The sequence below is a fragment of the Bidens hawaiensis genome, unplaced genomic scaffold (genome assembly GCF_021521415.1).
Source record: "Bidens hawaiensis isolate Kalapana, Puna unplaced genomic scaffold, B.hawaiensis_p1.1 tig00002123_1, whole genome shotgun sequence".
Taxonomy (NCBI): domain Eukaryota; kingdom Viridiplantae; phylum Streptophyta; class Magnoliopsida; order Asterales; family Asteraceae; genus Bidens; species Bidens hawaiensis.
In genome coordinates this window covers 2330874-2475052 of record NW_027491112.1, presented here as the reverse complement: position 1 = coordinate 2475052, position 144179 = coordinate 2330874, and the positions used below count along the sequence as shown (strand labels likewise).

General features: G+C 37.1%; 4 protein-coding genes, 1 non-coding gene and 10 pseudogenes across 7 annotated transcripts; 6 read left to right on the top strand and 9 right to left on the bottom strand.

Moving 5' to 3' along the window:
* Positions 1-10552: 10552 nt before the first annotated feature.
* LOC143606274 (UDP-glycosyltransferase 73E1 pseudogene) lies at positions 10553-12025 on the bottom strand (annotated as a pseudogene).
* A 33649-nt stretch (positions 12026-45674) lies between these two features.
* Positions 45675-45746, bottom strand: TRNAE-UUC (transfer RNA glutamic acid (anticodon UUC)). The gene has a single exon. It is a non-coding gene; the product is annotated as a tRNA-Glu (tRNA).
* A 12962-nt stretch (positions 45747-58708) lies between these two features.
* LOC143606257 (UDP-glycosyltransferase 73E1 pseudogene) lies at positions 58709-61097 on the top strand (annotated as a pseudogene). The gene is made up of 2 exons (XR_013148718.1): positions 58709-59429; positions 60199-61097. The product of XR_013148718.1 is annotated as a UDP-glycosyltransferase 73E1 pseudogene (transcript).
* Positions 61098-67021: 5924 nt separating this feature from the next.
* LOC143606248 (UDP-glycosyltransferase 73E1 pseudogene) lies at positions 67022-68448 on the top strand (annotated as a pseudogene).
* A 4325-nt stretch (positions 68449-72773) lies between these two features.
* Positions 72774-74371, bottom strand: LOC143605670 (UDP-glycosyltransferase 73C3 pseudogene; annotated as a pseudogene).
* A 1178-nt stretch (positions 74372-75549) lies between these two features.
* On the bottom strand, positions 75550-77127 carry LOC143605661 (UDP-glycosyltransferase 73C4 pseudogene; annotated as a pseudogene).
* Positions 77128-78505: 1378 nt separating this feature from the next.
* On the bottom strand, positions 78506-79993 carry LOC143605653 (UDP-glycosyltransferase 73C5 pseudogene; annotated as a pseudogene).
* A 940-nt stretch (positions 79994-80933) lies between these two features.
* Positions 80934-82609, bottom strand: LOC143605643 (UDP-glycosyltransferase 73C4-like). Its single transcript, XM_077081681.1, has 2 exons — positions 82102-82609; positions 80934-81997 (listed from the first exon to the last, which is right to left on the bottom strand). Exons 1-2 carry the CDS (start codon positions 82607-82609, stop codon positions 81024-81026), a joined length of 1482 nt encoding a protein of 493 aa, XP_076937796.1. The 3' UTR covers positions 80934-81023.
* A 1788-nt stretch (positions 82610-84397) lies between these two features.
* On the top strand, positions 84398-94184 carry LOC143606238 (protein WHAT'S THIS FACTOR 1 homolog, chloroplastic pseudogene; annotated as a pseudogene).
* On the top strand, positions 92679-94109 carry LOC143606231 (protein WHAT'S THIS FACTOR 1, chloroplastic pseudogene; annotated as a pseudogene).
* A 1930-nt stretch (positions 94185-96114) lies between the features above and the next one.
* Positions 96115-97625, bottom strand: LOC143605632 (UDP-glycosyltransferase 73C4 pseudogene; annotated as a pseudogene).
* A 2543-nt stretch (positions 97626-100168) lies between these two features.
* On the bottom strand, positions 100169-103200 carry LOC143607263 (increased DNA methylation 1-like). The gene is made up of 13 exons (XM_077082777.1): positions 103156-103200; positions 102681-103028; positions 102429-102598; positions 102267-102356; positions 102038-102176; positions 101889-101952; positions 101748-101804; positions 101416-101661; positions 101166-101230; positions 101019-101075; positions 100832-100925; positions 100573-100713; positions 100169-100491 (listed from the first exon to the last, which is right to left on the bottom strand). The coding sequence occupies exons 2-13, from the start codon at positions 102719-102721 to the stop codon at positions 100393-100395; spliced, it is 1263 nt and encodes a 420-aa protein (XP_076938892.1). The 5' UTR covers positions 102722-103028; positions 103156-103200; the 3' UTR covers positions 100169-100392.
* A 7-nt stretch (positions 103201-103207) lies between these two features.
* LOC143607273 (uncharacterized) lies at positions 103208-109931 on the bottom strand. The gene is made up of 7 exons (XM_077082785.1): positions 109833-109931; positions 108221-108330; positions 106123-106291; positions 104598-104677; positions 103759-103832; positions 103377-103627; positions 103208-103245 (listed from the first exon to the last, which is right to left on the bottom strand). The coding sequence occupies exons 3-6, from the start codon at positions 106208-106210 to the stop codon at positions 103504-103506; spliced, it is 366 nt and encodes a 121-aa protein (XP_076938900.1). The 5' UTR covers positions 106211-106291; positions 108221-108330; positions 109833-109931; the 3' UTR covers positions 103208-103245; positions 103377-103503.
* A 5491-nt stretch (positions 109932-115422) lies between these two features.
* On the top strand, positions 115423-118552 carry LOC143605622 (serine/threonine-protein kinase PCRK1-like; annotated as a pseudogene). The gene is made up of 4 exons (XR_013148581.1): positions 115423-115844; positions 116480-116742; positions 116820-116942; positions 117950-118552. The product of XR_013148581.1 is annotated as a serine/threonine-protein kinase PCRK1-like (transcript).
* A 7936-nt stretch (positions 118553-126488) lies between these two features.
* LOC143607254 (serine/threonine-protein kinase PCRK1-like) lies at positions 126489-129820 on the top strand. The gene is made up of 5 exons (XM_077082771.1): positions 126489-126612; positions 127825-128215; positions 128299-128559; positions 128662-128784; positions 128957-129820. The coding sequence occupies exons 2-5, from the start codon at positions 127850-127852 to the stop codon at positions 129563-129565; spliced, it is 1359 nt and encodes a 452-aa protein (XP_076938886.1). The 5' UTR covers positions 126489-126612; positions 127825-127849; the 3' UTR covers positions 129566-129820.
* The last annotated feature ends 14359 nt before the right edge of the window (positions 129821-144179 follow it).

Here is a 144179-nt window from a genome sequence, read left to right as displayed (position 1 = left end):
ACTTTAATAATAAAGAAAAGAATATGTTTCTTAGAAAAGAAAAAACGTAGGGTTTTATAAATAAACTAAAGGTTTATAAATTACTTTTAAAACTAAAGGTTTTAAAGTAAAAGAGATTTTGAACTAAAGGTTCATCGAGGTAAAGTTTATAAAATAAGACTAGAGATCTTAAGCCGGATTGTATATCCGAATAACAAATGGTTATACTCGTACTATATGTGCGAGATAGCAACGGGAAAGACCCTCGGACGGTGTTTGAAGCCGATCCAAATCGAAAAGGTGAATACGCCCCAACTTTTTCAAACTTGTTTTCAAACAAGTCAACGTGTTATATGAAAAACTTTACATGAGACTAAGTGTCTCTAAAACATTTATTAACAAGGGTATAAATACTGGCCTCAGGCTATCGTGTAAGTTTGTCTGGATCCTTACATATGTGGTGGGCACATCGCACCTGGTCACAATTACGCTCGCCTGCGGGGAGTATGACCATGTGTATACGTATAGGCACTCAACTAGTCGAAAGCTGCGGTGTTTGCTGGGGGAACCAAGTATAGAGACTTAAGTTTATAAATTGTATTGTTTTAACTTGATTATTTCTAAGCCACGTTGGGCCGAGACCTACGTAGTCTCGAGGGGTGATCAAGTAAAGAAAATATTTTTAGCGTCAGCATATTCACCAGCATTCATTGCTGACGTATTTTCTTACATTTTGCAGGTGATCAACGTTAGCGCTTGGAGAAAACGAAGTGTTCAAGATATCCGATGGCTCAGATCTTTTTGTTAAACATAATAAAATGATAATGGTGTTTTTTTTAAAACATGTAATCTTAAAACATTAAACGGGAAACTTTTAAATCCGGTCTTTTGAATATGTAAATATTACATTTTAATCCAAAGGTTTTTAAGTCTTCCGCTATTTAAACATAACTTTGATTTAATTACAATTATGGTACCAACATATGTGCCATATGCCTAGGCCGTGTTTTGGGGTGTGACAAGTGTTGGTATCAGAGCCATCGATCTTAGCGAATTAGGTATTACAAGATAATACATAAGCTTCGATCCAAGTATAGGAAAATTTCATTGCTTGTTTATTTAGGGATAAGATAGGCTGGTAAACCTTTTCTTCCCCTCCTCACTCTAAACCACCCAAAATGTTAGATGTCTTTCAAGAACATGATGGAGAACTATGTGCGAAAAGCAAAGGAGGCTGGAATTGCCGAACCACTATGCAAGGATAACATGAGTGAAGATTATTATGAAGCATTTTTCGATTAAGAGGTGGAACATGAACTAACCAAACCATTTCAATTCCCCGGTACTGAACAAAATCCGATCAATTTGCCCGACAATACACCAAAGCAAGGATATCAAGCGTCGAGACACTCAAGCTACCATCCGCCAAGCATACCCATGTACCATCCATCAGAAGTTCCCACATATCACCCATCAGAGATCCCCACATACCAACCATCAGAGATACCACCGTATTACCCAACTGGAGTTCCAACATACCTACCTCAAAATCCTCACCCATCATATGCTTTCCTCTCCAACCGACCAATCAAGGTGGAACCAAGATCTCCCTCATCTGACTGAATGCAATGCCATTCTGATCAACGAAGATGGCATACTGAAAGCTCTGCATTCGATTCTGTTAACTCCGAACCCAACAATGGGGAAGAACTATCCCGCAAACCCAAGATGAGAGTGATGATGCCATACGAAAGTTTCCAAATGCCCCCGATTGTGAAGGAGACTGCTCAACTGATGGAAGAAGAGGAACCTGAGGAAGACGAGGACCCTGAAGAAGAAGAGGATCCTGAGGAAGAATCTAAGGAAGAACCGGAAGAAGAATACCCTGATAATCTCAATGAAATGTCAACACCAATGGAGGAATCACTCTCTTCCCAAAACCCAAGCTATGGTTATGTTGATCCTTATGTGAAATATCTCGAGAAACTCAAGAACCAAGCTTCATCAAGTTTTCCACCTTTTCAAGGCATGATTCCGACGGAAGAAGAGCAAGCCAATGAAATTCGAGAACAAAACGAAGCTGCTGAAGCTTTCTTCCACTACTCATCCGATGTGACCGCATCTCCGTATCCAGAACCAAAGAATCATTATGACATGGTGATGATGGGATACCGCGACCCACCTCCAAGATATGGATACTCCAATGAGATCCCACAGTCACAGGAAGAACACCTGGACCGAGCATTGCATGAGACGGACGATTTGAGGAAGAAGATAGCCGTTGATGGGAAGAAAAAGAAGAAGATAGGAGAGACGCTTCTTCGGAAATGCAACAAGTTAACCAAGGTGGTGAGAAAGTTTATGAGAGATTGAAGAGACGATGATGAAGGATGTGATGTGAAGTTGTGTATGTTAATGTAATCTTATGTGTTATGTGAAAAATGTATAATAAAGAACATTGAGACGTTCTTAAGTAAAGATAGGTTTATATATATATCAATCAAACGATATATATATATATGTTGTAAAATAAATATATATATCATTTCATGATATATATATCTTCGTGAAGTAAAATGTTAAGAAAAGAAATTTGTAACATTTCAGATATAAAGAAATATTGAAAAGAGAAAGATAATGTCTCAACAAAGTAACAATATAGAGAATGCTCGAAAAGAAGAAGAGATAAGAAAAGAACAGGGGAAAAACCCTGAGAATAAACAAGATGAACCAATTCCTGATAAATATATGAGTCAAATACAAAGAATGATAAAGGATGTGGTTAGAGAAGAATCTATGGCTAGATCTCAATCAAAACACTCTAAGCATTCTCAATCTGTTAATCTTTCCCATAAATCCGTTAAAAATCTCGACCTAAACCATCCCATGTTGAGGAGAGTGTTCATGAATCGAATGCTGATGGTGGAATTCATCAAGAGTTCAAGAAGTTGAATATTGGTGGTTGTTCTTTCAAAGATTTCAAGTATTTTGGGCCAAGGAATTTTATGGAGATAAGGGAGCTATCACGACTGTTGGATGGCTCGAGGAGATGGAATCGATCGTCATAATAAGCAAGTGTTCGAATCAAGAAATAATACAATACTCCCCCCAGATGTTCAGAGGCGAGGCGTTGGAATGATGGAACACGCTAATATTGAGCAAAGGACGTCAAGTGCTATACAACCTGTCATGGGAAGAATTCAAGGCGATGCTGATGGCGAAATTTTGTCCGATGCACGAAACCGACCAAATTCAAACTAAGTTTCTTAATCATAAGGTCGTAGGGACAAATCTCCGAGAATACAACACAAAGTTCCATGAGTACTGCCGGTTAGTTCCCCAGCTGGTTAACCCTGAGTTCAGCAAAGTTACACGATATATATAGGGATTGCCGCGGGAAATCCGCGACATGGTGAGGTCTCATTTACCTCAAACTGCTAATTCCGCAATGGAGTTGGCTGGTTACTTGATGAGCAGTCTGGTACGCAACAAAGAGGAGGATAATAAGGTGGCAACAACAAACACTCAAGGGAGAACAGGAGGAAGCACCAATTACAAGGGCAAAGGCGCAAATCAAAGCCGATCTGGGTTCAACTCAAACGCTCCATTTTGTAAGATTTGTCAGAAGCGCCACCGAGGGCAATGCCGACATGTTTTAGCAACTGTTTGTGAATCATGCCAAAGACCGGGCCATGATGCGGCTGACTGTTGGAAGAAAAAGATGACATGTTATAATTGCAATGATATGGGGCATCTAAGTTTCGAGTGTCCGAAGAACAAACCCGCAACTGGTGGTGCGGGTGGAAGTGGTCAAAACAAGAAAGAAAATGAAGAGTCTTTGTACTTGACACTAAAAAGGCCGCTGACATGCCGGAAACCATCACCGGTACGTTTTTAATCAACGACACCTATGCTAGAGTTTTGTTTGATTCAGGCGCCAATTTAAGTTTTATAGATTATAGCTTTTGTAGTCTATTAAACGAACCTTTAACAAAGTTAAATAAAACTCTAAGCGTCGAGACTGCTAGTGGCGAAATCGTTAAAATCTCCGAAGCCCTTGAAAATGGAAAAATTCTCTTAGCTGGTTATATTCTGCCTATTCAAATGTTGCCTATGACTCTTGCAGGTTTTTATATTGTACTTGGTATGGATTGGTAATCCGATAACCATGCTCGTATCATTTGTAATAGAAAAACCGTCGAACTTCAAGCCCCCGATAAACGAACCATTCGAATTGAAGGGGACAAAGACGATGGCCAAGTTAGCATAATTTCCATGATTAGGGCTAACAAATGTTTAAATCAAGGATGCTTAGCATTCGTGGCCTACGTCACTGAAGAATCCAAACCAAAGGAGATAAAAGACGTACCTGTAGTCTCCGACTTTTCTGATGTCTTTCCCGATGAACTTCCCGGAATTCCTCCCGATCGTGAAGTAGAGTTTATGATCGATCTTATTCTCGGTACTGCTCCGATCGCAAAGGCACCATATCGTCTTGCTCCGACCAAAATGAAGGAACTAAAGAAACAACTCGACGAGCTTCTCTAGAAAGGCTTCATCCGACCGAGTTTATCACCATGGGGAGCGCCAATTCTATTCGTCAAGAAGAAGGATAGATCTATGCGTATGTGTATCGACTATTGAGCATTGAACAAAGTCACAATCAAAAACCGTTATCCACTTCCTCGAATCGATGATCTTTTTGACCAACTTCAAGGTGCTAGTTTCTTTTCCAAAATCGACCTTCGTTCTGGTTATCACCAACTCAAAGTTCAATCCGAAGATATTCCGAAAACCGCTTTCCGAACAAGGTATGGCCATTATGAGTTCACCGTTATGCCATTCGGACTTACTAATGCGCCAAACGCGTTCATGGACATGATGAATCGAATTTGCAAGCCTTACTTGGATAAATTTGTTATCGTATTTATCGACTACATACTTATTTATTCTAAGTCTAAGGCTGATCATGAAATCCATCTTCAAACTTTACTTGAAATACTTAGAACCGAGAAGTTGTATGCCAAGTTCTCAAAATGCGAGTTATGGTTGCACGAAGTACAATTTCTTGGACATGTCATAACTATAAATGGTATTCAAGTTGATTCCGCTAAAATCGAAGCCATCTAGAAGTGGGAAATTCCAAAGTCGCCAACCGGGATCCGAAGTTTCTTGGGTTTGGCTGGCTATTATCGAAGGTTCATTGAAAATGTTTCTCGTATAGCCGTTCCCCTAACTTCTTTGACTAGCAAAAATATCAAGTACGAGTGGGGAACAAAACAACAAGAGGCGTTCGATATACTCAAACAAAAACTCACCCAAGCACCTATACTGGCCTTGCCAGAAGGTACTGAGGATTTTGTTGTCTTTAGTGACGCGTCTCATTCCGGCTTGGGATGCGTACTAATGCAACGCAAGAAAGTAATCGCATACGCCTCTCGTCAACTCATGGTGCACGAAAAGAACTACACAACTCACGATCTAGAGTTAGGCGCCATTATCTTTGCACTTAAGATATGGAGGCACTATCTCTATGGAGTAAGATTTATCGTGTATATCGATCATAAATGCTTAAAACATATCTTCGATCAAAAAGAGCTTAACATGCGCCAACGACGATGGATGGAAACTCTCAACGACTATGACTGCGAAATTGTCTATCATGAAGGCAAAGCCAACGTTGTGGCTGATGCATTAAGTCGTAAAGAACATGAGAAGCCAAAAAGAGTCCGAGCGTTGTGGCTAGAACTTCAAGTTGATCTACTCGAGCAAATCAAATATGCCCAAACTTAAGCGATCAATGAAAACCAAAACTCTGACGAAAAGCGTAACGGCACTATTGACTCGCTAGTCAAGGGTGACGATGGTATCCTTAGACTCGGTAATAGGATATGGGTACCAATCGTTGGGGACTTGCATGAGAAAATTATGAACGAAGCTCATAAGTCCAAATACATGATGCACCCCAGTAGTGACAAAATGTACCAAAATCTCAAACCGAACTACTGGTGGAATGGGATGAAAAAGGACATCGCTTCGCAAGTTGCGAAATGTTTAACTTGTTTGAAGGTCAAGGCTGAACACCAAAAGCTTTCAAGACTGCTTCAGAAACCCGAACTTCCCGTATGGAAGTGGGAGTTAATCACCATGGATTTCATTACCAAACTCCCTAAAACGACTCGACAACATAATGCTATTTGGGTTATCGTGGATCGATTGACAAAATCCGCGCACTTCATACCCATCAATGAATCGTACTCAATGAATAGACTAGCACGTATTTATGTGAACAACATCGTTGCTTTGCATGAAGTACCGCTATCTATAATCTTTGATCGAGACAGTCGTTTTACGTCTCACTTTTGGAAACGCTTCCAACAAGCCTTAGGCATAAAGCTAAATCTCAGTACCGCCTATCATCCACAAACTGATGGGCAAAGCGAAAGGAAAATTCAAACGTTGGAAGACATGCTTCAGGCTTGTGTGATTGACTTAGGTGGAAGTTGGGATGACCATCTACCCATAATGGAATTTTCGTATAATAATAGCTATCACACAAGTATTCAAGCCGCACCATTCGAGGCGTTATATGGTCGTAAATGTAGAACGCCCGTGTGCTGGTCTGAAACCGGAGACAATCAATTATCTGGACCCGAGATAGTCCAAGAAACCACCGACAAAATTCTTCAAATCCGAGAACAATTTAAGACGGCACGTGATCGCCAAAAGAGTTACACCGATGTCCGTCGTAAGCCGTTGGAATTTAATGTTGGTGATAAAGTTCTTTTGAAAGTCTCGCCTTAGAGAGGCATTGTTCGCTTCGGAAAGAAAGGAAAGCTAAGTCCTCGATTCGTTGGACCCTTCGAGGTACTTGAACGAATTGGCACTGTTGCATACCGTTTGCGACTGCCCGAGGAAATGCATGGGATACACGACGTATTCCATGTTTCAAATATGCGAAAATGTTTAGCCGACGAATCTGTATCGATGCCGTTAAAAGATGTTGAAATTAATGAAAACATAAAATTGGTTGAAAAACTAATTCAAATAGAAGATTCGAAAACAAAGAAATTGAAAAGAAGAACATTGAAAATTGTTAAAGTTAAATGGGACTCACGAAGAGGGTCCGAGTATACATGGGAACTCGAATCAGAAATGAGAAAGAAACACCCCCACTTGTTCTTGTAAAGCAATCTCGAGGACGAGATTTATTTCATAGTGGGGAGGATGTAACATCGTGAAAATTTCAAGTTCAAAATGTCAAATTTGTAAAGTCTAGGGATCAAATCTGTCAAAATCCGAACCCTAGGATTTAAAGTGAAAATTCTGTTTTCCTGACCCATCGCGTGTCAGAAGAGAGAACCATCGCGTATCGCGATGGGTTGTCTGACAACAAGGCACGTGGCCTGCCACGTGGCACACCGTTCGCCACGTGTCCCGCCATGTGGCAACACGTGGCACGTCGTCCGCCACGTGTCAACACGCGGCACACCGTCTGCCACGTGGCGACACGTGGCAGACCTATATTGTGACTGGCCAGAGCTATGTCGCGATACGCGACGGGTGACCAGGAGGCCATCGCGTATCGCGACGGGCTTCCAGGTTTTGCCTATAAATAGCAAGTCCGGGATTCACATTTTCTCATCCCAAATCCAGCCATCCAATCTCTCTCTAACATCTCTCTAAGATCTATCAATCACACCATCGATCCACCTCGAAAAGCGTGTCCGATTCCTCGATTTCCATGTTCGTTTCCTCAAAGTTTGTGCCACATTCTACCAACGTATCAACCAAGAAGGCGTTTTTTATATCCGACACCATGGTGATTAGTCTCGTAACGCGTGCCGACAAGTGGTGAAGTATTGGTGTTTGTCGTTTGGCGTGCCAAGGAAAGAGTAACAAGATGAAGTGTTGATCGAGAAAGAAAAGAAGGTGAAGCGGCATTGGAGTGCTGCTCGAGTAGTTAGGGTTTCCATAAGCCAACAAAGGTAGGTGTAACGCCTATAAAAATAATAATAAAATATTATAAAAGGCTTAAACCTTAAGTCGAGGTTATACCCGATACCTCGATAAAAGAAAAGAAAATATAACAAAAAAAGAATAAAAGAAGAAATTATGAATAATTATACATATGTATATATGTGTGTAAGTATATATGTATACATTCTTTGTTATAAATATTATTTAAGGAATAAATAACTATTCTTAAATAATAAAGAAAAGAAAAGAATACGTTTCTTAGAAAAGAAGAAACGTAGGGTTTTATAAATAAACTAAAGGTTTATAAATTACTTTTAAAACTAAAGGTTTTAAAGTAAAAGAGATTTTGAACTAAAGGTTCATCGAGATAAAGTTTATAAAATAAGACTAGAGGTCTTAAGCCAGATTGTATATCCGACTAACAAATGGTTATACTCGTACTATAGGTGCGAGATAGCAACGGGTAAGACCCTCGGACGGTGTTTGAAGCCGATCCAAATAGAAAAGGTGAATACGCCCCAACTTTTTCAAACTTGTTTTCAAACGAGTCAACGTGTTATATGAAAAACTTTACATGAAACTAAGTGTCTCTAAAACATTTATAAACAAGGGTATAAATACTAGCCTCAGGCTATCGTGTACGTTTGTCTGGATCCTTACATATGTGGTGGGCACATCACACCTGGTCACATTTACGCTCGCCTGCGGGGAGTATGACCTTGTGTATACGTATAGGCACTCAACTACTCGAACGTTGCGGTGTTTGCTGGGGGGAACCGAGTATAGAGACTTGAGTTTATAAATTGCATTATTTTAACTTGATTATTCCTAAGCCACGTTGGGCCGAGACCTACGTAGTCTCGAGGGGTGATCAAGTAAAGAAAATATTTTTAGCGTCAGCTTATTCACCAGCATTCGTTGGTGACGTATTTTCTTACATTTTGCAGGTGATCAAGGATAGCGCTTGGAGAAAACGAAGTGGTCAAGATATCCGATGGCTCAGATCTTTTTGTTAAACATAATATAATGATAATTGTGGTTTTTGTAAAACAAGTAATTTTAAAACATTAAACGGGAAACTTTTAAATCTCGTCTTTTGAATATGTAAATATTACATTTTAATCCACAGGTTTATAAGTCTTCCACCATTTAAACGTAACTCTGATTTAATTACAATTATGGTACCAACATATGTGTCATACGCCTAGGCCGTGTTTTGGGGTGTGACATATATCAACATGGGGGTCAGACTGCTTTTCTACTTTTTTATGTCGATGACATCGTACTCACGGCGTCACATTCGAGTCTACTTAATAATATTATTTCCCGTTTGTCTGCGGAGTTTGCCATGACTGACCTTGGACCGTTACAACATTTTTTGGGCATCACAGTTACTAGAGATCATCGTGATTTGTTTTTATCTCAGGCTCAATATGCGCGTGACATCCTACATCGAGCCTGCATGACTGCTTGTAAGCCATCACACACACGTGTTGACACCACGTATAAACTTAGTGAAACAGAGGGAGAATTATTACCAGATGGTTCGCTTTATCGAAGTTTGGTCGGAGCACTTCAGTATCTTACATTTACTCAGCCTGACATATCTTATGCAGTTCAACAGATTTGTTTATTTATGCATGCTCCTCGGGACTCTCACTTGACATTTATGAAACGAGTTCTACGGTACACTCATGGGACGATAGATTATGGTATTCGCATCTCGGCTTCCCCCCCCCCCCCACTCACTCTCTTGTGGCTTACTCTGGTGCTGATTGGGGCGGCTGCCCGGACACACGTCGGTCCACCTCGGGTTACTGTATTTTCCTCGGGGATAATCTCATATCCTGGTCGTCTAAACGTCAGCCAACCATGTCGAGATACAGTGCCGAAGCCGAATACAGGGGGTGGCAAACGCGGTTGCAGAGGCTACTTGGATCCGAAACCTGCTTCTTCAGCTACACACGTCGATCACTAAAGCAACAATCGTGTATTGTGACAATATTTAAGCAGTCTATCTGTCAGGGAACCCCATTCAACACCAACGCACTAAACATGTTAATGGACATACACTTTGTGAGAGAAAAGGTTCAAATCGGTCATATTCGAGTTCTCCATGTACCGTCCTCTCTTCAATATGCTGATATTTTCACGAAAGGACTACGTACCTTGACACTTGTTTGACACGTTTCGAAACAGCTTGAACGTCACGTCCTGCACACGCCCAAGCTGAGGGGGAATATTAGTAGAAGATATCATCTTATTTATTTGAACTATATTGTTACTTAGGTAGTGCTAGTTTGTTATGGTATCTTGGGCTATATAATGTAATGTATTCTATATGAGAAAGGGACATACGATTACTTTCAAGAAATTGGTTTTTAAAACATTATAAATAACCTTAATATTCTTATCATTGTAAAGAAACACAAAAATGAACTTACTAAATAATTCTAAACTCTTTTACGAAACAACTTTCAACTTTCACTTTTTTTTCAAAACGACATGTATAACTCTTGATGACATGTTTTCATGATCAACTTCGGATATGTATCTTTCATAAATGAAAATGATAGAAAGACTAAACAAATGATTACTGATCTTTCAATTGTTGTTGTTGTATTGTTTCTGTGACATCTCGAATCAATGAAGTCACATTTTCATAAGAAGATCCACCTTCCAACATTGCTTGCTTAGCCATTATTGCTAGCTCACTAGCCCTTGTTCTTCTTTGTTTTCCATCTTCATCATCTCCCATCAAACATTCAACTGCAAACTTGATATCCTCCTTCTTCACCAACACTCCAACCTTCTCTTCCTCCCCGACCATAACCGGAATCTTAACACCAATCCTAACTCCAATATTCAAAATCTCGACTATGAAAGTTTCGTTTAAAAATTGGTCCGAGAAAAATGGCCACGTGACCATTGGAACCCCCGCACTGATTGCTTCCAGTGTCGAGTTCCATCCACAATGACTTACAAAACCCCCAATGGCACAATGTGACAATATCAAGACTTGTGGGGCCCACCCATGGACCACCAACCCGCGGTTCCTTACTCTATCTTCAAACCCTTGTTCCGAAAACCATTTCTCAAGTTCCTCGGGTTTGTTTCTTACACACCATATAAACGGTCGGTTTAACGACTCGAGTCCTAGCCCGAGCTCAATCGCTTGTGCTGTAGAAACACGCGAAAGACTTCCTAAACAAACGAATAACACCGACCCCGGGTCCCTTTCATCGAGCCACTTCAAGCAATCGTGCTCGTTGATCGCAGCCTTTTTCCCTCTCTCGGCTAGGTCCGACCCGGTTTTGTTGCATAACGAAACCGGGCCGACACACCATATTTTCTTATCTTTTACTTTTTTGTATTCCTTTACATATTCGGGTTCGAGTTCCTCAAAAGTGTGAACTATAATCCCGAATGCGGCATTCTCCGCTTCGGCAACCCGGACCCAAGTCCCCATGTCCTCTTCCGAGACCCCTTTCGACCAACCCGTTATTTGAACTTTAGTAACCTCAACCCGATCGGGCAAACCGGGTATCACAACCCGCTCGGTATCCGATTCAACCGATCCCAATAATTTGGAAGTGACGGCAGCATGCAAGCACAACAAATAAAAACATCCCGGACCGTTAAACACGAGCCGCGGGATGTTAAGCCGGCGCGCCACATACGTAGTCCACGGGAACCAGAAGTCGGATATGACACAATCCGGAGGGGGGCAGAGCTTGCGGAGCATTTGCTCCGCGGGTTGTTCTAACAAATCCAAGGCAGCAAAGAGCTTTTTCCAATACTCGAATGACGGAAGTTTGTCAAAGCTTTCGCACCCTTCGGGCAAGCCAACTTCGGCTAACGGGAGTTGGAGCTCGAGTAACCGAATCTTGAGGTTCACCTCGTTGGCACGGGTTATAACCGGTCGAATTCGGTTGGCTTCAAGAGGTGTGGTGACTATGGTGATTGTAGCACCACGTTGAGCTAGTATTCTAGCTATGTCAACCATGGGTACCAAATGACCTTGAGCCATTAGAGGAAATAGAACAAAATGAAGGTCAGTACCCATTTTTTTTTATTTTTTTTTTTTTGAGTTATGAAATCTAAGGCAAAAGGTTTATATATATGTAGTGTGAGGATGGTTTTATGAAAATGTTATCTCATGAGTATGTGGTTATATTGTACCAGTCTCGTTAAAGATAGGAAAATATATTAAAACGATGTGGGAAATTGCCAACCACCACGTGTGGTGTGGTGGTACCACATCCAATGTTGAGAATTCGTATGAGAATTTGTTTCTAACATATAGAGATTGCTAGAACTTGCGGGGGTGTTAACTAGAGGTATGATAAACTATATTTTTGGTGTTAATATACAACGAATAAATTAAAACAAAATAGTTATTGATTAATGTAGTGGTTTGAAACCTGGATCTGCCTGGCTGGTCGGACCGGGACCCGATACCTATAGTGGATCAGGTCAGGGTGTTTGACCCGTTTCTAAAAACTCGGTCAGGTTTTTCGGGTGGCTGTCGGCCCAGAATCCGAGTGAACGGGAAAAAGATCTTTTTAATTAAATAAAAATGATGTGGACATCAGGAATTGAACCCGGTGCATGACCTAGAATAAGTATTTTTGAATACTCCACTAACCAACCAACCTACCAACCAACCAAACTACATTTATATTAGTATAGAAGAAATATAAATCCTATATATTTAAAAAAATATGTGTAAATGCACAAGTTGGTTGTTATTATTTTTAATAATCTCAGATTAATGTGGTTGACCGATAAATAGTTGTCACAGATCCCAACTTTCAAACTGTTTGTTTTCATTGCCCCCCCCCTTGTAAAAAAACTCAACGACGTTAAGTTTTTTCCAAATTTCAATTTGATGTTTTAGGGATTTCCTTCGGAATGAGGATACAAGTCGATTGATGTAAAACTTACCTCAAAACGGTAGTCCAAATGACTAAAAGATGCTTCAATTTCGGTGTGTACACTTTTAATCAACAAAAATCAAGTTGTTTGGAGCACCATTTCGTGGTAAGTTTTACATCAATCGATTCATATCCTCATTACGATCGAAAGCCCTAAAACATCAATTTGAAATTTGGAAAAAAAAACTTAACGTCATTAAATTTTTTTAACAAAGGTCCAATGAAGACAAATTATGTGAAAGTTGGTACTGGTGACAACAATTTTTTCAGGTTGAGATTATTATCGGCCAACTGCATTAAGTTGAGATTATTAAAATCCAATTCGCCTTATTTTTTTATATTTATATTTTTTGTATAATATATATATATATATATATATATATATTATTAATGACATCATCCGGGTCAAACACCGGTTCACCCTCTCGTGTCGGTCCGACCTTTGACCAGGTAAGGCGTCCGGTTCGACATTCGGGCCGAGTCTGAAAACATTGAACTAATGTCTTTAGATTATTAGAGACAACAATATATTATCTTATGCTCGATGGAAGTATGATACTCTTCCTTAGGACCGTTTAAAGAAAAACCACGAAACAACGTATCACCAAAGACTTATTGTACAAGCCAATGCTAATTCAAGGTTACACTTAAACAACACGGTAATTCATTGAGGCTACTCCACGGTTTTGTTCGCCATTTTTCCTTCTCATTTATATGATACCGAATATATCGTTGTGTTTATATTTATCTATATATCAACATAAACTTTATTCATAGTAGAGCCTTAATATTTCCCACCCCATCAACAAACTCACTGCAATGTGCAGGTTTACATTTACCCGTTCATATGATTTTATAATGAAAAAACAGCCAAACAAGATACAGTAAAATATCATTGAGCTTAAAATTAAAATCATAGGTCAAATAATCAAATTTAGATCTAAGTTGATCCGTTATTATTGGCATGATAGATTATTTGTTATGATCTGCCAGTGTGAGCCATGTCAGCACCACAACTATGCACACACCACATTCCTCTTCTACGAGGGCGTGATGGGCGTGTATAATTCATATATTAAAAGATTTTAATTTAATAGTTTTATTTAGTTCTTCGTGAAAATGTTAGTAATATAAGCATGCTTTTGATTTCAGGTTATGGTGCGTTAAAGATACATATTTGAAACTGTTTTGTGAATGCTATGGAGTCTCGAGAAGATCAAGAAGGATACGCGCGTGCATTGGATTAAAATAATAAAAGAAAATAAAAATATGCCAAATGAGGGCCTCGAGACACACAAGGAAGATAGTCAAAATCATCGAGACGCGTGAGGGAGTAAGAAATTAGAAAATACGAGATCGGCGATTTTGCCCACCGCAGCATGCGAAAGTTAGGAGATCTCTCATGACGCACACGACCTTTAATCTTTGTTTAGTTTTTATTCAAAATCCAAATACTCAAAAAGATTTTCCTTTGATGTCTAGTATAGTTTAATCTGTGTTGTTCCGAATTACACGGGTCTTGCTTGTTTGTTTTATGCAGGTCATCTTTGTAATGCACGCATCATACAAGACACTCACGAAAGTCATCACCTCTGCTATTTGACCCGTAGATAGAGAGAAAACAACCCGTCAAAACCAAGTCTTGCACATAACAAAAATTTCAGCATCACCTAAATCTCTAGTCAGCAAAATGGAAAATTTAGGTAGCTGAGACCAATCACACTCTAAACTAGTTATTTCATATCAAACATTACCTACTATCAATCAATCAATGTTTTTTCCCCTTCTAATAATACATTATAAATTTTATTGAAAATGCAGTTGCTTAAAAATTCTCGCAATCGATTTTACACATACTTGAATAGTGATTTTGAATGTTAACTAGTTGTGTAAAAATGTTTAATATTTTTTTTTCGAACGGTGACTTTCACAGTTAAGCTATCTCACTGCGCGAACACGTCGCGCCCCGCCACCCCACTCAGGCCAACTATGTTGACATGATCGGGATCCTCGTTGGTATCCAAGTTTGGCTTGGCGTTCTCGGTAAAACCCAGTTGGCTCACCCCGCCCGAAGGCACGACAGGTTTTAATGCTCTGGTAAAATCCGGTCGGAATCAGAATTCGAACCCGGGTCATCCATCATGTTCTTGGTCATTGGGGCAAGCCCCGCTGGTTGTAAAAATGTTTAATATTGATACTAAAAAGTTAAAAATAATTAATAAAAGTACCAAAGAAAATAGGAAGTTTGTTCATCACTAGGGTTGTCTCCGATAATTTAAATACCCCGGCCGAGCTGAAAAAAGGCCCATAAGCCCTAACAAGTAACCAAATATATAAGTTATTTTTTTTCAAATGACGATTAACGTTAATAATTTATTTAGTTTTTAAATTTAGTTTGGACCAAATAGATTATGGGTAAAAAGAAGTTATGGGTCCAATTTATGATTAAGATTCATACCTATTTTATAAATATATATATATGTATAAATAGTATATATACAAAGAAATGTTGGCCCCATAATGTATGTGCCTCGGCTGGTCGTCCGGCTTGCCCTACCCAAGGACCAGTAATCATCACACAACAACCACTTACACTTTTTTTTCTTCTTTATATAATTTTTTTTCAAATTCACTAGTCCATAACAAATGTCCTTTACTAGCTTGACCGTTGATACAAGGGTGCCACGACATAATCTTAAGTATATATAAATGAAACTTTTTTACATTCTTTAAAGCCATTAGACTGCTATATTAATAAATGGAGACTTCTAAAGTATTTGACCCGTATTTATGTATATGGGTCTCACCAAAGCTAGATTGCCCTTAAACATGTCATAGCATTCCATTAAATTAAAAAATAATCTCGTCATATATTTGATATAAAAATCATATAAAATAGAGATATACTAATAATTAATATCCAATTAAAAAAAGATATTATTTATAATTAAGAAATAACTTTATAGTAAAAAAAATAAAAGGGTCATGGGTCTCACCAAACCCACAACTTTTAAACCGGGTTATAACATCTCATTTATTTGTGAAACGCTTTCATCAAAAAAACGTTAAGTATATTATTAACTTCCTTATAATAACTAAAACTAAAAATCCAAAAAAACATATAAATATTATAAACGAATAATGTAAAACAATCCCTGTAATACAGGGAATAAAAACTAGTATATCTATACTATATATAACACACCAAACAAGGGCAAATTAAGACACCTGATTTTAAAAATTTTACTAGTGCTAATACATAAAGTACATGTGTAATTATGGGTAAATTTGACTTTTAAACACGACCCACCTAACTTACAAGTTTGCCCCCTCATCTTTGACCATATTCTTTTTTTAGTTTCAATTTTAAACCAACTTCTCACCCACGATTTTTAAACCTCAATAACTTTTTCATACGTTAATATTTTTGTAAAATTATTGCACCATATAAACGAGTATTTTATATTCTTTAATTTGAGTATAATATTGTTATAATTTTTTTAATTAAAAAAATCAATATGTTACGTAGGGGTGTTTAATGTCGGTTTTGATTGTTTTTAAGTTAAGCTTGTGAGCCCAACCGTTAGTACCCATCTTTTGTCATCCAAAACCAAAACTAAACCATTGAAATTGAAAGTCAGGCTGTTATTAACGGTCTGGTTTTCGTTTGGTTTGGTTTAACAGTTTAAGATTTGATAATAAAATTTGTTTAAAATGATTATTAATTTAACCGTATCATTAATTCCAACTAAGTCAAAATATGATAGTTAATATGATAAAGGAAGTAAAAATATCGGCTGAAAGTAAAAAACTCAGCCATGAATCTAAACCGATTACCGGTTTAAAACGGTTTCAAGGTTTTAAACCGAACCATGAACACTCATAATTGTTACGTGATTACTAGGGTCCGCGTTCAAACACCCGCTGCATCGCACGGGCACTCGTCTAGTAAATATATATACATAGGGGTGTGTTAACGTACAATAGGTACGCGAAATACGTTCAAGGTTAAAAAGCATAAAACGTTCAAGCCAAATTCCCACCTTAAAACGTTGAAAGATTAAACCTTAAAACGTTCAAGCTTAAACCCAAAAACGTTCAGGCTAAAAACTTAAAACGTTCAGGTTTAAATCCTGATACATTCAAGGTTAAACCCATCACTCAAAAAAAATTGATCAATTAAAGCTTCAAATTGATGATTAATTAAATCGATTCCAAAGATTAACCGATCAATTGGCTTCAATTTCAACTTCAATTCTTATAAGAAATTAAACAAAACTTGTGAAACAACAGGAGCGGCGTTTGTGTTTTTTCGGCGAGTTACCGGACCCTCATTGTCATCCGGTGATGGTGAAAGAGGTGTGCTAATGCCGGCAAGTGCTGGTGGAGACGAATTGAGGAAGAGGAACCGGAAGATGAGTGTAATTGTGATTTAGGGTTTATGAAAATCAACGTTATGCAATGTCGCGTAAGTAATGTACGATAAAGATTATTGTATTGAATCTTTTTGAATCAAATACAAATGAAATTAGCGTGCTAATTGTGTGAATCAAGTAGAAAAATTATGCACTTACATCATAAAGTAATTATGGTTTAATTACATAATTATTTTACTTGTATATATAATTACTTGATTATCACAATTAGCATGTAAATTTCGTTAATTTTCCCTTATATATAAAAAAGTAAGTTTATAATTTTACGTCTCTCTTCTAAGTTCTAATTTATCATTTATATATCGATCTTATGGTATATTATAGATTCCTTCTAGAAAAGTTGGCCACCATGTTTGACGCAAACGGCAAATCCCAAACAATCCAAATACAGAAGACAGCACGTCACTCTATGGACCATGGAGCATGGACAAGTACTTGTATATTTCTCACGTAAGCTCTTACCTCATTGTACCATATAGTTTAATAATTCTAGTCGATCCTGAGCTCGGATAGAAGAAATAATTAAGAGGTATTAGATCTGTGGGACTAGTGTCACGGATCAAATGTTGCTCGGTTTGCTAATAATTTTTCATGTACAAGTCACGCTCGAGCTTATCTTTGCGCAAAAATCTCTCACATATTTTTATAGGATGGACTAAGAATATACAAAAAAAGAAACACAATAATAAATAAATTTAAACACATAGGATGCAGAATTCTCATATTGGGATTTTGAAAGCTTGAGATTGAGTCATCACATCCTGTTATTTTCCCTTATCAAACGTGCATTTTTCGACCACACAAATTAAAACATTGTTCAAATACTCATCACCCATTCGATTGCACAAATCCATCAAGCTTCATTTTAAAAGGAAAAAAAAAACTTTTAACGGTTGCAACCGTAAAACCAATGCCAACTTCAGTATTCGATAAACCCTAAGGAAAAATGGCATGCTTTTCGGTTTACCGAACATTGAAGCTAGCGTTGGTTTTATCGGTTGCAACCGCAACCGTTGAAAGGTGTTTTTCTAAAATAAAGCTTATGAAGACGAATTTGTGCAATTGAATCAGTGCTGAGTATTTGAACAATGCTTTAATTTGTGCGGTCGAAAGAGAAACACTTGATAATGTAATAGAAGATTATGTAATGGCTCGATTTCAAACTTTCAAAAACCGAAGAGGAGAATTCTGCAACCCATGTGTTTAATTTTATTTATTATTGTGTTTCTATATTTGTTTTATTTACATAAACACAGTAAAAAAAATATTTGAAACGTTACCTTTGAGATTTTGTTCTAGATCCGACATGATATTAAGTTATAAATGAAAACTCTATTGAGTAACAATTGCATTTAGTTAAAACCATTACAGTTGATTAACAAACAATATATCTATACTATATATAATATAGGAGACAATGGCAAATTGAGACACTTGATTTTAAGTAATTTACAACCAATAATGCACAAATTCACAAAGTACATATATAAAAAATGACAAACTTGTCTTTTAAACACATAATGCATACGATTTATTTTAACTCTTTAAATATTTACATTTTTGCACCTCCAACTTTAGTTAACTTTTTGTAAATGAAAGAATAATTACATGTTTACCCCATCATCTTTAACCATATATTAACTTAAATTTCAACTTTAAACCAAATCCCCCCCCCCCCCAATTATAAACGACCATAACTTTTTCGTACATTAATATTTTTCTAAAAAAGTTACACCATAAAAACGAGCATTTTATACACTTTAATTTGAGTATGATATTGCTATAGTTTTATAAATTAAATAAATTAGTACGTTGGGTGTTCACAGTTGGTTTTGACGGTCCTATGTTAACCCGTGAGTCCACCCGTTAGTAACATCTTTTTGACGTCGAAAACTAACACTGAAACCACACCAATGACCGGTTTTAAGGGTTTAGACCGAACCTTGAATACCTAATACTCGCCGCATCGCGCGAGCACCCATCTATATATACATAGGGTAAGGATCGTAAGAAAACCCTTTGGAAATTGAGAACCATTTTGAGCCACAAAAAGAAACCTCTAAAAAATTATTTTAAAAAATTATAAAACGAAAAAAACCAAAATTCTTATACTTAATTCCGGTTTTATAAAAAAAAACTTTGTATTATGCACATGTGTATAATTTCATTTAATCTCTAGTTACGTAATGTACATATATGTACATTATCATTTACCTTAAATTATACATATGTGTATAAAAAAACATATATGTACATATTATACATATGTGTATAATTTAGCTAAACCGACAACTTTTTTTATAAAACCGGGATGATAAATAAGAATTTTGGTTTTTTTACTTTTTTTATTTTTGCGTTTTTTTGTTTTATGATTTTTTTTATTTTTTGGGTTTTTTGTGGTCTAAAATGATTCTCAAAGTTCTCAATTTCAAAAATAGTTCTCACATGATCTGATCATATATATATATAGTAGGGTTAATGTAAAAAACAATAGTTTTGTGAGAAGCAAAAGAATAGACATACACCATTGGATCTAGAATCTAGTGGTTGAGATTGATAGTTTCTAAAAGTTGTATAGTTTCCTATTTACATGTTATAGTGTCATTTTTAGGTGATGTACTTTATTTTAAAGATATCTCACACTTCTCACAAAACATTTGTTTTTTATTTGAACCATTTTCTATATATATTGGTATCATTTAAGAACTCTAAAAAAATTAAGAACTCTTAGGAACTCAAAACAACAAAAACTTTTTTAATTTTTTTTATAGATATTAACATTATTTAAGAGTAGTTTTATCATATTTTATATATAAAATACATATATTAATCACAAGTTTACATATGTGTAAAATTTATGTACCAACAAATTTATACAGGTGTGTAAAACAAAACATTGATATTTAAAAACACTAATTTTCAAACTTTTAATTGTAAATATAGCTATAAAAATGATAAAACTACACTCAAATAACATTAACATACAAATATTTTTATAAAAAACGTTAGTTTTCAAGAGTTCCTTCAAATTCTTAAATAATTTAATATTCTCATCCTATATATATATATATATATATATATATATATATATATATATATATGGTTAGTATCATTTAAGAACTCTAAAAAAGTTAAGAACTATTAAATTATATATATATATATATATATATATATATATAGGGTTAGTATCATTTAAGAACTCTAAAAAAGTTAAGAACTATCAGGAACTCTACACAACCAAATATTTTTTTAACTTTTTTTATATATTAACATTATTTAGGAGTAGTTTTATCATATTTTATATAAAACTTTTTAATTACATATATAAATAACAAGTATACATATGTGTAAAATTTATGTACTAACAAATTTACATATGTGTAAAACAAAACATAGATATGTATAAAAACTAATTTTCAAAATTGTAATCGTAAATATAGATATAAACAATGATAAAGCTAAACTCAACTAACATTAACATACAAAATTTTTTATAAAAAACGCTAGTTTTCAAGGGTTCTTTCAAGTTCTTAAATAATTTAACAGTTCTATAATGATACTCATCCTCTCTCTCTCTATATATATATATATGTATGTATGTATATATATATATATGTATATACACCATCTAAAAAAAGATGCAATGTATATACTATGAGTATGTTTGGCAAAACTAGCTGGTAGCTGTTAGCTGTAAGCTGGAAGCTGAAGGCTGGAAGCTGAAGGCTGGAAGCTGAAAGCTAGAAGCTGTTAGCTGTAGCTTTTAAATATTTAGGTGTTTGGCAGAGTAGCAGAAGCTTTTAATAAAACTAGCTGGGTGCCCACGTGGTGCGGCGGAATGGGCGCACAACCTAATATCAACCACATAATCAGTGTCGGTACATGATTCACCTGATGCAGTGCATACATAACCTAAATGTAGACGTGTAATTCATGGAAAAGCAGTAAGCTTGTAAATGATGTTGAAAATCAAGAAACAAAGCTGAAATATATAGTAATTTTCAAATAGATAATTTTTTAAACCAACATATTTTGATATGAATCCCTTTCTGAACATGCATTGTTTTAATATGAAATATGTTCTGACCTGACCCCTTTCGACTCAAAAGCGTACCGACACGAATCGAACTAATTTAACCATTTTTGTATCGACTCGTTCTGACCCTAATTTGGTCTTACACATGACTCAAGTTCATCTGACTCGACTCCTAATTTGGTCTTACATATGACTCGAGCTCATCTGACTCGACTTTTTACCGATCATAACCGATAATCACGTAGTATGTTAATTTCTTAAAGTTAAAGAAGTGTAGCAATATCATACTCAAATTAAAGAGAATAAAATGCTCGTTTTTATGATGTAATTTGTTTAAAAAATTATTAACGTGTAAAAAAGTTATGGCTCCAAAAAAAGTCATGGGGGTAGTTAGTTTTGAATAAGGGTTGAATGTGTAACTATTATATAAATTAACAAAAATTGATATAAGTTCAAGTACCAAACTTGTAAATTCAAATGTAAAAGCTTGTAGAGCTTTTTCTCAAACGCTACCTATAGTAGTGTTTCAATTTAGAGCTTTTTCTCATCCTCTAAAGGCTTTAAGCTCCTCTTACAAAACAATACTTTTTATTAGATAAGAGCTTTTTATAAAAGCTTGTACCTTAAAGCCCCTAAAAAGCTCCTAAAAGCCCTTTGCCAAACACACCCTATATATACTTGTCTTGGCTTCAAGGGTTATCCCGACTATTTGTATTAGAACCAATACACCGGCCCAAACACCCTAACCTTAACCTTCAGTCTTCCAGATATATCAGATATCTATGATGAGCAAATGGAATAAATAAACCTCCGCGAATCATCTCAGTGCAAAACCGTGTGTAACAACGAGCCAAAGCTCTGATACCACCTGTTAGAAATAAAGCGGCGCGCAGAAGTGAAACGACACACATATGCACAACAATAAACACACGTAAACAAAAATATAAACGACACAAGAATTTGACGTGGTTCAGTCCCTGCGAGGGGACCTACATCCACGGGCTGCAACTAGGTTTTTCTTATTAGCTTAGAACAACGATTACAATTACTTGATGGGTATATAATACATAAGATTAGGGTTAATTAAACGCAATTAGAAACCAAAACCGCGCCCTAATAAAACCGACCCAAAGGCCTTCACAACCCAGCACTTTCTTTATATATGATTATTTTCTTTTGTGTTTAAACAAAGACATATCATTGTAAAGGCATGAAGTATCTCACTACTTCTTATATCCACTTATCTTTCAGGAGTATATTTATGTACTTGCTCATGATCATGGTTTAAATGGATCGATTTTGTTAGAAAATGCAGGTTATGACAATAAATCCAGTTTACTAATTGTGAAACGTTTAATCATTCGAATGTATCAACAGAATCATTTTATTCTTTATGTTAATGATTCTAAACAGACTCCATTTTTGGGGCACAACAAGAGTTTTTATTCGCAAGTAATATCAGAGGTTTCTTCAACCATTATGGAAATTCCATTGTCTCTGCGATTAATATCTTCCCTAGAAAGGAAAGGGGTAGTGAAATCCGATAATTTACGATCAATTCATTCAATATTTTCTTTTTTAGAGGACAACTTTTCACATTTAAATTATGTATTAGATATACTAATACCTTACCCAGCTCATCTGGAAATCTTGGTTCAGGCTCTTCGCTATTGGATAAAAGATGCTTCCTCTTTGCATTTATTAAGATTCTTTCTCCATGAGTGTCATAATTGGGATAGTATTATTACTTCAAATTCAAAGAAAGCCAGTTCTTCTTTTTCAAAAAAGGGAAAACTTCCTTTTCTAGATCTTGATTCACGTAGAAATTCTGCAATTCTAGTCCTAGTTAACCCGGTGAGATTCGAATTCCCCCTGGCAGCATAGAATTACAACAGCCCTGCCAAAACCCCTGTATGGCTTCTTCTATTTCTCGATAAAGAGAAATATGACCAAGAGTGGTTCGAATATATATATAAAGAATTTCTTTTTTTATACTTCTTACTATTAGATAGTGTCCATAAATCTCATAATAGGTCCCCAAAGATTCATAGTGAATTTCGATAGGAACTTCTCTTGCAGCAATAACACGTTGATCTAGTCGCCATCGCAACCACAAAGGACTACCTAAATTGATTCGTTTTTGCCGATAAGCTCCAATTGCATCATAGGCATTACAAAAAAAGGGTTCTTTTTTTTTTTTTGTATACTTATAGTTATTATCTTCATTTTGACAGTTTCTACTATTACATGGATTATACCTATTTACACAAATACCCCGACGATTTCCACTCGTTAAGACATAGAGTCCACTAAGCATATCTTGAGTTGGTGCAGAAATGGGATCTCCAATAGTTGGAGACAAAAGATTCATATGAGAAAACATAAGTAAACGTGCCTCTGCTTGAGCCTCTAAAGATAAAGGCACATGAACAGCCATTTGATCCCCGTTAAAGTCCGCATTGAAGCCCTTACAAACTAATGGATGTAAACAAATAGCACGCCCTTCCACTAAAATGGGGAGGAATGCCTGGATGCCTAACCTATGCAGAGTAGGCGCTCTATTCAGTAATACAGGATGGTCATCCAGAATTTCCTGAAGTATTTCCCATACAATAGGTTTTTGTCATTTCCGAATTTGACTCTTAGCAACTCCTATGTTCGAAGCAAGATGTTTTCTAATTAGGTCACGAATTACAAATGCTATTCTGGGACTGTTAATACTTAATACTTGGTTGATTCTAAACATCCGTTCTGGGGATTTTGTAAAAGATTGGAAATCGGAAATCTTTGAATCCAAAATGAAAAGAAAGATTTTTTTTAATGGTCGAAGCAAGACTTCCCGATTCCTTTCTACTACTAATGTAATGTCTACTTATTGGGTCTTGATTGGAGATAATTTAACTACTGGTTGGGGGAAGTTCTTTCTATTTCTATACTGAAATCTACATATATAGACTCGCGAGAATCTCTGAGTGTTCAGGCATTCAATCACTATTAGATTGAGATGGATAATTTATAGAAAAAAACGTGAAAAATGATTCTTTTTTTAACCCCTCGTCAAAAGTATAATATACTATCTCCCAACTCCTTCAGAGAGACAATCGGGAAAGGGTACGGATTAGATCTGTAGGTTCCCTGGACGGATCGCACGAGATATCTCGATCTACTCAGGTGCGGAATCCCTGCGTAGGTCGTTACGAGCGTAGAAAACGAATCAAACAAACACACGAATAAACGAACACACGTTATATATTATAACTCAAACACGTGATGTAATATCACTGTTACAGACTCTCGTCCTCACGTTACAATGAACTCGATGAACAACGAACACACGAACTTTTTTTTTACAAGCTAATCCGTAACCTATTTAAATACACGACAACTTCGCCTGGCATGTTCAGGCGAAGTTGTCCATAACTTCGCTTAACTAACAAGTTCGCCTAGGCGAACTTGTTAACAACTTCGCTTAAGACATATATAAAACATAATTAACATTACAGACTCGATTACAGACACTAGACTATGAACTACTGACATTATGCACCAACAGACTCCCCCTTGGCAGTAGCTTCATGTCTTGATCTTCAAGCACGTGTCTTGTAACCTTCAATCTCTTTGTCTTCATGCATGTACTCCTTCTCTCACACATACCGTGACTACTCGCTGATATTTCCTCGCTTCGTCTTTCCAAGCAGGAATATAAAATATCTTCTTTTCATTTAACACCTGCAGATCAGCTTTCGATAAATTAACAAGATGCATCGGATCATACACTCTTAGCACTTCTTGTTCGTCTTCGTCTTCCATCACGGCTTCAGCAGTCTGGCAATCAACATACCACCATTTAAGGTTCTTCAACACATCCTTGGGCATTGTCTTCATCAGCACATCTTTAAGACACCGAATCGGTTTGTACTTCATTACCATCCAAGGTTTGCCATCTGCTCTCATTCCTCTTTCTTTATCTTCCACTAGCTTTCCCTTCTGTGGTGTAGGTTCCCTGGACGGATCGCACGAGATATCGCGGTCTACTCAGGTGCGGAATCCCTGCGTAGATCGTTACGAGTATAGAAGACAAACACACGAATACACGAAACACGTTATATATTATAACCGAACTCACGTGATGTAAATATCACTGATACAGACTCTCGTCGACTCGATCGACTCAAACACTGCTAACTGATTGATTAACGATTAACTATAAACCAAGCCGTAAGCTTGTATTTATATACAAGACAACTTCGCCTGATATGTTCAGGCGAAGTTGTCCATAACTTCGTTTGTTCAACAAGTTCGCCTAGGCGAACTTGTTGACAACTTCGCTTGTACAAAAACATAAATAACATTACAGACTCGATTACAGACACTAGACTATGAACTACTGACATTTATGCACCAACAGACTCCCCCTTGGCAGTAGCTTCATATCTTGATCTTTAAGCTCTTGTCTTGTAATCCTGTATCTTCACGCATGCACTCCTTCTCTAACACATACCGTGACTACTCGCTGATATTTCCTTGCTTCGTCCTTCCAAGCAGGAATATAGAATATCTTCATTTCATTCAACACTTGCAGATCAGCTTTCGATAAGTTAACAAGATGCATCGGATCATACACCCTCAGCACTTCTTGTTCGTCTTCGTCTTCCATCACGGCTTCAGCAGTCTGGCAATCAACATACCACCATTTTAGATTCTTCAACACATCTTGAGGCATAGTCTTCATTGGAACCTCCTTGATGCATCGGATCGGTTTGTACTTCATCACCATCCATGGCTTGCCATCTGCTCTCATTCCCCTTTCTGTATCCTCCACGAGCTTTCCCTTCTGTGGCTTTAATAATTCAAACTTCTTCTCTTTTATGCTTTCTTTCCACACGATCTTCCCAATCACTCTTGCCATGTGGTCGTCACTTCTATTTATCAGGCCCAACCTGGCCAAATCCTTCACCTCACATTCCGGCAACGTATTGAGAGATCTCAAGGTTCTCTTGAAGTATTGAATACCATCAAAACGCTTCACCACAAACAACTTTATCTGTTCATCATATATCCAACAGATAATTCCCTTCTTCGACTCAGCATAGCCTTTGATGTTATAACTCTTCTTGAACATGGCTGGAACAGCAGGCTTCTTGGTCTTAATAAACCAATGAGCACAGCCTTCCTTCCACCTAGGCTGCTCCTCCCACTCAGTCTCATCCATCTCAGTACCCATGTCGGCTTTCTCAACATCTGGGATCTCGTGTTCAACGTCTTTTTCTACTATCTCCCCCTCTTCTATCCCATCTTCAATCACAATCTGTGCGCCAATCTTCTCAATCTCCTCACACGGCAGCACATCATCATCAAACACATCATCATCTAGCATATCATCATCTAACTCTCTCAACGCATCAATCACATCATCTTCATCATCAACCATCACCACCTCATCACCACCAACTGCACCTGCAGACTCCCCCTGAGCTGTGGAAGTCCCAAGAGCTTGAGTAGTTCTTGGCAACTCACCACCTGCACCTTTCGGTGCATTGGGATCATCGTCTCTGTCGTTTCTCTTCTTAGTCCTTAACTCGTCGCCTCTACAGCCTGTCTCCCCCTGAGATGCCAAGAACGCCTTCATAGCATCTATAATCCTCCCATGCTCAACCAGGAGGGACGACTGTAGTTGATTTTCTGCTACAAGGCGTTGAATAGCCTGGGTCTGGATAAAGTTGATCCTTGATTGCTCTGCCACGACCCGCTCAAGTGCAGCTATTCTCTCCGAGTCTGAGATGGTTGCATCGAAATCAAATCTCATATTAGATGTATCTGGAGTATACTCAGCAGGGATTTCGAATGCAACTGGGACTTCAGAAGCAGTTGTGGACGTAACCGCAGGTGGTATCGTGACCGACAACCCTGCAGTTGCGACGACCGTCGACTCTACAAATTGTGCCACCACCTCTGAAGGAGTAAGCGTTGGAGGTGGTAACGACACAATCTCCGGAGTCGTCGTCTGTAGTGTAGTGGATGGGATGCCAACAGCTGATGTAGCCACCACAGGAACATCTGCAGCGCTTGTAACCTGTACAGAAGTAGGAACAATAGACATACCTGACAGTGCGGGTGGAGCAAAACGTATAACACGTGAAGTCTCTCCAGCTCCCATACCAGCACCTGTCCTTTCACGTCTCGAACGTCTGATCAACTTGTGTATGTCATCCTCTTCTTCCTCTGACTCACTATCATCCACCGTCCTCTTCCTCTTCCCTAACGTTCTCTCTCGTCTCACCATCATCCTTCTCGCCTCATCCATAACCTCGTCAAGATCGGAGTCAGCCACCGTTGTAGCTGCTCTAGTCACAATCACTTCCCTCACCTGTGCAGCAGAGACCTGCACTTCTTCATGTGGATCAAAACGATCCATGTCGAAGAAACCTTGGCCGCCAAATGCAGCATCAAGGTCTACATCCTCTTCAGCCGGCACAACAGGCGCAGCAGGTACAGCTTGAGGTGCTCCCGCCTGTCGTGGTTGAGGATCTCTGAACTCGTCCCCAGCAGCAGGAACATACCCCGGGTTTTTTAAGAACCCAAAGAGTGGAGTATGCCTTGGACGACGTTCAGGCTTGCTCCTCGCACTGGATGTACGGCATTGAGCAAAGATACGTTTGCTCACATTCTCCACGTATCTTATTGGGCGTCGTTGAGGCAAATTCGGAGCCACATGGTTCAAGATCATCTGGATGAATCTTGGATACATTATGAACCACTCACGAGCCATCGCCCTCCTCTGTCTGTCGATCTCGTAAAAGACCATCTGACTAAAACTATAACGTTTGTTATAAGTCAGCGCAGTCATTGCAGACTGCATGGTCGCACCCATACCGTCAGTGCCCGCCTTCCTCCCAGGCATGCATACTATCATAACGTGCATGAGGAAGCGCCAATGATCAAGTAGGAACCCCTTCCGTCTCTGGGTATCGCCCAATGGACCATAATAGCCCATTCTTAGAAATGCTCCATCACGAAACGGAGCCACAAACTCAGTCGGGTCGTCCCGAGTCTCCTCTCCAAAGCGTAACACCACCCGTATCTGTTCAGACGAGAACTGAACTTCTTGGTTGTTGACTGTTGCTCTCATGACCAGGGGCTCAACACGACAATCATACTCCACCGTCTGCCAGAAATCCTCGATATTGGGTAAGGATATCGGCAGAGTCGTCGTGATTGCGTGAAATATCCTCGAGCGTAGGAGGAAAGAAATGATCTCACGGTAGTCTTCAACACCGCTCATTTCCGGGTCTAAGGTGATGAACATGTTGTGACCCGGAAAGAATTGCCTCTGGTTATCACCGTCATCTCCTCCAGCACCTCCAGCACCGGCAACAGCAGCCATCTCTGCAACAAACGAACCAAGTTAGATAAACATTAAGACATAACACAAGTTCGCTTGTTACCATGAGCGAAGTTGTGATAAAAACTGTACAGGCGAAGTTAAAGTTGGGGCGAAGTTGGGAACAACTTCGCTTCATCTTTAAGTTCGTCTAATAATTGTAAAGTTAAAAGGATCCATGCGAAGTTAAAGTTGGGGCGAAGTTGGGAACAACTTCGCTTCATCTTTAAGTTCGCCTCATCACAACATCGCCTCAGGTGAATTTAAGTTTCAGGCGAAGTTGAGCATCAGGCGAAGTTACGGATAACTTCGCCTCAGGCGAATTTAAGCCCCAGGCGAAGTTACGGATAACTTCGCCTAAACCTTAACTTCGCCTGAATCTGAAACGGCGACAGTAAGGTTAATCGACATCCGTAAAACTGGTGTTTCGATTAACTTTGACGATTGAGGAGGCTAAAACACATGATATTAAGGATAACTAAACGACCAGTTTACTCATGAACACGTAAAGCAAGTTTTGAACTCGGGTTGAAAGATCGGTTGTTCGAGGTTATTAACCGGTTGTCGAAACAACCTTAGATTAACATCAATGAACATATAACATTTGATAAAAGAACCCAAACAACCTTTAGATCGGTTTGAAATCGAAGAACAAGATAACAAGTTTTGTATCTGTGTAAGGTCGCTGTGAAGACGAGAATAAATTCGCTGAGTTGAGAAAATAATGAACTGTTGACTCTTGAAAATCCTTATATAGGGGCAAAGTTATACAGGCGAAGTTACGGATAACTTCGCCTAGGCGAAGTTATCCACAACTTCGCCTGTTCAACAACATCGCCTATATTTACAAAATTTAACCTTATAATTTTAACATTTTTCAATCAAGTTATAAAACTTTCCTTTAAGAACTAAATGACACGATCAAGTCCAAGTAACCTGTTATAAAAGCATACAACTACATAAAAAGAAAACTTTTAAACAATTTAAGTATAAGGGATCAAATTTCAGTCTGGATAGGGACTCCTACGTTTTAGAAAAGATCCGAACAGGAATCATACTAAGTATGTGACTGTCACATAGATCGTGTTTAGCTGTATTATGACATAAAGAGACAGGTTGTAAGCAGGTAAATAACTTAAGATGGTTTTCATCGTTTCTGTGATACGAGTTAAGTTAAATTAAGTGGGCAACAACTCAGAGATTATGATGCCTCCTATCTATTCTCAAAGCGTATTTGGCTTTCCCCAAGTCACCCCGAATTGACTTCGACCCATAGTGTCTGATTAAGTTGTAAGTACTCTTCATCTGGTTCCCGTTCTTCTTCTTACTCTAAGATTAAGAAGTCTTGATATGTTGAACTCTAGAATGTTTCAATAACTCATAAGATTTTTTTTTTTTTTTTTTTTTTTTTTAATAAAAATTTACATAGACTTCAGAGTAGTAAACAACTGCAAGTCCCGAATCTGGATCATTGCAGTTTCTTGAAACGCTATCTTCACGGGAATCAGGACACACGCGGTCTCGTGTATGACTGGGTAATCGCTTTTCTGCCTATCATTCGGAAAGATATATATGAAGACATGCAAAACTCATAAGGAGTTTCCACGTAAAATCAAGTAGTTTTAGTTTGTATCACATCTACTTTTACGCACCATAAAAAGTTACAATGACATACAATGACTGTCCTAAAGCCTTTTAAGCCTAATAACTTCACTAGTTAAGCACACAGAATCAGTATATCTATCATTTTCCAAGGTTGGATCAATTTTCCGTTTAACATAGCAAACGTACTTCTTACGAAGTAGTAGACTTGAAAAATAATTACATTTCCCTAAAAAAAAATTTTGACTTCAATCGCCCCGATCAAGTCAAGTCGTCAGGTTAACGGCTATCCAGAAGATCCAATGGATCAGCTGGACTGACCACATACTAGTATGTGTCCTTCTAACTAAGAATGAACGACTAATTTAAGCGAAAAAATGAAAACTCATCATAAACCGCCCCGGTCACTTTCAGTCATCTGGTTAATGGCTATCCTCAAAATCTACAAGTAGAAAATGAGGACCAAAACATATCCGAAGACATGTCCTTCAAACTGTGGTAACCGACACACTTTTAAGCGATAGTGATTTTTTTTTTTTTTAATAACTTGAAAAACATGGTTACTCGGGATTGATCATCCCATTCAACTCAATAAGGTTTTGAAATCTCGTTTTGTCAAACGCTTTAGTATAAAGATCAGCGAAATTATCAAGCGTATCCACTTTTTCAAGCACAATCAGTTTCTTCTCAGCACAATCCCGTATAAAATGATGACGTATGTCAATATGTTTAGTTTTACTATGTTTCACGGGATTGTTAGTTACTGAGATAGCAGCTGTGTTATCAATGCAAATAGGTGTAAGTAAGAAATTCAGACCATAGTCGCGCAATTGTTGTTGAATCCAAAGAACCTGGGAGCAGCAGTTGGATGCTGCCATGTATTCTGCTTCACAGGTTGAAATTGCGACCGAAGTCTGTTTCTTGCATTGCCACGACACCAATCTGCCACCAAGAAACTGACATCCTCCTGTTGTTGACTTCCGACTCTGATTGCACCCACCATAATCAGAGTCTGTGTAGGCGACTAGCTCCAAGTCTCCTCCTCTCGGGTACCACAACCCCAGCTTCGGTTTGCCCTTGAGATACCGCAAGATCCTCTTCACACCTTTCATGTGAGATTCCTTTGGGTTTGCCTGAAAACGAGCACAAAGACAAACAGCAAACATTATATCAGGCCTAGAAGCAGTTAAGTACATTAAAGAACCTATAATAGCCCGATACTGAGTTGGGTCCACATCTGCATCACCGTCTGACTCAGCACCCAATTTGTGATTGACGCAGATAGGAGTGTCGAATAGAGTGCTGTCCTCCATCTTGAAGCGTTTGAGCACATCATGGACATACTTGGTCTGATGAATGAACATCCCATCCTTCTTCTGATCAACCTGCAATCCTAAAAAGAAAGTTAGTTCACCCATAGCACTCATTTCAAACCTTTTCTTCATGACGTCTTCAAACTCCTGACACATGGAGACTTTAGATGCAGCAAAGATAATGTCATCCACGTACACTTGCACTAGCAGGAAGTCGCTTCCTTGTCTCTTCACAAACAGCGTGCTATCTATCTGACCTCTTTCAAACCCATTTTCAAGCAAGTAGTCTGATAAAGTTGAGTACCAGGCACGAGGTGCCTGATGTAGTCCATACAATGCCTTGCTTAACTTGTACACGTGATCAGGAAAGTCTGGGTCAGGAAAACCCGGAGGTTTCTCAACATACACTACCTCATCAACTTTCCCATTCAGAAACGCACTCTTCACATCCAACTGAAATACCTTCATCTTCTTATAAGCAGCGAACGCCAAAAACAATCTAATGGCTTCCAACCTTGCGACAGAAGCGAACACTTCATTATAATCAATCCCCTCTTGTTGATTGAATCCTTTCACAACTAGCCTCGCCTTGTTTCTTATGATAATCCCTTTCTCATCTCTCTTGCACTTAAACACCCATTTTGTGCTAATCGCATGCACATGCTTTGGTTTTTCAACCAAATCCCAAACTTCCATTTTCTTGAACTGAGCCAACTCTTCTTGCATGGCTTCGACCCACGAGCTGTCCTTTAAAGCCATTTGATAATTTTTCGGTTCAATCTGGCTGATAAAGCAGGTGTACAAGCATTCGTTGATTATCCCTGTCTCCTTAATGCTTGTGTAAACACAGGTGTGCTCATCCAAGCTACGTCTTGTTTGTACACCGGAGGACACATCACCAATCACATTCTCCAAAGGGTGATCTTTATGAATTCTCGTGGTCGGAACAGAACCGACATGCAAATTGTCTTCCAAGTTAGAAGAGAGCTCGTCAATGGTTGTTTCATGCTGAGAGTGAAAAGGATTGATAAATTCTTCTTCAGTTGAGGCAGCAGGGGTATCGATAGTATTTGATGAGGAAGGTTGACATTTATCAATCAGCTGTCTTTGCAATAGATTTTCTTCCTCATCAAGGATCATATTCGTAGCAACTCTTTCTTCTTCTTCAGAGATATCTAAATCCGGTATGTTAAAAGACTTAAAAAGTTTAACATAGTCGAAAAACTCCGCAGGTCCGTTGCTTGGTTTTGGCGGTTGGTAACTTGTGATATCTGTGTTACACAACACCTCAATCTTGCTTGTCGATGTATTGAAGACACGTCTGTTGGGAGTCCCAACAACATAACCGACTAAGATTCCTTCATCGGCTACTTCACCAAATTTAGAATTTGTCTTCAAAATCGAACAAGGGGACCCGAATGGTTCTAGACCACTCAAGTTGGGCTTTCTTCCATGCATAAGCTCATAACACGTTTTACCCAGTCTTTTAACAGTTAAGACTCTATTCAGAACATAACAGGCTGTAGCAACAGCTTCAGCCCAAAACACCACAGGAAGCTTCGAATCAGCCAGCATAGTTCTGGCTCCTTCAATTAACGTTCGGTTCTTCCTTTCAGCCACTCCATTATGTTGCGGTGTATAAGGAGCGCTGTATTGGTGTTCAATCCCTCTCTGAAGACAGAAGATCTCCATCTCAAAATTCTTGAACTCTGTTCCATTGTCACTTCTGATGAACTTAACCCTTTTATCCATTACGTTCTCAACTTTGGTAATCAAATTTTTCACCATCTGAGCCGTTTCATCTTTTGATTTCAGGAAATATACCCACGAGTATCGTGAGTAGTCATCAGTGATCACCAAGCAGTATGAAGTACCTCCTAGACTTTTTGCATACACGGGACCGAAGAAATCCATGTGAAGCAATTCTAGAGTACTGGCAATTGAATTTACTTTCTTGGTGAGATGGGATTTCTTGTGCTGCTTTCCCTTCTTGCATGCTATACATTTATCTTCAAAATTGAAATTTTTCAAGGGAACTCCCAGCACAAGCCCATTCTTGACAATGTGGTTCATCTTCCGAAGATGAATGTGTCCCATTCTCCTATGCCACAATTCGGACTCTGTTTCACTCGCTTTTGTCAAAAGGCATGACTCTGCCGTGGCCATTTCAGTTGATCTCATATCCATAATGTACGTATTCCTATCACGAGGAGCCTTCATCAAAATCCACTCCTCTGGTATCTGAAAACCCGGTTTCAGCACGATCGCCTCGTTCTTTGTAAAATGAACGGTGTACTCCTTATCACAAATCTGCGACACACTCAGCAGATTGTGCTTCAATTCTTCTACAAAGTTGACATTCTCCAACGTCATCTTGCCGTTCGACACCGTTCCCTTTCCAGTAATATTGCCTCCACTTTCTCCGGCAAAACTTACTCTCCCTCCTTGAACAGGTTTCAAATCGTGTAACAAATATTTGTTACCCGTCATGTGCCGGGAACAGCCGCTATCCACAACCCAAAGATTATTGGCAGCCCTGTTCAACTGTTCCTGCACAACAAATCAAAAGATTAGAATTTTGGGACCCAAGACCAATTGGTCTTGGATCTATACATCCCAAACTTTGGCTTTCCAAAGTTAGTATCTCGGTAACTCCTGTAAGTCCCATTAGGATATCTCATTGAAGATTGATTGTAAGGCCTTCCAAACCTTTGAGAATTGAAAGAATTATAGCTTGTGGTTTGGTTATTAGAAGGGTAAAACTGAGATTTGTTTCTATGAAAACCCGAATTAGTCACATTTTTGAATTTTAAATGGTTTTCATTTTTTGGAGTATGATAATTACTATTAGGCCTATTCTCAGCTTTAGTAGGCCTTACACCTCTGAATCGCTGCTTCAGAGGGCAATTTGCAACAAGATGTCCTAACTGATTACATCTAAAACAACACCTATGCTCAACCTTTTTATCAACCGGTGTTTTAGATGTCGAGGCTATATTACCGCCCGTTCGTCTCACATATGGTGGGACGTACGGGTTGAGTGGAGTACTCTTTTTATTCATTTTATCTTTTTCTCCACTCTTGGGTAACACAACCTCCTCTTTTGCCTTACCAGACTCGGATGACTTATCCGAATCTGACGAGACTGGACTTTGATCAGAAATTTCAACACTTGAACCAGGCGAACTTGTTTCGCTTCTACTAACATTTGGTTCTTTAACAGTTACCTTAATTGGCACTGTCTGAGCAACCTCAAAATCAACAGATTTCTGAACACTAGGGTTAAAAGTGTAATTGTGATTGTACGGTGGTGGAACCTCATGATAACCGATTCCTCCTCTCTTAGAAGAGGAACCTTGATCACTAACAAGGTGATCAAGAATAGCAGAAAAATTTCTGAACTGCTCCAGTTTTCGATTCAGTTCCACCACTTTCACCTGGTGGTCAGCAATCTGTTTTTCTCTCTCAGCAATTAGTTTTGTCTTTTCTTCCAAAACCTCATAACTTAAATCAATCACTTCAATTTTTTCAGCAAGTTTTGTTTTTAAACTTTTCACATCTTTTTCACAAGCTTTTATTTTAATTTTATAATTATTTTCTCTTGATTTAATAAAGCGATGATCTTCTTTTAAGGTTTTAAATTCAGCATCCAACCTAACATACTGATCGGTTATGGTTGCTAGTTGCTCAGACAAGTTCTCACATTTTGAACAAGTAGTTTTAGAGCATACCTCGGAGAGCTTGTCATTAACGTCTGCCATAAGAGCCTTTTCTTCTCCGGCAGCCTTCTCATTTTCTTCTGTTTCGACCTTTGCCAAATTTGCCTGCTCGAAAGATTCTTTAGAAAGCAGGTTCCAGTTGTATTCTCCATCTGCTCTAGACATCATGGCACTGTAATCTTTTCTACCCTCATTATGCGGTGTAGACTTTCCTTGACTTCGTTCTACACGCTCATTCCTACATTCTTTTGCAAAGTGACCGTTTTGTTGACAATTGTAGCATCTTACCTTTGACTTGCCGAACCCTGGTCTTCCTCCGACAAACTTTCTACCGGTCTTATTCATAAACCTCTTCACCCTCCTCACAATCATGGCCATCTGCCATTGTAGATCCATTTCTTCCGTATCGTCAGCATCAATCTGATCGTAATCTTCATCCAACATAGCTGGATCAACAATCTTCCCTTGAATATAGTTCTCATAGGAAGCAATGAAAGAAGCATAGAGGCCAAACTGCTCTTCAGCAGACTTGACACTCATAGGCATCTTGGAGTAGTTGTTGCTGGGAGCATTTGAAGAGCAACTACTCTTGCTTGCCTGGGGTTGAGAACCACTAGATCCAGCTGCTACATAGCAAACATCCCCATTTGTGTTAACTGACACATGCCCCTCATGTGATGAGTTGGGGCCCGACTCTCCCTTCGAGTAGTAAGCAGCCGATTCAGTCTTTGATCCTGAGCTAGTGTTGACTTTAGCTCCATACATACTTGGATCTTGAACTTGATCCATAGATGTCTCCTTTCTTACCATGTTAAGCTCAAAGGTCCTGAGCTTGTTGACTGTCGTTTCGAGATCATAAGTGGGAAAGTCCTTGTCTTCCCTCATCAGCACAGTGTACATCTCCCATTTTGGTGGGAGAGCATCCAGAAGCTTCTCAACTATCTCTTCTTCTCGGTAGGAAATGGAATAGTTGCTCAATTCAGTCATCAGATGGTAGTATCGAGTGATAATATCATCTAATGATTCATTCTTCAAATACTTGAAGACTGAGAACTGGGTCTTGAGCAGTTTTATTTTTGAAGCCCGGATTCCTACATTTCCTTTAAATCTGCTCTCAAGGGCTTCCCAAAGCTCCCTTGCTGAAATGTACTTCCTAAAAGTATGAAGGATATCCTGTGGAAGAGCCATGGTAATAGCAGCATGAGCCTTGCTCTCAGCCTCATACATCTTCTTCTCTTCTTCTTCCATTTTACTATACTTCTTGATTTGGTCACGACCTTCATACTCCATAATTGGTGGAATATACCCATCCTGGATGCATACCCACATCTTCGCATCCTGGTATTTGACGTACTGTATGAACCGATCCTTCCATGCAACGAAACCGGTTCCCTTCAGCAATCTTGGGGCCTTGGTAGCCGACCCTGCTTCAACTTCCATCTTCACTAACTCAGAGATGTTGATCGACGACATCTTCCCCGAAAAGTAAGAAACCTGTAAAAATAAGAAAAAAAAAATTTTTTTTTTTTTTTAAGTACCGAAGGCGAAGTTACGGATAACTTCGCTTGAAGAAGGCGAAGTTGTAGAGAACTTCGCTGAAGAACTTCGCTGACGAACTTCGCTGATAACACTGCTGTATAACTTCGCTGATTAACTTCGCTGATTCTTAACTTCGCTTGAGGTAAGCGAACTTAAGAGGTAGGCGAAGTTGTAGAGAACTTCGCTTGAACTAGGCGAACTTGAGAAGGTAGGCGAAGTTGTGGATAACTTCGCTTAACCTTATATCTTCGCCGAAACCCTACGAACAGTGACGGCAACTTCGCCTGATGAACACGGACGTTTTTGAAGATCTGGAATCTGGATTTAACAAGGTTTTTGATGGTGCAAAGGCTTGAATACTGTGGTAGTAGGTAAGATTGACTTAGAAACACGAAAACACGTCCCGCGAATAGTTGAAACGGGACGAAATCTATACCCGCGTGAATATCCCGAACCTCACAATCGAGCAAACGCTCTGATACCAATTGTAGGTTCCCTGGACGGATCGCACGAGATATCGCGGTCTACTCAGGTGCGGAATCCCTGCGTAGATCGTTACGAGTATAGAACACAAACACACGAATACACGAAACACGTTATATATTATAACCGAACTCACGTGATGTAAATATCACTGATACAGACTCTCGTCGACTCGATCGACTCAAACACTGCTAACTGATTGATTAACGATTAACTATAAACCAAGCCGTAAGCTTGTATTTATATACACGACAACTTCGCCTGATATGTTCAGGCGAAGTTGTCCATAACTTCGCTTGTTCAACAAGTTCGCCTAGGCGAACTTGTTGACAACTTCGCTTGTACAAAAACATAAATAACATTACAGACTCGATTACAGACACTAGACTATGAACTACTGACATTTATGCACCAACATGTGGCTTTAATAACTCAAACTTCTTTTCTTTAATACTTTCTTTCCATACTATCTTCCCAATAACTCTGGCCATATTGTCGTCGCTTCTATTAATCAACCCCAATCTAGCCAAATCCTTCACCTCACATTCAGGCAAGGTATTGAGAGATCTCAACGTCCTCTTAAAGTATTGAATACCATCATATATTTTCACCACGAACACTTTTAGCTGTTCATCATATATCCAACAAATAATTCCTTTCTTTGACTCAGCGTACTCTTTAATATTATAACTTTTCTTGAACATTGTAGGTACCACTGGTTTCTTCGTTTTGATAAACCAATGAGCATAGCCTTCCTTCCACCTAGGCTGCTCCTCCCATTCAGTCTCATCATTTAACATCTCATTACCCATATCGGCTTTCTCAACATCTGGAATGTCATGCTCCACATTCTCTTCTATTATTTCACCTTCTTCAACATCATCCTCTATCACTATCTGTGCACCAATCTTCTCAATCTCTTCGACTGGTAGAACATCATCTTCACACATAAATTCATCATCTAACATATCATCATCCAACTCCTTCAAGGCATCGATCAACTCATCTCCCATCTCCTCGTCATCTACCATCACCACCTCATCACCACCAGAACCGCCAGCTGCGCCTGCAGACTCCCCCTGAGCTGTGGAAGTCCCAAGAGCTTGAGTAGTTCTTGGCAACTCACCACCTGCACCTTTCGATGCATTGGGATCATCGTCTCTGTCATTCTTCTTCTTTGTCCTGAGCTCGTCGCCTTTACAGCTCGTCTCCCCCTGAGATGCCAAGAACTCCTTCATAGCATCTATAATTTTCCCATGTTCAATCAGGAGGGACGACTGTAGTTGATTCTCTGTTACTAGGCGCTGAATAGCCTAGGTCTGGATAAAGTTTATCCTCGATTGCTCTGCCACGACCCGTTCCAGTGCAGCTATTCTCTCCGAGTCTGATAGGGTTGCATCGAAATCGAACCTCATGTGAGATATGTCTTGAGAATACTGAGGTGGGATTTCACATGTAACCGGGACATCAGAAGTAGTTGTGGACGTAACCGCAGGTGGTATCGTGACCGAAAACCCTGCAGTTGCAACGACTGTGGACTCTACAAATTGTGCAACCACCTCTGAAGGAGTAAGAGTTGGAGGTGGTAAAGACACAATCTCCGGAGTCGTCAGCTGGAAAGTAGTGGATGGGAAGCCGAAAGAAGACGATGTAGCCACCACGGGAACATCCGCGGCGCTTAAACTTGTAACCTGTACTGATGTAGGGACAATCGACATACCTGACAGTGCGGGCTGAGCGAAACGTACGACTCTTGAACTCTCACCTGCTCCCATACCTGCACCTGTCCTTTCCCGTCTTGAACGTCTGATCAACTTATGAATATCTTCTTCTTCTTCTGACTCACTGTCGTCATCCGTCCTCTTTCTCTTCCCATACGTCCTCTCTCGAGTCACCATCATACGTCTTGCCTCATCCATTACATCATCAAGATCTGAGTCAGCCACCGTCGTAGCTGCTCTAGTAACATTCATATCCGGACCCTGTGCAGCAGAGACCTGCACCTCTTCTTGCGGATCAAACCGGTCCATATCAAAAAATCCTTGGCCGCCAAATGCAGCATCAAGGTCTACATCCTCTTCAGCCGACACAACAGGTGCAGCAGGTACAGCTTGAGGTGCTCCCGCCTGTCGTGGTTGAGGGTCTCTGAACTCATCCCCAGTAGCAGGAACATACTCCGGGTTGATTAAATACCCAAACAGTGGAGTATGCCTAGGACGCAGTTCAGGCTTGCTTCTAGCGCTCGAAGTTCTGCATTGGGCGAAGATACGCTTGCTCACACTCTCCACGTATCTGATTGGACGTCGTTGAGGCAACGTGGGAGCAACATGATTCAAGATCATCTGAATGAATCTTGGATACATGAGGAATCTCTCACGTGCCATCGCCCTTCTCTGACGATCAAGTTCATAGAAGACCATCTGACTAAAGCTATAGCGCTTATTATATGTCAGAGCAGTCATTGCTGACTGCATGGTCGCGCCCATTCCGTCAGTGCCAACCTTCCTCCCTGACATGCAGACAATCATTACGTGCATGAGGAAGCGCCAGTGATCGAGCAGGAACCCCTTCCTCCTTTGTGTATCGCCCAATGGACCAGAATAGCCCATTCGTAGAAATGCTCCATCTCGGAAAGGAGCCACAAAGTTCGTCGGGTCATCCCGAGTCTCATTCCCGAAACGTAAAGCCACCCGTATTTGTTCAGAAGAGAACTGAACTTCTTGATTGTTGACGGTTGCTCGCATAACCGGGGGCTCAACGCGGCAATCGTATTCCACCGTCTGCCAGAAATCCTCAATATTGGGTAAGGATATCGGCAGAGTCGTAGTGATTGCGTGGAATATCCTCGAGCGAAGGAGGAATGTGATTATCTCGCGGTAATCCTCAACACCGCTTGCTTCCGGGTCTAAGGTGATATACATGTTGTGACCCGGGAAGAATTGCCTCTGATTATCTCATCCATCATCTCCTCCAGCGCCTCCAGCACCTGCTACTGCAGCCATATCTGCAACAAACGAACCAAGTTAGATAAACGTTAAGGCATAACACAAGTTCGCTTGTTACCATGAGCGAAGTTGTGATAAAATCTGTATAGGCGAAGTTAAAGTTGGGGCGAAGTTGGGAACAACTTCGCTTCATCTTTAAGTTCGTCTAATAACTAATAAGTAAAAAGGTCCAAGCGAAGTTAATGATAACTTCGCCTCACCACAACATCGCCTCAGGCGAAGTTAAGCCTCAGGCGAAGTTACGGATAACTTCGCCCAAACCCTAAGTTCGCCTGAATCTGAATCGACAACAGTAAGCAGATTCAAATTCAAAAATCTGATGTTTCATGGTTAGTTTGACGATTGAGAGATCCGAAACACATGATTTTAAGGTTGTTTAGACGATCAAACTGATTAGAACCACGTAAAACAAGTTTGAAAAAGCCGATTGAACGGTCCGAAGGTCCGAGGTCCATAACCGGGTCGAAACGACCTTTGATAAACAATAAAGAACATTAGTTATACGAAATATCGACACCACGAACCTTGAATCGGTAACGGAAACTGAGAAAAAGAACAAGAAATCGGAAAAAAAACGACAAGTTCGCCGGAAAACTGGATAAGTTCGCCGATAAATACGGAGGATACGTTCGCTGAATTTGAAAATTATGAACAGTTTGACCTTTAGGGTCGTTTATATAGGGGCTGAGTTATACAGGCGAAGTTACGGTTAACTTCGCCTAGGCGAAGTTATTCACAAGTTCGCCTGTTTAACAACTTCGCCTATATTTACAAAATCAAACCTTATAATTTGAACATTTTTCAATTTACTTTTAAAACTTCCCTTTGAGAATTAAATGACACGATCAAGTCCAAGTAACCAGATATAAAAGCATACAACTACATAAAAAGAAAACTTTTAACAATTTAAAGTACAAGGGATCAAATTTCAGTCTCGACAGGGACTACTACGTTTTAGAAAAGATCCGAACAGGAATCATACTAATTACGTGACTGTCACAAAGATCCGTATTTAGCTGTATTATGACATAAAGAAACAGGTTGTAAGCAGGTAAATAACTTAAGATGATTTTCATCGTTTCTGTGATACGAGTTAGGTTCAATTATGCCTCAAAATTTAAGTGGGCAACAACTCAGAGATTATGATGCATCCTATCTATTCTCAAAGTGTATTTGGCTTTCCCCAAGTCACCCTGAATTGACCTCGACCCATAGTGTCTGATTAAGTTTGTAAGTACTCTTCATCTGCTTCCCGTTCTCTTTCTTACTCCATGATTGACAAGTCTTGTCACTGTCAGCTCTAGAATGTTTCAATAACTCATAAGATTTTTTTTTTTTTTTTTTAATAAAAATTTACATAGACTTCAGAGTAGTAAACAACTGCAAGTCCCGAATCTGGATCATTGCAGTTTCTTGAAACGCTATCTTCACGGGAATCAGGACACACAAGGTCTCGTGTATGACTGGGTAATCGCTTTTCTGCCTATCATTCGGAAAGATATATATGAAGACATGCAAAACTCTTAAGGAGTTTCCACGTAAAATCAAGTAGTTTTAGTTTGTATCACATCTACTTTTACGCACCATAGGAAGCTACCATGACATACAATGACTGTCCTAAAGCCTTTTAAGCCTAATAACTTCACTAGTTAAGCACACAGAATCAGTATATCTATCATTTTCCAAGGTTGGATCAATTTTCTGTTAAACATAGCAAACGTACTTCTTACGAAGTAGTAGACTTGAAAAATAATTTCATTTCCCTTAAAAAAAATTTTAACATCAATCGCCCCGACCAAAACAAAGTCTTCAGGTAAACGGCTATCCCGAAGATTCAATGGATCAGCTGGACCGACCACATACTAGTATGTGTCCTTCTAACTAAGTATGATCGACTAATTTTAAGCGAAAGAATGAAAACTCATCATAAACCGCCCCGGTCACTTTCAGTCATCTGGTTAATGGCTATCCTCATATTCTACAAGTAGAAAAGAGGACCAAACATATCCTAAGACATGTCCTTCAAACTGAGGCAACCGACATAATTCTAAGCGATAGTGACGTTTTTTTTTTTTTTTAATAAACGAACATAAAAAGCATGGTTACTCAGGATTGATCATCCCATTCAGCTCAATAAGGTTTTGAAATCTTGTTTTGTCAAACGCTTTAGTATATAAATCAGCGAAATTATCAAGCGTATCCACCTTTTCAAGCACAATCAGTTTCTTCTCAGCACAATCCCTTATAAAATGATGACGTATGTCAATATGTTTAGTTTTACTGTGCTTCACGGGATTGTTAGTTACTGAGATAGCAGCTGTGTTATCAATGCAAATAGGAGTAAGTAAGAAATTCATACCATAGTCGCGCAACTGTTGTTGAATCCAAAGAACCTGGGAGCAGCAGTTGGATGCTGCCATGTATTCTGCTTCACAGGTTGAAATTGCGACCGAAGTCTGCTTCTTGCATTTCCACGACACCAATCTGCCACCAAGAAACTGACATCCTCCAGTTGTTTACTTCCGACTCTGATTGCACCCTCCATAATCAGAATCTGTGTAAGCGACCAACTCCAAGTCTCCTCCTTTTGCGTACCACAACCCCAGCTTCGGTTTGCCTTTGAGATACCGCAAGATCCTCTTCACACCCTTCATGTGAGATTCCTTTGGGTTTGCCTGAAAACGAGCACAAAGACAAACTGCAAACATAATATCAGGCCTAGAAGCAGTTAAGTACATTAAAGAACCTATAATAGCCCGATACTGAGTTGGGTCCACATCTGCGTCATGTTGACTTCCGACTCTGATTGCACCCTCCATAATCAGAATCTGTGTAAGCGACCAACTCCAAGTCTCCTCCTTTTGCGTACCACAACCCCAGCTTCATGTGAGATTCCTTTGGGTTTGCCTGAAAACGAGCACAAAGACAAACTGCAAACATAATATCAGGCCTAGAAGCAGTTAAGTACATTAAAGAACCTATAATAGCTCTGATACCAATTGTAGGTTCCCTGGACGGATCGCACGAGATATCTCGATCTACTCAGGTGCGGAATCCCTGCGTAGGTCGTTACGAGCGTAGAAAACGAATCAAACAAACACACGAATAAACGAACACACGTTATATATTATAACTCAAACACGTGATGTAATATCACTGTTACAGACTCTCGTCCTCACGTTACAATGAACTCGATGAACAACGAACACACGAACTTTTTTTTTTTTACAAGCTAATCCGTAACCTATTTAAATACACGACAACTTCGCCTGGCATGTTCAGGCGAAGTTGTCCATAACTTCGCTTAACTAACAAGTTCGCCTAGGCGAACTTGTTAACAACTTCGCTTAAGACATATATAAAACATAATTAACATTACAGACTCGATTACAGACACTAGACTATGAACTACTGACATTATGCACCAACAAGATCAAATAGGAAAAAGTTTGTAATAGATAGCAATTGATCTATTTTTACTTTGAAGGGCAAAGAAAAAGGAATGTGCCCTCTTATTTTATTACTAGATGTTCCATTAGTAACATTCCTTTGTAGTTTTGATTTTTTATTTTACTTGTGTTTAGTCTTTCCCGATTATAAATCATATAGAAATTTTTGAAATGGATTTTTTTGATTGGTTTATCAATAGTGTTCGGCCAGAATCCCTTTTTGACTCTGGACCATTCATTCTACTATTATTAGTGAGCAATAATGGAATAATTCTATCATATAGATAAGGGACATAATTCAAATGGATATAGTAAGTCTCGCTTGGGCTGCTTTAATGGTAGTCTTTACATTTTCCCTTTCACTCGTAGTATGGGGAAGAAGTGGACTTTAGAAGCACTCCTAATTTAGTTGAGGAATGAAATGGTATCAATTGTTTTATAGATCATTCTGCAACGCATTTTTATTTGAATTGAAATCATTTTCAAATAAAAATATCTTCGTTTCCAAATTCCATTGGATTATAGTGGATAAACGTATTCTATAACAGTAAAACAAAATAATTATTTCAGATTCATCGGAATAAATGAATAAATAGATGTATCAAATAAATAGAATTGGGTCCTACGTAAATTCCATATATGGATTAAGAACTACATATATTGAAGATAGAAGCTAATATAGTATACCAACTTTATTAGAAACAATTTTATACACTACTATAACACTAATAGAGAGTATGATATAGAGAGTATGATAAGTAAGAAATCAATTTCTTACTTACCATACTCTCGGATCTCATAGAATACCGCCGATTATAGCCCGTTGATTTCATTTAAGGTGCAAAACAAAAATAGAATACTTTTCATTTGATTTCTTCAACTATTTATAAGAATTCAGAAGTCAAGTTTTATTTAAAGTAATTAATCATTTTGACTGGCTGTTTTTACGTAAATTATAAGTAGAAAAGCAGTAGGAATTAAAATGAACAGTGCAGTAGCAATAAATGCAAGAATATTTACTTCCATAATCTCATCATTTTTTTTTCACAATAACTCGGGATTTAATCCCATAGAGATGATAAATCTTTCACCTGTCAATTCAATGAATGCATTACCTATCGATGATCTTGAATCGGATCAATATCATGAATAACAATATCTGAGCTATTAAATTAATTCGTCGTTGAGAATTGAATAGTATAACATACGAACATCTTTTATCCATACCGAATCCAAAATGGGATTCCCGGACCAATAAAAAACCCCTTTACTTTAACTTTATTTATCCTTCTTTTCTTTATTTTCTATAACCTACCTTCCTTAGGTCTTCCTTATAGAACCATCAAACGAAATCTAACCACCCTCCCAAACTACAAAAACCCAACAAACGATACAAGCGAAGTGGAAAAAGAGAGGAATTAGGTTCTAAATTTTAATGATCTAAATTTCTTTGGAAGACAAATAAGTATGATAAAGATGAGTCGCGAGAGAAAAGATGGAATATTCTATCAACTGAGGGTTCTACCATCTGATAGTAGATTGACAAATTGTTGGGCCGAGTTGGATTTGAATCAGCGTAGACATATTGTCAACGAATTTACAATCCGTCCCCATTAACCACTCGGGCATAGACCCAACGCCTAATTCATTTTAGACGTTCCATAATCAACTTCCTTTCGTCTCCCAGGCAGATTTGACAAATACATATCACTTGATATAAAATACAAAGTCCCACTGAGTAGACTATTAGAAGGACTTGACAAAGATGGATCACTTGATAGAAAATCCCACTCCTTATAGTCTTGAATATTGGTATACCCCTAGAGGGACTTGAACCCTCGTTTTCTCCGTGAAAGAGAGAGGTCGTAACCACTGGACCATAGGGGCCTTTGGCCACCTTACCTTAATATAACTCAGGCCGAGAGCCACCTTTTGGAGATGTATAGGAGATGAATCAAACCGAAAAACTCGTTAACTATTCTGGAGGATAATGGTAATCAAATCGAACTTTACCATTAAATTACAACCTTGAACTTGATTTCACCAACCTTGAAACTTGATTTCATTGGTCTTTCTCGTCTTTATATCTCTCATTCACAAAGGGTTCTGCGTTGGATCCAAGATCCTTTACTATCCAGTGGATTCAAGGTGCTTTACCAAAATAGTATTTGACCACTTAAATTATAGTGCGCCCTAAGTCATACTGTCAATTGACGACATGACAGGAGGGCAATAAAAGAATATAAAAGACGGAAATATAGATTAGGTATATCCGCGCGTGTTAAGTTAATAAACACAACATTCGTATAGTTTTCTGGTATTCAATATTATATTCAAGTAAATATTATATTCAAGTAAATTATAATTTCAATATCAATCAATCAATCAATCAAACCCAGTGAAGTCCCACCAACAGCAAAGCTATAGGTATAATTTCAATACCGTTATACATTATAATATAAGAAACTGAATCAGTTTTGAATATCCACTCGAGATCTTCCTTCGGTTCTAGTCAAGTATGGCAGCTTGAGGTCTCCTATTTCACTAGCCCCATTCTCATAAGGAACTCTAATCCACTTTCATTTAACGGCAGGCGATAAAGTAAAGGTAGAAGGGTTTTCGTTTCGGGTTCTCTTGTGGACAGGCCTTTGTCTGTCGTTGGAGTTAGCGGGGCTGGGTGCTTTTATCTTAAACGAATTTTCACAGGTGAGTGAGATCGGAGCGATCCTACTTTAGCAAATACTCCGTTTTTGGCTTTACTTGATCCATTGACGCAATCCAAGAGGAAGTCAAACCGTGATCAGGCTTGCCAAGAAGGCTCTTGTCCGCTGTCTCGGTTCTTTCTTTCAATGAAAGTTGACTAATATGAAATCGACGTTCTTAGACGTCCACGTATGATTTTGATGTCAGAGACCACCAATGAGGTTTTGGCTTTAGTAACCTTTACTGAGAATTGCAAAACGATCCCTTGGTCGAAGGAAACAATGAAGTTAACGATTCCAATTAAATGCTAGGTTGTGGTTCCTCAGTCCAGCTAATCCATTACGGGTTTCTGGAAGGCCTTTGAAGAAGAGAGGTTAAAAGAGCCCAATCCAGGTTTAGCTGTCTCAGGCAAGAGTTGCTTAAAATGAGTGTTCGAGGCCCTTTTCAGGCGTGTGCTTCTGATTATAAGGATGGTTTACATGATCTGCTCGATACTCGAGATTTTGAATGGAATTGAATCGATTTTGAGCGCTAGCCAGAGATGACCCTCTTTGAAGATCTAGCCTCACATGTACTGTAGTGTTGAACTGATTCTAATCCTTGAGCTGATTGGAATCCTTGAATTCGACCAGGGAATAGGTATCGTCTCATTTTTCGTCTGATCGTCTGCGTCTTGTGCCTAGCTTCCTACGAGCGGAGGGTGAAAGTCCTCTCAACAAACTCCATATCTGAAAAAAAAAATGCCACTATTCTAAATTCAATATAGTAAGGCGTTTCTATTCTTCCTCGCAGCAAGACTTCTGAAAGCCAGTTGCTAAGAAAAATATTAGAACAAGAGGGCTCTGGCGATTTTGGAACTAGCTTGACTCATTCCACCCAGTCTGGGGTGAACGAGAACTAGTTCATCACCAACATGCTTAACTCCTAGGACTTTTGGGATTGAATACTCTTACTCTTTTTGACCAAAAGATGGTGAAGAGAGGAGCTAGATAGAAGTAGTTTTGAATGAGGAGAGGGAAATTTGGCCAATAGTTAAGTCATTTTTTGTTTGGTCATAAGTTGGTTAGAGAAAAGTAATTAGTTCAGTTTTAGGCATACACTAATAGTAGGTTACGATTCAAAAGAAAGAGAGATTCAAGCCAGATGAATGATCCTAGAGGCTCTTCTTCCGTATGAGATCTTATAACCGGGAAGCGTACGTAGAACTTGTGTGGAAGGAAGACACTGGCGAGTAGACCTATGAGAGCCCCCCATCAAAGGTCAATATCTTACCTTTAAAAGCGAGTATAAGAATCGGAAGTCAGGATATCCCAATCTTCCAGCTCTCAAGCAGTTCAGAAGATTCATCCCTCATTCAATCCCTGCTTTCATCTACCCCTATGTTTCTGCTTTCTTCGTCTATGCCTATGCCTCCAGGGATGGATCCAATTTCCTGTCCTTTTTTGGAATCGTTGATACATATGTTATGTTACGATGGCTTTGGTTGAGAGAGGTTGGTCGTAGATCATAGTTCTGTAGCGAAGCTAGGCTGTTAAGTTTGAGCTATGAGTTCTAACCTGAGCTAGTCTTTCAGATTAGGCAGGGAACATGAGGGACAGTTCCTTACTACCGAAATTCCCTTACAGTTCTAGAAGGTAAGAGAAGCTAGGGATTTTGAGTTCCAGTAACCAAGCCAAACTGGAGTTCTGGAGAGAAGGCAGTGAACGGAGTTGGCGGTTCGAGGACGGATGGAACCCAGAGTGAACAAGTAGCTTGGCTCAACCTTTGCTTTCCTTTGACAAGGAAGCTAAGGCTCCAGCTTCGCTTTCTACTTCGCTGCCTTTCTCTAACGAGACAAGTAAAGTACCTTAATTCACTTACAGCAAGATAAGGTATTCAAGCGGGTGAAAGTATAGAGCTACTAACCAGAGTCAGAAAAGTTGGTTGGCATTCAAGAAAGAGAGAAAGAAGTCCCGATCAGGCTACAAGTGGGACTAGAAGCGAGGGCCGCTATTCCGGTCAGCTTGTTAGAAAGGGAACTAGCACCCTAAAGACAGCTACTCTCGCTTTCTAACAGTAAACTAAACTGCCTTCTGGTCGCCACACCAACGCCTTCTCTCCCTACCGGTCGAACTTTTCCATCCTCTCCCGTTGGGAAAAGGGATCGATTACCTTTCTTAGCTAGGATAAACCCGTTGGGAAAGGGGATCGATTACCTTTCTTAGCTAGGATAAAGTCACTGTCATCGCTCTCTCCTTGATTCGCTCGGAAATCGTACCTAGCCTCTCATCCATAACCTAGCCCGAAGCTCTCAAGCGACTGATTTCACACAAGTAGTAGGACCTTCTTTTATAGTGGAGTTAGAATAGGCTCTAGAATAGTCGAATGAATGGTCAGTCTCGCCCTCCACCCTGGATAAAGGTCTATGAGGTGTGGGATGTCTTCCCTTCCTGAGTTAGTGCCAAAAGAATAGTAAGCAATGATCATGTTGCCAGCATGCTATGCCACTAGTCGATTATCTTACTAAGCTAAGAACTGGATCTCCATCCAAGAAAGTCAATAGATCTTTTTTATGGCTTTCAGTGCCCCTAGCACGAGATCATCGAACTGCACTTTAATTAGGAGGTTCACTTCACTGCTGGTATGCTTTAGGACTCTTCACTGAATGACGACTGACTAGCGGATTCAGGGAACGAAGATGGCCCTCTACCTACATCTATATTGGACTCCTGTCTGTTAAGAAAATTTTGCTTTTTGCCGAGGGAGAAAGGCTTCACTCAAGGTGATAAGTGGAAATGCTAACCAAACACGTCCAAAAAGTCTCGTAACGAGGCTAAAGGGGCTTGATTCAAGTCCTCTGGGTCGTCCACTAAGTGAGGTCTCATTGGGAGAACTGGGAAGAGAGAAGGTCAGCCTCCCACTGTGTGAAAGAAGAGCTTTTCTCTCATATTCACTTCTATAGAATAGATAGAATAGCCGCAGCTAAAGCCAGAGATCTTGCCCCCAACGGGACATTTTCTTCAACAACTGAACTAGCATCACCGTTCTTAAGCCTAGACTTGTTTGGGGTTCCTCCTATTTGTCTTTACCCAGCGGCAAGACGCTTAGTTTTGTCGGAAAGGGAATGCTTATTCCCCTCTACTATGCGGGTGCTAAGACTAGGCGAAGAATGAAATGAATCAGTTCGCTTGACCTACCCGAGCCTATAGTTCTTCTGAGTTGGCTAACATCCTTTGATGACAAGCCGACCGAAAGAAGACGCACCGGGAGCCTACTTCTATCTCATCAGATGTAGGCGCATAGGCTATAGAATCCCACCTTATTCTCAAACCTGGTGGCTCGGTTGATTGGAACTCCTTTAGGCTCATCCTGCATAATCATTCTGGCGGTCCCAAGTCCTGCATCCACCAAGAACATTTCTTCCTTTAAGCGTAAAACTTCAGATTTGAAGGCCTTTCCACTGCATAAAAAAAACTTGAATTAGATCTACGAAATGATCGACTCAAATAGATGGTCACCATAAGCTATTTCTTTTCCTCCTCTTCCAGTTCTATTAATAAAAAGGCCATCATGGACCAAGATCCAAAGGGATCAATCTTTTACACCGATGTATCTTACTCTCTCGACCAGGTCATCATAAGAAATGCAATGCAAAATCTTTCTGAAGTGTTATAAAGAGGGAAGGCTCGCTACAACTAACATAACAGCCTCTTCCTTGCCCCCATAAGAATCCAAGGGTGACCTTTGGATGTTGTTGTGACGCTTTGGTTACGAAGGTTATCGGGGTCTTGGTTTATGGATGGATTCAGTAATCTAAAGTCCCTCCAACTCAATCAATATCAACAACATGTCGTGACCGGTTAGGCTTGGTTGATTTTGTCAGAAAAGAAAGTAGGTTTCGGGGGTTCATTGATTAGTACACCCCCGGTGCTAGTAAGGTCGGGACCGTGGTCGTACGTCTCCGTTTTGCCGGCCTATCTTCTTTCTGAGATTGACCAGCCAGCTGGGTTGGTTTGGCTATTCTTTTCTATTGAAAAGGAGTCAGCTGTCTGCGCAAGTCATCTTCTTCTAGGCTCCGCTGGACGACACGGCATTCTCGTTTAAATAAATAGATGTCGGCCGTACTTGTGATGGTTCCCAAGGATCCAATATGACCACTTCACTTAGGTCTACGTTGCCACGATATTGTTCTATGGAAGCGGGCGGGCTGTTAGAAGTTCGGCCCGCTTTTTTGTGTCGTAGGGGAGGGATTGACCTTTCTAACGCATATTCAGTCGTACCGGCATGGCCCCACTGATTTCTTTTCGATCGGAGCATCCAGCAGCGCAACCCGGTTCTACTTGACTAAGCCCGTGATAGTACAAGGAGGGAGTTTGCTTTACCCAACCCCCTTTTTGATAACAAGGCAGAAAGCCCCGACCTGACATTCATTAGTTTCGAATGAAGAGTGCCCTGCCGCACCTACTCCTTACAAAAAGCGAGACTTTACTAAACAAGAAAAGCCCCTTCTATCTTCTTAGTAAAGCGCTAACGCGCGCCCTGCGATCAAACTTAAGTTTCTCCTTGATCGATACGACAACCTTACTAATAGAAAGGGCCAAAATGCGCTCAAGCAACCTATCTTACTAATATAATAAAAGGGCCTATCTAAGCCCTATGGTTGTAAAGCTACAGCTCGAAAGCCGGCCATACCTTATATGTTTTTAGTAAAGGGTCTTTTCAATAAGGCTCGCGCTAGGCGCTCACGTTTTTTGGCTTCCCTAAAATAGCAGATTTTTCAGTTGGTAAAGACCCGCCCCTTGTTTCAGTCAGAATGAGTCCCCGGGTCCCCGGGACATTGGCTTCCGCCAACAGTGAACTATTAAGGATCGCATCCCGCGCATATTCTACATTATAGCCTGCAACTGATTCAGATTTCGCTTCTGAGATATCAAACGGAGCTCGATTAGTTTCTGCTAGACAAGAAATAAAGAGCATAACCAATACAGGGAACAAGGGAATACCGGACCATATCTGCTTTTGCGCCATGACAATCTCACTCGAATTACGGGGACCTACACATATTAGTACAGTATACCGGGGTCCCCGGCCAGAACCACACGTGCAAGTTTCCCTGCATGTGGCTCGTCCGTGCTTTTCTATTCCGCTTTGCCGCCTATTAAGAGAATAGGTCTCGTTCAAGCGGTCCGCCTTTCTTCATCTATACCAGCTGCCACGCACGAGCCCATAGAAAGGATTTAGCGCCCCTCTCTAGATAAGAAGCAGAACGCGCCATCACCTACAGCCCTTTCCTCTTCCGGGGACTTCCACGAAATGAAAACGGGCGGCATCGCCGTATGCTCCACTTTTGTTGCCCTGGTTTATATCCCGGAGTACTCCTATGACCGATCTGTCACCTAACCTACTTTAACAACCTAAAGGCGTCCCGTTTGGAGAATGACCCCTTATGGCACGGCTTAGTCAGTTATTCTCGCAGTTCAGATAAGATTCGGACCGCCACTTCTCTGAAAACATGGTTCTTGCCCCCCTCTCTCCTCCCCCCTTTGAGCTCGTCCATTCGTTGGGTGATCCCTTGCTCTCACGTTTGAGTGTTTGCTCGTCGTTTAGGCCAGTGAGTGAGATTTCTGCTCATTGCAGTCACCTCCGGGCTTCTTCGCACCTGGATAGTACTAGGACCCTTGTGCCCCGGCCCTTGATCAGATAAAGCTGCCCGCCCTATGACCCACAACTAAAAATGAGCCTTGCGACGAGACGCGGACATCCCCCATGCTGCGGTTCCCTCCGGTCCGTTCTCGGGTTGGGTTAGGGGAACATCCGAGCGATTTCCTTCGCGGATCCAAACGCTCTCACAAGGCGCACAATAAGAATAAGACCAATAGAGACTTCATAAGAGACCATTTGAGCTGCAGATGGTAATGCTCCTAGAAAGGCGTATTTCGAATATAGAGGAGTGAAAGTTCCCAACAATCAATGACTTTTAAATTTCCTTATATGTACCGTACGAGCACGTCCTTTGTCAACCCCCCCCCACCGCGCTTACGGCTCTATACCCCAACCCAACTTGCTCTGGCCCGGGTCCTTCCTTTATATTACTCGGTAAGCGGACCGTAGGAGCATGGGGTATCCGCTTTTGACTGATAGAAAGCATCTCTCTTTTGTCCCTCCTGCCCGAACCCACAAAAAAATCTAAATAGATCAAGTTTTTCTTGCCGGGAGAGTTGAGTCGGAGACATATTTTTTAGAGGAGGAGGCTTCGTCGTCCGGCTCCTCATAAATGATGTTAGGATGGGCCGGCCCATCCTCGGAATCCTAAAAAAAAGAGAGGGAACATAATCACTTTCTTTCAGTGACATATCTAATCAGACTGAATAGGATTTTAAGAGCTGTCACGATCATTCACATCCCTTTCAGTAGGCAGGAAGGGCGCGGAAGCTACCGTTTCTAGATTGCAGGAAAGTTAGCGAGACTCTCCTAGTAGCGAAGGAAAAGGGCATTCGGGAAGCGACTAGTTGCTTCTGGCGAAGCTTCTAGAAGGCCGATCACTACATAGAGAGATTCATATACCAGTCATGAGCGAGAAGCAGTAGCTTCTAGGACGAAGCCGAGCCACTAGTGGAGTGACCAAGGAGGCCTACTATACGTATACTGGATTAGTAACCGGTGAAATCCCCAAATAAAATTTCAGTGAACTATTGAAGCTATCAGTGTGATTGATCAGACAAGTACCAAGGCTTTCGGTATACTTCTTTCATTTCCGAATTTTCTTGCGACAAGTCCTAGCATTAGTATGAGTTCGTTGATCGCGTAAGGGTGATCCATCTTGATGACGAATTCCACGATAACAAGAAATAGAAATTAATCGTTCGATGTCTGCTCGTTCTCCCCTCTTCAATTCCCAATGAACAACATGATCTTGACCTATCATTCGTTCAATTTGGCCGATCTGATACTTAGTTAATTCTTTTATCTGTATGTTCCCAGTGATACCTAATCGATAACGAACCAGAATGGCTTTTTTAGGCCCAGTTCCATCTATTTTTGTTGAGGCAATTCTTACTTGTTCATCGGTAACTGATCTAGCTCCTGAAATATATAACATTCTTGATCCTTCCTTTTACTAGTTTTCTCGGCTGGAATAAAAAAAGATTCTCCGCTCTGCTCCTACTCCTTCTTCTCCTTTAGGATAGGGTCGTCGTTGGTCCTTCTTTGCACTAAAAAACTAGTCAGAGCAACTAACTGTCTACGTACGAAATTTACGGAACAGGGATAAGAAAGCAGGCGGGATAAAAGAAGAGCGAGGTATAGTGAGAAAGCTCTCCCATGCCTTTAGACGATAAAGCCTTCTTTTACATCCCATCCCCTAGACAAATCAATAGGAAATGCTACAAGCCATTGTTTTTCTTTAGACGATGAACCACTCCGGTACAACAAGCTAAAGTGACCTCTATGAAAGAAGCAATCAAGAATGAAATTGATTCGATCTTACAAAATCATACTTGGGAATTGGTAGATCTTCCAGTTGGTTGCAAACCACTTGGATATCGTTGGCTATTCAAAAAGAAAATGAAAGCTGATGGAAGTATTGATAAATACAAGGCGAGGCTAGTGATCAAAGGTTTTAGACAAAAGGAAGGTCTAGACTATTTTACTTGTAACATCCTAAAATTTATAATGTTGAATAAAGAAAGTTACATTTAGTGATTTCGCGTTATTAATTAATTAATATCGAGTAAAGAACGGATCATGGATTTAGATTAATTGAGATGGGTTAAATGAGAATGGGCCTTAGGTCCATGGGCTTTAAGGGATATAAATATCTCCTAAACCAACCTAAAACCCAAAACCCTCATTTCATTTCCATCTTATTCTCTAACACACTCCAAACACACACACACACACACCATAAACGAGCAAGACCCGAGAGAGAGTAAACGTTAATTGGTATTAGATCTTATTACACGAGATCTAGAGTGCATAAACAAGCTAACCAAGATCGAACGAGCACTAAAGGTATGTTCTTGACCTTTAAAGTTTACGTAGTATTGAACGTTTTTACTTAAAGATCCAAGCTTTATAGTATATACGGGATATATATACGACCGAGAATGGTTAGGGAACGTTAGTGGGTGATGTCGAACCATAACAAGGGTATTGAAATCGCCAAAATGCTTGATAAAAACCAAACCCGTAGCTGAACTGGGCAACTTCGCCTGCAAAAGCTTAACTTCGCCTTCAAAGCTTAACTTCACCTTCAAAGCTTAACTTCACCTACGGCCAAGTTCGCCTAACTGGTAACTTCGCCTAAGGCCAAGTTCGCCTAACTGGTAACTTCGCCTAAGGCCAAGTTCGCCTAGCTGGTAACTTCGCCTAAAGCCAAGTTCGCCTAACTGATAACTTCGCCTAAAGCTAAGTTCGCTTAAGGTTTAACTTCGCCTAAAGTTAAGTTCGCTTAGAAAATAAATTAAAAACCTAATGAAAAATGTGTTAAGACAGTTAATGGAAATAAAATTTTTCCAAGCTGACCTGGCAGCTCGACCCCAGCCAGGGGCTCTGCCCCTTGGACCCTGCTAGGGGCTGCCGCCCCTAGACCCCGCTGCCAGGGGCGCTGCCCCCCGGACCCCCGTTCGTTGTGGGTCATATAAAGATAGAAATACAACATGAGTAGTAGTAGTTAATTGATACGTGTAAATATTATACAGTTAGCCGTGCACAGCTCAAGAAGGGAATAACTATTAACGGAGAGCGTAACAGGATTCAGGTGAGTTTCTAGCCCCATTTATGTGTTATGTTTTCGGGGCTGTGTGCATACTCAATATGTTTGTTAATACGCTTATCCTAAGAGATAAGTGTATGCCTTATGTGGATAATGTGAAATGTATGAATGATTGCTTGATGGTACGTGAACAATCTTCGGATATTGCACGTACTGTCAGGTTGTAACGCTATGTATAAGGTAAGTATGATATGTATGCTTATGTGTATGAACGTGATAAAGTTAATAAAAGAAGGAAATGATGGTTGTATGGTTGTATGGTTACGAAAAGGGTACCGAGACCTAATAATACTCGAGGTATGATGTATGGTTGTATGGTAACGAAGAGGGAATCGAACCCTACTAATATTCGAGAACTAGGGAACCGAACCCTACTAATATTCGAGGAAAGAGGGTACCGAGCCCTAATAATACTCGAGGAAAGAGAGTACCGAGCCCTAATAATACTCGAGGAAGGAGGGTACCGAGCCCTAATAATACTCGAGGAAGGAGGGTACCGAGCCCTAATAATACTCGAGGAATGTAGGGCGTAATGCTCTTTATAACGTAAGATATGAAAGCAAGTTAATACAAAAAAAGGAAAGTAAGAAAGTATGAAATTATGAATGAAAGAATATAAGTTTATGTGTATTGTATAATGTATGATTAACTAGAACTCACTCAGCGTAGCTGACTTTTAGTATGCACGCAGGTGAGTAGGATGAGGCAGCTCGTTTGAGGAGACACGTGGCACTGAATAAGAGGCTGGCATCCGAAGACTCAAGACGTTTAAGTCTAATGTTTGTTTATTTTGAAAGACAAAATGATGTTTTAAGACAAGATGTGTTTTGTTATGAAATGTTTTATGAAAGCTTTTATATTCCGCGAATGTTTTAATTAACTCTGATATTTAGAACTGCGTTTATGAGTGAATCCAACACGAAAGTAGGGCTACCGGTAACGGGGCCTTACATTGATACTTACTCACCTGTAACACGTATAACCTCTATAAGGTTGGTGCTTGCAATCGCGTCTTTACGAAGTTTGGAAGTGCACCAAATGGATGTAAAAACGGCTTTTCTAAATGGTGATTTGGAAGAAGAGATATACATGGAGCAACCTGAGGGTTTCTCTGCCCCTAGTCAAAAGGGCAAAGTATGCAAACTCATCAAGTCTTTGTATGGCTTGAAGCAAGCTCCAAAACAATGGCACCAAAAGTTTGACCAAGTCATGATTAGCAATGGTTTCAAAATTAATGAGTGTGATAAATGTGTTTATGTTAAAAACACAAATGGAGGTTATGTTATTTTATGCCTTTATGTGGATGACATGCTTATCATTGGGAGTAATGATAAAATGGTTCAATCTACAAAAGATATGTTAAAGGCACGATTTGACATGAAAGACGTGGGTTTAGTTGATACTATTCTTGGAATAAAAATCATTAAAACCAAAGAAGGTCTTACTTTGAGTCAAGCACACTATGTCGACAAGATTCTTGAAAAATTCAACAAGGAAGACAAGTGAGTGGCTCGTTCTCCTGTTGACACTACTCTACATCTATGTAAAAATAGAGCTGAGCCGGTTGCTCAATTAGAGTATTCAAGAATCATTGGAAGTCTAATGTATCTCATGACATGTACGAGACCCGATTTAGCATACGCGGTGAGTAGGCTAAGTAGATATACTAGCAATCCAAGTGTTCAACATTGGAAAGCTATTATAAGGGTGCTTAGGTACATAAGATACACAAGAGACTATGGTTTGCATTATACCAACCATCCAGCTGTGATCGAAGGGTATACTGATGTGAACTGGATTTCGGATATGAAATATTCCAAATCAACAAGTGGGTACGTGTTCCTACTTGGTGGGGTAGCAATATCTTGGAAATCATCCAAACAAACTGTAATTGCTAGATCCACAATGGAGTCTGAATTCATTGCCTTAGACAAATCTGGGGAAGAGCCAGAATGGTTACGTCAATTCGTGGAAGACATTCCACAATGGCCAAAGCCGTTGTCGGCAATTAGCATACACTGTGACAGTGAGTCCGCAATTGTTAAATCTCAACGTTCAATGTATAATGGCAAATCAAGGCATATGAGACGTAGACATAACATGATACGACAACTACTGTCAACGGGTGTTATCACGATTGACCATGTGAGGTCAGAAGATAACATTGCAGACCCGTTAACAAAAGGCTTAGCACAGATAAATTTTATAAGTTGTCGAGAGGAATGAGACTAAAGACCGCGATAAAGGAAGTATGAGGGAAACCTAACTTAGCAGACTGGAGATCCCAAGAGCTAAGTTCAATAGGCAAACTTAATCATATGACCAGAGGCAGTCACTATGGGGGAGTACCCCAAAACCAAAGGGAGTCTTGAACTTCCTAGTCCTTTCTCCTATGGGAGTACCCTAAAACCAGTGACATTTGGGAGAGGTTAAGCATATTAAGGTTAAGTGAAATAACCATGATGCTTTTAATGATTCATGGGAATCACCTATGTTAGAGAGAAGTGTGGTCGCTTCGAATGGAATTGTGGGGAGGCGCAATTTCCTAGAGCTCTCGCAGAACCAGGACCGTGATCCATGACCATAACGGACACAAGAATGAGGGGTTGACCAAACCAGGGAGAGTATTGTGTGAAGGCATATTGTCGTCTACACAAATGGGGGGTCTGTTCAAAGTCATCGCGACTACAAACCGCTAGGAGGCTAAGTATGCTTCACAACGGAAGGTTCAAAGGGTAACACCTACCTATCCGGCAATACTCAACTGCTGAAACTTACTTCGAAGAATCGATTTCCATTCATGTGGGGGATTGTTGGAAAATTTGTTACGTGTGCATTAGTAGGTTGTTATGACACAACAAATGCACACTAATAGACATTGATGAATGAGATATCGATGTGTGATTGTGTGTATTTGAAAGAAAATACTATAGTGGTGTATCCCACATTGGTGGGATGAAAAACTTGTGCCTTGTTTTTCCTCTATAAATAGAGAGGTAAACTAAGTTGCAACACATACCAAACCTTACACACAACACAAGCATTGTTGCAAGGTTTTTCCAACTTCTTCTTCTTCTACATTTCTGGTTTCTTTTATTCGAACATTTTTCAGGTTTACGGTTAACTCCGGCAGTACTACTGCTCCGGCTGTTGTACCCTAGGAAACAACTAGTTCTCTTGGGAGACTCGAAATATTGTTTTAAGGGCCCCGTGTTCAACACGATCCTCAGCCAAACCGTTTACATTTTTTATTTTTTTTCGTATTGTATTTGGTTTATTTCTTTGATTCTGTATTGTATTTCAGATTCTTGTATATTGTATTGTATGAGTAATAAAACTGTTTATTAATTTTCTGTTTATTTACTCAATTCACGAATTCGGTTCCTACACATAAAATAGTACAAACTTATACGGCTAACAGTAAGATTACTTGTTGGTCCAGCCGCCCACAAGCCATTTTCTTTGCCTACTTATTTTATATATACATGCACGCTAATATAAACAACACTTACCAAGAGGTTTGTAACATACACAAATGGATTCTAGTCTTCACTTCCTTATCATACCTCTAATGTGTCCAGGTCACCTAATTCCTATGGTGGACATGGCTAAACTCATAGCACAACACTCGGTCTCAGTCACCATCGTCATCACCCCACTGAACGCTGAACAGTATGGTGCGGTCCTCCAACGAGCCATAACATCCGGCCTTCCGGCTAAAATCCTCCAGCTTGAGTTTCCAGCCTCCGAATATGGGTTACCGGATGCATGTGAAAGTGTCGACGATCTACCCACGTTTAATCTAACCAAAAACTTCTTCGATGCATTTGCCACGCTTCAAAAGCCACTAGAAGATGTGTTTAACTTGCTTGAACCTAGACCAAGTTGCATCATTTCCGACAAACATGTAACTTGGACGGCAGAAGTTGCCAAAAAGTTTCAGATTCCATGGGTTATTTTCGATGGGATGAGTTGTTTTACTCAGTTAGTCACACACAATCTATGTGTTTCCAGGATTCATGAAACGTTAGCAGATTCCGACCCGCTTATCTTGCCCGGATTACCAGATACCATATCCATGACAAAATCGCAACTCCCGGGATTATTTAATCCAGGTAAATTTGGTGTTGAACGAATCGAATTTCGAATTTTAAAATTCTGAAGCTGGATTTGAATTTAATGTGAATTCAAAATAGATTCAACAAATTTAATTTGAATTTGGTTCAAGGTGGAAATAACAACCGAGAATCAATTTCATATACACCTCTATCCCATTACAAGTGTTCATATTTCATTTTTTGTTTGTCCCATTACAAATGTTCACTTTCAACATATATTAGCCAATTTCCAATTTTACCTTTAAACGTGCACACCTAACATTAATAAACAATATTGATGGACCCAGTTTTCAATTGCATTATTATCATTTGGTAAGCAAAAAAGATAATCATTCAATATACCTTGATTAAGGGTATGGTTTATCAGTGTCTTATCGCGACGCATTGGCTAACGTGTATCAATGATTTCGCCGCAACGTGCAGGCCATTTACTAGTTATATTTAAAGTGGTAACATCCAATGACCAATTCACATGTTTAATTATATCAATTGACAAAAACAATATAAATTTACAACCACAATGATAACAAAAACAATTTTTATTCCGTGGAAATTAAAAGGTTTCTAAGTATTTTTTATAAATATGTGTATACATATAAAAAAAATGAATTATCTAAATTCAACTTTTGAATCGAATTGAAAATCGAATATTTTTTATTCAATTGATGAAATTGAATTGAATTGAATCGAATTCGAACCTTGGAATTGGAGTCGAATAGAATTCTAAAGTTTTCGAGCCCGATTAGAATACTGAGCACCCCTACAGGTAATAGTGCTAGAGCGAAGGAAGTATTATCAGCACGTAAGAAGACTAGAGCAGCGGAATTAGGAGCATATGGGATGCTTATAAACAGTTTTTATGAGATGGAAACAAGGTACATCGATGAATTTAAGAAGCTAAAACAAGGTAGAGTTTGGTGTATTGGACCGTTTTCGAATTCGAACAAGAACGATTTAGATAGAGCGCAACGCGGAAGCAATGATTCAATCAGCAACCAAGAATACATGAAATGGCTCGATTCACAGCAAAACCGGAGTGTAATCTACGCATGTCTAGGAAGCCTTGCACGACTAACAACACTACAGTTTATAGAACTTGCTTTAGGGTTAGAAAACTCGAAATTCCCATTTATTTTGGTTGTGAAAGGTGGAAAAGGAACAGATGAGATAGATATATGGTTAGATGAAACCGGGTTTAAATCACGTGTCAAAGGAAGGGGCATATTGATTCACGGGTGGGCATCTCAAGTTCTTATCTTATCGCACCCGGCTGTGGGTGCGTTCTTAACGCATTGTGGTTGGAACTCGACTATTGAAGGGGTTTGTGCCGGTGTCCCGTCGATAACATGGCCACAGTTTGCTGACCAGTTTTTGAATGAAAGATTGGTTGTACAAGTGTTGGGTACTGCTGTTGCAGTTGGGGCTAAAAGAGTAATACATTTAGAGGAAGAAGACAGCGGCGCCATGCAAGTGAGACGGGAGGATGTTTGCAAAGCTACAAAGATAGTTATGGATGAAGGAGAAGAAGGTGAAGAAAGAAGAGAAAAGGCTAAACGTTTGAAACAAATGGCTGAAAAAGCTATAGAAGAAGAGGGTTCATCTCAATTCAATTTGAAATTGTTTATTGAGGATATTAGACTACACACTATTAAGGGTCTTGATTGAATGCTAATATGTGTAAAAATAAAACTTGTCAATTTTGTGTATTTGAATTGAATTGATTCGTTCTTACTTGTCTTGATGCTAAAGGTGCATAGATTAGTAGGATCATACTGTGGTGTTAATCACTCTCATTCAAAGTAAAACGGTCGTCGGTGTAATTATTTCAAACTATGTTTATTATGAATATGCATATACGTATGCAAGTCTAGGGTCTAGATTGTGAAATGTCAATGTATAATTAGGGTCTGATGCGACACATCCCAAACGAACAAATTGGTTCGTTATGTATATATACGGGGATCAATTTCAATGGTTAAAATCATTAGAACATTTTGTAACAATCATATTATTAAATACAAGTTCTTATTGATTTAGTTCTTTATTCTTCTACTCAATCTTTATTGCCTTTGTTATTGTTCCAAAACGTGTTGTTCCGGACACGCAAACCGGCCCACTTCAGACCGTCCCAGGCCCATCACATGAGAGGTAAATCAGCCTCACAGCGGCAAGGCGATTGGCGCTTAGGATCGGTTTCGAACCCACGACCTTTAGGTTATTGTTTCAAGTCGTACGCCCTCTTAACCTAACCAACTGAGCTACGCTTTCCTTTGTTATGTAATCGTAGTGTGAAACAATTATAAACCATCGGTGTTAACAACCTTGGTATATATGTCCGTCTTGTCGTCTTGTTATCACACAAGAAACCACAAACGGATTTTGTCAGTAAGTTGAGAGATGATGAGTTCGGCCCTGATTGCCGGTTTTGCAAATTGAAGGTACTTCAACTGAACCGGCGAAGGTAAGTCATGCAGCAGTAAAACGAAGATCAAATCACGTTGATTCTGTGAATGTTCGTGATGAACTTCTCAAAACTCCCAAATCCCTCCCAAAGGTCAAGGAATATGAAGAGAAAATTCTTTATTATTAAAATTCAAGTCTGACTTATCACATTACATTAGCATAATATAAATAGACTTTCAAAATCAAAATAAGCCCAAAAAAAGCCATGGGCCAAACACAAACCCAATAATAAAAATGTATAAACTGCTGAAAAAACATAAATAGGCCCATAACTTTATTTAGGAGGCATTTTTGGGCTTCGGACAAGAGACAAACCGCCTGTCACAACATGCTCCTCGTCTCAAGCTTCGATTTGACCGGTTGTGGGCTTGAAACGGAGCTTCGTAGGCCAAGTTAAGCCCGTTTTCGTGGGCCACCTTTAGAAGCACGATAATGGGTCTCCAAATATAACATGGTACACTCTTCAATACTTGGGCCTCCATCAGTAAGGTTTATTCAACTTTCATATTCAATTTATTATACTATGTTTAGTTTTATTGTTTCGGCTCCCGTGTATGATTGTTTCTTAATGCAGTCTTCTTCGAATTTCAGAGAACCTTCCTTTTGTCTATTTGCTCTTCATTACAAACTGAGCGCTAATTTCTGGTAATTGGTTATGTGTACATAGCTTTTTGTTTCTAATTCACAATTAGTAGTATCATTCAATTTGAATTGTTACCTGTCTATAATTTTCAAGATTTATGCTCACTTCATAACTCATATTTCTCTGAATTCAAAGGGTGGATGAAATGTTTATGATGCCAGTGGACCGGTGGTACACACAATGCAGGGTTTTTTTTGGATTATTTTGATTCCCGTTAGTTTTGCATTTACATGTCTAATAAATTTCTCTTTTTTTATGTAAATATTGTGGATAAATAATCTAACGAAAATATAATCTGTTTGGTCAAGATTTGTTTTCTTTGAATTTCCATCTTTTACAGCAGTTTCTTTTACTATTATGTTATTTTCTACCTCACAAAAATAAAGATGAACACATGTGTTTAACCAAGACGGAATCTCATATAGACAGAATCTCATACTTTTGGTTCTTTTTTTCAATTTTAGTCATCGTACGGGTTTGTGGATTATTTTGATTCATGAGAGGCATCTGTAAGTAATGTAATAACCTTAATATCTTTTTTTTCTGTTATTGCTATTAGCCAATACTAATTGCTTTTGAAAACATGTATTCACAGGTTTAGGCAGCCTTTTTGAGTTAACTTGGCGTATCTTGTATGCCAGTAGCCAAAGAGAAGACACGTCAGGTTTTTTACCCTGCTAAAGTTGTTGGTTATACAAAACAAATAAGCATATTTCCATAGAATTTACCTAATTTAAGGTATAAATATCTTTTTTGACTTTCTTCTTATCTATATAAACACTAAAGTGTCTGGAAATAATGGTTTTAGGTTCGTCGGGCGGGATATAGGGGTGTTCAATTGAGGAGTTACGGACTTACGGTAATATTTATTATATGTTATATGAAGCTATGTTGACTCATTATCATACCGGTATGATGAAGGGTATTGTTGCTATTAAAATGGGAAAAAAGAATGGTGTCGTTGCAGTTGGTTGATGGAAAGGTATAGCATGAAGAATAATTTGGTCTTATGTATGTGTAGGACTGGTTGGTTAATGCTGAATGTTTCATTAGTTTTGACTTTTAATGGATTCCACCATTAGATGATGTTTATAGTTTGTTTAGAATAAGTATTACACCATTAGATGGACCTGGTGCAAGTATGGATTTGTTGCTTGTGTTATATATGGATCTTGATTGTGATTGGTGAGTTTTGTATTCTATAAATCCAATTGTGTTCTATAAATTCAGTTGTATAAAATTAAAATTTGTAGTTGAATTCTTTGGCCGGTTTGAAAAGCCTACGTTTTAGATGTAGGTTTTAAGCTTTAGAGGGGTGGGGGTGGTCGTGATGGCCACCCACCACGCGTTATAATCGCGCAAACACCGCCGCTGGTGGTGGCCATCACGCGTGATGGTGATCCAGCGTGATGGCCATCACGTGTAGGAAACCAAGAAATTGTACCGTTGGGGGTTTTTGACTGTTGGGGGAGGGGATTTAATAAAAAAAATAAACAATATATATAAACAACCATTTTAATCCTATTTAAAACCAAATCCAACTCAAAACACTCTCAATCTTCTACTTCATTCAAAACAAAAAAATATGGAATTTCCGAGCAACTCGTATCCGTTAGACATCGATAGCTCTTCGTCTATGGACGATGACATTGCCGAATGGTTCCCGTTGTTATATAACGAACTTGAAGGCCCGAGCCGTCCAAAGAAAAAAAATGGTGGATCGTGATCGTATACATGCTCACGAAGTACTAATGAACGACTATTTTGTGGAGGAGCTGAAATACAATAACGAGACGTTTAGGGAACGGTTTCGTTTGCCGAAATCTTTATTTTTAAATACTGTAGCCGACGTCGAAGCAAGCGAACAATGGTTTCAAGAATCTTACAACGCGAGGGGCAAACGAAGTTTTACGGCGCTTCAAAAATGCACATCCGCTATTCGTCAATTAGCGACAGGTATCCCACCCGACCAATTCGATGAATACTTACAAATGTATCAGAGAACTTCACGTGAATGTCTGCAATTTTTTTGTAACGCGATTGTTAAATTGTATGGCAAATAGTTTCTATGAAAACCAACAAGACACGACATTACACGTCTTTACGCCGCGCATGAGGCTAGATGGTATTTTCCAGGGATGCTTGGTAGCATCGATTGTACACATATCGAATGGAGGAATTGTCCACGGGATTTTCGAGGGGCGTATGTTAAGGGTGATATCAAACGACCGACCATCTCACTTGAAGCGGTTGCGTCAAATGATTTATGGATTTGGCATTCTTATTTTGGTGTTCCCGGCTCCAACAACGACATCACTGTTCTATACACATCACCGTTGTTTCAGAGCGTAACAGATGGTACCGCACCTTTCTTTCCGTATTTTGTCAACGGGAGATATTACAGACGTGGCTACTATCTTGTCGATGGTATCTACCCGCAATGGTCTGTTTTTGTGAAAGCCTTTTCATTTCTTGTCAAGGATAATGAAAAAGCGTTCAAGAAGTTGCAAGAATCGGCAAGAAAATATGTCTAGAGAGCTTTCGGTGTCTTAAAGGGTAAATGGTGCATACTTAGTCGACCGATTCGTGCAATGAAAACCCCACGATCTCTAGTTACGTATATGCATGCATCATATTACAAAATATGTTAATAAAAGAAGATTGACGTTCAATTTATCCAGATTGGGTACCGGATTCTCCTACTCAAGTTCCCGTTCTTGAGAATGTGCAATTAGACTTGCGGGATTAGAATATTCACCATCGGTTGAGATGGGATCTAGTTGACGTTATAGGTTCTTTAGGTTTGGAATTTGTGGATTCAGACGAGGAGTAGACTGTTTATTGTAACTTTTATTTTTAATTCTAATTTTTAAGTTGTAATATTTTCTACTAAAATATTGTTTTTATTTTTTAAGTTGAAAAAAAAAACAAACAAACAAACCTCATCACACCACACCACACCACACCACCATTCTCACTAAATTCCATCACTAGTGATGGATTTGGTTGGGGTAAGATATCACCATCCCATTGGGTGTAATGGGTGATGGAAATGAAACCACCCTCTCCCCCTTTACAATTGCTTGGGGTCTGAAAAATGTTGCTAAAGCCATTTTTTTTGAGTCTTTGTAGAATTGTCGGTGCATATGTAATTGTTAACTTTATTAATATACCGGGTCATTATTCCCCTAAAAAAAATATTAGCCTTTTTATATATAACATGAACCCTTTTGATGAAACATTTCACACATCTTAATTTGAAATAAAGTATCATTTATTTAAAATGAAAAGAAAACAATACTTGTGTTATTGGGACATTAAAATACCCATACACCGGACGGGTATAAAACTAGTTACTAATTGACAGTAGCAACTATTGCTATGAGAATTTCACTGACGTATTAGTAACGGAATGTACCATCAGATTGCAAATTTAATATTAAATAACGTGTAAATAATAAAATAAATAAATACGTCACAAACAAAAATATCAAGTTAAAACAAACTATATATATATTTACAAGAAACTGGTGGGTTAAGGTATCCATCAGCCATCAACGGATTAAATCTTTTGGTGAAACTCAACTTAAATTCTAATTATAACATTTGTTAAATTTTCATTGATCATCCAATAATTTAGAAAAAAAGGACGTTAATGTTCTCATTTTTTCATCCAAAACGCTAACTAGTTAGATAATTTTTAATTTTTGAATTATGAATTTTTGTTATTTAAAAGGCTTAAACCCAAGACCTCTTAACTCGATTCTTAGTGTTTAAAGGTTTTTTCTTTGTCAATGGGCCACCGAACCTCATTAATGGCCGCTAACTAATTAGATAACTAACGCATATTTAAAATCTGAGAAACAAAATAATCCCATTTAGAAACAACTGATTTTTATTTTTAAATTCTTGAAGTTCTGACCACTTAATAGACGTATAATCTGTCTTTTCCAATGTGGTGTAGTGGTAAGTAATTTGGGTTTTTTTAATGGAGATCCAAGTTCAAACCCTACTAACAACACTTTGGAGGGGATATGGGTGGCTCAATGAAGGAAGGCTGAGATCTTTGTGATATCCAGTTCGATCCTGAGGGCGTCCGGGTTTTAACACCGGTGGGCTTTCGGGTGGGTCGGTTTTCCCCGAAATTGGAGATAACTTGGAGGCGCTTAAGGCTTCGTGCGGCTGGGTTAAGCCGGTTCACGGTGACCTTTTGCCTTGGGGTTACCCCGTACAAAGTATCTAGGCAATTCTGTTTATTGGTAGTTAAAAAAGAATAGACATATAACCGAAGGTCAGCATACTTTTCCTACACTTCTCTTTAAAAGAGACTGTTGTCACATTGTAGCCACATATAACATCAGACGAGCCAAACCTTTAGTTTCTTTTCATTTTCACTCAAAGCTAAAGCCTTTGATTCTATAAATTCTATATGCAAACTCCCCTTTGAAAATATGTAACAGAAAAAATAAACTCCTATAACAAAATGGTGACACCTTCAACTGATCTTCACTTTGTCATGTTTCCTTTAATGGCTCAAGGTCATATGGTACCCATGGTGGACATTGCCCGAATACTAGCCCAACGCGGCGCAACCGTAACCATAATCACCACCCCTCTTATCGCCAACCGCTTTAGATCGGTCATTTCACGAGCCATCAAAGCCAAGCTCAAGATTCAACTACTCGAACTTCAATTCCCGTTAGCTGAAGTTGGTTTGCCCGAGGGATGCGAGAGCTTTGACGCCGTACTAGAATCATCTGAATCACCCTCCAAGCTTTTTAGAGGCGTCGAATTGTGGGAAAAACCCGCGGAAGATTTGCTTCGTGGACTTTGTCCTCCACCGGATTGTATCATCGCGGACTTCTTTTTCCCGTGGTCCACAGAAGTGGCTCGAAGGCTTAACATTCCGCGGTTAGTGTTCCATGGACCTGGATGCTTCTGGCTCATGTGCATGCACTCTGTCTACAATTATAACTTGTTAGAAAAGATTGAATCAGACTTGGAGCGGTTCGTTCTACCCGGTTTGCCTCATCGGGTCGAAGTTACTAAGTTTCATATTGCGGGTTCCTCCAAGAATTCCACCCCGGATCAAAAGGGGTTTTGGTCGCGAGCTGTCGAAGCCAAGAAAGCCGCATATGGGATTGTGATTCATACCTTTGAAGAGCTGGAACTTGAGTATGTTAAGGAATTTATAAAGGTGACAAACACTAAAGTATGGTGCATAGGCCCTGTTATGTTATCCGAAAGAGGAAACAAGGCCGCGATCAACGAGCATGACTGCTTGAAGTGGCTTGATGAAAGGGAACCGGGTCCGTTTTGTACGTTTGTTTAGGAAGTCTCGCAAGTGTTTCTACACAACCAGCGATTGAGCTCGGGATGGGGCTCGAGTCGAGTAACCAACCGTTCATATGGTGCGTACGAAACAAAACCGAAGAACTCGAAAAATGGTTTTTAGAAGAAGGGTTCGAAGAAAGGGTGAGAGACCGGGGTTTAATCATCCGTGGTTGGGCACCAGAAGTTTTGATATTGTCACATGGAGCCATCGGGTGCAACTCGACTCTTGAGTCGATATGTGCTGGAGTTCCAGTCATTACATGGCCATTTTTTGCTGACCAGTTTCTAAATGAAACCTTCATAGTAGAAATTTTGAAGATTGGAGTTAGGATTGGTGCGGAGATTCCGATTGTTTTAGGGGAAGATGATAAGAATGAACCGTTGATGAAACAGGATGATGTGAAGAAGGCTGTTGAATGCATAATGGGAGAAGATGAAGAAGGAACCCTGAGAAGAAAAAGGGCGAGCGAGCTTGCGAAAACGGCGAAGATAGCAATGGCGGAAGAGGGATCTTCGTACGAAAATGTGTCATTGTTGATTCGAGATATTACTAAAACCCTTGGAACACAATCTTGAAGATAATTCAAGCAATAGAATGGATGTTACCCTTAGTGTTGAGTCAAGAGTAATGCGAGTTAGGGTGTTACCGAATAAGTTGTGTTCCAAGGGGATAGCGGCGCAACTTGTTGCTCGCTTACCTATTATCCAGATGTAGCTCGGTTTGTGCTATTAAATAAAAATACAAAATTTTTTTTGAGTTTATTTCTCTAGTTTTATTGTATCAATCTGCTATATAACCAGCATTTGAGTATTCAATAAAAAAACTGTAGGTTTATTTCTTCTTTAATCTATGTAATTAGTTTTCATTCATATTTGAATAAGGTGTAGGGTGATGCCTCGATCTGTTGATAGTGAATCCTTTAGGAGGTTATGATGCAATTGATACATGTCTATGTTAATTAGTTACTAACTAACCGATTTAGTTAGTATCGGTTAGTATAGTTTAGAAGTTTAGTAGGTTCTCAAACAAGTTAAACCGTTAAAGGTTCAAGTATAAATACTGAAGCCATGTATGTGATACATATGTTGATTGATATATAGTTACACTCATATCCTTTTCTTCTCTCTTTGTACTCTAATTGTTTTTTACCTTTGTTAATTAGCAATCCTCAAAAACCATTCTTCATTCCTGGTTCTTCAAAATATGCTTAATCGTGTGATTGACCAATGATTCTCAGTCTCGATCGCTAGTTTCAATTGTTACTATCAACTCAAGAATTGCATGATGAGAGGATAAAAATATATGAAATGGTTGTAATAAGGTGAAGAGGTAGCGATTATTTGATGTAATTTATACGTTATTACTAGTATGCATTTCTTGATTGATTTGATTCGATTGGGAAATTTTGATGTTAATTAGCGCGTATGTAATTTGAGTATCTAAAAGTAGTGATTACATAAGAAGAATAGAATTATGAATCTGTCACGAAATGAGAACCACTAATGTGTTGTGGGTTATACGTATATTTATGAGATACATTTGAACGCAACTTGTGTTAAATTTATGAGTAAAATGATTTTTACTTCAATCCTACTACACAATAGGCAAGTCTACATATTGTTTGTGTAGGATAATATCGGTGAAAGACAATCAATTGAAATTCATAGATTTACTTAGGCTCTGAAGAAAAGAGTTCAAATAAGAATAAGGAGATTCTTAGGAATGGTAAGAACCAATAATGTTTTGACATTTGGCATTACAAATGATGGTGAAAGAACAATTCTAGGAAACTATGTTGGTTATAATGATGAAAGAGTAATTCTAGGAAACTATGTCTGTTATTGATAATTTAAAATCTCAACTATTGATTAACATGATGCAATAACTATGATTTATTCCTAGTTTTCTTAGGAAACTACTTAGGATAACCCTCCCCGGCTCCGAAATATCATATATATATATATATATATATATATATTCCAAGATCTCAAAAAGAAGCGACATTTCAAACTTACGGTAGGAGTTTGAAATATACTGACATTTACCAATCAAATATCAAAGGAAATGATATTTCAAACTCACAGTTGACCCTTGAAATAACGTTAACTTAAACAACGTTAAAGTTTTTAGGCTCCACCTCTATTTCTTAAACGATTCTCGAGTACAACCCTCAAAAATGTAATTCTCGGCCCGACGAAGGATGAAACACTCTCGAACACTCATAATCGACTATTTTGCTCGAATTTGAAGTGTACTTATGGATTTGAAGTGTTGGAATATGACGACAAAGCTAGAAATGAGCTCCATTGTTCATAGGCAAATCCTTGGCGGAGCACGGTCGTGCTATTGTCCATGATCCCTCTGATTCGTGTACAATATGTCAGTTTCTATCTACACGGGTGTGCACTTTTTTTCATAGCACGATTGTGGCTTTCAAGAATCGTGTCTTCCCAACTGTGTTAATCTTAAGGTACCATAGTGATATCCTTAAATCGTGTTAGCCTAAGCCTGCAATTGCAAAGGCATGGTCATGCTCTCTCTGAAATCTCGTCAGCCTAGTCGGGCTCTTGGTCCTGATCACGGTTTTGCTTTCTCTGGAATCTTGTTGGCCCAATCGTGCTTATATCTTCCCACAGTCGTTCCAACTTGTGTGGTCTTCGGCTTTTAGGTATCTTGGAGTGACACAGTCATGCCCAAGGTGTATATGGACGGTTTGACCATACTTGTAACATTTCTTCGTTTTTGTCCGGTTTTCTTTTTCTTTTTCCATCAAAGGTCATTTTACTCCTACAACTTCTCAATGTAACATGTTTAGTGTCTAATCGTGTGAAAATGAAATTTAAATGGTTAAGAATGAGGAGTTTTATTTGATAAAAATAACATGTATCAATGGGCGCACATCAACCCTGGTGAATGGTGCTTTGATTTTGAAGATGAGGAATTTCGAATGCCAATTTTGTCATGAATGATAAATCCGGTAGTGATTTCATGCTTCGTATAGATGTTAGTATTGACATCTTGGGGAATTATGTGGTGCTTTGGTTATGAAAATAGTTGTTGCACTCTAGTTCTGACACTAACGAAGTTCTCATCACATTCCGCCATATTATGTTGTAATGCTTAAGTTATTGGAGGCTAAATCGTGAGTTCGATTCTCACGGGGCAGTTTTACAACCCCCCCACACACACACAACTCTAAGCTCGTTTTTTTGTCATTTTGCTTTTTTTTTCTCTATTTCTGTTTTTCTTCCTGAACGGTTTTATATGTTTGTTTTTTCTATTTGGTTTTTTATAAAAGTAAACATAAAAATTAATACTAAACTTTTTTGCGATTTTGTGTTACGTTATTTAGCTTACGACATAAGTTTTCGACCTTACATTTTGATGTGCATAGTCGAGCAGTCGTCATAACGAACCATACACGTGTAGATTTTTGTATACGTTTTAATATAAAACCAAACCATTACCAACCAAGTTCCAAAACGACGTCCCTACTCACGAATTTATTGCAACTAGTTTATCAATGGGAAGTTAGAACATGAGATAAAAGTCCAAGTGTTTATTGAAATAGAGAAGTTTCCTTTACTAAAAAAAATGAGTAACATAAGAATTCCAAAGGTATGATTAAAATAACCTTTTTAAGTGATTGACCATTAAAGACAAAGACTATAGTATACACTTAAATAACTAAATTTGTGAAATCAAAGATACTTAGATCAATAGACATAAAGAACTCAAATGGGTTAAAAAAATTATTATTGTAAATTCTCATAAAATACATTTTAAACATCACTAAAAATGTCGTATCTTTAACATCAAGACTTTGTACATGTAAATGATGCGCATTATATCATACGTCCAAACAAAATTACGTGGAACACCAAGAACTGAAAAAAATCAATTACGTGAAACATTCAAGAAATTTGTTTCCACATGATCAAGCTTGAAGAGCATTTAAACCTCTTGAATTAATTCATGATAAAGATGTATGTGGCCCCATGGAAACAATGCTAATTAATTCGAGGAAAAAGATATCTTTGAATTTTATTTTATATATAATTTTAGGTGGAAAACTTGGATCAATTTCTTAAAAGAAAAATCAAAAGTATGTGGGACGCAATCATTGAAAAACTTGGATATGACTTGGAAGACTAGCCAACATAAAATTAGTCTATGTATCTTCTTATTTCTATGCATTATCTTCATTAAACTCTAATTCCAATTACATGCTTTTTAAAACGGTGAAATTATATTAATCTGTATCGTTTGCGAGACTTGAGTTCAAGACATCCATATTTCAAACTCAAGTGTTTAAGGGTTTTGCCTTTACCAATGAACCACCACATAATTTGTCAATTATTACATTGTTGGACTTACACCAAGGGTGTAGGGGTCGATTAGCCGATCCTTATGAAAAAAATTTTAAGGTATATATGTTAAACTCATCCGATCCCTATGAAATTTTAACACCAACCATCTTCCAATTTCTGTAAAAAACTTTTCTTAGTGCGCCAATCGATTATTACATGCTAATCTAATTTTAAAGACAATTCTTTGTATTTTTCCTTATTTAAATTAAACAAGAACACATAATCCAGTCACATATGTCCAAATCTTATTACCTAAGCACTTACCTCATTATATGAGTCGTGATCACATTTCAATCGAAAAGAAAATTGCATAATGTAAAAGTTACTACTTGGAATTATTTAGAGTTGGGCAATTTTAAGTGGACAAGAATATAACTATTTTATTTATTCATCTTAAACATATCAATTCTAATACACACTTTGAACTCACAACGCAAACCAACTAATTACCAAGTCTCAATAAACCGCACAAGAGAATAAAACGAGAATTAGTAGCTTATTTTAATGGGATTAATAACATATACAGATCATAAAAAGAAATTATCTATCTTCTTAGCTTAATTCCTAGTTCTTGCTAGGCTCTTGATATCTTCAATTAGTCGAGTCATATTTCGATAGGAAGATCCTCCCTCTTCTATTGCTTTATTCGCAATATTACCTAGTTCTTTAGCTCTCTTTCTTCTCTCTTCTCCGTCTTTCCCATCTTCCATTACCATCTCTATAGCCTTTAAAAATGCCTCACTCTTTACTAACTCACCGGATTCATCATCATCAATCCAAAGCACTGTAGTTTTTTGAGCACCGACACTAACTCCGGTTCTCAACACTTGCACAACTAACTTCTCATTGTAGAACTGCTCTTGAAACTGAGGCCATGTTACTAAAGGGACGCCAGCAGAAATCCCTTCTAGAATCGAATTCCAACCACAGTGTGTTAAAAACCCTCCGATTGCAGGATGTGATAAGACTAGCAGTTGTGGAGCCCACCCGCGGATCAATAGAGCTCTATCTTTTGTTCTTTCTTCAAACCCGTCTTCATCTATCCATTTTTCTATCTTTTCAGTCTTGTGACCTGCTCGAACAACCCAAATGAACGGTTTTCTCGATGCTTCTAGAGCTAAACCGAGCTCCGTGAGCTGCTCAGGCTCAACCCGACTAATGCTTCCTAAACACGCGTAGATAACCGAACCGTTTTCTTGAGAATCTAGCCACTTAAGACAGTCATTTTTGTTAACTGAGGACTTGTTACCTCTCTGGACCTTATCTGATTCATCCTTGTGGCATAATGATAATGGCCCTATGCACCAAACTTTACCTCCTTTCAGTTTCCGATACTCATCAACGTATCCTTGCTCCAACTCCTCAAAACTATTTACAACTACTCCATATGCTTTGGATTCCGATGCTCGAAGCTTTTCATGAAAATCACTCTTAGCTTTAAAGGTCGGATTGAATGCAAAAGGAAGTTGGGATCTTGTTAGCTCAATACGATCCGGCAGATCAGGCAAAATGAATGACTCAGACTCACCAACACTTTCATACACCTTTGAGATGTATAAAACATGGTTACACATCTGTGTCAAGCAATTCATTCCATCAAATACAATTCTCGGAATCTGAAACTTTTTTGCCGTTTCACCTGGCCATAGGAGAAACGTGTCGGCTAATATGCAGTTTGGCCTAGGATTAAGGTTTTCAATATACTGTTCAACTTGTGTTTGTAGGGAACTATATGCTTGCATAAGTGCCCCCGTAAGTCCCACATAAGGAAGCTCGTCTATTGTTTCACAGCCTTCTGGTATGCCAAACTCCTTATATGGAAACGGGAATTCAAGAAAACTAATGGGAAGACCTGATTCGATTGCTTGATTGAGGATCGACCCGAATCTGAGGGTGTTAACTGGGGTGGTGAGTATGGTGACTCGAACACCGTGTTGAGCAAGTAACTTGGCCGTGTCAATGGTTGGGATATAGTGGCCTGGAGATCCCATGGGTATAACAAGAAAGTGAAGCTGGTTTTGTTCTTGTGATTCTTCTAAAGCCATATGAGAGTCTGGCAATTAGAATAATGGAAAGTTTGTATCTGTGAGAGATGATGAATTTTAGATATTTATAACTCAAAATATAAACCATACAACTGTGGACAAGATTGCATAGATCATCCCTAGGAACTTCTGAATAAATATGCAACTATTTTTATAAAGACAAAAGGCTGGCCGGCCTAGATTAAGGATGCCAAGTAGAAATGTGCCTAAACGGCTAAACAAACAACTATCTGTTTGTATTTTTCTTTGAGATGTATTTATTCGAATGCTTCCCATTTGTAGCCACGCTATTTATCGCCTTTCATGCATCCAAATAGTTCACCAGACTTGTGCCATGGCTTTTTCTGTCGAAATGACAGGGCTCTAAGGAAACACTTGGACAGATTGAAATAGTTGTTTCAAGATCGGCCACAATTTCTGCTAAGCTAATCCGTTTATCCGTTTACATATTTACTTGAGAGAAACTATTTTAAGAAAATTAGGGAGAAAGTTTAATTAAGCCATGGTCGCATATCAATTTTAACTCTTGTATTCTACTTCATTAAATGAAATGCTGCTTAAATCCTATTGTATGCGAATCTACTTCTACATATTACCTTTTCACATATCATCAATAAAACATCACTTGCTGATAAAACTTACAAGTGAATTGCAAGTCTAATAGCCGTAATTTTCGTGCATCTGGGTATTAATATTCCTATTAATGCATAGAGTTTAGACACATTTATAAACAAAATTCAAAAACTTGACTAGACATTAATACAAACATAATCAATGATGGGGAATCCAAGCACATAAGAGATCTTTACAATAACAATATCAATCAATGCTTTTGGTTGGTCTGTAAGGTCAATAAGGTACGTGGTATCGTGCAATGCAATCACCTTAATTAAAAGCTATAACCGCAAGCTTACAAGAATCCTGAAAGAAAACCAGTTGTGGGCATGCATCTAGTTTGTTGCTCTTTTAAAACTGAATAATTTTTCTCGCCATTTTTCAAGAATATAAAGTTGTCTCCCAGTTTAAAAATGTCTTTACGACAACATTAAACATAGATGGCATATTAGTTGGAATTGTGCGCTTTAATTGGCCAACATAACTCATTCCATTTTCAACATTTTATGTTATGGATGTTGTATTACCTTCTCACCTTATGAACATAACATAAAGGTTTTATGCATTCATAAACATGTCAAATAAATTGTTCAAACTATCTACTTAAAGCATTTAGAGCATTCACATCCCACACTCTATATCAAAAATATTAGTTGGAGAGAGTTGAACCGATGAATATTCATCTAGGGGAATGAACATTATCTATCTTCTTAGCTTAATCTCCTTATTTTTGTTTGGTTCTTAATATCTTCGATTAGTCTAGTCATGTTTCGGTAGGAAGATCCTCCCTCTTCTATTGCTTTATTTGCCAAATTACCTAGATCTTTTGCTCTTTCTCTTCTCTCTTCTCCTTCTTCCCCCTCTTCCATTGCCATCTCTATAGCCTTTAAAAATGCATCACTCTTTACCAACTCTCCAGACTTATCTTCATCAACCGAAAACCCTGCAATTTTTTGAGCACCAACACTAACTCCAATTCTCAACACTTGTACAACTAACTTCTCATTGTAGAACTGCTCTTCAAAGTGAGGCCAGGTTATCAAAGGAACACCTGCAGAAACCCCTTCTAGAGTCGAATTCCAACCACAGTGTGTCAAAAACCCTCCAATCGCAGGGTGCGACAACACTAGTAGTTGTGGAGCCCACCCGTGGATCAACAAACCTCTATCTTTGGTTCTCTCTTCAAACCCCTCTTCGTCTATCCATTTTTCTATCGTTTCAGTCTTGTGACCTGCTCGAACTACCCAAACGAACGGTCTTTTCGATGACTCTAGAGCTAAAGCAAGCTCTATGAGCTTTGAAGGCTCAATTCGACTAATACTTCCTAAACACGAATATATCACCGAACCATTTTGTTGAGAATCTAGCCACTTGAGGCAGTCAGTTTTGTTAACTGATGGCTTATTACCTCTCTGGAACTTCTCTGATTCATCCTGTTGGCATAATGATAATGGCCCCACGCACCAAACTTTATCACCTTTCACTTTCTGATATTCATCAACATATACTTGCTCCAACTCCTCAAAACTGTTTACAACTACTCCATATGCTTCAGATTCGGACACTCGAAGCTTTTCATTATGATCCCTCAAAAACTTAAGACTCGGATTGAATGCAGAAGGAAGTTGGGATCTTGTTAATTCAATATGATCAGGCAGACCGGGCAAAACGAATGACTCACACTCACCCAGGCTTTCATATACCTTTGAGAGGTATAAAACATGATTACACATTTGTGAGAAACAATTCATTCCATTAAATAGAATTCTCGGAATCTGAAACTTTTTCGCTATTTCCCCTGGCCACAGAAGAAACGAGGCAGCTAATATACAGTCTGGCATAGGATTAAGCTTTTCAATATATTGTTCAACTTGTGCTTGTAGCGAACCATAGGCTTGCATAAGCGCCCATGCCAGTCCAAAATCCGGAAGATCATCTACGCTTTCACATCCTTCTGGCAAACCAAACTCCTTATATGGAAACGAGAATTCAACAAAACTAATGGGGAGACCTGAATTGATTGCTTGATCGAGGATCGACCCGAATCTGAGGGCGTTAACTGGGGTGGTGACAATGGTGATTCGAACACCGTGTTGAGCAAGTAATTTGGCCAAGTCAATGATAGGGATATAGTGGCCTGGAGAATTCATGGGTATAACAAGAAAGTGAAGCTGGTCTTGTTCTTGTGATTCTTCTAAAGCCATATGAGAGTCTGGTTAGTGTGATGGAGTGATTGTATGATCTATGAGTGATGATGATGATGATGGCTTTTAGATACTTATAACTCAAAATATAAACCAAGCTGTTGACAGGATAGCATAGATCATCCCTAGGAGCTTTTGGCTAAATATCTATAATATTATATATAAACGAAAACATAAAAATCCTACGTGTCGTGATGTGGTCGCTCCTCCTTTTTTTATTGTCATCGGATTTGCTTGATTTTTAAATGGAAGTTTCTCATGCATTTGACCCGAATCTACGGGTATGGGTCTTACCAAACCCAAATATTCCTTAAACGGGTTATAACATCTCATAAAATTAAAAATTATTCTCACCAAATTATTAATGTGAAAATCCTATAAAATAGGATATACTAAAAATTATTATGTGATTTTTTTTTAAAAAAAAAATATTATTTATAATAAAGAAATAATTTTATAGTAAAAAATAAGTGGGGCATGGGTCTTACCAAACCCAAATAACTTTTAAACCGGGTTATAACATCTTAATTATTTGTGTAACATTTTTATCATCAAACTCTCTAAGTATATTATAAATTTCATTACAATAAATAAAATTAAACCCAAAAAGTATATAAATATTCAAAACGAGTAATGTAAAACAGCTTCTGTAATACGGGGCTCGGGGGATAAAAACTAGTGCTAATATAAATATTAGAAAGACAAAAAAGCCGGCCAAGATTAACGATGCTAATTGCCAAGTAGAAACGTACCAAAAGCATATTTGATTTACTTTTTTTTTATGTTGAACGGCTAAAGCAACATTTATCTTCTTGTCTATATGTTAATTGTTCACTTATTCTAGACTATATTACAAATTACGTACTTTATGTTTGGGGTCACTTGTAAATTATGTCATTTAACTTCGGTATGTGTACTGAACTTCTCTAAAGTTCATTCGTTGTTACACTTTTCGTCGTTTACAATAACAGATGTTAGTTATTTGTTAAGTGTAAGGTGAAATTATTAAACTACCATTTCTTTCAAAAAAATAATAATAACAACATATTGAAAACAAAATAGAACATGAGGCCAACTTAAATAAAACTAAAAAGATACAAAACCCCCATTCCTTGAACCGCCAGCTCCTCCCACTAGTACAAATTCGATCTTTTGGAGTAGTCCGATATTCTTCTTTGGAGCGGCTTTAAAGAAGACCGCCTAAAAAACATATTCAACACAATATACAACTTCCTTGTGGTTTAAACGTTAGCTAGCGAATTAAGTAAGGGCTAGCTCTAATACACAAGGATTTGCTTCTCTTATTAGGTAGGAAAACAAAAATGCGCACACATGACAAGGACACAATGGGCTAGAGTCACAGAGTACATAAGGTATATTTATAGGGGATTGCTTGAATTAGTACGTACTAGATTGGTTCCTGATATCTTGAATTAATCGTTCCATATTCAGGTGTGATGATCCACCCTCTTCTATTGCTTCATATGCCATCTTACCGAGTTCTTTAGCTCTCTTCCTTCTATCTTCGCTTTCTTTCCCATCTTTCATCACCATCTCTATAGCCTTCCTGATTTCCTCACTCGTTACTACCACACCCGACTTCTCTTCTTCGCCCAAATGCACAACTTTTTGTGCGCCAACACTAACACCAATTCGCAAAACTTGTACAAGTAACTTTTCGTTGTAGAATTGTTCCTGAAACTGTGGCCATGTAACCATTGGGACGCCAGCAGATATCCCTTCTAGTGCCGAATTCCAACCACAATGAGTCAAAAACCCTCCAATTGCAGGATGTGATAAAACTAGCAGTTGCGGAGCCCACCCGCGGATCAGGAGAGCCCTCTCTTTGACTCTCTCTTCAAACCCCTCTTCATGTATCCATTTTTCTATCTTTTCAGTTTTGTGACCTGCCCGAACTACCCAAATGAACGGTCTTTTCGATGATTCTAGAGCTAAAGCGAGCTCAATGAGTTGTGCAGGCTCAAGCCGACTGATGCTTCCTAAACAGGCATAGATCACCGATTCGTTTTCTTGAGAATCTAGCCACTTTGTGCATTCATTTTCGTTAATTGAGGACTTGTTACCTCTTTGGACCTTCTCTGATGAATCCTTGTGGCATAGAGATAATGGCCCTACACACCAAGCTTTGTCTCTTCTAACTTTCTGATATGCATCTGCATATCCTTGTTCCAACTCCTGAAAACTGTTTATAACGACTCCAAACGCTTCTGACTCGGATATCCGGAGCTTTTCATAGAAATCCTTCACGTCTAGGGATCCCGAGTTAAACATAAAAGATAACTGTGATTTTGTTAGTTCAATACGGTCAGGCAAACCAGGCAACACGAAAGATTCCGACTCGTTGACATTTTCATATACTTTAGAGAGGTATAAAACATGGTTACACATCTGAGTGAAGCAATTCATTCCATCAAACACAATCCTCGGAATCTGAAACTTTTTCGCGGTTTCACTGGTCCATAGGAGAAACGAGCCTGAAAGTATGCAACTTGGCCTAGGATTAAGCTTTTCGATATACTGTTCAACTTCTTCTTGTAGTGAACTATGTGCAAGGAAAAGATCACCGCCCAAGCTCATATTAGGAAGATCATCCAGGCTTTCGCAGCCTTCGGGTATGCCAAACTTCATGTATGGTAACTGGAGTTCAAGAAAAGAGATGGGAAGACCTGATTGGATTGCTTTATCAAGGATTGACCCAAATCTGATGATGTTGACTGGTGTAGTGACTATGGTGACTTTAACACCATGTTGAGCTAGTAACTTGGCCAAGTCAATGGTGGGGATATAGTGGCCTGGAGATCCTAAGGGTATAACCAGAAAGTGAAGCTGATTGGGTTCCATGTGAGAGTCTGGTAGTATGATGGTGGAGAGATTGAGTAAATGTGTGATACTGAAATGCATTTGTATTCTATAGTTAAATGCACAATTCTTGATAAGATTGGGTAGACCACCAAAATTTGGCTACTAGGATAACTCCAATTGTTTATTACTTTATAAGGTTATTTTATTTGTTAATAAGAAAGAAAGAAAGTCACCCATTATGTCACACTGAAATGTACTTTAAGCAAATAAAAGGAATTTTGTATAAGTCCAATTCTGCCAAAGATATGGATTACATTTTAAGTAGGGCGTAAAACGAACGGAACGAAAACAAACAGGGCTTGTTCGTGTTCATTAACGAGCGTTAAGAAAACAAAAGAACATATTTCTTGTTCATGTCAGTTCATTAAGAAAGCAAACATGTATGTTTATATTGGTTCATTAATATTCTAAACAAACGAAAATCAACAAAAATTAACATACACGAACGCCAATGTACGAACATTAACGAAGAAAACAAATGTGTTCTTGTTCATTTGTTTGTAGATTCCCCAATGCTTGGTTCCCCAATCGAATGCTAAGGTGCGACAACAAAAACCCAACTCGTTTGACTGTATAGTAACCTCCCATCTAGTCCAAACAATCAAGAGGTATCCGACACAGTTAAATATATATACAATCTTAGCCTAATTCTATTTACTAGATCAAACACTCCTAGGCCCATCACATCTCATGATTAATTACTGGCCCCATTCCATTACTATCGACTAAGCCGAAGACTTGGCCCAACGACTTCAAAGTGTTTTGGCGTGTTCGGCCCAAACTAGATGGATGTGTAACTTAAGGTTAGTTTATTGAATATATTATTACTTAAAACAATTGAATGCATTAATCGTCTATTAAACTTAATAAAACATAAAATAAATAATAATAATAATAATAATAATAATAATAAACATAGGTATATATGTGTTAAAACCCAACACGAACTATCTAGGCCGATAACTTATAGCCACTAATCCGAACTAGATACAAGTTACACACAACCCGACCCGTTGGTTACATCAACACTCCCTTAACTTAAATTGTTTGCATGATGCATTATGTCTTGAATCAACAAAGTCAAGTTCAAGTGCGAAGACCCTCCCTCTTTTATCACGTTATTAGCTATTATTCCAAGCTCTTTAGCTCTCTTTCGTCTCTCGTTTCCTTCAATCCCATCATCCATGGCCTTCTCAATAGCCTTCGTAACAGTCTCACTCTTAACTTTTACTCCAAACCGATCTTCTTCGCCCACATGAACAACAGAATCAGCTCCAACACTAACACCAATCCCCAAAACTTGCACTACAAGCTTCTCATTAATAAACTGCTCGGAAAACTGCGGCCATGTGATCATGGGAACACCCGCAGAAACTGACTCAAGAGTCGAGTTCCAACCACAATGTGTTAAAAACCCTCCAACCGAAGGGTGGGACAATATTACCACTTGTGGGGCCCACCCTCGGATTATAAACTCTCTATCTTTAACCCTCTCCTCAAACCCACTTTCTGCTAACCACTCCTCAACCTCTTTCTCTCTATGAACCGATTTAATCACCCAAATGAATGGGTGGTTTGACGCTTCTAGGCCTAATCCAAGCTCAATAAGTTGCGGGGTGTTAATCCTCACAAGGCTCCCAAAACAAGCGTAGATCACCGAGTCGGGTTTGTGAGAATCAAGCCAATTTAGGCATTGTTGTTCATCGATTGAGGCTATGTTTCCTCTTCGAGATTGAGGCGAGTTGTCACTGTCGCATAGTGACAATGGCCCAATACACCAAACTTTACCCCTTCTTAGCTTCTTGTACTCATTAACATATTCTTGTTCTAATTCTTCAAAACTATTAATCACAACTCCATAAGCCCTCACTTCAGAATCCCTAGCCCGCTGCCGAAACTCACTCGTGTCAATAGAGCTTGGGTAAAACTCGGGTGGGAGCTGGTTTCGAGTGAACTCGATCCTATCAGGCAAACCCGGGACAACAAATGGTTGTGAGTCATGCAAACCTCAAACACCTTGGATGTGTATAAGTTGTTGCAACATAACTCATTAAAACAGCTCATCCCATCAAACATGATTCTTGGAATGTGATGGTTATTCGCAAATTCACCCGTCATGCAAACCTCAAACACCTTGGATGTGTATAAGTTGTTGCAACATAACTCATTAAAACAGCTCATCCCATCAAACATGATTCTTGGAATGTGATGGTTATTCGCAAATTCACCCGTCCAAGACATGTACTTATCAGATATAATGCAAATTGGACGAGGGTTTAGCGTTTCATACCGTTCTTCTAACTTTTGTTGTAGCTTGTCAACGGCAGCTAAGAAGTTTGGGACTAAATCCATACTAGGGATCTTATCTGTGCTTTCACATCCTTCGGGTAAACCGGCCTCTGCTGCTGGAAACGGGAGCTCAAGGAATCGGACGGGTAGTCCGGATTTGATTGATTCGGTTAAAGTGGCATGGTAACGAGTGATGTTGAGAGGTGTGGTGGCGATGGTGACCGTAACATTCGATTGTTTTGCTAGGAGTTTAGCCATGTCTATCATGGGAATACTGTGGCCGGGACCTATGAGGGGGATCAAAAGGAAGTGGAGTTTGTTGGTGGCCATGATTGATTGTTGTATGAGTTTAGTATGCTGATAGATACGGGAAGTGATAAGATAATTTGGTGTATTTATAGAGAGAAATTAATCATCTATATGTCTTGATGACAATGATTAATTAGCCTTCTTGGAACCTAGCATGTGTTTTGAAAAGTATGAGTCAAGATCGTTAATTATTTGCTTCCTTGGTCTTTCGTGGTCAGTCAAAAAAATCACAAGGCAAACGAGAATTCTGGATAAGATTGGGTAGACCACTAGATGTTTGCTACTATGAAAACTTCAACTGCTTATGATCGATATAAAATTATTTGGTAATAACTAATAAGACAGAAAGTCACCATGAGGTCACATAGAAAGGTACTTAACCAAATAAAAGGATGCTTGTGTTACTTTTAATTAAGCCAAAGACAAGGAGTACTTGTTTTCTAATAAAACATAATATATAACATAAAAAGGATCCAATTACAATAGAACAATCCCCTTTTGAATTGTAAAACCGATCTTACTAAAAATAAAGCTATAGTTCTTCGATGTCAATGAGTTACTGTGGGCGGCCCGCTGAACTCTTTTCAGGATCACAACAGCTTTGGGGCAAGAGACCCAAAAGTATCGAAAGCAAAAGGAATGAAAAACGTGTTGCTTTTCATCACAGGGTTTCCTATGCTTCGCAACCTTCCCAGATTATGCATTCAACATGGCCTGCCTAACAACAATCCCTTGTTCTTGAGCCCGACAAGGGGAGTACATTTGAAGTATGGATGTAAACGAATGGAAAGAACATAAATGGGGCTTGTTCGTATTTGCCTTTTTAACTTTAACCGATCAAATCCCAACATAAAGAAAGCAAATAATTAACGGATTTTCTTGTTCATGTGCGCTATAAGAATGCAAGTTGTTGTTCATTCGTTAATAGTCTAAGCAAGCGTAAATGAACAACATTAATGAATGCCAATGAGCGAACATAAACGAAGAAAATGAACTTGTTCGTGTTTGTTCGTCGTCGATTCCCCAATGCTTAGTTCAAAAGTTTGATTAGGCTGATGAGTTGGTGCATGAAGGGCCAGTTAGTAACAATAGTAGCTAATAGGCAAAAAAAAATGAATGTGTAAATGAACATAAACATAAGAAAACATAAGTTAACAGACATACACTACTAGAAAACTCGACTTTTACCAAGACTTTTTGTAGGTCCCTTGGCCGGACCTAACAACACACACAACTAGTTAGGACCGAGATTTCGTATCTTGTTTGGTGGTTTATTTCCGTGAGGGAAAGGAAGGAAGAGAGTTTGTAGGTTAGAAGATAATGTTTTTGCAAAAGGTTGGTTTGTGTATGAGATACACACACTTTATATAGTGTGTGTTCTCATGCACATACATCTCATTATAATCGGCCCAATGGGCTTAGATACAAATGGTCTTGGGCCCAAACATACAAACGTAACAAGTCCAACTAGCTAACAATTACATAAACAAGATAAGAAATACAAATACGAAAGACTAAACTAGAAATGGGCCTTACAATCTCCCTCTAGTCTTTGGTATTTGCTTTGTTAGCTTTTGTCTTCAGTCGGACTCGGACTCATACTAAAACAGCTCGTGTTCATCAAATGGCTATTTTTCAACAAGTAGACGGACAAACTTGTTGAACTTGCCCACGATGGCGTCGGTGTTGTCCCTGCGCACATCTTCAACGGTGCACAAAGGAGATCCATGCAGCTTGAGCAGATCTTCCTTTCCAAAAACCCGATAGTTCGTGCTCATCGAAGAATCTGATGTGATGCATACTTTCGCAATGAATTATCACCTCACCCGTGTCATTATCAAATTCAAGACCTTGGGTCGCTTTCGATGTGCTTTGGGACATCAGAAACGAAGGTGCTTTATCGCCCTGCTGATGAAGTTTCTAGGTGTCTTTCAGATTGATAAGGAAAGGGTGTACTCCCTCCGGTTTAGGTTAACGCCCGAGGCCGAATGCTTGTATCTCGAGGAGATTAAGGTGAAGAATGAGATGGAGGATTTGTTGGTGGTTAAGCTCAGGGAGCTCTTGATGATGTTGGATAAGCGTATTTTAATCGAGAAGATTACGCATATGAAAAAAGATTTAGGCCTTTCGTTGGAGTTTCGTGACACCATTGGCCAAAGATATCCGCAGTATTTTAGTGTCGTGAGAACCGTGAGAGGCCCGGCTTTGTAGTTGACGCATTGGGATCCGAAGCTTGCGGTTTCATCAGCTGAACTTGAGGAAGAAGAGAAGCTATCCGAAAAGAGGGATTTGATGATTGACAGACCGCCCAAATTTAATAGAGTGAGGTTACCGAGAGGTGTGCAACTTACGAAAGGTGAAATGAGAAGGATCTCATAGTTTAGAGGCATGTTGTATATTTCGCCTTACTTGGATTTCTCAGCGTTGAAGCTTGGTACGGCAGAGAAAGAGAAGCATGTGTGTGCAGTTGTGCACAAGATGTTGAGTTTGATGGTTGAGAAGTGAACGTTGGTTGACCACCTGACTCATTTCTGAGAGGAGTTTAGATTCTCGCAACAGATTAGAGGGACGCTTATAAGACACATGATATGTTTTATGTGTCTTTGAAAGGGGACCGGGACTCTGTGTTCCTTATAGACGCGTATTGCGAATTTGCAATTCTCAGTTGGTTGACAATAATCAGCTGTTGTTGATTAAAGAGAAGCTTCGTGCGCTGGTTTGTGTTCCTAGGTTTAAAGGTCGTGTGGTGAAAACCGATTCAAATGATGCTACTGATCAAGAGGAGGAGGATGATGAGGAAGAGGATTGGTCGGATTTTGATGATTTAGTGGATAATGAAATGCGTGACGACAACGATGACAATGACATGCCTCCTGATTTTGACGAAGATGATGAGAGCAAGCAGGGTGAAAGCAAAAAGGATGAAGAAAAGGTTCCTAGTCTAGTGTTGCCAGACAGGAGCCCGAGAGAACACTGGTAAAACGAGAGATGTTTTATGTTTTAGTGCTTTATATGTAACACCTTAAAATTTGAAGTAAATAAAAAAATAAAAACATTGAAAAGCTAGGGAGGAGCGATGTGCATAATAAATAGATATATACAGTGAGGATTTGTTAGTAAGCATCTGGATCGGATTTCGTTACTATGCGGTGGTGGTGGTGGTGGTGGTATATGTATAGAGAAATGGCAACATGACAGACAATCAAGATCAATACAATATTGATGTACATAAATTTATTCATCTTTTTAGCATCAAATAATCTCTAAAAAACTGTAACTTTTATCAAATAACATGGCACAGAAGGCTACTTATCATATTAAATACAATTTCAGGTAAACCCAAGTCCCAAACGAAGAAACAAGTGAAAAGATGAAGAAAAACGGAAGCAAACACAAGAAAAGCAAGAAACACGCCCCCATGCTTTTAAACACAAGAAAAGACAAAAATCTACAAGAAAAGACAAATACTGAGAACAAAAGCATGGGGCCGTGCCTTTTGACCACGGGGCTGTGGTCACCCTCAACAAAAAAACAAAACAATTTTAGCACATGTCAATAAAAGCACGGGGGCGTGCCTACCTAAGCACGAGGCCGTGCTTCATCCTCCAGACTGCCTATAAATAGTGGCTCATGTTGCATCGATCAAGTGTGCCTTGAAGAGAGTTCTATACGGTTTTCACTTATAAAAACACCCACTAACACTCATATTGAAGATCTTGTGAGGAGTTTGAAGGCTTGGAGGTTACCATCATCATAAACATCATCATAATACATCATCATCATTAAGAAGGGAGATTCATCCACAATTGGTTAGATTGTTCTAGTTAATCATGTGTTTGTTATCATCATCTCTTTTAATGTTCATAACAATGCTCATTATGAGCTAAACTCCATTTACTATCTAAAATCTATGAAGAAGCTTTGTTTTACTTGATGATTATATTAAACATGTGATTTAGTTTAGTAAAGTACATGGTTATCTTGCAATAATCTTTTGATGAGAGATGTTTCACCATCTTAATTCAACACTTCAAAGTTGGTGATTGACAATTATATTGACAATCATTCATGATCAGTTCATGTTCTTGAAAGATAGAAATGCTTTGATAATTTATTGAAACATGGATCCTTATATTGTACTTAGAAATGATGAGATATAAGTTATGATATATTTCTCTAGTTTTGGTAATTCTGAAATAACATCGTTAACACGATTTCTTAGGTTATCATGCTAGTTAAAGAAATCATATGTTAAAGGAATGTGTAATTATAACCTACTTAAATCAACCAAGTGGAGGTTATGTGACTAAACTATAACCACCCAAAGTTGTTGGAATTGGTATTTGAGAAATCAAAGTCAATCCTAATCTTTCTACTTTATTAAACTACTTGCCAACTCAAATTGACATTCTCGTGGTAGCATGACATTAGGAAAGGGTTGACTTTAAAATGCGCATTCTACTTTCTTTTATGTCATAGGATATGCTCACTTAGAAATGAGGGGCTATTTTATCATATATTATTACGGCAAGTTTATCACGTGTTTATTTAATAACCATCAAGGAACAATGGAGTGGATTCTTGATTTTAGACGGTAACCTTCATATAATTGAACTACTTGTTTAGAATTTCTCGTCTTGGTCACCTATATATTATATATAAGTATTTATATTTTATAAAAAGTTCAAAAATCAACCCCAATATGATTAAAATCTCCGATTAAAGTAAAACGACGATTCATAGTTAAAAAAATTTGTGCCCACGGATCGATACTTGGTTCTTACCAATACTATTCTACATATACGATAGGTACACTTGCATATTTTGTGTGTGTTTAGTCTTAGTAGAAATCACTTTTATAAATTTAAAACACGATCTTGTGTAAAAGCTCAATATCCAATCCTCTTATATTTTACAAGCTACACGCAGCACACGACATCAAATATTAATACTATGCCGCCGACTAACTTCAACTTCACCGGTTGACCGCCGATCCGACTCACCCCGCCTTCGTTTTCGCCTCATTCCCAATTGTTAATATTATTACCGACTGCTGGTGATCAACTACACAGTTTTCTATTATTTAACAAAAATTATAAATAAATCACATAAAAGTATTTTTATTTTTTTATTATTAATGTATATGTCTTAAAAAAAATCAGGTATCCAATTGCAATGACTTCGGGTCTTGATATTTTCTTATGCCAGTACCATTGAGCTATCAATTGCCACATTCCTTGGGAGAAACTACATGACACGAAATATGTTATGCCGATTCTTCCACCTCGTCCCAAATAAGGCATATAAGTGCATAAGCTTCGGCAGGTTTACATTCGGCATCTGAATAAACAACAAACGATCTACTAATACTACTTCTAATGATGGTTATTCGTTTAACTTCCCACTACATGTTCTCCTACTAATTCTCATTAATAGTTGGGCACGTATCAGTATTTGACCGGGTTTTTTTCGGGTTACGGGTCAAGTTGGGTCAAGTTTTGATCCGGTATTGGTGGAAGTGGTTCCACCGGTTTCGATTTCGGTTACAATTCTGGGGAGAAACCCAAAGCCCGGTCCATACCAACGGGTAGGGTAGGGTTGGTTTCGGAACAGGTTATTTTATGCACCTCTAGTCTAGATTGTGAATTACTTCATTTCCTAAAAATAACTTTTATGTATAGGAAGCGATGAGAATATGGAACGTGTAAGTTGTTGGTTCTATTCTATGTACTAGCATAAGTGCCAGCGTGTTACCGCGGGTTCATTCAAATTATCCCCTTGTATTGGTTTGTAGTGTTTGATATGATGTGTAATGGTTTATTAGTGCGAACATGAGCAACTAAATATTAGGGATGAATGTAATGAGAAGAAAGGTGATATAATGGTGAAGGTCAGTTGGAACGGACTTGTTTGGTATATGGATAGATATTCCATATTATATAAAGGTTAGTAAGTAGTATAGCGGCCCTATATTTTTTGCAATTTTCATTTAATTGATTGTTGTTATTGTCGTGTTTAGAACCATTACACCGATGTGATGTAGTGTAACTTTAATGACAATATGTTTGAATTGTAACGTTATGTAAGGTTGGTGATATAAATTAGCCTTTTGATATCATATTTTTCATTTTGTTAACCATCGAATGTTATAGAACATTGTCGAAAATAACATGTTACCCAGATTTGAGTGGTAGTTGTAATGAGAAGACATTCCGCAGTTGTAAAAAGGTGATTAGATAATTGATTTTTCTTCATTCCATATTAGGTAGAAAAATACTTTAAATGTTGACCCTTTAGAAAATTTAAGCGCTTATTATAACGCATATTATACAACTGTAATGGCGAAGTAGATACTAAACGTTAATAATTCCATAATTATCTCAAAAGAGGAGTTGTTGGTCTCATAAGCTTGGCAGACCTGGATTACGGTGATCAAATTGGTTACCCACGATGCATCATTCCAGTCGTTGTCGTTAGTCCGATATGATGGTTACGAGTGCAGGCGATGCATCAATACATGCAATGTTATTTCCTTATTCTTTAGTTGTGTTGCTGGTGGATGTGGGTGTTGCTGAGAACCAACACTATCATTTTTGTTAATAAAAACAAACTTTATAATTTGTAGTTAAATCATATGAGTAGTGAAATATGTTGTGGGTGTACATGGGTTCAGTCCTTTCTAACGTGTTGTTGAATCATTTGTTGAAGCAGAACCTGTGTTTGTGTTGCTTAAGGGTATATGAGTTTTCCTTTTCTCATAATGCCTTCGTGGTGTGGGTTTTGGTTTTTCATTTGTATTGTGTTAAATATATGAATCAAATTGGTGTGTACATATATAAGATGAAGGTGTCTAGCGGAGCTTTGTAGTTACCATTTTCTAAGGGGTTTGTTTCTTGTAACAGCCCAGCTACCATCGCACCATAATATTGTCCGCTTTGGCCAGGTTATACCACCATCGCCTCACGGATTTGCTTTTGGTTGCCCAGGTGGTCACCCATCCTCATACTAATCCCACATGAGCATGCTTAACTGTGGAATTCTCCTCTCACCCACTACCATTAAGCGCCTAAAACGTGTTATGATGGGAAGGTATCCACCTCCTTATAAAGAAGACTTAGTTCTCCTTCCCAACGATGTGGGATGTTACAATCCAACCCCCATAGGGTCCAGCGTCCTCGCGGGACCTCGCACCACCGGTCCGGCCTGGCTCTGATATCATCTGTAACAGCCCAGCTACCATTGCACCATAATATTGTCCGCTTTGGTGGGGACGTGCCACCATCGCCTCGCGGATTTGCTTTTGGTTGCCCAGGTGGTCACCCATCCTCATACTACTCCCACCTGAGCACGTTTAACTGTGGAATTGTCCTCTCATCCACTATCATGTATTAATTATAGAAATTTTGTAAATGACAGGCTCGCGAGCCGACTCAAGCTCGATAAGTGAAGTGTGGGCTCGTTTATATAATAAGCATGGCTTAAGGCTCAGGCTCGATTGAGATTTTCAATGAGTCAATCTCGAGTAGCCATTTTCATATCTTGATTTATGGTTTTTCTTCTTTTTTTAGGAGTAAAGTGCCATTTTCATCCTCGTGTTTTGGCAAATAATGCAAATTTAGTCCAAAAAGTTTATTTTTTGCCTATGGACCCTCTATGTTTCCCAGTTCTTGCCAATTACGTCCAAATCACTAACCCCGTTAAATTTTTTCCTTAAGTCAGGGGTAGACATGTCTTTTCACTATTTCTTTATTATAATACTTATCTAAGTGAATTGCGATTTTCGTCCATCTGGCTTGTTCAAATATGCAGTTTTAGTCCAATAGTTTCAAATTTGTAATTTTCTTCCCTATGGTTTTATTTCACTTGCAATTAACCCGAATTTATTAACCTCGTTAAGTCTGGCCGTTAACCCATTTGCGTGCCCCTCATGTGACGATCAGTTTTCTCGTTTTTCTCCCCAAATAAACCTCTGTCCTAATTCTCAATCCCCCTCACGTGAGGGGTTGGGGTGTGTTTGGGGAAAAGGAAAAAAAAGGAACAAAATTGTCCCTCACGTGAAGGGCACACTGACAAGTTTAACGACCAGACTTAACGAGATTAGGGAATTCAGGTTTAATTGCAAGTGAAATGAAACCATAGGGAAAAAATTGCAAATTTGAAACTACTGGACTAAAACTACAGATTTGGACAAACCATATGGATGAAAACCGCAGTTCACTTACATAAGTATTATAATAAATAAAGAGTGAAAAGACATATCCACCCCTGACTTAACGATAACATTTAACGAGGTTAGTGATTTGGATGTAATTGGCGGGAACTGGGAAACGTGGAGGGTCCATATGCAAAAAATAAACTTTTTGTACTAAATTCGCATTACTTGACAAACCACAAGAACGAAAATGGCACTTTACTCTTTTTTTAGCATTGCACTCGATAAGTGAGTTACTGTAATATGTTTGGTCCGGTGAATCTGTTTTGGAGCACTCGATACGACAAGGCAATGGCGTTGTTCTTGACGTCTCTAGATCTGTTTTGGAGCACTTACTGTATAAATTTCATGTTGGTTTCAAACAATAGACTTATTTTTACCAACAAATATGTGTTCAGAAACATTTTGTAAGTTCAAATCCTACATATTTGATGTTTTAAAAGATCTTTGGTTTGAGTTAACGGCAGATTAAAAATAAAAACTCAGGGGTGTCCCGAAAGAATTTTTGGCCTATCGCCTATTGGTATCATAATACTTGTTTATGGGTATTCGTATATATAAAACAGAGAATGAAAAAAAAAGTTTTGCATTGATTAATCATTTCGCTATGAAAGTTGAGAGGTATCATTGATGGTCAGGCGCCACTCAACCCCCCCCCCCCACCTAATTCGCCCCATAGAAAGGGGTCTTATCGTGGTTTGTTTGTGCATGATAGTGGCGATTGCAAACCTGTCAACCAGTGTCTATTGCACAAGATTGTAAGAAGGGTAAATTATCAAAATAAGCAAGTTTGACCAATTTTTTTCCAAATTAGACATGCCTTATTTAGCCTACATCTCTCCAATTATTGAGTTTTAAACCAATAAACAAGTAACACGTCAGCGAAGCCGGCTAAGCCTTAGCCGACACTTTATGGACACAAAATTTTATGAAAAGTAAACGGGACCCACCTTTAGCCTATATAAAAATCGACATGTGTCAAAGGCTGCTAAACTTAGCCTACATCTATGGTTATTTAGCCGGCATCCTTGACACTTAGCCGGTTTCGGGATATGTGTGTCTATTCACTTAGCCGGCTCCGTATTTTTCTTCTTAGCCGGCTTTCACTCGGCTTGTAGGCTAAAGCTTCACTTAGTCGTCTTCTTTTTTTTCTTTTAGTCGTCTAATTTTAGTCATCAAAATCTAAAATATTTACCAACCCTACCAACCCTATTAAATATTTAGTCGGCTTCTATATTTTTATCTCTTAGCCGTCTTGTTAGCCGGTGTAAATTTAGCCCCAAAACCAAATATTTGTACCTACTCACATAAATATTTAGCCAGTTTCTATTTTTTTTTCTCTTAGCAATCATTTTTTTTTCTCCTAGCCAGCAATTTTTAGCCATAAAAAATAATACATTTACCTACCCAAATTTAATTATTCACCAACCATTCTTATAAAACTATACAACAATCTTCACTCCATCTTATAAAACCATCTTCACTCAATCAAACTCTTTTACTTTCTTATCAAACAACATTCTCATTTCTTAAAAAAAAAATGTTTGTTTAACAAACATACTTTTTATGGTTTTTAAGATGTTAACATTGACAAAATTATCCTTTCATAACTTAAAAACCCATAAATTTGAACCACTCAAAAACCCCTTCCAAAAAACAATTAAAAATAAATAAATAAATAAATAAATAAAATGAAACAACAAAGAAAACACAAAAGTAACAAACAAAATGTTTATCTAGCAACCTTCATTAAAAAAAATAATAATAATAAAAATAAAAAAATCACGATTTAGCGATACAATATTAAATATATATACGGTCTATCTATCTCATAAACATAAACCCCCAAATCAAATAAATCATAAACCCTAATCAACAATGTCTTCTGTTACTACTCTACCCTTGTTCATATCCCACCCAATTCGAAACCCTAAACCCCCAAATTCCACATCTTTCTGGGGCCAACGTTTAATTCCACAACTGGGTTTTGTCAATCACAATCATAATCACCATACCCAGAAAACATATCCAATTCAAGCTTTAGTCAAACGCCGAAAGGAGGTACCTTTCGACAACGTTATCCAACGAGACAAGAAGCTTAAACTGGTCATGAAGATCCGAAAGATATTATTAACCCAGCCCGATCGCGTAATGCAACTCCGTGACTTGGGTCGGTTTCGACGCGCTTTGGGTCTTCAGAAACGAAGGCGGTTTATCGCCCTGCTGAGAAAGTTTCCGGGTGTGTTTCGGATTGAGGAGGAAGGGGTGTACTCCCTGAGGTTTAGTTTAACGCCCGAGGCCGAACGATTGTATCTAGAGGAGATGAAAGTGAGGAATGAGATGGAGGATTTGTTGGTGATCAAGCTTAGGAAGCTGTTAATGATGTCGTTGGATAAGCGGATTCTAATCGAAAAGATTGCGCATTTGAAACACGATTTAGGACTTCCGTTGGAGTTTCGTGACACCATTTGCCAGCGGTATCCGCAGTATTTTAGGGTAGTGAGAACGGAAAGAGGGCCGGCTTTGGAGTTGACGAATTGGGATCCGGAGCTTGCGGTTTCGTTTGCAGAGCTTGAGGAACAAGAGAAGGTGTCCGAGAATCGGGATTTGATTATCGACAGACCGTTAAAGTTTAATAGAGTGAAGTTACCGAGAGGTCTGCAACTTACGAAAGGTGAAATGAGACGGATCTCGCAATTTAGAGACATGCCGTATATCTCGCCTTACTCGGATTTTACAGCGTTGAAGCCTGGTACGGCGGAGAAAGAGAAGCACGCGTGTGCGGTTGTGCACGAGATGTTGAGTCTGACGGTTGAGAAGCGGACGTTGGTTGACCACCTGACTCATTTCCGAGAGGAGTTTAGATTCTCGCAGCAGCTTAGAGGGATGCTTATAAGACACCCTGATATGTTTTATGTGTCGTTGAAAGGGGACCGGGACTCTGTGTTCCTTAGAGACGCGTATCGTGATTCTCAGTTGGTTGACAAGAATCGGCTGTTGTTGATTAAAGAGAAGCTTCGTGCGCTGGTTTCTGTTCCTAGGTTTAGAGGGCGTGTGGTGAAAACCGATTCAAATTCAAATGATGGTACTGATCAAGAGGAAGAGGAGGAAGAGGATTGGTCGGATTTTGATGATTTAGTGGACAATGAAATGCGTGACGACGACGATGATGAGGATGACGATGACATGCCTCCTGATTTTGATGAAGATGAAGATGATGAGAGCGCGCAGGGTGAAAGCAAAAAGGATGAAGAAAAGGTTCCTCCTAGTCTAGTGTTGCCAGACGGGAGGCCGAGAGAACGCTGGTAAAACGAGATGTTTTCATGTTTTAGTGCTTTGTATGTTAAAACACATTAAACTTAGAAGTAATCATATGTTTTATATAATATGATTGTGAGCAGTGCATTATTATTATTTAGTAAGTAAATGTTACTTTAAAATATGTAATTGTTATGATTATTATAAGTTAAGGTAAGAGATAGAATTTGCTAGTAATGGAAACATTCAGATGTGATCAATATGTGTTTTGTTTATTATATCTCAACTTGTTGACAAACTGGTGCGCTGCAGCAGCAGGGAAAACGTGGGAATTCGGTCTGTGTCGGTTCGGTTTGTTAACCGATGAATCGGATCAGATTTGCAGCGTGCACCAAACTGCTTTCGGATCCAGAGCCGGTTCGGTTGTGCACCCCTAATGATTATATAGTTGTCAATTTTGACCATAAAAGTCAACTTTTGTCATAAATTAGTTTTGATCTGCGCAAGATTCGTTAACTGGTTTTGGTTATAATAGCTTAGCTTAATATGTATCACAAGATAAATCTGACTTGATACTTTTTGTACATCCATGTTTACCTAATTACATATATTGACTCCATGTAGAGCTTAATCGCTGAAGCTGGCTGCTACTTCGGTTGCGCCTCCCTGTCGAAAATATAACTTAAAATTAGGTGAAAAAAACAACTGTGGTTTGGATACTGAATAGTCAAATAAATCCTGTGTGTGCATTGATTCACAAATATGTAAAAATAAATGCTAAATACAAGTCCATTAAGTAACAAATCTGTAAATTCATTCATATTCTTAAGAGCTGTTTGGCAAGTGCTGGATCATTTAAGTGATGAATGAATAAGAGGTCTGAATGGTTAAGAGACTCTGAACTAGTTAAGTCTGTTTGGTTGGACCTCTGAATAACTGTGTAAAATGACTATCTTACCCTCTCAGAACTATTTCGTGTTAATCTGTTTAGTCAGATCTCTTAATAATTGTACATAAAGACCAAAACATTTATTATAACAAACTTAAAAACTCCAGTTTCACACCGACGCACTTTTACTTGTATTAATTAGAAATTAAAACACAAAACACAACCCGAATTCCATGAACATACATCATGCGGATTCCACATGGGGTTTCTAGAACCATTTAGCCGAGACTCATAATGCGTACAACTTTAGAAAGCAACACGATTACTGGTCCAGGCTTCAAATTAGGCTCTGGCTTGTTTAAGATTCCTGTAGTGGCTGCGGGGCAGGGCCATAATGTTTGCTGAACTTTTGAGTGAAATATTAGCGGTCTCACACCACATACAAATTTCGTTACCAGTCACAAGTTTCTGTTGAGTAGAATCAGTTATTCCTTTCGTGTTTGTTTAGTCCATTTATAGGCCTACATTACAAAGCAAATAATGAGAATCAAATTCGATATACCCAAACACTATCAGGGTCTCCGGTTTATACTGCCCTAATAGAGAATGGACTTTGGGACATGGTCAAATGCACATTGCCTATGCAGTTTTGCCAAAACAATAACTTGGTCAAAATGTAGAAAACTTTCAATTCATACAATAATATTCATAAGAGATTGAAACTTTAAAAGTTAAAAGAATAAAACAATGTTAATTGCGAATAAAATAATAGTAGCCCTATTCTCCTATCAATCTAATTAATCCAGGCTATAAAATAAAATAAACAAATAAACAATTTGCATTCAGCTTGCAGATAAAACAAGGAACGAGACAAACGATTAATCAATTTCAAAAATTAAATTACCAAATAATTAAAGTTATCATGTGTTTACGTTTTAGTGAGTTATATCAATTCGTCCTTGATTTGTAACCTAACTCAAAAGTTATCTAAACCAAGGTTAGTCAATTGAATATATTATTCAATGGAATACGTTAATCATTAATATAACTTAATAATAAGACATAAAAACAAAAGAGAAAAAAAACCATAGGTATATGTTATAAACTCAACCCAACATGATCTATTTCGAGTTTTTGACCGATATCTTAAAGCTAATAATCCGAACTAGATACAAGTTACACGCAACCCGACCTATTGGTTACATCAACACTCCTTTAACTTAAATTTTTGTTTGCATGATGCATTATGTCTTGAATCAACAAGGTCAAGTTCAAGTGCGAAGACCCTCCCTCTTGTATCGCGTTATTAGCTATTATTCCAAGCTCTTTAGCTCTCTTTCGTCTCTCGTTTCCTTCAATCCCGTCGTCCATAACCTTCTCAATAGCCTTCATAACACTCTCACTCTTAACTTTTACTCCAAACCGATCTTCTTCGCCCACATGAACAACAGAATCAGCTCCAATGCTAACACCAATCCCCAACACTTGCACTACAAGCTTCTCATTAATAAACTGCTCCGCAAACTGTGGCCATGTGATCATGGGAACACCAGCAGAAACAGACTCTAGAGTCGAGTTCCAACCACAATGTGTTAAAAACCCTCCAACTGAAGGGTGGGACAATATTACCACTTGTGGGGCCCACCCTCGGATTATAAACCCTCTACCTTTAACCCTCTCCTCGAACCCACTTTCCGCTAACCATTCCTCGACCTCTTTCTCTCTATGAACCGATTTAACCACCCAAATGAACGGATGGTTTGACGCTTCTAGGCCTAACCCAAGCTCAATAAGTTGTGGGGTGTTAATCCTCACAAGGCTCCCAAAAGAAGCATAGATTACCGAGTTGGGTTTGTGAGAATCAAGCCAGTTTAAGCACTCTTGTTCATCGATCGAGGCTATGTTTCCTCTTTGAGATTGAGCCGAATTGTCACTATCGCATAGTGATAATGGTCCGATACACCAAACTTTACCCCCTCTTAGCTTCTTATACTCATTAACATATTCTTGTTCTAGCTCCTCAAAACTATTAATCACCACACCATAAGCCCTCACTTCGGAATCCCTAGCACGCTGACGAAACTCACTCGTGTCAATTGAGCTCGGGTTAAACTCGGCTGGGAGTTGGCTTCTTGTGAACTCAATCATATCAGGCAAACCCGGGACAACAAATGGTTGTGAGTCAGGCAAACCTTTAAACACCTCGGAAACATACAAATTATTATAACATAACTCATTAAAACAACTCATCCCATCAAACATGATTCTAGGAACACGATGCTTATCCGCAAAATCACCCGTCCAAGACATGTACTTATCCGAAACTACACAATTCGGACGAGGGTTTAACGTTTCATAACGTTCTTCCAACTTTTGTTGTAGCATGCCAATGGCAGCCAAGAAGTTTGGGACTAAGTCCATACTCGGGATCTTATCCGTGCTTTCACATCCTTCGGGTAAGCCAGCTTCTGCGGCTGGAAACTGGAGCTCAAGGAAACGAACGGGTAGTCCGGATTTGATTGATTCGGTTAGTGTGGCGCTATAACGAATGACGTTGAGAGGCGTGGTGGCAATTGTGACCGTAATGTTGGGTTGTTTTGCTAGGAGTTTGGCCATGTCTATCATGGGAATGCTGTGGCCAGGGGCTATGTGAGGAAGTGGAGTTTGTTGATGGACATGATTAATATTATTATTATTGTTGTTGTATGAGTTTAGTTTGGTAAGATTTGGTGTAATAATAATAATAATAAGGCTTCTTGGAACGTGACATATGTTTTGAAAAGTATGAGTCAAGATCGTGCAAAGGTTTGCTTCCTTGGTCTTTAATGGTCAGGAAAAAATCACGAGGTAAAAGAGAACTAAAAGTCAACAGAACGACTAACTAACATAGAATGGTCAAAGTGGCTAAAAGAGACTAGACCATGAATTATTATTATTATTATTATTATTATTATTATTGTTTAATGATTTATGTTTGGGTATAATAAAATTCATTTTGTTTTGTTTTTCTTATCTAAAAGGGAATGGAGGCTAAAAGAGACTAGACCATTTTGTTTATTTTCTTATCAATATAGGGAATTGAAAATTACACAAATGTATAAAAAAACTTATAGATAAAACTTTAAAATTAAAAAAATTTAAATATGAAATACGAAACTATAAAAGTATTTCATGTGTTTTCTCATGTGTTTTTAATTATTTTTTAATATTAATGACACATCATTATAATAAAAAGGACAATTACAATAGATAGACCGGTAAGCGGATAACATGTTGTGTCATCACCCACTTTTGAATGGCAAAACCGATCCTACTAAAAACAAAGTTATCATTCGTCGACGTCGTTGAGTAGAATTTTAGTTACGAGGCTTTATTTAGGTGTTTGTTTTTAATCGTTTTTCTATTTTGTACTTTTTAATGATTATATATGTGTATATATATATTAGTTTGTTATGTTAATTATGTTTTTTAACGTTTGGGCTCTTCAATTGAGACGTGTATGTTTTTTAGATTTTTAAAGAACGAACATAAACGAACACGAACATGTTAATTTTTTTAAACGAACAAACATGATCACAAATATTTGTCTTATTAAAAAAGGGCGGTTGATGTATGTGAAGACGGTTGTTGATGCATAAGAGGGGAGGTTGATGATGGTGGGTGGTAATCGTATAGTAACCGGTGATGAAAAGGATAAACTAGCGACAGAGAATATGCAGAAAAGAGAAATTAAATTAGGATTGATGATGAAAAAGTTTCACAAATAAATGAGATGATATAACACATTTAAAGGCTATCTGGGTTTAGCAAGACCCATGACACACGAAAATTATTGTTTGATTATGAAAGGGTTTCACAAATAAATGAGATGTTATAACTCATTTAAGGACTATCCGGGTTTTGTGAGACTCATACCCGTGAATTCGGGTCAATTGCATTAGAAGCCTCAAATCACAAGCCAAGCAATCTGATAGGTTGAGACTGAGAGGGGATGAGGAACAACCGGAGATTAGCAACACATAGGATTTTTTTTATATAGATAGTATTCTAGATCATTAAAATTTGTATAATGCATATTCCTTTTTCTGCTAAAACTTTTGTTAGAACAGATGGTTACTTTTAACACATTACCAACCCGTATCAACGACATTGATACACCGTCGGCAAAGAAAAAAGTGTATAGACAGGCTCGGTAGAAGAAACATCGGTCTGGTGCTGGTCATGTATTAAAATTAAAAGACAAACTTCACATCTTCTCATAACTAAATGGGTGCCCACCATGTAACCAACTCACAGCAACATGGGTTCGAATAAGCCCACGACTAACAGTGTCTGAATAGGAGGCTATATGAATGAGACATCGATGCTCAAAGATGTATGTTTGAAGTTGTGAAAGCTACAAAAATTAAATGAAGAAAACCAAGGAACAAGTGAGAAATCGTCCCACATTGGTGAGGAAACAAAACTTCGAAAAATTTTGAGCACCTTAAAACGTCGTGTTCAAGTTAATCTCTTGGGTAAATTCATTATCTTTAAGACAAGAAGTAACAGTGATATGATGGAACTTAAACATAGTGATGTTATAATGATGTTGGGTTGTGTTGGTGTGATGGGTATTACTCTCTGTTTTACTTGATTATTAATTTTTACGTCCCATGTCAATAGATCAAAGTTGTGATTATTAAAATCTAATATCCCTTAATTGCCATCTTATTCAGCGGGCGTAAAAAGACAGTTTATATCAATGAAGCGGGAGACAAACTTGGCCTTACAACCATTTATGAATGAATGATGTTCATTGATTTAAACAGCAACAAACATTTTACACCCGTTAAATAAGACGAAAATTGTAAATTTTAACCAGTTCCAAGTAATTGAGTTTTACATTACTGTACTGGATATTTAGCAAAAACGAAGATAAAACAGTTTGAAAATCATTGAAATTGTAACAAAATTCAACCCACGGTTAAAAATCTTCCTCTTTTTCGGCACAAAGTATAAAATCATATCAACTGTGTCACAAATTTGGTTCAAACCCAACCCTCACTGCTTTACGCCTTTCACCCCCTTAAAAGGCGACCGGTATAAACAACATTTTACTAGTCCCAATGGTTAGCAAGATATTAGTGAGTCGCGTGAGTTTTCACTAAAATATCCAAAGAAAATGCCTCAAAATCTTTTTTGACACATACCAACTGTCACAGACTAGATTTGAATCCACCAGCGAATATAAGTTGTGTTTTACCAGTCCCAGCAGTTAGCAGGGTGAGTTTTCGAGTGAGGATATCAAAGTTATCAAAAATAAAAAAGTAGGATGCAAACCAAAAGATCCAAATCTTGATAAACATTCAAACAGCAAACATTCAAATCTTGATCCAAATCAAGGCCATTAAACATATCTAAAAAAGTCAACATCATTTAGAGACTAGCAAACGACTCACAGCTTCACATACTAGACACGATACCTTGCGGGACGTCCCTTTGTAGCAAGGTTGTTTCCTGAAACGCCACCATCGATGTGTATGTTTCCTTATAATCCTCTAGCTAAAACCCGACCAAACCACACGTGAGTTGTACTTTCAAATGAAGAAAATTTCAAGCAAAACACATAAGAAAACAACATACCGTTTTCGGGGGTATTTCGGTAAAACCAAAACTTTTTATCCACATGCTCTTGGCATCGGTGGCGGCCGGAATCACGATCTTCTTAACTCGTAGCAGAGAAAGCAGAGTCTCGAAACACGCCATGAAAACTTGGAAGTAGCCCTGGAAAAATTTAATTTAACATTATTCACAAAATAATAAAATATTAATTTACTTTTGTTTAATTTGATTTATTTTGTATGCGAGTTGATTCAACAACTCAAATTAAAGATTAACGCACCTTCCGTCGGTAACGTTCTGTGGTTCCAACGAGGGAAAGTTCTGCAAATTCACGCCCATATACGCGGAACAAGCCAGCTGTAACCACTTCTTTACTGCCAAATCAGCATAATATATATATTACAATTCAAAGAAGCCAATAAGCACATAAATATAAATAGATAGAATTATGAGAAGTGTGGCTTTACTCTACTCTCAACAACGCATTATATACTCCAAAGAAGTCAGACGAACCCATCTTGCCTCTGTTAGTTGCAGAGTTAAAGAAACATAAAAACACTTGCATCTAAAATTCCGAATAAAAAATAGCAAGTATTTTGAGTTTGAATACATACCCCTTTGCCATTGTTTTGATGAAATCTTTTTTAGTCTCAAAATCAGTGATCGGACCGAAGCACTCCTTTTGACATGAATTTGTAACCACAGGATAAATTGTAACAAATCATCCTTTACAATGAATTTGTAGTATGATAATAGTAATAATAATAATAATAATAATAATAATAATAATAATAATAATAATAAAAACAATAACAATAACAATAACAATAATAATAATAATAATATACAATAATAAAAACTGACATGAAGTATCTCAATTGCTGTTGGAATCAACTTCTCATGCTCTGCACAAGCATCCTTGCCGGTAAAAATAAACCAACTCATATCAGCATCTTTCATATTGTCAGCTTCACAGCCCTTCAACTTCTCGCTGGCTCTGTTCATATACCAATCCTTAGCCTTCAGCGTTCCACATTCTACCAAAAGCTTGATAACTGAGTGAAGGCTCGCACAATCCTCACTGCAGTACCACGCGTCAGCTGGCAGTTTCTACATCACATGAACGTACATGTCAAATATAACACAAATTCATTATTATTATATGAAAGGAAAGTAATTTATGCATATTCACTAACCGTGAGAACAACATTCATGTCTTTCTTCAGACATCCAATATGAAATTCCTTTTCACACTGTGAGGCATGAAAAAGGCTATAAAGGATAACTTTAATAATAATAAGTATAAAATTAAACTAAAGTTGCAACGATCCACAAACCTGCTCACAAACAATAGCCGTCAGATCATTAAAAACATCTTTACCTTCATTATAGTCATATGTTCTGTATATAACAAAGTTATTCAAACAAGATTACATGACTTGATAAACTACAAATAATAATGGTGTTTATTGAATAGCAAAGTTACCTGCATAAAACACAAGCAATCTGCTTAACTTCATCCTCAATCTGAATGCCCGGTTCTGCAGTCTTTTCTTTGCCCTTCGATCCAGAAACCGTCCCATCATGTACAGCTTTTCCCTTTGGTTTAGAAACCGTTCCATCATGTACAGCTTTTCCCTTTGGTTTAGAAACTGTTCCATCTTTCAAAGTAATGGCCTCCAGTCCATAAAATGTTTCACCTTCACCTTCAACAGGATTGGCCTTGGGTACCAGCCACTTCATAGATAATTGGCATGGTTCGCAAAAGTGTTTCCCGGCTATGAAGATTGGGTCAGACATGCATTCTGGATGAGCAAAAGAATAAGATATGATGAAATTACAGTTAAAATAATTTCAATACTCAATTTAAACTCTACCTTCATGAAAAGACCTAGGGCATCCGTCACAAAACACTAGGTCTCCACTTTTCTGACAAACCGTGCACAGGAGATCATTGCTCTCTACCCTTTTTTGAGAAGTTAGCTTTATATAAGATGCGTATTGAAGGAGCCGCATTTTACTTTCAACCAGGTAGATATGCTGAAATCTGACAATATTAAAAAAAAGATCAATAAATTATCCTGAAAAATTCAAGGAAACGTGCTCATTTGTTTAGTGGAGAAACTCACGGTTTTTTACATTGGGACCTCCCAGCATGACTTTCAAACATTGTGGGGCTAACCTATTGAAAAATTATAAAAGTTATTTTTTCTTATACGCTAAGAGTCAAAAGCTCAAAAAACAGTTACCGCTGTGTTGCAGTGATAGCAGAATATCTTGCGTCCCTTTGTAGAACCATTTAACAGTTTCTGTCAATAAAAGAATATTAGTTCACTGAAATAATAATATAATATAGTTGTATACAATTAGCATGTGTGTTAAAGAAATTCACTACCTTCCCTTTAGATATATAAATTAGTTCAAGTCCATCAGGTAATTGTTTATCCTGGAGTACCAACTTATGCTTCTTTCGATCCCTAGAAAATTGAAAAACATCAAAAATAAATAAATAAATAAATAAAACACGCACACACACACAAAAAGTTAGTTTCCTGAACGATGATGTATGATTAATGAGGTAACTGATTATCATCAAAAACCAACTTGGATGTTATTCTTGGATCATTCTTTTCATTTGAGGTCTTTTTAGTTGAGTTCTTGTGTGATCTCTTTTTGGAAGTAGACTCTGATGATCTGAATCAACACAAAACATAGATTAATTTATATGAGTATTGTCTTTAACGGACTCACGCCATAAAAATGTCAAAACAGAGATGGACATTATGAGGTCTGGTCTATCTTGTTGAGTTTAAAAGAAAACTCACATTTTCATCACATTCGTGAGACTCTGATCTTCAAGCTCAAGCATATCAATATCCATAATACCCAAGTTAAAACTGTGTAAACATCAAAGGATGACAAAAAGTTAGTTTCCTGAACGATGATGTATGATTAATGAGGTAACTGATTATCATCAAAAACCAACTTGGATGTCATTCTTGGATCATTCTTTTCATTTGAGGTCTTTTTAGCTGAGTTCTTGTGTGATCCCTTTTTGGAAGTAGACTCTGATGATCTGAATCAACAAAAAACAAAGATTAATTTATATGAGTATTGTCTTTAACGGACTCACACCATAAAAATGTCAAAACAGAGATGGACATTATGAGGTCTGGTCTATCTTGTTGAGTTTAACAGAAAACTCACATTTTCATCACATTCGTGAGACTCTGATCTTCAAGCTCAAGCATATCAATATCCATAATACCAAAGTTATAAAACTGTGTAAACATCAAAGGATGACAAGGAAAAGAGGTATTAGAAAGGCCATAAACTTGATATTGTCTTATATAAATAAAGGATAGATATAGACAAGTAGTTGCCTAAATATAATAAAATTTCAATTTCTCTTTTATCAACTGTTTACAAAATGAAATTGACGGGTTAGTAACTGCATACTTGTTTTGGGGACCAAAATTTGCAGATATGCCAACCTTTAATCAATTTACTTCAAATCTAAACCTTAAATGAACTACATATGCTGATGTATTAAATACAAACTCTAGCTTCAAAGTTAAATTACAACATGACTGAAAACTTTAATTTGGTAGAGCAAGAAAAGAAAGAGATATTTACCAAAGATGAAAGCTTTATGAGAAATAAGGACTCCGTTTTTTAAAAAGAACTATGCTTCAAACATTAAGCGATTGACATCAATACTGATTCGATTCATTAAAATTGACAATTACACTAGATCTTTACAACAATCAACACACACTGAAAAATGTTGACACTAAATTAGCAACAAATCCATATAAGCACTCCTTTATGAGGTGTAATTGAACACTTGTTTGCGGATAAATATCCAACAAACCAGATCGATAAGTAAACTTCCATCTCTACCTCCGATTTCAACGATAGCTTCAATTATAGAAAATTATTGGTTTATAGATTCAGAAAAATCCGATCATGTAGTATATACACGATCCCAATAGAGAATGAAATAAACGCAGACAACAGATGCATAGAGTGGAGAATCGGTATACCTTGGATGCAGATGGAAGAGAGAGACGATCGGTCATCGGTGGCACCGCTGCGATGAGAAGGGGCTGATGAAATACAAACCCTAAAAAGGCAGGAATAAAGTCGACTGTGTGACGGGGGGCTATTTAAAGCACTCACTAAAATGAAGTTTTGTCTTTAAAGGACTCGAACACCCAACCACATTGTCAAATCATAAACCCAAACGCAGGTTTTTAAGTGTAAACATGTTTACAAAAGACGTAAAATGTAAAATTTTTATTTTCAAATTTAAAATCTCATTTTTTATAATACACAAGAATGTAAAATTTCTTATTGTAGAGGGTCAACTATAAGCAATGAAAATGTTTCAAAATGAGAAATTGTTCATTACAATCAATGCATAAAACTTATACCCAAAATTTATTACATATATGGTCTTATCATCATCATTATCATCGTACTCAGTAAATCCCACCAATAGCAAAGCTATGGTAGGGTCTGAGGAGGGTAAGATGTAGACAGTCTTACATCTACCCCGTAGGAATAGAGAGGCTGCTTCCGGTGAGACCCACAGCTCGATAGTAGCTTTGCATCAAGCCTTAGGCATAAAGCACATAACACTCAACCATCGGTCGATTAGTGCATGCACCTTGTCTTTCGGCTATCAACGCCACCACATGATGCCTGATTAACCTTCCGCTACTTTTAACTTTATTTTCACTAAATTAGTAAAAAAAACGTCAAAAGTAGTGCAATTTCATCCCCCCCCCGGCGGACCCACACATACATAAATTATATGCGCACACCGCAAACAGGGCGTTACATAAATGGTCTTGTGTTATTTGAAAAAGAGGTAAGGCAAGACCTATGAACTTGCAAACAAACAAGCATACCCAGTAAAATCTCACTCATAGCAGAGCTATTTATAGAGTTTGGGGCGGGTGGGATGAAGGCAAACTTTTCCTCTATGCCAGGGGATAAAGAGGTGCTCCAATTGAGACCCCAACTAAAACCATTTTTAACATGTACAATATAAAATAGTGATCCAGCTAACGTGGCGAATCATATTTTCATGCAACGAAAAATAAATAGAAAACATAAAAAAATACTACTAAAATATAATGGGTATAAAAACTTATTAGATAACATTGACCGAGGTATCTCATAAGTTCTACCTACTATTGTATTTGAACCAATGACTCTGGCTACACTAGAAATAAAAAATAGCATACTTATGAGTGTGAAGTATAGATGCAAGCTTGCTATTTCAAGAAAGTTGAGAGGTCTTAAACAGTATGCTTACATATTGTTTTACTTTAAATTAATCTATCAATCAGTGGATAGAATCTTTGCAACCTACAATTGTCAATTTTATATACCATGAAATTTCATCCACACTTCAAGCCAATATGTAACCACAAAATGGACAATAATACCCTAAACTTCTATGAAAGGGCCTTAGTTACGTGTACTTATTCAATGTCGAATCTATACTAACAAGATATTCAGGAGTGCGATCGTTATAAAGAATAAGTTGTAATTTGGTACCTAATAACTTGTAAAGAATATTGGATGCCATAGTAGAATTTGTTATGCATTTTGTCGCAAGCATGAAAGAAGAGATAGCTTCCTTCATCTACATCTCTCATTTTTATGGAGTTTAAAATCTGCTAAGATAAATCCAGCTCCAAATCCCAAAAGGAGTTGCAGGTTGTCACTACAAAAGACAAAACAGAAAATATCAAAAGATTGGTACCTTTTCTTCTAAAAATATCAAATTGTATTCCAAATAAACATTTTTGTCCCATAACTCGAGATAAAAATGGTTAGCCTTGGGCCTAGGCGCAAGGCTCTTAAAAAGCAAGGGCCCGAGATAAGCAAGGCGCATAACATAAACATTCCATTTTTGGGGGTTTTGGCATGTTTTAGGCTTGTTAGGGCTAGTTTAGGTTGATTCCAAGTAATTTTTGGATGTTTCAAGCTGGCTTGCCCAAAATTTTGAATAAATTTAACAAAACTTCAAGATTTGGCCAAAATTTTACCCGAATGTCGGCAGAGCGCCTGAATGGCAGCAAGGCGTTTCCCCACGCATCGCCTCGCCATCGCATGAAGGCCTAGGCCCCAAAGAGCTTTTGACGACATAGTCCCCTAAATTTAACTACTGCATGATTAGGCGCATACCCGAATCCTTTTGACAACATAGTCCTGTATATTAAACTCCTACATGACTTTATAAAATAGTCAGCGCCTACAATGTTGTTGGACTTGAATCATCATTTCCATGAAACTGCTATAATCTTTAGTCTTATTAGTGTCATCAAAATTTGATTTAGGACTGAGATAAATAAACAATGGAGCTAAATGTACCTCTTTTCGAGATGCATATAAAATATAAGAACTAAACATTAAAAATGAACTAAAGTTTAAACAATCATACTTTTAAAGCATACAATGAAATGCATGAAAGAGAATTTGCGTGCCTGATTTGATGTTTATACTGATATAATAAATTACCTCCTAAATCATACATCAACACGTAAGAAAGTAAATTTTTGGGTATTCCAGAAGAATAACTGATTAAACTAGAGTGCAAAAAAAAAGTAAGTGGAAAGGTGTCGATTTTTTTGCTCTGGGCTTCTTTTCCTTATTGTTGGCCTTCTTTTCCTTATTGTCAGACTTTCTTTTCTCTTTTGTTTTGGGCTGTCTTTTCTTATTTGGACTCCGTTTTACCGGTGAGCTTATTTAATCAAGTAGAATTAATATACTACAACTAATTATAATTGATTTTTTGATGGTATACCATATTAAAAGGTTTTTAAAATTTTTAATGTTAGGTGGATGATTTTAATTGCTAATTATATTAGGTTTTTAATTAAATTTAGGGACTAGTATTACTTTCTGTGCCTATTACGAAAAGAGCCCACGGAAGAAACGAATGTTATGGGCAATTCCTTGAGCTGAGGAATATGAAGGAATCAATTCTTTTCAATGTCATCCATTTCTCAACAAAACAGGTTAAGGAATGGACTTCAAATTTATATTCCAATTCCACTAAATCTTTCAATAGCTAGATGCATGTAACAGTGTATATACATCTCGGTAAGTGCATAATGTGCATTTAACGTGTTACATGAAAATAGAGAAATGTGGGATATTAAGTAAAAAAAGCAAATAATTTGTAGATTTGATAAGTCATTTACCAAGTGATGGCACGCTAATAATGGCTGACTTGTTTATCAATTATCATGCTCTTATAAATTTAGAGAGAAACGATCACCTGCATTATCTTTAACGAAATTAAGCAAAATATTTTAGCGGAAAACTGCGAGAGCCCAATTTTAAGCATATATTTTCAACACGTAACCAATTTTTAAGCACAAAAAAAACACTTGTGGGTTGTACATTGAACTATTGAAGATAATAGCATGTAGTGAGAGACTAACGAGGTGGTTAATAAAACGTTTTATGTATCACGTTTAAAGCAATAGGCATAAATATCTATGAAATTTTCATCTCTCTCTACTTAAAATTGGTTATATATTGACCATACCCCTGAGTATATAAAACAACTCACCATACTAGAATCTCAACACAACAAAATATGTCCCAAAAAAGTTGCAATGCTAAAAGGTTTAAGCAACAATACCTCATTAGCACAACTGCAAGGCAAGTAGTGTTCTGGCATTGCATTCACAACGTTGCATCATATACTGATCCCCTCGAGCAAGATAACCATTTGCTTCCAAACTTTAGAACCTTGATTAAGTCAAGAGGATAAATTATGTGATTTATTAACATAATTGTGGTCTAAAGACTTAAAAGTCTCCATAATTGTATGTACCTCTCTTTGATCCATACAAGCATACACAACACCAACCTTTGGCATTTTACCATAATACCCCCACACCACCAAAATCATGTACACCACTGTCAAAAGGTGATGGTGTTATGGTCATAATAAAAAAATAAAAAATAAAAAAAAACATGGTTTATGGACCTAAAAAAGTTATGTATAAATCACCTCCCATAAAGAAAAGCAAGCTAAAGGACTTTTTTTTTACATAATATTGTGCATTTAGAAAGAATTACATGCATGTATGTATAGTGATGCGTAATGCATTTATTTAATAACCAATACTATGTTGAGAACCGCATAAATACATGTACATAGTGCTTGAATTAAAAGGGTAAAATTGAAAAGAATGGTTTATTTCTCTCTCCCCACTCTTTAGTATAACAATGTGCGCATTTCAAAAGTAAATCTTGAACATACTGAAACACAGACGATGCGCATTCTAGTTATAATAGTTAAGGCGGTTCACAACATATAATGTTATTGGTTCTAAAGTATCCACAACCAAATTGAAGTAAAAAATTGCAGAATAAACACTCAAATATGTATAACCCCTGTATATGTATGTATATATACAGACTATGATCAGATATATAAAGTGTAGGCCTATGACATGAACAGTTCGGCGGGAAGTTTGTTTATGTTCATTTATTTAATACACGAACGAACATGAACACATGTTCCATTCGTTCATTTATGTTCATGAACGTTCGTTTATGTTCGTTTATCTATGTTTGTTTATCTATTAATAGAAAATAGTTAAATATTATCTGGATGAGTCATCTACTTAAAAGGTTTTATATTTGTTAATTTGTGTTTATTTAAGTGTTTTCATTTATATTCGTTTATGTGTGTTTGTGTTCATTTACATTTGTTCATCTATGTTCGTTTATCTTTGTTCAGTTATGGTTATATTCGTTTAAATTTTAAATAAACGAACATGAACGAACTCAAATGTTCATTTTTTAAATAACGAACATGAACATAAATATCTATTCAACTATGTTCGTATCCATTTAAAGTTAAATGAACGAACACAAACACGAACATGCCCTTATTCATTTACAGGCTTTCATTATTCACACTGATGAATACATCGGCCTCAATCTCTAGGCTCTACCGATTTTATTTGTGTTCGTGAACTTCGTGAACACATTCATTTCCTTAATGAACGTACACGAACATACAATCTCGTTCGGTAAGTGTTCGTGAACACATTATTTCCTTAACAAGCGAACATGAACAAGGTCTCGTTCGTGTTCGTTCGGTTCGTTTACAACCCTGGATTATAGTGCATGAATTGGCATATTTCTGTGTTTAATTCATTTCATAAAGAAACAACAAATAATAATAATAGAAACAAAAAATAATAATAATAAAATAACAATGAGTAGGCAGCAGATACCTTTGAGCTCCAAATTGTTGACTGTTTGAACCGCCATAGCGTTCGAAAGCAAATCATTCCTCTTCTTCTTCGATCGAAAATCATGATGACGAATTAATTCAGTTACATGCAGATGATGATTGATAATATTATTATGAACATAATAAGGATTGAATTTGAATTTGAATTTGAATTTGGGGGTTAGGGTTTCATACTCATAATTATTATTCATACATCCTATTTTCCCTACCATTTCAATTCAATTTGTTTCCGTTTTTAATTACATTTTATAAGGTTAAATCGATTGAATCTAGTGACACAAATTCGTTTAAAGTCGAAAACCAGTTTGGGTTGAACCCAATCAAAACCGGTTTATGATCGGTTTCGGTTCAGTTGAAACCGGTTTCTTGACTAGGTTTCGGTTCGGTTTTTGTTCGGTTTTGGTTCGGCTAAACGGTTTGGAACTGGTTTCGGTGGAAAAATTACAAACCGGTTCCAAACATACGGTTTCAGTCGGTTCCAAACAGGTTTTTATAAAATCGGTTTCAAACCGGTTCGGTTTTGATTTGATTTTCGGGTCAATTTGGTTAACCCAGTTCTTTTGCCCACCTCTGGTATTGTACTGTATCGAAAGACATGTACTAACTATCTGAGGTTTGGGAATCGGTGTTATTCAGTTCGATACCGATATTTACTGAATTTTCGCGTACTAAGCTGAACATTTTCAGTGTCGGTACCAAGGTTTTGAAAAATTAAGGATTGTTACTTATATGGTACCGACTACCAAGCTCGTCGCGGATTGAATCTATTGAAAAGATATATCAAATTTATTGATAAGATGTATTCAAACAGTTGGTTGTAAGTTTTGTACCGTAACATTAGTATTGAGGTCGTGCATGACCTTAACTAATGAAACATGAGTATCAGATAGCTTTCCGATGGTGAAATATGAAATATCTCTATACAAACAAATCACATGATAAGTTACTTACTCGCGTTTATGTTTTGTGTTTATGAATAAAGTATTTATTGTAAATTTTCTTTGTAACCGCCATAGTTGTTTACAAAGTAACAAGATAGACATGACGTTAACTAATGGAACATGAGCACCATATAGCTTTCAGGATGGTGAAATATATACAAGCAAATCATATCTATGATTACTTACCTTTGTGCTTTGTGTTTATGAATAAACTTTCATTCATAAATTTTCTTTGTAACTGTCATAGTTGTTACTGACTGGATTAGACTTAAGATATTCCTTTGTAGGTAGCAACTAAATCTTGCGTGTGTGCGGAGAGAAACATTCAATGTTAGTTTGATATGCCATACAATGAAGTTTTGAGGTTACTACCTTGATTATATTGTTTATGAGAATGATCGGCATCTTCGCGATGCTTGAAGAGGATGCACAGAGTTCTTCTTTGGTAATAGATAACAACAAGAAAAATGCATCATAAAGAATTTCCAAAGTATGTAATCGTTTTGTAGTAAGTCGATTTTGAGTCCATCTTTTGACGGTCATAAGGTTTTTATAACGAGCTTGTAGTTATTGTTTATACTTTTTAGTCGTTTTTAGATAACAACTTGATACACGTTGCTAAGAGTTATCCGTAACTTAATATGGTTGATGTATTTGTTTATTTTGTTTTTCTGAGATTTATTTTAAATCTTAAAGGTTCAGATATCTAGTAATTTCAACCATATGTGTTTTCCTTACTTCCATATGTTATGTTTTTGTTTTTTAAAAAAAACTACTTTTTTTACGTGTAAGCGTGTTATTAGAAATTTGGACCATGTTGCAAAGCATAGATACACTTTTAATCATATGACTATTGTCTTCGTATCCTACTCAAAACGTTAAGAAGCCAGCTTTAATAATTCTACACATAAAACTTAGTGTTAATTTAAGACCAATCTGAATAGACAAACTGGATTTACGAACGCATGTTTTAGCACTCATATGAAAATGACATTACGACAACCTATTTTTATAATCATATGCCATTTCAGATATGGACAAATAACAACACGGTATAATTTCATTTATCACATACGCGCAACGTTTATTATTAGATAACATCAAAATTTAAAATTATTGTTGAATCTGAAAAGAACTAATGAATCAAAGACCAAACAACATATATGTAAAATTAGTTGTTCTTCACAACTAAAGAAATAATGTGTTTACAAAAAGACTGCTATCAAACGTCTGATGTCTAAAAACAACTGTTGAAACTATGGATATACATTACCGTTGATGTAGATAAATATTTATTGCTCAGAAGAAACAACTAATATACATCATAACAATTGTTTACACTATTAGTCAATAGCTTATTTATTTATTTATTTATCTTTATAATAAGGAGTTTCAATGATTGTATAACACTTTTAAGTTTATGTAAAATAATACTTTTTTAATTGAGCGTTTGAGATTCCTTATTTACACCTCCTTATATTTTATATAAGGAGTTTTTCATAAGTTACAATATCCTAACTTATGAAAACTCATTTTTCCTTCTTTAAAAGGTGTAATAAGTTATATTACTCCAAACACTATTTTAGTCTATAAAAATGAATAAGTTATAAGGAGGTAAAAATAAGAAAACACAAACACCCCCCTAAGAATCAAGTCTGGTATGTGTCGCTTTCATTCTCTAGCTCATCACTTGTTATATGATTGTATAAATAGATCATGTGAGTCTCATGATGTATAACACTTTTCAGTACAATTCACTTAAAGATTGAATATGAACTTAAAAGACAGCCGACAGCCTATGAAAATTACGATGACAACGTTACCTCATATGACATCTTAACTATATATACTTATTTTACTGTTTTTGATTAATTCATTAATAATTGAATTCAATCACCATAGATTCTAAAGTATCGTGTCTGACCAGCTATATTAGTCTTAAATTCTGATAACTTCACGTTAGTAAACTATTATCCAACTCCCTTCTTTTACATAATACATCAATGTCCATCAAATTAAATTCTACTTGTAACACTATCAAGTCCAAAAGTCATCACAATAGTATTCATAAATAATAAAACATGTTTGAGCTAAATTGGATGAGACAAGACATTAAATAATAATAATAATAAAAATAATAAAAATAATAATAATAATAATAATAATAATAATAATAAATTTAAGGGAATTGATCCAACTGAGTTGTACGATAAAGGGACTTTCTCACTCTATGCATGGTAACTCATCAAAATCTCATTTGTATTATAAGTCTTAATAATAATAATAATAATAAATAATCTTTACTACTTGTGTTTATTATTTTCAGTCTGCAAAGGTCTCATCCTTTCTTTCTTGGTATTAAATATTAATAATTAATATTATGGAGGTGGTCTGAAGATCAATATTCTTCATGCTTATTCTGAGCTTAAACCTGAAACTTTCATGTAAGCATCCAATCTTTCATTGGATATCATATATGCTTTCTCACTTGTTTGATATTTTGATATTAATACCCATTGACTTCATTTCTCTTTGACCGATTGAATTTGTGAAACCCTTCTAATTTTAGAGGCAAAAAGTCTTTCCAATTGGGGAAAACTTTTAGTATGAAATTATATTGTTTTATATTTCAAATTTTGAGAAAATCTATTCACAAAATGAGGTTTTTTTCGGTAAAGACCCAAACTGACTTGGGATGAGCGGATTAGATAGGATTTGATTAGAATATTGCACCTCTATGAGAATGTATAATTAAGGTTAAGGACTTTTAGGAGAATAGTACAAAAGTACAATTATGCTTTTAGCTTTGTCTTGGGGCTTAGATTTTCCTACATTTTAGGTTATCGTGCGTGTTATTGCTTACCTATATTTATGTACTAGTTTGAGGCATGTGTACTACACGAGTAGTTCTTGAAAATACAATATTTAATAAATAATCAGTATACAACACACTATTAATACAGTCGTTGTCAATGGTCTTTAAAACAATTTTAAAGTAAAAGATAATTATAAATATCAAATGTTTAAAAAAAAAATAGGAAGTAAATATTAAATTAAGAAATTTTGAAGCATGAATTTTAAGAATAATAACTATTATTTTACTAATATAAATTTGTTAAAAAGGGTGAGGTTTGTTGTAGGAGTGACAAGTGGCAAAACTTGTAGCCTTTTATTAGAGAGTATAGATATAGATATATGTTTTTACTTTACTTTTTTACCTTTTCTTCATTTATTGGTAGCTTCATATTTTATATATTTTTTAGTTCTGTTTGTTTGTGTGTTTGGCGCTGAGCTAAGGGTCTTTCTAGAAGCAGCCTATCTATCCTCGGGAATGGAGGTAAGGCTTGCATTCATCCCACCCTCTCCAGACCTTACCAATAGCTTCACTATGGGTGGGATTTAGAAAATTTTTCACAAATGGTGTGTTATGCAAAAGTTGTTTCAAAAATGGTATGGTTTTGAGGGTTGTTACAAAAATGGTGTAAACGTGGTTTGAAACCACGGTTTGACTATTTTCTCTATGTAAGTGTCAGATGTGTATTTCATAAAATAATACTTTTGATTAAAATAAGGCAAGTCGTGGTTTGAAATCACGGATTGCATCAAAAAGTTGAACCTATTACCACTTCCAATTGTGTGGTGGTTTTACTGGTCAAGCCGTGGCTTGAAACCACGGTTTGACCATTTTCTTTTATTCTTTAAATGCCGATAAGTATATATATATTTACATGTGAATATTTTTTCTGTCTAATCAACATGTGGTTTGAAACAATGGTTTGATCATTTTCTTTAATTTTTTATATGCTGATAAGTATATATGTTCACATGTGATTATTTTTTTGTTTTTAATCAACCCTTGGTTTCAAATTAAGGTTTTTTTTTCCTTTTTTCTCCAATTTAATTTAGTATGTTCATATGTGATACTTTTTGTTTGTTTTTTTGTTCTTTGAGATTAAATTTCACTATTGCATATAGATACTTGTCGGCATTAAAAAAATAAAAGAAAAAGGTCAAACCGTGGTTTGAAACCACGACTTGACTAGCAAAACCACCATACAATTAGAAGTGGTATTAAGTTTAACTTTTTCACGCAATCCATGGTTTCAAACCACGGTTTGACTTATTTTAATCAAAAATATTATTTTCAAAAATACCAATCTGACACGTACATAGAAAAAATAGCCAAACTGTGATTTCAAACCACGGTTTCACCATTTTTGTAACAACCCTCAAAAGCATACCATTTTTGAAATAACTTTTACATAAACACCATTTCTGAAAAATTTTCGTGGGATTTACTGTGCACGGTTGTTGTTGTTGTTGTTGGGTTCGTGGGCAATGGGCAGCCGACTCTAGCCCATCCCATCATGTTTATTTTAATTTTTTAAATAAGTTTAATCTAATTTAGTAATATTATATTTAGATGCGTATGTGCTTGTAATCGTCTGCCACTTAATAAAAAAAATACCTAGTTGCCACCAATGGATGTATGTCAATCCAGACCGAACCATGTTAAATCCTCATGTTCGCTAAATTGCTATCGTGTTTGTGTTCGGTTCATTTGTGTGCAGTTTTTAACAGTTGTTGTAGAAACTACATTCACAGTCTTCATGATACAAATGTAATTGGTTTTTCTTAAATGCAGATTTTGATTCTTGATTCTTGAAGTGTATCACCTTCTTCTCATGCGATTGAAGCGTTGAATAATGGTTTTCCATTTTACATGTTTCACTACTGGTGATGTACAAGAACCTGATGATAAGTTTGTCACAGCCCGTTCACAGTTTTCGCAGCCACAGGGGTCTGCAACCACGTCTCGAAATGTGGATTATATAAATTCTGGTGTTCCGAATCTTAATGGTGGATCAAGATCTAGTCCTCTTAGGGAATTTAAACTTGCTGAGCTTAATAAAGCCACTCAAAACTTTGACCAGTCTACCAAGATTGGAGAAGGTGGATTCGGGAGTGTGCATTTGGGGATAGTTAAGAGGTCCGAACATCCGTTTGATGATATCTGTGTCGCTGTGAAGCGCGGTAAAAATGGTCAAAAGGTAAGTCTTTGTTAAACTTTTGGTAAAAAGAAAGTCAAATGCCACCAAATTTTAACTAAAGTTTCTTGAACCGTTCCACGAGAAGTTAGTTTTTCTTCGTTTATTAATTGAACGAACATTAACAAAAAAAGGTGTCCATTTAGTTAAACAAATGAACATGAACACATGTCTCGTTTGTTCATTTATGTTCATGAACGTTCGTAAACATTCATTCATTCAAACATGTTTATGTTTGTTTGTTTATGCTCATTTAGTTTACGTTTATTTAAGTTTGTTTGTTTAGTTCGTTAACATATTCTTTTAAATTTTCAGGCCCCTTACAAATTAGTCTAGTGTTAATAGCTTTTTAGGCGCAACACATGGTTGTTGACATTTGTTATTAATCGGTTTTAACTCAGTTATGTTTGTTCATGAACAATTCGTTTATACTGTTAACGAACACACATAAACGAACACGAACACATTCATTTTCTTAACAACGAAGACAAACAAGAAAATCCCGTTTGTTTAACTGTTATCATTTCTTAGGTTAAAGCTAAACAAACACTAACGTGCTCTGTTCGTGCTCGTTTACAAGCCTACTCTTTCCTAAAAAGAAACATTAGAAAGTTATATCGTCATGTTTTGGACGACAGGTACAAAGGCAATGGCAGACAGAAGTAGATGTTCTCGGGAAGATTGAACACCAAAACCTCGTGAAGCTAATCGGTTACTGTCACGAAGAACACGACAACGAAAGTGACTGGCTTTTAGTGTATGAATATATGCCCAATAGAAGCTTAGACTATCACTTATCGAGACAAACACGTCTCTTCCTTGGCCTACAAGACTAAAGATAGCCCGTGATGCAGCTGTTGGTTTGACGTATCTACACGAGGGACGTGGACCAAACAACGAGGTATTCGGAAACAACATTTGTCATGTTTTTTCAAGTGTTTTCTTTGTTTAATATTATCTTGATCTTTAATGTTGCAGATTATCTTTAGGGATTTCAAACCCTCAAATGTTCTTCTGGATAAAGATTGTAACGCAAAGCTTTCCGATTTTGGATATGTGAGGGAAGGTCCTCCAGATGGGCAGTCTCATGTCTCAACATTGGTATTATTTTTAATTCTTTTTTGTATCGCATTTACAGCAATAAGTACAAGTGTTTATGCAATTCTTGTAGTTCTCTGCTTACCATTACCACATTATTAATACCCTATCAATGTTCGGGAAATGAAAATGGAAACTTTCGATAAATAGTAACCAAGTTTTATAAGTGTTGCGCTAAAATCACTTAGTTTTTTTGTTTCTATAAAGTTACTCAACTTTCTTTAGATGTTTCCGTCTTGTATAATTCGTTTAAATTTGTTAATGTACTTTTTAATAAATGAGGCAAATGAAGCATATATGAACACGATGACCTTGTGGTACTAAACACGAACACGGCCCGATAACTAATCATGTCATTTTTACCAAACACGAGCACGAACCTGTTTAGTAACAGGTTAACCTGTTAAGAAACCTGTTTAAAGACACAATGAATAATACATGTGTAACGAAACAAAAATTTTCAAAACGAGCATAAGAGTCTTAATTAATAGATAATCTATAATAATCTATAACATATTTGAAACAAAACACCGCAAATCCATAACATACTTGAAACAAAAGACGACAAATCCATAACATACTTGAAACAAGAAACCATAGAAGCAAATCATAACATCCATTGAAAATATAATATCGGGTTATGATGGGCATGAGTAAAATGTCGTATGTAAGTATGACTTTAGGTTTAGGACTTTAGGATTGTATATGTATTTATTCGTTTAAAATAGAAATCTACACAAGTTACTAACTGGTTAACAGTTTAACCTGTTAAGACACGAATTTAAACATGTCTTAAACAAGTCGACCTGTTTAAGACACGAAACCAGCTAAGCTCAAAGCCAAACCTGTCAAAACCCGTGTCGTGTCGTGTTAACAGGTCCGTGTCATAAATTGACAACCCTAATTTTCTATCTCCTAAAAAGGCATAAACTTTTAGTTCTTGTCTAAAGCATATTTGTTTTTATTTTTTTTATAAATTCTTCTAATACGGTAAAGCGTATATTATTTAGGTAGTGGGAACAAATGGGTATGCAGCTCCTGAATATGTTTCAACTGGGCGAATAACATCCAAGATCGACGTGTGGAGTTACGGCATCTTTCTTAAGCAACTGGTCACGGGCCAACGCCCCGTGGTCCAAAAAAAACACTGAAATGAATCCTGCATGCATGAGATGGGTATGCTGCTATGCGGGTGCAGGAAAGTCAAAGCCAGCAGTTGACCCGAGGCTTGGAAACGAGTATTCTGATAAATCAGTGAAAGCCATACTTTCGATTGCCGATAAATGCTTGGTCACGAACCACAAGTTAAGACCGACGATGAGTGAGGTACTGGAAGTGGTGAACGAGGCTATCGAATTGCAAACTCAGCACTCTTCGTAGATCTTTTATTCTAACGAAATTAAAAGATTCTTTTGTTGTTAATACTGTAATTTTTTATTGGATTCTCATACTTTTTTGTTGCACGATCGTGCTAAGGTCGTGTCGACTATTTTTTGACTTTATCGAAACCGGGCTTGTTGTCTGTATGTATAGAAATTGTTGTGTGTATCTGGAGGATTTGTATTGTCTTGACATTTGAGTGTAAAGTGTTGTTTTCCAGTTTTGAACATATAATCATGTGAGATTAGCATGATTTTGGATATTCAGATTTAGTAATGACTCATCTTTAAGAAAACAAAGTATACTCGTGAATGGTGGATACATAAAAAGGTAGATACTCAAGGGTGTTCAGTATTCGAATCGGACTCGAAGAACTCTAAATTTGATTTGACTCGCATTCGAATTTGACGGCTCGAATTCGATTTTCAGTCATTCGAATTCGATTCGGTTCAAACTCGATTTTAGTACTCGAATTTCGAATTTATGATTATAAATTCGTATTCAATTCGAAATTCGAATTCAAATTATACATTTGTACTTTTATGATATATATAAATACTTATGAAAAGATAAACTACATAAATCTATTGAGTTATAGAGATTAAAAATAGAAAGTCATCATTTTGGTTAATAATTAATGTAATTGGATACTTATAACTTTAAATGATTTATTTATTTTATAGAATTGTACTTTTTGTTGTTTAAAAACTCAAAATATAGTGGTTTTGAAATTGAAATATATTTTATAACTGAATTTGAATCAATTCGAATTCGATTCGAACTTCATTTTCAAATCGAATCGAATTTCGAATTAGCTATTCTGAATTCGAATCGAATCCAATCGAATTTGTCGAATCTATTTAGAATTCTTATCCAATTTTAAAATTTCAAATTTCGAATAATTCGATTAGAATAAATTCGTATATTCGAAATTCGATTCGTTGAACACCCTAAATACTCGATAAAAAAATTCCCAAAAATGAAATAATAATAGTAGTAGTAATAATAATAATGATTTAAAAACTATTATGTTTGTATAGTAGAATACATTTATGATTGAAATAACTTCACGGATGAACAAATATTACCGGTACTGGTATCCACCAAATTTTATCTACATTACTACAATTAAAGTCAAGTCTGAAACAAAACAGAATATATATATATATATATATATATATATATATATATATATATATAAATATATATATAAAAGGGTTCAAATAAGAATAAGGAGTTTTCTATGAATGGTAATAACAAACAAATTTTTAACATTTGGCATTAAAAATTATGGTGAAAAAACAATTCTAGAAAACTATGTCGGTTATTGGTGATTTTAAATCTCAACCATTGATTAACATGATCTAATGGTTATGATTTCTTCCTAGTCTTCCTAGGAAACTACTTATTTTTAGGATAACCGTCCCATATATATATATATATATATATATATATTTCCAGTGATTGCCCTTAGTAAATGGCAAACTCATATTATTGTTTTTTTTATTTACAATTTTTTGATTAATTTAATGAATAAATGGTAAACTCGCGTTTTGTTTTCTAAAATAATTGATTTTGAATCACATACCTTTGTCTTTTGGTCTGGGATCTTCTCGAAATTCATAAAACGACTCCATTTGGTAAGAAGAAAAAGAAAGTGCTTCATGGTTATATTGACGGCTTTTTGATGCAATAAATAAAGCCATTGTTTAAAGCACGGTTACATCGGAAACTAAGATTAGAGATGTATTTTCAACTGTTAATTTGTTTTGTGGATTCTGGCTCTAGCATCTCGCTAGTTTGCTCGTTTTTAATGAAAGTTGTCTTTTTAATTTTTTTTTAATACTCCATATCGAATTTATATATAATTTACTATAAAACGATTACAATAAAGTGGCAGGCAAACGGGCAACAAGCTGCGCCGCAACCCCCTTTTGAACAGCAAAGCCAATCCTGCTAAAAACGAAGCTTTGGGACCTAGAAGCTGAAGAGGTTATGTGTACGACGCGCTGAACCCTACTCAAAAATTTTACAGCCTCTGGAGCCAGAAAACCAAATGTATCAAAGGCAAATGGTAGAAAGACATGTTGATTATCTAAACAAGCTTTCTCGTGTTTAACAATTTTGCCTGATTCAGCCTTCAACGCAGCCTGACCCACAACAAACCCACGGTCCCTGAGCCCAACAAGAGGAGACACTCCTGTAAGATCCACACAGGCGTGTTTCCCCCCTGCCCACCCGAACACAAGAATAACAGAAATAATGTGTTTACTATTCAAGATTTATTTTCATTTTCCTATATTTAATTGTGAATTTGTGATGCATGTGTTTATAATAATAATAACATAAAAAGTGTCAAACTCAAAAGCAAGTTGAGTCCTTTCCTCATTCATTCCAGGAAAGCACCGAGAAGGAGACAGGATGGTAACCGGAGCCAACTACCCTTGATTATTATCTCACGTTATTAATATTAATTCATTTAATATTTTGGTATGTTATTTAATAAAAAAATATTTATTATAATTAATAACACTATTCAATAAAATAAATTCAAACTCTTTTCTAAAGTCTTTTTGTTGGAGGAAATTAACGTACCAAAAAAAGTACGCTAAGTGTTTCGTTAATTGGAAATTCAAACACTTGAATTGAAACACTATTTCGTCGTTTAAATCAACGTTTCAAAATAAGTTTAACATTAATCAACTTGTATCATTCTTCCGATCAAAAGCCCTAAAACATCGGTTTGAACTTCAGTAAAAAAACTTAACAACATTATGTTTTTTTAACGGAGATCCATTGAGAGAAAAATAGTCGAAATGTTAAACCACTGATAGAGATTTTTAAATTAAACGTGAGAATATTATTGGCCAATATCGGAGTTTGAAGAGGGGGAAGGAGAAGGAGCCCTCGACCGGCAACGGATAGAGGAGGATTTATTTAATCACATAGTTTGGGCTCCTAGAATATGGCGCCCTTGGGGCTTTCTTTATGATTGTATCGAAAGGGCCAATGAATTGGGATTTCCTTATTGGTCCATGTCATTTCGGGGCAAGCGTTATGATGAAGAAGATAAGCTTCAAGAGAATGATTCGGAGTTTTTGCAGAATGAGCTTCAAGAGAATGATTTAAAGTTCTTACAAAATGAGTTTCAAGAGAATGATTCGGAGTTCTTGCAGAGTGGAACCGTGGAGTAATTTTTTTACGAGTAGAAGTTAATATTAATAAATAAAATATTGTAATAGTTTTAGCCAATCTATTGGGCTATATCCATAAGTTGCCTTTGGTTGACTGGAACCCACGCTTTTCTTTTTATTGGATTTCGTCTTTACTCGAATTCCTTTTTACTTTTCAAGTTTGTGACAGAATTTATACATTTTAAGTAATTATTATGTTACTGTTGAGAAAATAATCAAACAGTTAGTCAAGGATTCATGTTTTAATCATTCAAAAAGAAAATGGATCTTGTGATATTAAATATATCTAATATTTATTTGATAAAAATATTACATGTATGTATATATATGTGTTTAGATTATCAAAGACTTGCAACCCAATAGCATCAAGACGTATGTTAAGTTAAAGTCCCTTTAAAATGACGAGAGTTCAAGTCTCATAGTAGACAATAATGATGTATTAGTTTGTGTTATATTTATATTAGTTATGAATTAGTAATACTCATTTTGTAAATTTTATATGTTAAATAAGAAAATTTAAGTATCGTGTAGAGGCGGCTTTATTATACAAATAAACAAGTTGAAATGTGAGTCTCTATATTTAATGACCCCAAATTTTTAGCGATTGCTATCTTTGATTCACATTCGATTCTTCCTCTAAATCACAACTCACGTAAGTTTCAATCTTTTGAAAATTTTATGGTGGAATTATGTGATTATGTGTATTTTATAAATCAAATATAAAAAAAATTGTGTGATCGTATTCTAGAGTACATTTTTTTAACGAAAAAATACTGATTTAGAATTCGCTTTAGACTTCATAAAGACCAAGCCAACCCTGTTGCGTGTTCATTAATAATCATGATTAATTCACAAAAGTATTTAAGTAGTAAACTATCTATATTATAATTAAAATGCATATTCAGGTTCACCCATATAAACCACTGTAGCTAGATATACTTTTCCTCATGCAGTTGGTACATTTTATCTGTTTTTGTTGTAATAGACTTCAAACAACAAAACGTGTATTTTCTGCTATAACGTGTTACTTCTTCCTTTCTATATGTGTTACAGACATGTAATTGAAGTAACTTCTCACTCTTTGTTGCTCAATATCTTCTTCCTTTTCTCATGTTGCAGGTCAGCCATCATGCTTTATATTAGGTTTTATTTTTCCTTTCGTTGATCTTTAGTATGCCTGCCGAGTGTTAGATGAAGTATTAATATTAATTATAGATTTATAGAACAACACTTAATGTATGTGGTTAATAGTTTAAAAAGGACAAATTTGTTGTTTTGGCACAATCATCCATCACGAACTTTTATGACTATTTAATGGGCTTGGTTGAGCCCCAAGTGATCCAATCAAAACCCAACACGTAGGCGATGACATGACCCTGGATCAAGCCCCCTCGTCCGCGCCCCTGATCACATGAAGGGTGTAGTGGTGTTCGCGAGCCACAAGTGATCCAACGGCTACTTTTTTAACCTTAAACTAGCCCCAAAGGCTAGTTGATCACTCCGTGGTCTCGGCCACGAGGCTCGTCCGCGCCCCTGATCACCTGAAGGGTGTAGCGGTGTTCGCAAGGCACCTAGGCCGCCACCTGGACCACGTCGGCTCCTTCACCCCCACTACCGCTGGCCTAACAATTTTCTTCTTTCGTTTTTACCAAAATCTCGGTTATTTATAAAACAATTACACTATTGTCCTTTCATCTTTGTATATTCCACGACATTCAGGGGCGGACCTACATAGTAGCCGTCAGGGTCCCGGGACACCAATGTTTTTTAAAATTTATTTAGAAGCGATATAGAAAATTTTTGAAGGATCCCATATAAATTAACACTTGGACCCCATATCAATATTACCATTCTAGTCTGGTGGAAACCCCCTTCCAATACCACACGAATGACCCGAGTTCGAGCCTTGCTCTTTCCCGTTTTTTTATGTATTTCGTTTTTTAAAAATTTACTTTATATTAGTTTTAGTTTTGACTTTTGGCCCATGGGTTTTAACATATCCCAACCCAACTCATCAGACGTAACACCCTCCACACACATCTCAACCCCACTGCTTATCCCTAACTCACGCCTCTCTCAGTTTTTCCGGCCAGCCTCCGCCCATCTCCGCCCATATCCGCCAGCCTCCGCCTCACTCCAGCCACCGTTCACCCCTCTTTGGTCTTATAAGTCTTTGTTTCCTCTGATTTTGTCTCAAACTAAAGGTAATTTTAGGGCTAATTAGTTGATTGATTTTATATATAATTATACATTTATACTCATGTTGGTTATTGTATGTTGTATATTGTTGTTAGATTGTGACTTAGTTTTCTTAAAAACTTGAACTTTAGGGTTAATTATGCAATAATCATTGAAAAGAAAGTTTGAGCCCTCATCTTCTTCAAGTAATACATCTAAGAAAATTGATTTGGAAGACCTTCCATCAGATTACGTTCATGTTTTTCGGGTATGAATTAAAAGTGTATGTTTCATCTAGTTTCTAATTTAGATTCTTTCTACTTACTCGTTTCCAATGACACCATAGTTCTGTGTTTTATTATGTTCCTCGCCTCGACCCGACCCGAATAACGTGTGACATCTGACCCGATCCGACCCGACCCAGGTACCCGTTTCTCTGACCCGATCTCTTTCTTTTATGATTTAATATTTATTTATACTTATATTTTACTTTTAATAATAATAATATATTTTCCTTCCCGCCTCTTTCTCTCTCTTTCTTTCCGCCGTCCCGTCCCTCTTCCTTCTCTCTTTCCGCCTTCTTTTCCCTCTTGTCGCCGTCCCGCCCTTACGCCTTGTTTCCCTCTTTTCTTCCAACTCTTTGCTTGTCCTTTGTTCCTTCCCGCCTAAGGTTGTCTGCGCAGCTCCACGCGCCAGACTCCTTACAAGGAAGCCTGCGTGAAGACCACCTGTTACAGCGATACGCGAGACGAACTCTTCTCGCAGCGCGCTAAGAATTGTAATTCTTCTCGCAGCGCGCTAAGAATTGTAATTCTTCTCGCAGCGCGCTAAGAACGGTAGTTCTTCCCGCGACGCGCTAAGGACTTGTGGTTCTTCTCGCAGCGCGCTAAGAATCGTAGTTCATCCCTCGACGCGCGAAGAATTATAGTTCTTCCCGCGGCGCGCTAGGAATTGTAGTTCCTCCCGCGGCGCGCTAAGAAATGTGATTCTTCCCGCGGCGCGCTAAGAAATGTGATTCTTCCCGCGGCGCGCCTTAGCCTTCTCGCGCGCAGCTTTCTCGCGCTAGACTTATCTTCTGTTTTATCTAGCCGTTTGCTTTTGTGATATCTTATCTTTTGAGCCGTTGACCTAATCTGCTTATGTTTGAAAAGCCACTTTTGGCGCAGCATGCGCACCAACCCCATTGGTTGGCAGAAAAAGTGACTGACATAATCTTTTGAGATCTGCTTTTCCATGCTTGACCAGTACCTTTATCTGACCCGCCCATGCCTGTTTACTGTTCCCTGTCAGCTTTCTCTTGCCCCCTGCAGCTGCCATATCTTTTGATATCTTTTGCTTTTGGAATCTTTTACTTTTTGGAGATCTTTTCCCCTTTTCTAGGGATTGTGTTCCCTAGGGTTTCTCTATAAATAATAATATTATTTTTCCTAACACATCACACACAAACACTTAATCTCTCCTGTTCTCTCTTGCTCCTTGCTCTCTCTGCCGTCTTCCTCTCTGCCTCCGTCTTCCTCCCTGTTCTGCCCTGCTTTCCCGGTAATATATATTATATATAATAACTTACTTACTAATTATGCTAACTTGTAATTAAGACTAAAAACCAATCATTAAAACAATAATCTTATTTATAGGTTAACTTGTGCTTGTTTAAAGTTGGTTCTTGCTTTATCTTACACCGCATCGTTTATCAAGTGAGTAATCTCGTACCTAATCCCTTTTTGCTTTTAACGTTTTGGGATGTTCATGTGTTCATACAAACTTAGAGTCTTAAACTGTTTATGAACTTTAGTCGCGCAGTATCCCATGTGTTGAGGACGTAGACTTGGCTGTTTATTTGTATGTGTGGATCATTAACCGTCTTGTCGGTCTATTCCGCAGTTCTCATGGTACCATTAGATGAACACGGGAGAACTATCGTTTATGATTTTCTCTTTTGTTTACACTTGCCCAGTCTTTCTTGTTTGTGAGCTCAATTGTGAGCACTGGCAGTCTATGAATCTTAGAGTTGGTCCCGATCGGATTACACCCTTGTTGAAAACCAGACATACACATGTTGCGCGCAGATTTATTGTTATCTATGTATTGTATTAAACTTGATTTCTCACAAACACGCAAGTGTTTGACGTTTTATTTTAACACATGTTCAGGTTTGCAGTAGCTGTTTTGGAGCTTGTGGACACGTAGGAAGTTTTCTTTATTTTGGACCTAGACTAAAATGTATCAAGACAAGTTATTGTTGTTCGAATATTTTGCCTTATAATATATTGATTTATGTTGATTTATGTTATTTGTGATTACTTTGCGCGTGCGCGAATGAATGTATTTATTAAATATTGACACCCAATAGTGTCACGAGTAATGAAACAATATGTGGCGCCCCGATGTATAATCCGCCTTTGGTCGGGGTGTTACATAACGACCGACCCGAAAAATTTTGTAAACCGAAAAATTGGGACCCCATCGACAAAAAATCCTGGGTCCGCCACTGACGACATTACACAAACACCTTGAGAGTGTTTATATACGCGTTATATTTTCTAACACGATTACGCAATCCAACCCAATATATATAAACTACATTATAGATGTAGTTTATATACAATATTAAATACTTTTTATCATAGGACTTAAAAAAGAAAGATAACAAAGGAGTTACTATCTTTGGAACATAAAAAATGTAATTGTAATAAATAAATAAATAAGAAACGACATTTATTTCGTGCATAATAATAATAATAATAATAATAATAATAATAATAATAATAATAATAATCTATAAGCTAATAAGTAGTTTGACTTTTCTTCATTTGGTTAGCAAGCCAGCCATTAGATTTCTTCTCTTCTTCCAGCTGCCCATTGTATACTCTCTTGTCTTCTTATCTCTTCTTAGATCTTTTGGAATCATATCCAACTTTCAGGTTACTTCTATATTCATTTTATCACTTCACTTACATCTTTTCTGCTTATCTTCAACCTGTTTCATGTGAGTTTTTGTTCATTTTCTGACTTTGATTACGTGACTTGTGGTTAAATCGATCTTGGGTTCTTCTGTTTTTGTGTAAATTTTGAGTTTGGATGGTAATACAAGTTAGTTTCTTCACTTTCTTGAATTCATATCTCATCAAAGGTAAGTTATGTTAAATATCTGAGATTTTTTATTTTTGTAGCATAATTTTGTTGATTAATTATCATTTTCTTGTCTTTTTTTTTTGTGTAGAAATTAAGTTTTTTTTATAATATTTTGTAGCATAATTTTGTTGATTAATTATCATTTTTTGTGTAGAAATTGAGTATTATTTATTTTTATTATTGTTTTTTTTTTAAAATAGGTCATGCTAAATTCTAGATAATCATATGCTATTATGCACAATTCCCATAAAATCGATAAACAATAATATCGGGGTCTGTGGCGAAGCTTGGACTGAGGCACCGGGGGGCCGAGCTCAAAATGTATACAAAATTTCATAAACGAGGGGGGCCGGGCTCAAAATTTTGGCCTAAAAAGGCTAAACTTACACTACGTATAAAAATTTTCGGCCGAAAACGGGTAAATTTACACTAATGCGCAAAAAAACAAGGGGGGGGGGGGGCCGGGGCCACCCCTGGCCTCAATGAAGCTTCGCCCTTGATCAGGGTTGTCTCCGAGAATCTAGGGGCCACGGCGAGTAGAAAAACCGGGCCCCTCAAATATAATTTTTTTAAATAATATATATATAAATAAAATAATTACAAATTTTGGGCCCCTAGGGAGAGCGAGCCCTGGTTCCGTCGTCCATGGACAATATGTGTGACAAGTTTTCATGTGATGATATATTTGTATGTATATGTAAAGTATATGTGTCTGTGAAAATATCTAAAAATGATAATTTGCCATTTGTATAATATTATCTTGCAAAGTTTCAATTTTCATGTATATGTGTATGTATGTATGTATCATGTATGTATATCTTGTGAACTTATGCTGTTAATGAAAAAGTATGATGATGTATGTAAATGAATTAATGACTATGTATTGAATTGATGATGATATAATTTGTTAAATGACAAAAATACCCCTGAATATATACATGTATAATGATCTTGATAATATTAAACATGAACAATGCTGACTATAATCCATTTTTTTACAGCCAAGACATTAAATCTTGAGAGGCTATGAAGTGTTTTTCGTTCAATTACTGCGAAGACAAGGAAGAAAGATCCAAAACTCGGACTAAATCCTTATCAGTCACGTCTTTATTTACCGGAAGATCATGGACCGGATTGAATTCTCAAACCGTGTCTGATATTAGCACTGCGTCGACTGGCAGGAATAATGTTCATAACTTTTCAGAAATGCCAAGTAATCTTAAAGTCTTCACTTTTGCTGAACTCAAGTCGGCTACCAATAACTTTAGCCGGTCTGCAAAGATTGGCGAGGGTGGGTTCGGATGTGTATATTTTGGCTCCATTAAGTCCCCTCAAGATCCCACTACAAAGGTTCATGTGGCTGTCAAGCAGCTCGGTAGACGCGGTTTACAGGTAAGCATTTATTAATTAAAAAAAACATGTTATATAAATTAATTTGTTTTTTTTTTCTTTTTTTTGCATATTTGGTCATGTAGGGGCATAAGGAATGGGTGACCGAGGTGAATGTACTAGGCGTTGTTGAGCACCCGAACCTTGTGAAGTTAGTCGGTTATTGCGCAGAAGATGACGAACGAGGGATTCAACGGCTTTTAGTTTACGAGTATATGCCTAATAGAAGTGTGGAAGATCATTTGGCTGCTCGGGCCCACATGCCGCTTTCGTGGGCCATGAGACTTAAAGTGGCTCAAGACGCGGCTCGTGGCCTGGCTTACCTACACGAGGAAATGGACTTCCAGGTATTTCACATGTGAACTAGATTTTGATTATTCAATATCATATAATCACTTTCCAAACGCGCGTTTTGGCTTATAGTTTTATTATGTTTGATGTTTGTGTAGATTATATTTAGAGATTTTAAATCGTCAAACATCCTTCTGGACGATCAATGGAACGCCAAGCTTTCGGATTTCGGGTTGGCTAGGCTCGGTCCTCAAGAAGGACTAACCCATGTCTCCACAGCTGTATGTTCTATTATTACACAACAAAATGAACTAGAGTAATTATTATTACGCTGCTTCAGAAATGTATCGTAATAATACTTACTCTAGCTCAAGTATAATTACTCTGGTTATTTGTATGCTTTGCACGTTAAAAGTTGTTTGTATTTGATCCTAACACTATATATGTGATCAGGTTGTCGGAACCATGGGATACGCAGCTCCAGAGTACATCCAAACAGGACGACTCAGATCCCAGAGTGACGTATGGAGCTACGGGGTTTTTCTATACGAGCTTATCACTGGTAGGCGTCCGTTGGATCGTAACCTACCCAAGAGCGAGCAAAAGCTTCTAGAATGGGTAAAACCGTATCTCGATTCGAGAAGGTTTAGGCTAATAGTTGATCCTAAGCTAGAAGGCAAATACTCAATGAAATCAGCACAAAAGTTGTCCATTATTGCAAACAAATGTTTGTCTAAAAACCCAAAAGCAAGACCAAAAATGAGTGAGGTTTTGGAAATGATTAACCAGCTCATTGGGACCACACCAGAAGGAACCAGTCCCAGGCCGCTTCCACGTCCAAAGAGTCCGGTCCATGTGGTTCCTTCTGTGGAGCCCATCGAGCCTGAAAAGGTTTATGTGGAGCCCATCGAGCCAGAGAAAGTATTTGTGGAGCCCACTAAAGAGAAAAAGACACATGAGGGCATTCCAAGTAAAAGTAAGAGAAAAAGGTTTATTGATATTAAATTTGGAGAGAGTAATTGGCTTTCAAGAATTTGGCATTCAAAGTTATTGAAAACTTGATGATTTGAAGTTATGAAAGTACATATTATAGAGGACTTTAAAGGGTGTTAAGGGAGAATGCTAGTAAATGTCATTCTTACCCCTGTTGTTGTATGCATAGGAGTGTTGGCGCGGTTAGAGGGAAAGGGTAAATTAGTAATTTTTATTGGGTAATAAGTTTCTTGATTATATGAAATGTGCTTGTATAATTTGTAGGCAATGCCAATAAACTTTGGATTATTTGTCAAAGAATATAAATGTATGTATTTTGCAGTAATAGTTGTTTTCTCAATCATGTGTATTCTTTTACATTAAATATACAGTCAAAATCTAAAAGTGTAAAAAAAGAAACATCAAACGTTCAAACATGCTAACTCGTGCGTTATAAAATGGGCCGCGTTCGTTGGTTTGCAAGACCTGCCTGAAAATTCAAAACGAAACCCAAATATCATGTTACGCAACATAAATTTCGATGAATTGACATGACACAAATATGACCGATTTAATCTAAAATTTTATTTTGTTTTATTTGGTACTTTGAGGCTTGAACTTATAAATGCGTGTCAGATACTTATGTTTAAAGTTTAAACTATAAGTCCTATTACTAGTTTCTCTTTCATATACTGTATTGCCATAAAAAATTCCAAACAAAAAAATCTAACATATTTGCATTTTTTAGTCTTTTTAAAAATAAACAAGTTTTGTACCAACTGTGTTGCGAAGGTGCACTAACGTGCATTCTGTTGATAATGAGTTAAGTCCAATATGCCACCAATACTAACTAAATAAATAAATGATAATGTGACACAAGATGGCCTGCCACGTACCTTAATGGGAGATTGCCTTACCACCGACAACACCTTTTAATATATAGCTAGGTAACAAAATCAGCCGCCTTGTAGCGACACAACTACGAATTTGGTTACGTTGTTACGATAACAAAACTAACTGAAACATAAAAATAATCCAAAAAAAATTTTTGCGACACAAAAAGTTATATATAATATATTAAATGGGTCAACATGTGAACACGTTGACCATCGTAACATAGTTTAATTAGGCACTAAGGTGCGCCCATAGAGTCGACCCGAAACCATCTATACTGCAAATAAAGCTAAGAATTTATTCGTTTTGTGTAGCTAATGTAAATAGCCAAAACCTCAAAACCTCAAATTATATATTTTGGTTGAGTTTAATATCTTTTTGTATACAAAAAAATGGCGTGGAAGCACGTGACAGTGCTATAATATTGATTCACAAATAATACAAAATGCAGCTTTCAATCGACGCGTTATTTTAAGTTTTTGCACACGGTTTGGCTTCTTTCTATTTAAATTTACTATTATAATAAACAAAAACCTATTTTTGCCACTTGGCACCTAATTTCACTATATTTGTGTCACTTGACAAGTTTTTGTTCAATCATTAAAACCTTTTTTTCTTTATTTAAATTAAAAGGATAATCAAAATTGGTAATTGGTATCGTAATAGACTCTTTCTTTAAATATGTCTTTCCTATTATGAATTAATTGTTTAGTAATTAACAATAATTACTAATAATTATGGTGTAGCATTGTAAGGTAATATTATTGTAATTTTTGAGACTCCAATAATGAAAGTATTTTTACCGGACATGAGTCACATGAACGCATATTATTCTTCCATGAATCGTCATCATTATTATTAAAAAAACAAGATTAGAGGACTTAGCTTAAAGAATCAGTGTTTGGTTTTATCATTTCAATATTACAATAATCTTTATAATTAATCATATTATATATAGAAGTGTCCAGTTCAAAACTAATTTGAAGTAGAAATTATGAAAATCGCATAAACACTTATACATCATGAATTAAAAAAAATTACATGCAGTGAAAGAGAGTATATATGTATAAATTTGTGTTTGTGTCATTTTGCAAGTTTTTATTTTCAATCATTGAAACTCTTTTTCTTTAATAAAAATAATCAAAACTGGTAAATGGGTATCCCGTAACCAACCCTTTGTTATAATAAAATTATATTAATTTCCATATAATTTATAACACGCATGTTGACTTTTCGTGCATCCCTAAATCATATCTGACGTAATTGACTTTCTCCCTAAATGATATCACACATAATCTCAAGTAATTCCGTCTATCAAATTACAATTTGAAATTTTATTTAGGGAATAAAAAATCTATCACATAATCTCATTCTATTCTATCTATCAAATCTCAATTATGTCGCTTTCATGATTTCTCTAAAACTCGATAATAAACCTCTAAGGTTTACGATTTGTTTGCATGTTTGATTTTGGTTGAATTTATGAAAATCTAGGCTAACGTCTTAATTTTTTTACAAAACTATTGAATTTGTTAAATAGTATTTTTCTAATTTCTATCACTATATATGTGTGTTTTTATTGATGATTATGTTACATTTGCTCATATCAATGAATCTTTGAACCCATATGGTTCCCATGTAATTCTCAAATTGGGGAAAAAGTTTATGAGACTTTACAAACTTAATAAATTTGATGTAAATGTTACGTTTATGACTAATTTTGAGAACCGATAATGATACATCTGTAGAACATGTCTACTTTGTTGATATAATTGATGAACTGTGTAATAATTTGTCTTTTTATATCATAAACGAAATAGTGTTACAGATATATGTTTACTTCTTATTTGTGTAACTAACTTATCTGCAAAGTTAACGTACATTTTTTTTTGTAAAGAGTATATAAGTAAAATAAATATATGTATTCATTTATGGATAATCATGTATTTAATAGTTTAGCATGAGTAACTTTTTTGTTAAGATTATACTGGGTTGTCCATTTATCATAACCATCTGATCATCTTTTTTGTAGTTTCTCATATTTTGTTTGTATAACAAAGATATATAATTTAATGTTACTAGCATAAGCAAATACACATTTACAAACTTTTTCAATAGGACCAAGTTTCTTTAGGGTTATGATGTATCCCAAAAGACTTTATATGAAAAACATGTTAATACATTTGTTTTTTTATACTATTTATGAATCAAAATATTTGATTAATGATATTTTGTTCCTATATAATTCAGGTGTTACCAGTTACGCATTCACAATCATATATAAACAAAATTTTTTAGATTTTTGATAACTTTATCATGATTCTTTTTTCTTTTGTAATTTATTCGACGTTATAAATCTTTATATTCATTTATTAAAATCAAAATATTATCTATCTCAACCGTGTATCACACGGGATACTAACCTAGTAATTATATAGGTAAACAACTATGTTAAGTAAATGACTTAACTTTGTGTTCTATAAATATATTCCCAAACTCTTTGCTCAATTTCATTCATGCTCCAATCACAATATATTCATATAAACAACAAGGATGGCTAGACAAGGACACTGTGGTAAGGTCGTCTCCGCGAATTTATATGTATCGGCCGGACCGAAATAGAAAGACTAGTAGACTCTAACGAGTAACAAAATAATATAAACAAAAAATTAACAAGCATTATGTAAATGGTTTTTTGGTTGGTTTAAACAATTAAATTTTTCAACAGGCTTTACATGGTTATGATTTAGGTTGAGTATAAAACTTTTTATATAAAAATAAACTTAAAAATGTCTCAAGTGAGACTAGATAGAACCTATAACCTTTTTTTGGTTGAAAGTCATATTTTTTACCACTAGACTAAGCTAGACATTGTATAATTAGGGTAATACATTAAATATAAATATTTTTTGTTTCATAAATATATATAAATATATATATATATATATAGGATTGATTTATTTTGAGAACCGCTTTGAGTTTTAAGAACTCGAAAGAACTCAAAGTAACAATTTTTTTAAAAAAAAATTTTTACACATGTGTAATACGTAAGTGTAAGTAATGTACCAAAAATTACAGTATTTTTTTACACACCGAATCGACTTATTACACATGTGTAACTAACATTTAAACATGTGTAATCATCAAAAATACTTATTCTCTCTCCTGATTCATTTTTTAATTAGATTTAATCTGAGCCACATATTTCATATCATTTAATTAAATGTGTAGTCTAAAATTGAGTTCTCAGAGTTCTTATAACTTGTTAAATTCTCAAAATATCTCTCCCATATATATATATATATATATATATATATATATATATATATATATATATAAATTTGTGCCCCCAAAACTAAATGCCCCGGCCAGTCACCCACGTCATCCTATACCCCAGCCGGCTCTGCACCGCTATCCCCCGCCACCGCCACCGCCACCTCCTCATGTTCAACACCATCATCCACCGCCACCTCCTCCCCACAAGCATCATCCGCACCATCACCATCAATCTTGTACTAGAATGTAATTTTATGTGTATGTTTATTGTAAACAATGTTTTTCCTTTATTCACGTGTTATGAGTTGTGTTAGACTATATGTTAACGAATATTTTACCTTAGGAATATGCGTGTTATTATTGTTGGTGTTGTGTTACATTTGACATATTTTATATCATGATGTATGAAGAAACGTTTTTACAAATACGATGTTGTTTTAAGCTATGTGAATGCGTGGGGTCGTGGTATTGTTAGACAAAAGGATAAAATGCTGTCTACAAATAAACAAGCCAATATCTATCTATTGTGATTGTTTCTTTAATGGGAAAAATTCCCAAAATGACTCATTCATAAAATGTGTTTCCAAGTTTATCCCCACTAATTTAAGTTTCCAAATTTGTCTTTTTGGTATCTCGTCGCCGACGACATGATAGCGAACATCGACGATGCGTTACTGAAACAAATAGGATAACGACACGTGGCCGGAATATGTGTTGACGATGCGTTATGTTGCTAACGTATGGTAGCGGCGATGCGTTATGTTGCTAACGTAGGGTGGCAGCGATGCGTTATCACTAACGCATCGTGGAACCCTTGTGTTGTCATAACAAGGTAGCAACAACATAACGCATCGCCGCTACCCTACGTTAGCAACATAACGCATCGTCAACCCTATGTTATACGTAACATAGGGTAGCAGCGATGCGTTATGTTGCTAACGTAACGTAGGGTAGCAGCGATGCGTTATGTTGCTAACGTTGCAGATTCCGGCCACGTGTCGTTATCCTATTTGTTTCAGTAACGCATCGTCAGTGTTCGCTATCATGTCGTCGGCGACGAGATAACAAAATGACAAAGTTGGAAACTTGAATTATTGAGGATAATTTTGAAAACACATTATTTGAATGGGCTATTATGGGAATTTTCCCTTCTTTTATTTATAAGAAATGGGCAGATTTTGTCAAACTTTCAACAAATATCATTATGTCATGAGGTTTTTAAGCTTCGTAATAAAAACTATGTTTTCATTTTCTTTTTCCATACGGGTAATTTTCGTTGATGTAATGAGCCCGATAGCTTCTTATGTTAAACTTTGACTTGTAAGCTAGTCAAAACTTAGCAACATATATTACATTTTACATTTTAATCTCCTATACTTTAATTAAATAGCATATGCATAATGCATGTGCTGTCACTTTAAAATATATATAAGATGTTAATTTTCTAACTACAACAAGGCATGATTGATATTAGATGCCTAGATGGGCTTAATTTAAGTGGATTTGGATGGGCTTATTTAGCTTTGAAGTAGAATCAAGTATTAGAAAAACGCGGGTTCGGGTATGGAACCGGGTTCAGGTATGATCGGGTATTGAAAAATCAGGTATTAGCAATAACCGGGTCGGGTTCGGGTCCTGGTATTGGCTTGAAAACCATACTCTGTGTAACGGGTCCAGGTCGGGTATTGAACCGGGTCTTCAATACCCATGTATTTGGATACCCTATTTCTGGATATCGATAAAACCCATTTTATGGGTTTTGACTACCTATTTTCGGGTATTAAAAAAACCCATTTTATACAGCTCTCTTCTGTCAACGGGCATACTTCATTTTTTTTACCCTAACTCCATTTTTTTTTGCATACAAACTTCAAAGTTCATTTAAACATATATAAACAACCAAACAATGATATAAAAAACATATATTTTATGTGTTTCAGTTGTTCGTTATATTAAAAGGTGTTGCTCTAAAAATATATTTATACCATATATGTGCTCCAAAAAGATTTGTTGGAGAACGACTATATATCTGTGAGAAGCCACACAACAACAGGTGCACAGGTACTAATATCCGGATATGCAAAAAACCCGGTTCAGGTATGCAAAAAACCTGGGTTTCGGGTATAACTAGAACCGGGTTTCGGGTATAACTTAAACCGGGTTTCGGGTTTAATGTATACCTAGAACCGGGTTTCGGATATTTTCGGGTTTACATCGGGTACGGGTTTGGGTTTCAACATTGAAAGTCATACCCTATCTTTACCCTACAGTTAGGGTCGGGTTCGGGTAAAAAAAACCGGTTTCCGGTTTTCCGGTTTTTTTTCGGGTCCGATTCCGGATTCGGGTTTCTTTTTTCACCTATATAGAGGGGTTTTTATATATAACATAAAAATTATATATAACATCATTAAACACTCATCTAAAAAGAAAATTAAACTTTTTTATATAATAAATCAATCAAACTTAAACAGTAATAGACGATAATTAAGAAACACTCCGTATATATTAAGTATCTAATCCGGGTATTTAGTTCCACTATAATTTCAAGTAAACGGGTATGCAGTTTCGAGTCATCAGGCTAGTTATCATCTAATTTCATCTCACGAAAAAATTAAACTAACCCTTACTCAATCCAATACTCGTGACTCCGTGAGGTTTAAGATATACCCTTTCAGAATGTTTTGGGTTTCAGATATAACACTCAGCTCAAACGTTGCAAAACTAACATTTTGGTGATGAGGTTAATTATTTCCGTGTACGAATGAATGACACAATGCTATTAGCCTATTAGTCTATACCAACTCAACACGTATCTATATCATTATTGTATTTGTATATCCACAAATATTACAAAAAAAATGCAGTTTCCAGGCTACGCGTTATTTAATATTTTGCACACGGTATGGGTCCCTTTCAATAATGATACAATAAATACAAACAACTATGTTAAGGAAATGACTTGAAAGTGTCCTATAAATAAATTCCCAAACTCCTTAATAAATTTCATACCTACTACAATCACAATATATTCACATAAAAGAGAGAGAGAGAGAGACCATAAAGATGCCTGGACAAGGACACCACCATCCCCCGTCACCACATCACCACCACCACCCGTCTCATCACCATCATCCACCGCCACCGCCACCGCCACCACCACCTCATGTTCACCATCACCATCACCCACCGCCACCACCTCCGCACAAACATCATCCACACCATCACCATTCATCTTGTACTATAATGTAATTTTGTATGTTTATCATGTATTATGTATCAACACTCAAGAATAATAATATTAAATTCAAATATTTTGAATTTAATATTGAGCTCAAATCAAGCCATATCTTCAGATTCTATTATTGAAAGATGTTTACCAATTGTATTTATTGTATTGAATTTCTTCCTTATTTTTAGCTTTTATATTTGCTATATATTGTAACAACATTTATCAAAAGAATAACTTTGAATTTCCATTATCAATTCAATTCTTATTATGGTATCAGAGCACACGATCTAATTACCATCGACCTATCACAATTTTTGCCTCCCTCATCACAACTTTCTTGCTATCTTTGAAGGCAGCCACTGCTAATCCCCTATATCCTCCTTCATTCCTTATTCCATTATGCTAATGTCAAATGAAACCCCACAATATATAAATCTGTCACCTAATGACAATCAATTCTTTCTTGGAAAGTGCCAATGGTGTCATACCAAAGGCCATACACTCAAAAATTGCCCTGTGTTCAAGATGTCATTGCAAAACAATTCCACAATAAATTGGCTAATGAATAGTGGAGCATCTCATCATGTGACCAATGACCTAAACACATTGGCTCACTCTGCACCCTATGATGGAACCGAGGAGCTCATAATTGGTGACGGTTCGTCTCTTAAAATCACTCATATTGGTTCACTGGTTATACACACACAAGCCACCACCCTTACACTCAATTGTGTTCCAACTATATCCAGAAATATTATCTCCATATCCCGTTTATCTTATGATAATAATGTTCTAATTCAATTTTTTCAAGGTACTTTTCTTATAAAGAAACCAAATTCGAATATTTTGCTCCTTAAAGGAAATGCTAGCCACGGAATTTATGAACTTCATTCTGCATCTCATCATCCTCCGTCTACCTTCATGGTCCAAAAGGCAACATCTAAATTTTGGCATCATAGATTGGGTCATCCAAATGCTAAGATTTTAAAATTTTTATCTACTTTTGTCAATTGCGTTCCACATTCCAAAGAAAATTGTAACTCTTGTCACATAAACAAGAGTCATAAGTTGCCATTTTATAAATCTACTTTATCTTCAAATGCCCCTTTACAATTAATTTTCTCAGATATTTGGACCTCACCAATTACTTCCATCGATGGTTACAAATATTACAATATTTTTGTGGATCATTTTACTAAATACACATGGTTATATCCACTTAAAAACAAATATGATTCTTTATCAACCTTCATCCGTTTTCAAAACTTGGTTGAAAACTACTTTCAAACAACTATCAAACAATTGTTCTCCGACAATGGCGGCGAATATATCAAACTTTCATCTCACCTCCAATCTCGAGGTGTCTCTCACCTTACCTCACCACCACACACCCCCGAACATAATGGGTATGCCGAGCGTAAACATCGGTCATCTCGTTGAAACCGGCCTATCTCTACTCACACATGCAAAAATACCAACAACTTATTGGCCATTTGCCCTAGCCACAGCTGCTTATCTCATTAATCGACTACCCACACCTACTCTACAAAACACCTCATCATACCATAAACTATTTAATAAGCAGCCGAACTATGAAAAACTAAGAAGCTTCGGTTGCCTTTGTTACCCTTGGTTACGACCATACTCCCCTAATAAACTCCACCCAAAATCTAAACCATGCATTTCGTTGGCTATCCTCCTTCTCAAAATGCTTACTATGCACTTGATCCTACCTCCGACAAAATTTATACTTCTAGACACGTTAATTTTGTTGAGCATCAATTCCCTTACCAAGACCTCACCACAACTATGGTCCCACCACCAAACCCACTAGACTGGTTTCAAATTACCATCCCCATTATTAATTCCATACCAACAGAAACATCCACTCAAATCCACACACCAAACCAATATTGATAACCCAACACAAAATCCCCAATCAACTAACTCTACACCATGTAGCCCAATTCCTCACTCTAGTCCACGCACGTCTTCTGCCACCTCAAGCCCAGATGACGCAAGACCCCACCAACCCATCTAGCAACACAATTTCCCCAAACTATACAGACCTTTCCCAACCTCTTTCAAATGAATTACCACCACCCCAGACAAACTCGTCCCAACCCATTTCAACTGAGTTACCGCCGGCCCACAACACCAATACCCAAAATACTACCACCCCACCTAATGCCACCGAACCGATCGGTCAAACTCGCACCCGCAAACCTAATCCCAAATACCATAACCCTTCTTTTCAATTGTATACGGCTATTAACAGTTCAATTAACGAACCTTCCACTATCACCCAAGCCTTAAAGCATCCTCTTTGGAGAAATTCCATGACCGAAGAATATGAGGCTTTAATGAAAAACAATACTTGGACTGTTGTTCCTTCCAACCATGCTTCTAACCTTATTGGATCTAAATGGGTCTTTCGTACAAAGTACAAACCCGATGGTTCCGTTGACCGCCTTAAGGCTCGCCTTGTAGCCAAAGGCTTTCACCAACGCCCGGGAATTGACTATGCCGAAACATTTAGCCCGGTTGTCAAACCCGCAACACTTCGTCTTATTCTTTCCTTAGTCGTTTCACAAAATTGGACTCTTCGCCAACTTGACGTTAATAACGCTTTCTTACAAGGCACGTTAACCGAAAATGTATATATGGCACAACCACCCGGCTTCATCAATCCATCTTTCCCATATCATATATGGAAACTAAATAAAGCCATATATGGTCTTCGACAAGCCTCACGTGCTTGGTACGAAGAATTAAAATCCTATCTCAACTTGAAAGGTTTTCAACCCACCATCTCAGATCCTTCTTTATTCATACGATCTTTCGGTTCATCTCCAATTTACATTTTGGTCTACGTTGATGACATTATAATTACTGGTCCTAATTCTCAAGCCATTGATTTATTCATTTCCTCTCTCGCCACTAAATTCTCCCTTAAAGATCTTGGCACCCTATCCTATTTTCTTGGTGTTGAAGTCCTTCCGCACTCGCATGGTATGTTATTATCTCAAACTAAATACATTCATGACATCCTTCAACGAGCCAATATGAGTGATTGTAAGCCGATGACCACACCAATTACATGCTCCGAGCCCATCACACTACATGGTGGCACACCTATCCCATCATCCACGGAATATAGAGCCTTAGTCGGGGCTCTACAATACCTATCACTAACGCGACCCGACGTTGCATTTACAGTGAATAAACTATCAATTTATGCATGCTCCTACTACAACCCATTGGAATGCCCTCAAACGTCTCCTCCGATATCTTCACGGGTCAATAAACAAAGGTATTTTACTCCGCTACAAATCACCTTTACAACTTCATGCCTTTACAGATGCGGATTGGGCAGGAGACAAAGATAACTATCGAAGCACAACTGGTTACATTGTCTATTTAGGGTCAAATCCAATCGCATGGAGCTCTAAAAGACAACCCATTATTGCACGCTCATCAACAGAAGCAGAGTTTCGGGCTGTGGTTTCACTTCTACCACAATTCCAACAATATTTTTGACAATCTAAGTGCCACACAATATTCTGCAAATCCCGTTTTCCACTCCCGCATGAAACACTTAGCTCTTGATTTTCATTTCATCCGAGAAAAAGTATATGATCAGTCTATTCGAGTTACACATATTGCGGGGGATGATCAACTAGCGGATGCCCTTACAAAACCCACTCCACGTTCAAGATTTCATTTTCTCATGTCCAAGATTGGCCTCACTACAAGACCGTCAATCTTGCGGGGGCATATTAACACTCAAGAATAATAATATTAAATTCAAATATTTTGAATTTAATATTGAGCTCAAATCAAGCCATATCTTCAGATTCTATTATTGGAAGATGTTTACCAATTGTATTGAATTTCTTCCTTATTTTTAGCTTTTATATTTGCTATATATTGTAACAACATTTATCAAAAGAATAACTTTGAATTTCCATTATCAATTCAATTCTTATTATTATGTATAATGTAATCCGTATCTTTTCTTTGTTCATGTGTTGTGACTTAGTGAGTATTATTATTAATTATATGTAATAAATATTTTTTGTTTAATTAAGAGTTTATGATTCTTTGGTTCTTATGCGTGACATATTTCATTTTGTGTTCATTTAAGGTTTTAATCTATTTAGTATAGAAGGACGAGATTTTATGTGATCCTGAATCACATCTTGATGTATGATTTATCGATGAATCTAATATTATGTTATATATGTCTTAAATATAACATATAATAATTTTTATCAGGTTATAACCTTCGTTCACACTAATAATAAACATGTAAGAAAATAAAATATGTCATTTCAACGTGTGGATTTATTTCTTGTACCCTCCCACTACATAATTTCACTGTCTAACAAAATATTAAAAAATACCCGATAAAAGAAAGTAGAAAAAAAAGAGATGCACGGTCAAGGACACCAACACCATCCTCATCCGCAAGACCATCACCACCACCATCCTCATCTGCAAGACCATCACCACCGTTGTCAACACTATCCAACGCCTACCTATCACCACGGGCCTTTGAATGTTTTGTATGTTGTACTGTTTTGTAACTTTATCTCTATGTAGATCGTTGTTTGTGTGTAGCGATGATTACATGTAACAATAATATTTTTACGTCATTTCGTATCGCTTGTTAATAGAGAAAAGGTAAATAACACTTGGTTTGATCAACAAGTTTTGTTTATTTTCAAATAACATTAATCTAACGCACCGGCCCGATCAACCAAGAGAAAATAAATAAAATATTAATTTATTTGATTTTTTAAAAGCGGGTATAAACAAAAAAAAATACAAAATTTTAAAATTGTTTTATAAAAACGTTATATGACTATTATTTTTTTTTAATAAAATCACATATAAAAGTTACATTACTAGTTAGAGAAAATGCCATTAAAATTACTTAACTTTTTGTAAAGAAAACATTTTTAATGGTTTTTTTTTCTTATTAAAGGAAGGTTATTAAAAATAAAGCGTTTTTGAACTTTATTTAAACAAACTCTTAAAAAATAATTTTACAAATAAGGAAATATGACAAGTTTTAATTAGGATGACAATGGGTCGGTTTGGGGCGGGTATAGGTAATACCAAACCCATACCCGAATATTAAACCTCATCCCAAACCCGTCGTGTATTTATCGGGTATTTACCTGTCGGGTTTCAGGGATACCCATCGTGTTTCGGGTTTGCTATCGGGTTTCGACCAAATATATAAGTTATACTTGACCCAAAACTCGTTAGATTTTAATCGGGTTTTGACAAAATATAACTAATTAATTATAAACAATTATTACCAATTACATCCCCATGTTCAAAGCAACTAGAAGAATCAAAATAACCGCTTGACTTTATCAAACTTGCAATACTATCTACTCTTTCAGTTTGTATATATCTTGTATACATACAGCTTCTAGGTTGTAAACATTCACTAAACTGTTAGAAATTAGGAACATATAACTCAACTAAAATGAACCATTATGTAATTTGTGCTATACATATACAATATTCATAATAAATATACATAAAAAGTTATATCGGGTATGTCAGGTTTATAATCGGGTAAATGGGTTAATGTTATCAGGTAATCAGGTCAGGTTATCGGGTATATTACAAATCCAAAACCCGTCCCAAACCCATAAAAATTTTCAAAACTAATCACAAACTCGTCCCAAACTTTAATGGGTCAGGTATCATCCGTCCCAGTTATATCAGGTTTCGGGTTTTTCCATCAAATTCGGATTTCATTATCATCCTAGTTTTAATACGATTTCTCTAAAGAGGAATATATCAATTTTCAATTAAATATATGCTTAGCCTAACCCTTATTGTATTCAAGACGTAACTTAAAACAAATTAATTTTCGTAACCCACCACCTTAAGTAAATGACTATCATCACCCTACACACCCCACCCCATAAATTCCCAAATGTGTTTGCTCATTTTCCACACCTACCCACATTCAAAATATATTCATTTAATAGAAATCATAAAAGAAAGATGCACGGCCATGGTCATCACCACCACCACCACCATCCTCCACCACACCACCACCACCATCCTCCACCACACCACCACGACCACGACCACACCACCACCACCATCCTCCTCCACATCACCACCACCACCTCCCGTTTATCATCACTATCCACCACCTCCCTACCGTAATGAAGTCTATGAAGATCGTCTATGTTGTATTATTTTGTAGCTCTATTTCTATGTAACATCTTTTATTCATGTGTAGTTATGAATTATGATTATATCATTATGAATCAAATAATATTTTGGAAATGTCAACCAACTAGTTTATAATAAGAAAACTCCAATCACGAGTCATCAAAAGTACGTTAAAAAAGTAATACATAAAAAAATGATAATTAAGAAATATATTTTTAGAAACTAGACACGCGTACACAACCATGTGACACCTTTAATATCAACACGACTCTATAGTCTATTATATTAGTAGTTTTTACTTTCTTGTTATATAATAGCTTTCATCATTACCGTATTTAGTAAATTATCAGTAACATAGTTATGATAAGGTCTGATGAATGTAAGATGTATACAGTTTTACCTTACCCTATTAAAATAGAGATGTTGCTTCCGGTAAGACCTCTGGCTCGATAGTAGTTTTGCATCAAGTTATGGGCATAAGACACATAACACTCAACCATCGGTCGATTAGTGCATGTACCCTTGTCTTTCGGCTATCAACGCCACCACATGATGCCTGATTAACCTTCCGCCACTTTTAACTTTATTTTCACGAAATTAGTAAAATAACGTCAAAATTAATGCAATTTCACTGTTGCCCCCCGAGAGCCCACACATATATACATTATATTCGCACACGGAAAACATGACGTTTTTATCGCAGAGGTTGTTTTACATTATTCGTTTATAATATTTATATTTTATTTTGTATTTTAATTTAATTTATTGTAAAAAAGTTAATAATATACTTAATGTTTCACAAATAAATGAGATGTTATAACTCGGTTTAAAAGATACTTGAGTTTAGTGATACCAATGACTCCTTTATTTTTTTACTATAAAATTGTTTTTTAATTATAATTAATATATATTTTTAAAAAATAGATATTATTTTAGTATATCTCTATTTTAGAGAATTTTCATATCATATATTTGTTGAGATTAATTTTTAATTAAATGAGATTTTATAACACGTTTAAGGGCTATCTATGTTTGGTGAGACTCATACCTGTGAATTCATGTCAAATGCAGGGGAAACCTCCATTTACAAATAAA

Bases quoted from the DNA above. Each gene is read 5' to 3' on its own strand.
- LOC143607263 (XM_077082777.1), bottom strand. From the start codon at position 102,721: ATGTTTGAAAGTCATGCTGGGAGGTCCCAATGTAAAAAACC. The intron at 101,953-102,037 runs GTAACTTTGCTA...TGTTATATACAG, and splicing joins ATTGCTTGTGTTTTATGCAG to AACATATGACTATAATGAAG. The intron at 101,662-101,747 runs GTTAGTGAATAT...CATGTGATGTAG, and splicing joins ACATGAATGTTGTTCTCACG to AAACTGCCAGCTGACGCGTG.
- LOC143607254 (XM_077082771.1), top strand. From the start codon at position 127,850: ATGAAGTGTTTTTCGTTCAATTACTGCGAAGACAAGGAAGAAAGATCC. The intron at 128,216-128,298 runs GTAAGCATTTAT...TTGGTCATGTAG, and splicing joins TCGGTAGACGCGGTTTACAG to GGGCATAAGGAATGGGTGAC. The intron at 128,785-128,956 runs GTATGTTCTATT...ATATGTGATCAG, and splicing joins TAACCCATGTCTCCACAGCT to GTTGTCGGAACCATGGGATA.
- LOC143605643 (XM_077081681.1), bottom strand. From the start codon at position 82,609: ATGGCCACCAACAAACTCCACTTCCTTTTGATCCCCCTCATAGGTCCC. The intron at 81,998-82,101 runs GTGAATTTGCGA...AAGGTGTTTGAG, and splicing joins GTTTGAGGTTTGCATGACGG to GTTTGCATGACTCACAACCA.
- LOC143607273 (XM_077082785.1), bottom strand. From the start codon at position 106,210: ATGAAGGAAGCTATCTCTTCTTTCATGCTTGCGACAAAATGCATAACA. The intron at 103,833-104,597 runs GTATACCGATTC...ATGTTTACACAG, and splicing joins CTCTTCCATCTGCATCCAAG to TTTTATAACTTTGGTATTAT. The intron at 103,628-103,758 runs GTGAGTTTTCTG...TTGTTGATTCAG, and splicing joins CTCACGAATGTGATGAAAAT to ATCATCAGAGTCTACTTCCA.